Consider the following 141,798-nt stretch of genomic DNA (forward strand, 5'->3'; position numbering starts at 1 on the left):
AAGGGCTTCAAGCACAACTCCAGCCTCACCGTGCACCGGCGCATCCACACTGGGGAGAGGCCCTACAAGTGTGGGAAGTGTGGGAAGAGCTTCAAAGAGAGGTCTGGCCTGATGGTGCACCACGTGATCCACACTGGGGAACGGCCCTATGAGTGCTTGGAATGTGGGAAGAGCTTTGGGCAGAACTCACACCTGAGAAGACACCAGCTCATCCACACTGGGGAGAAGCCCTATGAGTGTCCCCAGTGTGGGAAGAGGTTTCAGACCAGCTCTGATGTCCTCAAACATGAGCGGAGTCACACAGAGGAGAGTCCCTTCCGCTGCCCCGACTGCGGGAAGGGCTTCAAGCACAACTCCCACCTCACCGTGCACCGGCGCATCCACACCGGGGAGAGGCCCTACGAGTGTGGGAAGTGTGGGAAGAGCTTCACACAGAGATCAACCTTGACCAAACACCAATGGAGGCACCACTAAGGGAAGCCCTGTGAGTGCCCCGAGTGAGGAAAGAGCTTTGAGTGAGGGAAGAGGGTGAGGGAAGAGCTTGGAGTGAGGGAAGAGAGTGAGGGAAGAGCTTGGTGCACTGCTGCAGCTCCATCCCCCATGGGAGGATCCGGGCTGGATGATCCCCAGTGACCCCCGTTGGGCAGAGCCCTGGTGCCCCCGTATGGGGAATAAAACAGAGAGTAAAGCAATGGAGCTGATAAAGGGGCCGGATATCTGAGGCCTGACTGAGCAGAAACTGTGGGAGACACAGACACAGTTTCAGTCTCCCTGGGCAAGAAGAGGGGACAGTGGGGGGTGGCAGGGGTGTGACAGAGGGGATGAGGGGGTGACAAAAGGACAGAGGACGCAGCAGAGCCCTCCAGGGAGGGGACAAAGGGAACCCTGGGAGGGCACTGGTGCCACCGCAGGAGGCCACAAGTGCCACCAGGTCCCTGACACCACCCCTGTCTCCTCCCCAGGTGTCCCCATATCAGCTGGAGTCACTGGTGAATGTGGTGGCCACCCTGTGTGTGGCAGCCACCGTGACCAGGTTACAGAGGGACGAGCAGCAGGTCATGTCCCCAGAGTCCCTGCACGGGAACCTGAGGAACTTCACCTGGAGTCTCGGTGAGACCCTGGAGCAGGGCGATGTCACCTCCCTGGGCCACCGTGGTGTCCCCTCCCTGGGCCAGGACCTGGCCGTGCTTGGGGCCACCCCAGGGGCCACCTGGGCCGATGTGAGAGCTGCGGGCTGGGCCTGGCAGGAGTTGGTGGTCAGGCTCGAGGACAGCCGGGCCCTGCTGGCCTGGGATGCCACCGAGCTCCGCGACGCCCGCTGGGACGCGGCCATCGCTGCCATCCGGGCCGGGGACCTGCAGAACGTGGCCACCCGCAGGAGGACGGCTGGGAGCAGCCTGGTGGCCACAGCCCAGCAGCTGAAGGTGGCCCTGGGCAGGGAAAAGAGGGCCTCGGCAGGGCCAGCACAAGGCCCAGGTGGCTGCGGCCACCAACGAGGCCGTGGGAGAGGCCGTGGTGGCCAGCAGCCAAGCCATGGTGGCCACCAGAAGGGGACATTGGGCACAGGTGGCCCTGGGGCCGCTGGAGCGCTTGGTGGAAGAGTGTGAAGGAGGCAGGTGGTTCCCCGAGGAGCTGCAGCGCCGGCTCGGGGACATCGAGGACATCCTGGAGGGGACTAAGAAGGCATCCCCCGATGTCCCTGAGGCCTTGGTGGCTGAAGTGGCCGAGTTTGAGCAGCTGTGGGATGTCAGTGCCTGCCTGGGCAAGGATCACCTGCTGGGGACACTTGGGGACATCCACGACCTCCTCTTGAGTCCCTGTGGTGGCTCCGGCGGCCCCGGTGGCCCCAGCAGGCGCGCCCTGGCCCAGCAGTGCCAAAAAGCCGTGGAGGATCTCCCCAGGCTGCTGCAGCGATGGCACCACTCTGATGGCATCAGGGACAGTGACATCCTGGTGGACAGCGCTGGCGTCACCAGTCCCCTCCTCGCGCGGGATTTGAGACCAATTCGGAGAATTTTCTGGGAATTTTCATGGGCATTGTCCCACATGCTGATGGGAGTTTCTGGGATGACGTTACCAGCCGCACCTGGGGACATTCTGAGAGCACTCAGAAGGCTTTTGCATTCCCCTGCTGCCTTTTGCATTTTTCTGCTTTTTCTATTGGGTTTGGCATTTCTCTATTGCCTTTTGCAGGTTCCTATTGACCCCAAGCATTTTGCTCAGGTGCTCATACTGATATTGATTATTGATAATTCCTTGCAGCTGCTCGCTGGCACAATAAAATCTCAGAGTTTGCATGGACAAGTCCAAGGCAGTGTGAGCTTTCTGCCAGGATTTGGGAATCCTTTACGAATCCAATTCTCACATCCCTGGGCCCCCCCGGTCCCGGCACTGTTCCCGGGGGTCCCGCGGCTCTGGGGGGTCAAAGGGGAGGGGGCGGAACCCCCGTGATGGGTGGGGGGCACAAAGGGGGGTCTGGGCCCGGTGCTCAGGGGGTCGGGGGCACTGAAGGGGTGCGGGTGCGGTTTTTGGGGGGTCCCGGTGCTCGGTGAGGGGGGGTCAGTGCTCAGCAGCGGGGGCTGTCCAGGGACCCCCCCGGCCCCCCCAAATCCCAGCCGGGTGTGAAAAACAAAGTTCACTAAGGGATTACTAAACAAAGTTTAATCAGGGATAAAAAAGGGTTTTGGGGCTCAGCCAAAGAACTCCCCCTCAACTTAACCCTTCGTTCTCCGGATCCGGTTCCACTGCAGGGCCACGAACACACTCCTGAGTTTTGACATTATTCAAACACTCCCGGGAGGTTTGGGTGTCCCAGGAACTCGTGTTTGGGTCTCACCTCTGACTTGTCTGCAGAACATTCTGTAGATTAAGTCGATATATTTGATTTCTTCTCATGGTTCCACCCTGTTGTTTCAGACCCCCTGATAAATTCCTAAATTCTTCTGAGCTTTGTGTCACTGGTATCACCTGGTGAGGCTGGTCCACAGATGTGGGAAACAACTGAATTGTTTTACACCTGAGTCAGTCACACAAAAGCATTTTAACATTGCATAGTCTCTCTTTTAATATTTATTATTGATCTATTTAATGTTTATCTATTTTTAATATATTAAGACCTATGATATAATATCTGTTTATTACTCTAGCAGTAAATTTGTTATATGGTGCACACATAAATGGAACGATTTTGTTGTACCAGCAAGCAGCTGCAAGGAATTATCAGTAATCAATATCAAGTACCACAGCAAAATCCTCGTGCTCAATAACAACGTGCAGAAGGCAATACAGAATTTCAAAAGCTGATTATTCTATTGTCATTTATAACCCAGCTCTGCTGCAAGGCACCGAGGGGCTCATTCAGCCCCTGACCCACCGCCACCCCCATCAGTGTCCCCAGAGCGTCTTCAGAATGTCCCCAAGTGTCCCCAGTGACGTCACCCCAGGAATTCCCGTCAGCATTTGGGACAATTGCAATGAAAATTCCCAGAAAATTCCCCGAATTCGTCTCAAATCCCGCGTGGGGAGGGGAGAGGGGAGAAGTGACAGCAGCGATGTCCCTGATGATGTCACCGTCCCCGACGACGTCACAGCGGTGACATCGCTGTCCCTGCAGCAGCCTCGGGATGTCCTCTGTGAAAAATGCATATTTTATGGTTGGCTTTTGCAAGTATTAAATTGAATAGGATTTGCATTATGTTACATTGATTAGTAGTGCTGTATTAACATTTTAATAGTAGGGTAAATGCAGATTTGTGGTTAAAACGGAGCTTTTGTGGTTAAAACAGAAACTCTGTGTGTGGGAAGAAAGGAATGAGGTACTTGCACCGGGACAGCAGCCAAGGACATCGAAATCTTGCAGAGAAAAAGAATTTACAGCTTATTGTAAATGCAGGCGAGCCGGGGGGAAGAAATGACGATGCCTGACTCCAGCTCAGAAGGATGAATGGTTTCTTTATTAGAACTATAGTAATATACATTAATATACTGTTTAAAGGAGACACTAAAACTACAAACCTGCTTTTTCTATTAATATACTGTTTAAAGGAGACACTAAAACTACTAACATGCTTTTTCTATTAATATATTGTTTAAAGGAGACACTAAAACTACAAACCTGCTTTTTCTATTAATATTCTATTTAAAGGAGACACTAAAACTACAAACCCGCTTTTTCTAACTCCCAAATCTAACTCCTCACAACTCGTGACCCTCTCTGAGATTCCAGCCCCAGGTGGGTTGGATTGGCCCCAGGCTCAAACGATCCTCACCAGAACCCAACCCAGCAACCACCCCACAACAATTTGGGTAACAAATGGTTAAACGATTCTCCAAACACGTTCCACATGCTAAAACAAGGAGCAGAAACAGAAATTGTTTTCTCTTTCGTTTCCCTCTGTGCTCCTCTGTGGAAAATGCTGGGAGGCAGAGCAATGTGCCGCCACAAGGGCTCCCTGATTAAAGGAAATTCACTCTCCGTGCCCCGCTCAGCCCTGCGGGCGCCGCGGGATTGAGCAGAGGCTGCCACTGCTCCGGGCTCTGTGGCTGGACAGGATTGATGCATCATGCATGAGATCGATGAATATGCAACAGGCTGCTGCTTTTGGGTTATTCCTTGTTCAAGGCGTGGCTTTGGCAGCTCAGTGCCCGAACCATCCGGACGTCCGTAATCCCTCGCTTTTTATTGTCTTGTCACTGTCCTGACCTCATTGTCCACATTGTTATTGCTCTGATTTTATCGCTGGTTTTTTAATAACTGTTTTATTACTAATAAACTTTTACAATTTAAAAAACCGACTGACTGGCGTTTTCCACAGTGCCCAAAAACATCCGGATGTCCGAAATTCTTCACTTTTTATTGTCTTGTCATCGTCCTGACCCTCATTGTCCAGATTCTTATTGCTCCAATTTCATTGCTATTTTTATAACTATTTTATTACTAATTAACTTTTTGAATCACTAATTTTTTAACATTTTCAAAACCAGCGAGTGGCATTTTTCACGGTGCCCAAGAACTCCTGTATGTCCAAAATTCTTCATTTTTTATCGTCTCATGGTGTCCTCATCCTCATTGTCCACATTTTTATTACTCTGGTATTATTTATTAGTTTATTTTTTTTGTTACTATTGTATTTTTATTTTTATTTTTAATAACTATTTTATTACTAATAAATTTTTAAAATTTAAAAAATAACTGATTGTTATTTTCCACAGTGCCCAAAAACTCGCAGATGTCCGAAATTCTTTGTTTTTCATCGGCTTGTGGTGCCTGACCCTCGCTGTCCACATTTTTATTACTCTGATTTTATTTTTAAATTTTATTTTATTTTTATTTTATTTTTTTCTTATTTTATTTTTATTGTTTATATTTTTAATAACTATTTTATTACTAATAAACTTTTAACATTTCAGAAACATCTGATCAGTGTTTTCACAGCGCCCAAAAACTGCTGGATATCTGAAATTCTTCATTTTTTATCATCTCGTGGTGCTCTGACTCTCATTGTCCAAATTTTTATTAATCCTATTTTATTGCTATTTTTATACTTACTCTATTAATAATTAACTTGTTTGAATCAGTAATTTTAAAAAGATTTTAAAGAACCAGAACTGGTATTTTTCATGGTGCCCAAAAACATCCGGGCATCCAAAATTTTTTTCTTTTTATCGCCTCGTGGTGGCCTAAATGTCATTGTCCAGATTTTGATTACTCTGATTTTATTTTTTATTTTAATTTTATTTTTTATTATTTTAATATTTTATTTTCTTTTTTTAATAACTATTTTATTTCTAATAATTTTTTAAAATTTCAAGAACAACTGACTGGTGTTTTCACAGTGCCGAAAACTCCCAGATGTCCAAAATTCTTCATTTTTTATCTTCTTGTGGTGTCCTGACCCTCATTGTCCACATTTTTATTGCTCCGATTTTATCGCTATTATAATTATTAATTTATTACTAATTAACTTGTTTAGCTATTAATTTATTACTAACTTGTGTAATAATTAATTAATTACTAATTAACTTGTGTAATCAGTGATTAGTTTGTGATTTTACAGACGCGCGATCGGCGCTTTCAGAGCTCGCGGCAAGCGGGAAACGTTACACGGGAACGAGCTTTGGATCGATTCCTGTGTGATACTGATCAATAATCAATAATCAGTAACTAATGCCGGATCGATTCCTGTGTGACACTGATCAATAATCAATAACTAATGCTGGATCGATTCCTGTGTGACATTGTTCAATAATCAATAATTAATAACTAATACTGGAACTATTAATTGTGATATTGATTAATTAATAATAAATAATTGACATTGGATTGATTTCTCTGTAGCATTGATTAATATTAAGTAATAATGAAGAGTGGATAAAAGTTTCTGTAATATCGAGTGATTAATATTTAATAATTACTAATATCTAATAACATAGATTGATTCCTTTGTGATATTGATTAATAATTTATAATTTATATTGGATTATTTTATTTTTAACATTGATTAACACTATTGGATTTGTTACTTTGTAATATTAATAATAATTAATAATATAGGATTGATTTCCTTGTAATATTGATTAATAATAAATAAATAATATAATAGGATTAATTTATGTGTAATATTGATTCTTAATAATCAATAATTAATAATTAATATTGGATAGATTTCTTTGTAATATCGATTAATTAATCCTTAATAATTGATAATAGATCAATTTCTTTTTAGTGTTGATTAATTAATAATCAATAGTTGATATTGGGTCTATTTCTTTGCAATGCTAGTAATAATAAAGAATTAATAATTAGTACTGAATTTATTTCTCTGCAATATTGATTAATTAATAGTCAATAGTTGATATCGGATAAATTTATTTGTAATGGTTAGTAATAATCAAGTATCAATAATCAATAATCAATAATTAATATTGGATTGATTTATTTGTAATATTGTGAAAAATGCCGATTGAATGATGCGCAGCTATTGATTATTGATAACTCACTGATACTGATTATTGATGATTCACTGCTATTGGTTATTGATAACTCGTTGCTATTGCTCATTGGTAACTCCCTGCTATTGATTATTGATAAGTCCCTGCTATTGATTATTGATAACTCCCTGCTATTGATTATTGATGACTCACTGTTTCTGATTATTGATAACTCTCTGCTATTGATTATTGATAACTCACTATTGATTATTGATAATCTGCTATTGACTATTGATAACTCACTGCTATTTATTATTGATAATCTGCTATTGGTCATTGATAACTCACTGCTATTGATTATTGATAACTCACTGCTGTTGATTATTGATAAGTAACTGCTGTTGATTATTGATAACTCACTGTTATTGAATTGGAGGTGGGGAGATGAAGGAACCCGGGGGGAGGAAACTCGTTTTTTTTCCTTTCCTCCCCCGTTTTTTTCCCCCTTTTTTTGTCACTTTTTTTTTCCCCATTTTTTCCTCCTTTTTTTGCCCCTCTCTCTCCTGTGATAAAAGCGAAGATTTGATGAGAAATCGATAAAATGGGAAACGAAACTTTTCTAAAATTGCTTTTTAAAAAAAAAAATCCAATGAACAATTGGAGCTGGGTAATTGGTTCTTTAATGACTTTAAATTTGTGCTTTGGGTTTTTTAATCAATGCTTTAAAAAAGAACCTTAAAATCCAAACCGGAACAAACTCCTCCAGTGCCACCAACCCCACCGGTGTCCCCAATGTCCCCAAATGTCTCCAAATGTTCCAAATCCCCACTCAGGACACTTCGGTTTGGGGGGTGGATGTCAACCCCCGTTTATTTTGGAAATATTTGGTGACACTGGGGACATATGGGGACACTGGGGAAGTTTGGGGAGCTTGGGGACATTTGTGGTTGGGAACATTTTGGGGGGGGGGGTGGTTGGGGACATTTTTGGGGGTTTGGGGACATCAGAGCTGTCACATGAAGAGCCCCCCTGGAGTGAGAGAGAAGAGGAGGGGACACCTGGGGACACCTGGGGACATTGGAGACACCTGGGACATGGGGACACGGAGATGAAGTGGGACACTGGGGACATCGGGGACACCGGTGTCACCTCCCCGCCGAGGGCCACAGGTGCAGGCTGAGCCCCCTGATGACGATGGCCACCAGGGCCATCCCCGCCATGTCCTCCACGCTGGGCCCGGTGGCACCTGTGGGGACATTGGGGACGCGTCACCGACACCCCTGGGTGGCACCGACACCCCCGGGTGGCACCGAGCCCGTCCTGGTGGCACCGGCCACCCCCCGATGTCCCCAGCTCTGCTCCTGATGTCCCTTAGGAGATCCCAGTCCTGTCCCCAGTGTCCCCAACCCCATCCCCGGTGTCCCCAACCCCGTCCCAGCTGTCCCCATCTCCATCCCTGTGTCCCCAACCCTGTCCCCAGTATCCCCAACCCCATCCCAAGTGCCCCCAACCCTGTCCCAAATATCCTCAAACCCTTCCCAGGTGTCTCCAACCCTGTCCCCAGTGTCCCCAGGCATCCCTGGTGTCCCAAGACCCTCCAAACCCCGTTCCCAATGTCCCCAAGTGTCCCCAAGCCCACTCCTGATGTCCCCAACCCCATCCTGGTGTTCCCAACTCTATCCTCAGTGTCCCCAACCCCATCCCAGGTGTCCCCAGCCCCAGTCCTGGTATCCAAGACCCTCCAAACCCAGCTGCAGGTGTCCCCAGCCTTGCTCCTGTGTCCCCAACTCCACCCCAGGTGTCCCCAGCTCCAGTCCTGGTGTCCCAAGACCCTCCACACCCCATCCCTGATGTCCCCAGTTGTCCCCAACCGCATCCCTGATGTTTTCAAGTCTCCCAAACTCCATCCCTGATGTCCTCAGGTGTCCACAAACCCTGTCCTTGATGTCCCCAGATGTCCCCAATATCCCCAGCTGTGCCCAAACCCTGTCCTAGATGTCCCCAGGCATCCCCAGACCCCATCCCTGATGTCCCCAGGTGTGTCCCCAGGTGTCCCTCACCTGCCACCACCACGGTGACCCGGTGTGGGGTGTCCCATGCCACATGTGTCACCAGGCAGCTGTAGCTGTCCCCTGGCACCGCTGCAGCCACGCACAGCCCCGCGCTGCGGCTGAAGGTGCCGTCGGCAGCGCCCCGGTGCCCGGAGCTCCAGCTGGGCCCCAGGGTGGTCACCGGGGTGTCCCCCAAAGTGTCCCCCAAAGTGTCCCCCGAGGTGTCCTCCAGGCGTGGCCGGGCGTGGCCGCGGGCACGGCGCTCCCAGCGGATCTCCACGTTCAGCAGGAAGAAGCCGACGGCGTCACAGCGCAGCTCGGCCGGGAGCCCCGGGGACAGCCGGGACGGCAGCAGGGACACCCGGGGAGGGGCTGGGACACGGGACAGTGAGCTGGGGATACTGGGAGGAACTGGGAGGGAACTGGGGGGCAACTGTGAGGGTCTGGGGGAACTGGGAGGGACTGGGACATACTGGGAGGAACTGGGACATACTGGGAGCCCCTGGGAGCCCCGGCCCCGCCCATTCCCGGCGCTGACCAATCAGGCGCAGCCGCAGCACCTGCTGCACCTGCCCTGGGCGCGCTCACGGAGCAGACGAAGGCGCCGTCGTCCGACCCCGAGAGCGGCGGCAGCTGCAGCGACACCACCCTGGCGCCCCCCGGCAGCTGGGAGGACCGAGGAAACGTTCGGCCTCAGTGGCGCCCCCCGGCAGCTGGGAGGACCGTGGCTGTTCTGTGCCCAAAATCACACCAGAACCCCCCCAAAAAAAACCCCAAAAATACTCCCAAAACCCCACAAAAATCGCCCCCTAAACCCTTCCAAAAACACACAAAAAAAGTCCCCAGAAATCACCCCCAAAACTCCCCCAAAAAAACGCAAAAAATGCCCCCAAAACCCCCAAAAATCACCCACCAAACCCCTCCAGGACCTCCCAAAAAGCCCCAAAAATGCTCCCAAAAACCTTCAAAAAACCGTTCAATACCCACAGCGCTGCCTAGTGGCCAGGAGGTCCAAGGCTGTCCCGTGCCAGTGGCGCCCCCTGGTGGCCGGGAGGGCCAAAACCATCCACTGCCACTGGCGTCCCCTAGCGGCCGGGAGGACCAAAGCAGTTCCATGCCTGCAGCGCCCCCTAGCGGCCGGGAGGACCACGGCTGTTCCAGGCCCACAGCGCCCCCTGGTGGCCAGGAGGACCAAGGCTGTCCATTGGCGCCCCCTACCGGCTGGGAGGACTGAGGCCGCCCACTCCCAGCAGCGCCCCCTGGCGGCCAGGAGGATTTGAACTCCCCCCACCCCGCTTGGTGGCGCCCCCCGCTGTCCCCGCAGGGCTCTGCAGCCCCTCCCCTCCCCTCCCCTGCGCGGTGCCGGGGGGGCTCCCGTGGCCCCCCAGGAACAGCAGCACCCCCGGCATGGCCTCGGTGCGGCGGGCGGCGGCCGAGTCGAAGGCCAGCAGGCGCCGCGTGGCGCCGTGGCGGTGCCGCAGCCGCTGCAGCGTGAAGGGCCCGGCTGGGGCGCAAAGGCGCAGTGCAGCCGCCCCGGCGCCCCCAGCAGCGCCCACGTCTGCGGCGTCCGCGTGGACACCAACAGGGACACTGCACGGTGGGACAGGGCGTCATGGGTGTGCGGACATCGGGGACACCGGGGGAACATTGGGGATGTGGGGACATCGGGGAAGTGGGGGGACACTGGGGACACCAGAGACATTGGGAACAATGCAGATCTGGGGGGACATCGGGGACATCAGGGATGTAGGAGACGTGGGGATAATGGGGACATCGGGGACAATAGGGGGACATCAGGGATGTGGGAACATCTGGGGGGACATCGGGGACATCAGAGACATTGGGATAATGGGTGGACATCGGGGACATGGGGACATTGGGGTCACATTGGGGATGTGGGGACAATAGGGATAATGGGGACAATGGGGGGACACTGGGGACATCAGAGACATCAGGGACATTGGGACAGTGGGGGGACAATGTGGAAAATGGGGATGTGGGGTGTCCTGGCTTGTAAGATAAACATGTATTCTATTGCCATCTGTTGGAGGTTGGGCAGTTTTCTTATCTCTTCCAAGAACAATGTCTCCCTCCGGGGAGATATCTTCTGTTCATGGACCATTGAATGACTCACTGCATGACCGGTAAAGTTACATCATCCCATTGCGAGATGCTCCACCCAGAGGGAGGAGCCAAGCACCCCTACCTGAATAAAATCAGCACTTTTTGGGGCCCTGGACAGCCACGTCGCTGGATTCCCAGAGGAGAAGCTTCTTCTCTGCTGAATTCCCAGAGGAAGACCAGGCCCAACTACTACCAGCACTTCAGAGAAAACTCCACCCTTCTAGAGATCACCGCTTCAGCAGCATTTCATCTGCCACTCCAGGAGAAACAGCTACCATTTAACTGGACTACTACCAACACCCTGACTCCTCAGGGTGTCAGGTTTCTGACTCCATCACTAGTTTTATTCATACTAATTACATTTTTTAAAAATTATTATTTTAATTTAGTTTTACTCCTAGTAAAGAACTGTTATTCCATTCCCATATCTTTGCCTGAGAGCCTTTTGTTAAATTGTGGTAATTCGGAGGGAGGGGGTTTACCTTTTCCATTTCACAGGAGGCTTTTGCCTTCCTTCACAGACTCCTGTCTTTTCAAACCTAGACATGGGCCTTGCGCGTTTTTTGTCCCTTATGTGTGTGTTGTGGGCTCGGGTCTGTCTCTGGATTTTCTTGTGGGCAGGGGCGGCCCTGTTGGCCGTGCGGAGCCCCCATGGCGTTCTGGGCTTGTGCCAGAGGGTGTTGGGGTGGGTTGAAGGTCGCTGCTGAGGGGCTGCCAGGTGCCTCTGGCACACCGCCTGAGAGCGCCCGGTCTTGTCTGATCTCGGAAGCTGAGCAGGGTCGGGCCCTCCTGCTGCTGGGGGCAGCGAGGACGACGTCAAGGATGACAACCTCTTGCTCCACCTGACCAGCGGCAGGCTGAAGATGGTGGACTTTGATTCTGACACCTCCTTCAAAGCCAGGTTCCACAAGGAATTTGCAGATGAGTCCACACGCAGGGGGATGCTCCCAGATTTGGGCATTGCACAGCCTGGCTGGGAACCAAAGGTTCCCCCTTTGCTGGGGCGTATGCAGCTGATCCTTCAGTCGGCTGCCAGGCTGCTTTTGGCAGGGCTGGGACATGGGCTGGGGTGGGTATGAAATGGGAGTGGGCTCCTGGCCCTGCCAACAGCCCCCAGCACCCACCGTGCCCCGGGCTGGGGCTGGGCTGGGGCAGCCAGCCTGACACAAACAAACCCCCATAGTGGGAGCAGAGGTGGGACTCCAGACCCTGTGCAGGGGCTGCTTTGCTTTGCAGGCAAGGAAGGGCTTGGGCTGCTCCACTGCCCTTGTTTGCTTTGGGATCACCATGGGGGCCGTGCAGGGGAAGGGAGAAAGCCTGGGATTCCCTCACCCATGGTGGGTTTTTCCCTGGCATGCAGGGGTTGGGCCTTCCTTAAGCCCCTGACGGTGATAAGATTTTTGACATTTTTCTTGTTTCCCTTTTTGACTGTAATCTATTTTCCATAATTTGATGTTTGTTTTTCTAGAGGAAGCGTTCCAGGTGGGGCCCAGTCTGGATCAGGATGTGCTTGGGAGCAGCTGCGGCGTGGATGGGCCATGGCCTTGGAGAAGGCTGAGGGCATCGTTTGGGAGCAGCTTTTCTTCCAGCAGGGGATGGCGTGAGGTGGGTCCTGTCTGCTGGGGATGGTGGGATCAGAGCTTTGGGGAGATGGCAGCGAGCACAGGAGCGTCCTGCTCTGGGCAGCTGCTGAGGGCTGGAGGTGCCGTGCTGGCTGCAGGCTGGGCACATGTCCTGCCCTCCTGCTCTGCTCCCAAAGGCAGCAGTGATGGGCAGCTCTGGGCACAGCTCTGGCACGGCCAGCATGGCCTGGGCACCACGGGCAGCTGGGACAAGGGGACAGGAGCCTTCAGCTGACGGGGCTTTCTGGTTTCTCTCCTTGCAGCCGGGCTCTGCGGGTGCTGAGGCTGCTCTGGGCTCTGCCAGGGCCCTGCTGGAGCTCAGCACCGGGCTGCAATCAGCCAAAGGAGAAATGGGGTGCCCTGCAGCACAGACTGGCTTGAGCATTTCAGCAACACAGCTCAAGTCTGCAGAGTGTACACCTCCAAGGAAAAACACGCAGCCACCCAAAAATAAACTTGTTCAATAACGTCTGAAATGAAATCAATCTGGGATGACCCCAAATGACTTTTTGCAGCTTTCTCAAACAGCAGCTCAGCCCTTCTCTGAACTGTTCTCTCCCCCACCTGCCTTTTACTTCCCAACTGCTCCCTCTTTTCCCCCAGTGAGTTCCCAGCCCATTCCAGTCTCCATCACACTGTTGCCTTCCTTGGTGCCCCTCACCATGAGGAAGGCTGAGCCCCAGACTTAGGGACTCATCCTGTCACTGGCTGAGGAGCAGCAATGTCTCAGAGGTCCGGTGGGATTTTAGTGTCATTCAGAGCTGCTCTCCAGCCCCCAGCTCTCCTCACTGCTGAGTTCCCGCTCCCTTTTCCTCGTCCTTGCAGCAGGATGAGCTCTGTGAATCCCCTGGAGCCTCCCCACTCTTCCCAGCCCATGCACCACCTCAGTTAGTCTGAAGCTGCAGCTTCTCTGTCTCCTCTGGCACACCAGTGCAGTCCCCTGTGCGGGGAGCCCCAGCCCCAGAGCACAGCACTCAGCAGTGCAGTCGGGGCTGGAGCAGCTGCCCTGCAGCCCTGCCTTGGCTCTTTGTGGCAGGGAATGCTCCCTGTTTGCAGCTGTCCCTGCAGGATGGCCCCAGGGCAGAGCCCAGCCGGGCTCCCACTGCAGCCCCTGAAGCTTGGGGCAGACAGTGGTCCCAGAGCTGAGGTTCACGGGGAGCCCCCGGAGCTGTGCCTCGCACTCTGTTGCCGTGTCACCGTGCAGGCTGGCTTGTACGGGGTGAATGTACCAGCCCTGCTTTGACTGACAGGGGCCAGGCCCATCTCATCTCTCCCAAGGCTGCAGGCATTGCCCAGGCCAGAATCTGAAGGGGCACAGAGATCAGAGCAGTGAAATCATCCAGACTGGGTTTTCAAAAGCCCTTTAGAAGGAAGGGCTTGAGAATAAACGTTCTCTGTTTGCCTCACGAACATTGGGGTGAGTGGTCTCTTTGGCTCCAACCCACTTTCCTCCCCGAGCCAACGTTACCCACTCCCTCACACGTCCCCCCCGTGCCTTCCCACTGCCTTGTCCTGTCAGGGCTTCCGCAGCCCCTCATCCCTTCGTGGCCCCGTCCCCTCAGGGTCTCCCCAGCCCGGCCAACCTGCCCGGCAGCAGCGCCGCAGCCCCACAGGAGCTCCAGAGGAGCCCCACCAAGAGGCACCTGGGAGCCCTCAGCAATCCAGCCAGCAACACACGGGCAGGAGGACACGGATGGCGCTTCCTGCCTGGGACAGGGCTTGTGGCCATCTCCAGGCACCGCTCTCACAGAGATCCCCACAGCTCCAGCCCCTGCCCATCTGCTCTGTGGGCAGCACAGAGGCTTCAGCAGAGCCACCAAAGGCCAAGGGGCTTCTGGCCATTTTCCCTGCAACCCTGCATGCCTGGGCAGCTTGCTGAGCCCAGGAACCCTTTTCTCCCTCTTCCCCTCGGCCCTGCAGAGCCTGGGCAGCCAAAGAAAATCCTGGGAGTCTGTCTATAGCAACACATCCTATATTTAAAGCTAAATAAATACAGAAAGAAAGAAAAGAACAATCTTAAAGAAACTAAACATTCCTGCTGGCTCAGGTGGCCCCAGCAGACAGAGCCTCTGGGATCAGCTCTCTGCAGAGCTCCAGCAGCGCAGCCAGCCGAGCCCCAACAGACGAGGCCGTCTCCTCCATGCCCTGCAGAGCCGATCACGCAGGTTGTCAAAGAGGGAATAAGGAGCTCTCTCTGCTTCCTGGAGGAGGTACAATGTTTGAACTGCCAGGCTTGCGACGGCAACACTGTTGTCATTTTCCATGCCTTCAAGGGCTGAAAGAGAGAGGAACAGAGCCATGGTCAGTTCCCACATCTGAGGGGACCCGAGGAGATCCCTGTGCCAGGGCCATCCCAGCCGGCTCTGGCCATGGCCAGCAGGGAGCAGGGACCAGCTGGATCAGCCCAAAGCTGCTGGCCACGAATCCCCCAGGTGCCCTGAAAGCTCTGTGTGCTCCGTCCACGCCTCCCCTGGTCCGCACAGGGAGCAGAGCCCTCCACAGCCGGGGCAGGGCTCGCAGCTCCCCCGGCAGCCCCCGCTGGCAGCCCGCTGCCCTCACTCACCCTCAGAGAGGAGCTGGAGCTCTTCCTTCCTCCCCCTCAGGTGCCGCCCGGCCATCCCTGGGAACACAGAGCCTGTCAGGCCCAGCGGCACAGCTCCCTGCCAGCGGCGCCGCCAGCCCTGTGCCCACACGCCCTCCTGGCCCGGCTCGTGGCTCACCCATGAACCTGACGGCCGCCTCTCGCAGGGGCTCCTGTGGGCTCTGCAGGTAGGGCAGGGCCCGGCGCAGGTGCTCGGCCACGCTGCTGCTGTCCTCTGCCAGCTGGAGAGAGCGACAGGAGGGAAGGGTTGGCCCCGCAGCCCCCCAGGCCGGGGCTCCATGGGCACCCGGCTGGGGCCGCAGGAGCCTGGAGCAGAGCCCGCGCGGCCTCGGGCTGCAGCAGCGGGCAGGGGCACAGCTGCCAGCCCGCACACCGAGCACCGCGCTCAGGGGCTGCTCCAGGCTGGGGCTGCGGCTTCCCGGCCCTCCTTACCAGGCACTCGGGGAACTGCCACAGCTTCTGGTTCTGCACCAGCTGTACAAGATGCCTCCTCTTGAGGAACTCGGCCGCACAGAGCAGCGTTTCCTGAGAAGCCTGGAGAGCAGCAGAGACGCGGAGATGGCCCCACAGCCCAGGGCGCAGGACCCCGTCCCTGTGCCAAGGCCAGCAGGAGCTGCAGCCTGCGAGGCGCCAGGGCAGGGCCAGCCCAGCCCCTGCCAGGGGCCAGCGGCAGCTGCTGAGTCCTCACCTCTGCCACTCGCTGGTTCTCATCGTGGCAGTGCAAGGAGAGTGGCAGCAGGCTCTGGCGCACGTGTGCCTTCAGGGCCTTTCGCTCCTCTTCCGGAAAAAAATCCAGCATCTCCCGGAAGATAAACATGGAGCACAACTGCACCTGGCTGTCCTCCTGTATGAAAGGAAGGAAGAAAGGCCTCAGCGTCAGCTGCTTCAGGCCCACTTGGGCACAGCCTGTGAGTGCACAGGGCACAAAGTGTGCGGGCAGCACCCGCTGGCCGTGGCTGGAGGCGCAGAGCCTTACGTTGTCAAAGAGTGGCAGGAGCGCCTCAGCCAGCTGCAGGGCGAGGGCGCTGGTTATTGGGGCACCATTGCACAGGAACAAACCCCTGAGGAGAACCGTGGTCATCCTGAGCATGACGCTGTCATCCTCCTTCAGGAGCTCCACGAGCCTTTCATGCAGGCTCCACATCCTTATGGCCATCTACTTGTGGAACACAAGTGTGTGAAACACCATCCTGCTGGCACAGGGCCCAGGGGCCCAAGGCCTGTGCCAAAGCCCTGGGGCAGCTGCAGCAGGAGGCAGGAGAGCTGGCAGCAGCTGCCCCAGTGCCCCAAGGCCAGCCAAGCCCCAGGGACTGCCTTCCCCAGCCCCACGCTGGCAGCACGGCTTCAGCCCCTGCGCTCTTCTCACCGAGACACTGGTGGTGCCGAGCGCCACGAGGCCTCGGAGTGCCAAGCGACGCCTCCCCCTGCACTCGCTCTGCAGGTGCTTGGACAGGAACTGCAGGACGCTGTCACAGCACTCACTCACGTTCAGGCGCTCCAGGGTCTGAAAGGCACAGGCCGGTGATGGGGGAGCGGCCGGCGGGAGCCCAGAACCGCCCAGGGCCGGGCCCAGGCAGCAGCACAGGGCGCGGGCTCCGTCCCAGGCACTGCGGCCAAGAGAGGGCAGAGAGCCGGGAGGCAGCTCAGCGAGGCAGCGCCGGCCTTCAGGCTCACCTCCACAAGGAACGCCAGGGTGGCCAAATCCCGGCACGGCGTGTCTTTGCTGAGCAGCCCGAGCAGGTGGAATGCAATGGCGGAACACGCGGCTTCGGATGCGCGGTGCATTTCTCTGACAGGAGGAAACAGGAGCCAAAGCCCTGAGCCAGCAGGGGCAAACCTCTCCCAGGACTGCCTCACAGAGCTCTGGCCTTTCTCCACCACCCTGCAAGGGGCAGCTGAGCCCTCTGGGAGGTTGCTGCTCTTGGGCACGCTCCTCTCCCAGCCTTTTGCAGCCTCCTTGGCCGTCCCTTGGTGACAAGGCCTTCTGGCCCACGGCCACGGGGACTGTGTGGGGCACCTCGGGCACAGGGCACACATGCCGGGGACAGCTGGGGAGCAGGGGGTCTCACCTGGCCAGCACGCCCACAGCACAGTGGTGGGTGTCAGCACAGAGCAGTGTGTCCCAGCCACGCTTGTCTTCCACGGCCACCACCACATCCTCATAGTGCAGTCGGCAGAGCAGGGCCTTGAGGGTCTGCTCTGCAAAGCTGTGCACAGAGCAAAGCCCAGGTCACGCTGGGAGCACTGGCCCTGCCCTGGGCACATGGCAGGGACAGGAGGACTGGCATGGAGCACCTGCTGGGGCTGGTGGCAAGGCCGTGTTGCTGCTGGCATCCCTTCCAGAACGTATCGACCTCCTCTGGCACATCCAGAGTGCTGAAGAGCACTTGGAAGAGCAGATGCACAAAGAGGCCGGGGAAACACACGGTGACTACGTGTGGCACACAGGGCAGCTGGAGGATCCTCCACATCACCACGGTTGCCTGCAAAGGACAGAGCAGCCCGAGACAGCGCTCAGTGCCGAGGTGTCCGTGTGGCAGGGCCCGAGCACGGGAGGGAGAGGCCCGGAGAGACACGGGGAGCACCGGGCCTGGTGGCCCTGGAGCTGCCCCGAGGCCAGGTTTCAGCCCAGCGCCTGAGGCAGGGAGACGCCGAGGGGGAGGGAGGATGGAGAGCTGCTGGAGAGGTGGCCTTGGGGCCAGCAGAGTCAGAAACTCACAGCCAGGGCAAGGACAGCCGTGTGGTCCCCATCGGAGGTGCACGTGCTGTGCTCTGGCCAGCTCCCCAGCACATCGAGGAGCACGAGCATGGCCAGCTCTGCAGTCCTGGGCGAGCACATGATGCTCTTCCACATGGCCAGAGCAGCTCTGTGGGGTCAGAGCTCTGTCTCAGAGGAGTCTGGGACACAGCAGCGTGGCCTGGGCGGCAGCGGGGAGCTGAGCTGCTCTGCCAGCCCTGCCTCTGCCCACTGCCCCTCACCAGCAGCACGCAGGCAGCCCAGCCCTGTGGGGACTGGCCCCTGAGGGACAGGGGGGAAGCATGGCAGCACGCTGCGGGGCTGGCAGGGGCCAGGGCTGGCAAAGGGAACAGCCAGAGGGCCCTGGAATTCTCTGTGTCAGACACCTGGGACAGGCTGTGCAGGGGGAAGGGCTGCTGAGCCCTGAGCCCTCTGGGCAGGTGGGCCCCATACCTGTCACACAATGGGGCCACACGCAGGAGAGCCATCACCACGTCAGGGGGCTGTGCCTCTGTCAGATCCAGAAGGGGCCTGTACAGATTGTACTCAGGAAACTCATTGGCCACGAGCCACTGGTGGATGAACCTCACCATGGCAGGCACCTGGAGAAGGCAGGGGAGACTTGGAAAGCTGCTGGAGGAAGGAATGTGCCCAGCTGCCCCAGAGAAGTGCTTCCCTTGCCTCCACACTGACATGGCCTCAAAGGCCCCCAGGGAGCAGCAGGCGTGGCTTGGGAGGCCAAGCAATTGCTGGGAGGAGAAAAGCCAGGCCACAGGCTGCTTACTTGCTTTGGGCTGGAAGGACCCTCCTCCACAAGCATATCCAGCAGGGCAGCGCTGGTCTTGGTTTTGAAGATGGGAGAGTACGCTCTGAGCACGGTGCCCATGGCGCTGCTCTCTTCCTCCCGAATCCTCTTCATGAATTTGCAAACCATCTGCAGCAGAAGGGCAAGAAGCCCGGGATGCTGCATGGAGTGCTCCGAGCACAGTGCTGGGCTGAGCGGTGCCAGCAGGCCCAGCCCAGGTGGGGATGGCTGCAGGTACCTGCGCTGTTCTGCGGAAGCGGCCACAGGTGCGTTCCTGCTCTTGTGTGCGCTGCACGGCTGCACCTGGCAAAGAGCGAGCGCAGCCCGAGCTGAGGGGCTGCGGGAGAGGCCGGAGAACACAGCCCAGCCCTGCGCTGCCCAGGCAGGGACAGCCCCGCGACGGCCCAGGGCACGGAGCACGGCTGTGGGGTGTCTGCCCGGCCCCTATTCCAACCTGTCCATGGGCATGGCCCCAGGGGATGGGATGGCATGGCATGGCATGGCATGGCATGGCATGGCATGGCATGGCATGGCATGGCATGGCATGGGGCCAAGCTGGCTGCAGGCACCAGCCCTGTGGCCCAGCTCTTCCACTCACCCTTCTGCGGTGGCTTGAACTGCTCCACCTCTTCAGGCTGCTGTGCTGGGGCAGCTCCAGGGCCTTCTTTCTCCTCCTTGCCCCAGGCCAGCTTGGGCACCCTCGCAGGTCTGAGCTCTACGTGAAAAGGAAAAGGTCCGAGTCAGCAAGTGCTGCAGTCGTGCCTTGAGGGCACCTGCAAGAATGAAGTCTTGGCAAGGCTACAGGACAGCAAGTCCTGCACTCTGGTCCTGGGGTCTCCAGCCACAAGGAAAGGAGACTCCTGTCAAGGACGGTGCAAAGCAAATGTCACAGTCTGCCCTCGAGGGCAGCTGCAGAAGAGATGCCTCGGGAAGGCCAGGGGTCACCAAGTGCTCTGCTCTGGCCACGAGCTCACCTGCAGGAGTAATACCTCGGGAAAGCTCCTGGTCGGCAAGGAACGAGTGGCTGTACGAGGGCTCCTCACAGCACCGCTCTCTCCCGTCCTGTCTCGTCACGTGCACCGAGCACTCTGGCGTGGCCTTGTCACTGCCAACACCTCTGCCAGAGCGTGTCACAAAGGGCTCTTGGAATCCCTGTCCCGTTCCATTCCATGGTGACCATGCTGCACCGTGTCACCAAGGGCCCTTGGATCCCCTGTCCCATTCCATTCCACGGTGACCATGCTGCACCGTGTCACCAAGGGCCCTTGGATCCCCTGTCCCATTCCATTCCACGGTGACCATGCTGCACCGTGTCACCAAGGGCCCTTGGATCCCCTGTCCCATTCCATTCCACGGTGACCATGCTGCACCGTGTCACCAAGGGCCCTTGCACGCACTGCCACCTGCCCTGGGACCACCCCCAGCCCCCCAGAGTGGCCCAGGTTGGAAGGATTGCCTTGCCCCAGGTGTGTCAGACAGCCCAACAGGATCTTTAGGAAGGGCTCAGCCCATCAGCAAACGCTGCCCTGCTCTGCGGGCTCAGAGCAGCAGGAGCCCCCGCAGCTGCCGACGCAGCCGCGGCGGGAAGGGCACGGGGCCTCCACAGAAGCTGGCACGGCCTCCTCGGGACACGTCCCACACGGTGGCCATCCTGAGCACGGCCGTGGGACACGGACCAGGGACGTGTGGTGTTGTGGCGCGGCATGTGCTCCCCTCGCCGCGATTCCCCGAGCGGTGCCGTGCTGGGTGGCGAGAGGGAAGAGAACGGGCGGCCGCTCCCCCTGCGAAGGTCTGCAGTCCCAGTCTGTGGTGCGGGAACAGATGGAGGCGACACGGGACTTGGGGGTGAACAGGATTGTTTTATTCAGTGAGCCCCAAGACCCCCTCGGGAGCGGGAGCAGAGGTTTTAGACAAGAATTCAGGGAGACGGGTGTAGGAACAGCAACCAATGAGGGAATAGCAGGGGAGGAGTTTAGGGCAGAAATAACCCATCACAAACCTATCGGGGGAAGCAGAGAAGTGAAATAACACAAAATAAGCAATAGGGTTTTGAGTCTCACCAAACAGACAGTGAATGCTCTGAAAGCAGAGGAGGGGGCTAGGATGAATGACAGGGAAGGTTCCAGGGAAAGGGGCAGGGTAAAGGAGGATTGACAACTTGGAGATGAGGGGTTAGGGGAGATCTAGGGAATACTGACAACTGGGGAGAGGAGGAGATTAGGGATGGGGAGGGAAACAGATATTGAACAAAAATCAAATTAAAGACACACCACCGCATCTCCCTCTTTTCTTTTTACAAAAGGAAGGAGAATTCTGTGGCTTAAGCAAATTAATACAACATGCAAATAATATAAAATTATAGCATATAAATAATGTAAGCTTCATTAACAAAATACAACAGGATCATATGATAACATTGCAAATTACTTAAAGGACATGAAAGACACATCATTGCATTTATAGGGCTGGAAGAGTAGTAACATCTTTGTCTTTTCAAATTCCTCAAATACCACAACTGGACCTGCTGCATACAGGTAGAAGTTAGGAATCCCATTTATTTGAATCTACTTCTGCTACAACTCAACTCTTACCCAGAGCCAGTAGCTGGCAGGAGACTGGGTGGTGCTCGGGCCTGTGGCAGCAGAGGGCTGGAGGTGAGTGGCAATAGTGCCAGGAAGGGCACCAGGCTGTATGAAAGCTGGAGACAATATTATAACTCTAGCTGGCTATACTGCTCCTAAATCAGACACAAAACTGCACAAAAGTTGCTGCTTTGCTGCTCTGAGTAACAATCTAAAATAATGTAAATAATACTAGATGGAATGGTTAAGTGATTGAAAACAAACAAAAATAAATGTTGAAATTTAATTGAAACAATTGAAATAAAACAATTAAAATAAAATATTTGAATTTAAATAAAACAATTATAATTAAATTAGTTGGAATTAAAGTTGTGTAATTGCAATAAAGAAAAATTGTAACAAAGAATTAATGATAATAAAGATAAGTAATGAATTAAAATAAAACAATTGAAATAAACAAATCTGAGAAACAATTAAATAAAACAAATAGAATTGAAATCAGATTAACTAAGAATAATTAAAAATCAGGTGATTGAAATAGAATGAAATAATTAACAGAAATTAAGCTAAATAATTGAATTAGAATGATTAAAATCACAACTATCCAATTTAAATAAAATAATTAAATGGAATTATTTGAATTAAATAATTAAATTGGACAAATTTTGTCTAATACAATAAAAGATCAACTAAATATAACTAATAAATTTTTAATCCTCGCAGCAATGCAGCAAGCCTGAAGTGATACAGTAGCTATGTGATTCCTGTAGCAATGATGGTCACAAACACAGCCTTTAAGTAAAAAAATATCAGAAAATAATAAATTAATTATAATTACAACAAAACAGCTTAATATAAAATTCCCTTCCGGGAAGGACCTTTCTAGGCTAATTGGGGACACAGGAGGAGTCAAAAGAAAGATTTTTTGATATGTTTTACTACTCAAATAATAACATTACACATTACAAAAAAGGCGTAAATTGAAAGACATTAAAAAAGGATAAACTAATTATGATTACAACACATGAAGCACGTAAAAAGTTAATATAACGTATACTAAATTGTACTAACTGAACTCCAAATCAAGGGTAAAAAACACAGCAGAATTTGTAACTTGATCCGATTTAGAACTTGATTTGTTGCGGCGCTTGTAATGTTCAGCTTCTTAAATTCTTAAAGCACAGTCAGCGGATAGCGATGTGGTTTGTCCAATTTGAATATTTGTTTGAGAGGTAGGCATAATATCTTGGGTATTAATTAAATGGGATGATCTTTCTTTCTATAAAATATAACTCAACAAACAGATTATTCAAAAAATAATCAAAAGCAAAAAGAAGAATTCATAGTTAAATAAAAAGGAACATTGGGTGGGGTACATTAAGGAATAGGATAGGGGAATCAGACAATCACTTAATTAGTGATTGTCATGAATAATAAGGGGAATTGGTAAGGGGTGGACCAGGATGCCGCCATCTTAGGGGGAAAACAAAATGACGGACCCCCAGTCCCGGGTTTCGACTCCATTTCTTCGGGAGAGGGTCCCTCCCGATCCTTCCCCTCGGAGGAAGAGCCAGAAGAAGGACTGGGGAATATCCAACCCCTCCTCCCCCAGTAGGGACTAGCCTCGTGCAGGGATGGTGCAGGGCCATTGTGGGAGAGATGGGACTGGCGGGAAACCAGGGGAGGAAAAGAAGGGTCAAGGCAGGAAAATGGGTTCCAAGTGGCGTTGCCATCACCATCTTGGAAAGGGGTGCCGGGTACACTGCACTTGGCCTGAGCAGTGTCCAGCAGGGCACTTGGGGTGGCTCGGCCACAGCAATCCCCAAGGGAGGATAAGAAAAGGTTTAGGAAAGTCCGAGGGGATGGGGGCATAGGGAGCTTCACAGAAGCAAAAAGGGGAAATTTATAGGAGGGGGGCCCGATGCAGCTGGATGTCGGTGCAATGCGTGGGTGTAAAGGGCCTATTTTAACAACCCTCCCATAGTTAACGTGTCGCCTTTTAGATGTTCGTCTCACTTGTGTCTTTTCTACCCCCTCCGTCCAGCCCAAAATGGGGAGGGGAGGATAGAGAAGACAACATTTTCGAGAAGAAGAAAAAGCAATCCAATATGGGTCACCACAAAACACTGGGCGAAGAGTAACACTCAGCGAAGAGTGCTAGCCCCCCCCCAAGAAAAAGAAAACCCACCCGCCTGCCAGGGACATGCAGGGATACAGCCCCAGTCTGGGCGCGGGCGGGGGTTAAAACGCAAAAAGAAAAGTGGCAAACCCAGCCGTCCGTTGGGGCGGTCCCCACCCCGTCTAGCCCACCTTACCCTCCGGGCCCGGGCGGTGATGACTTGAATCTTCTCCTCAACTCGATGGAAAAGTCGCACTAAAACTGGGGATGTTCCTTCCCGGTTTGGCCCTTCCGGAGGCTTAGGTGTTCCCGTTAAACCAAAGTTCGTCCCTGAAGCCTTGGTTTCGGCCACTATCTGCCTCCGGTGGTCTCGCTGCAGATGCCTTGACCGAGGGATTCAAATGTGGTTTTCCATAAAAGACCAAGTGAGGAATTATCATCTCCTCCTTGGAAAAGGAAAGGGAAGCCCACCTGTTTTAGCACATGGCCGGCAGGTCCCGATAAAGCAAAAAAAAAGAGGAAAGCCACCTCCTCTCGGTCAGCCTTTCTTCAGGCTCAACTCCCGAGCCACTGCCAAACCGCACTCTTTGTCCTCAGGTAAGTCTGCCCGCTTAAAGCCTCTGCAGCCCGGCTGCCCCCGCAGCGCGGCTGCTCCCGGGCAGGTAGAGAGCACAGTGGCAAGGACAAAGAGGTTACGGAGCTTCAATCTTCTTGTTGCTCGGCGCTTAGCTCCTCTTATCATCCGGCAGAGCTTCCACGGCCATAGATGTTTCTCTTCCCTCCTTCTTCTTCTGTGAGGCGGTCGCCCCCACGAATTTGCCCATTTTTTCTACAAGATGAAGGAGGGAACCATCCTCTGCTACCAATTGTTGTAGCACGGCATGCGCTCCCCTCGCCGCGATTCCCCGAGCGGTGCCGTGCTGGGCGGCGAGAGGGAAGAGAACGGGTGGCCGCTCCCCCTGCGAAGCTCTGCAGTCCCAGTCTGTGGTGCGGGAACAGACGGAGGCGACACGGGACTTGGGGGTGAACAGGATGGTTTTATTCAGTGAGCCCCAAGACCCCCTCGGGAGCGGGAGCAGAGGTTTTAGACAAGAATTCAGGGAGACGGGTGTAGGAACAGCAACCAATGAGGGAATAGCAGGGGAGGAGTTTAGGGCAGAAATAACCCATCACAAACCTATCGGGAGAAGCAGAGAAGTGAAATAACACAAAATAAGCAATAGGGTTTTGAGTCTCAACAAACAGACAGGGAATGCTCTGGAAGCAGAGGAGGGGGGTAGGATGAATGACAGGGAAGTTTCCAGGGAAAGGGTCAGGGAAAGGGAGGGCTGACAACTTGGAGATGAGGGGTTAGGGGAGAGCTAGGGAATACTGACAACTGGGGAGAGGGGGAGATTAGGGATGGGGGAGAAACAGATATTGAACAAAAATCAAATTAAAGACACACCACCGCATTGTGGGCCAGGGCAGGAATGCTGCTCTGAGCCCTGGGGCCCGGGCAGCGCTGACAGCAGCAAGTGAGGCACAGGCCCCACCCAAGCAGAGTTCCCCCTGTCAATCATGGTAACATCTCATCCTTCTTTTCTGTATAAAATTCTGTGTATTGTTCTCTGTCACCCATCTGCAAGGGCCCTTTGCAAACATGGGGACAGAGGACAGCGTGCATCTAATTTACACTGGAGCTGCAGCATTCCCCTCCAGGAACTGTTAGGGGAGAACTCAGGCCACAGGCATAATGCTTCTTGGTTACAAATTGAACTTATCTCTAAAAGCAGAAAGCTATTTAACCCTGAGCCCATTTAACCCTTAGAGAAAAACCCAGTTTTAAAAAACAACCTTTCAGCACTTGATCCCTTGGAGAAAACCGAATTCCCAGAAAACAGTCTGCAAACAGAAAACCTGTTTGTAAACATGAGAAATAATTTGTAAACAAATCAAGTCCTTATATGAACTGCCCATGAGGCAGGTGATCATTTGTAATGCTGTCTGTGGTTTCCAGTGTCCATATTTTAGGCAGTTGTATTGTACTGCTGTAGGATTTATTGTAAAACATGAGAACAGACTCAGAGGGGAGGAGGGTGTACCCTCAATCCAACCTCTTTCCCCTTTTTTCTTTGTATAATAAATAATAATAGGAACAGAACATGGATTTTGAATACTATTAACTTATGCAAACTTTCATCAACGTTTACTGATAATATTTTTCTTTACCAGCCAGGTTCAGGGCGAAGAACTTGATTGGCAGATGTTTTGATCAGGGTAAGGAACTTGGTTGGGAGACATTTTCTGTATTTATATTTTATCTAGTGCAAACCATATACTTTTTTCCCTTTGTTAGAAATTTTGTTATTGACTTTAATACCTGACTTTTAACTTTTGAAATTATGACAAGTGGCAGAATTTCAGTGAAAAAACTTTGCAACTGCAATTTGCTTATGATAAATCCATGTTCTATGTGTACCTCAGTGGATATTCTTTGAATCATACCAGTTTATCTTGAAGCAATGCAAGAATAATTACTAGAATATTAAGAAAAGACATGTTAATACACATACTAGGACTTCTTTAAGACAATGATTTCCTAAAATATGAATATCAATCTAATATCGATCTCCACCTGAGACAGACAAAAACTCTCTAAGAGTTTAAAGTTAGAAAGTGTATGTTTATTGAGACAGCCGGGCAGTACGTGGGATAATTCCCTAATGCACACTGAAAAATCACAGGTATTACACAGCTATTTTATTTACAGAAGTCTTGAATACACAAAATATGAATGCATATTCATATCCCTGTCACTTCCCCTGCTCCGCTTCATATGCTAATTGGCAAAAAGGCAATTAAGCATGTGTGGTTCTGTTCCCTGAAATGACTCGGGGGTCCATTTTGGGGAGGGGTCTCCAAAATGAAGAAGTAAAATAAGTCTTCCTCGTTCTGACCTTTCTGCCTTTCCCATGCACACGTGACAAATGAATCCTTGATGTTTTCCTGTGCTTAATGGATTCCTAAAGAATGGGAAGTCTGCAACTGTTTTTGTGTCCCTGAAATCTGTTTATCACATTTTGTTTCTCATGATAAGCACAGCTACCCAAGCATAAAGCTGGCAAGCAATGAGTTAATAGATCCTGGGTATCTTATCTAAGATCCAGCTACTGTTAACTATGAACAAAGCCGATTTATCTACTTCTGCTAAGTCAGCAACATCCAATTTAACTATCATCTTAACTTTCCTAAAATTCTTAATTCTTCAAAATTAATGTCTCACCAGAAATGGGGACAGGGAATGGGAATGGGAATGGGAATGGGAATGGGAATGGGAATGGGAATGGGAATGGGAATGGGAATGGGAATGGGGACAGGGACAGGGAATACGGTGCAGGGATCAAGAATGGGGTCTGGATTGGGATGGGAGCAGGATGGGAACGGGACAGGGGAACACGAGAACAGGCAGGGCCAGGGGAATATGGAAGGGGAGTAAGGAATGGGGCAGCCGCTGCAAGGGGACGAGGCGTTGGGATGGGGCACATGGGGACAGTTCCAGGGCAGGGGATCCTTGACCAGCTGCCCAGAACCTCCACCAGGGTCTCCCAGGGCAACTGCAGCCGCTCAGCCTGGGGTGCCTAAAGCCCTGAGCAACCCCCAGGTCCCTCCCAGGAACCCTCAAGTCCCTCAAACCCAGCATCCCCCACGTCCCCTGCAAGACCCCCCCATGTCCCCATCCTTGTCTTAGCTCAACATCTTTATTTTTACCTGCTTTTAAGAGTTTTGAAAGGGCAAAGAGAAATGAAAAGAAAATCCAGGCCACGGGGAGCCTGGAGGATGTGGAGCCCCCCAGCCAGGTGTCTTCCCAACATGGATCAGCAGCACCACGGGTCACCAGGGCTCTGCCCACCGGGGCTCACTGGGGATCATCCAGCACGGATCCTCCCGTGGGGGATGGAGCTGGAGCAGCGCACGGAGCTCTTCCCACAATGGGGCACTCGCAGGGCTGCCCTTCGTGGTGCCTCTGCTGGTTTTGGGTCAAGGCTGAGCTGTGTGATGAGCTCTTTCCACACCTGGGACACTTGTGGGGCCTGGGACATCACCAGGAGCGGGGCTGGGATGTGCTCTGGTGCCTGGGACATCACCAGGAGCGGGGCTGGCTCTGATGCTCTCCGGTGCCTGGGACATGACACAGGGCGGTGCTGGCTGGGGTTTGTTTGGTGCCTGTGCAATCCCAAGGGCAGTGTCACAGCGGGGCAGCTCTCAGTGTCCCCAGCAGGTCACAGTGTCCAGGGCAGCCCGTGCCAGCGGTCACTGCGCACACGGGGCAGGCTGGGCTGGACAGGGGACGGGGCAGAAACGCTGCCCCGGGACTGGGGTCTGCCCCTGCCTCTGGGGCCCAGCCCCTGCTGGGAGCGCCTTGGGCAAGGCACGGGGCTGCTGCTGGGCCAGGGGGACAGGCCGTGCCCCCTGTCCCCTGCTGCTGGGCCAGGGGGACAGGCCGTGCCCCCTGTCCCCTGCTGCTGGGCCAGGGTGTTATGGACAAATTCAATTGGGGAGGCTAATTATAGATAAATCAATTATAATTCATAATTCATAAGAATTTATGAAGCAAGTGGTATTAAGCAAAAGAACAGCACTACGTGGCCGGGAAGCCTCTGCTCTGCCACGGAGCACCTTCCCCCTTTGACTTTTTTGTTTTTATAATCCCTTTTTTTTTGTCCGTTGATGTATTTTCTCTTGATGCACTCTGCACCAGGGCAATTGGTTGCTGGGGGTCTTTTTTTCTGCCCTTGGTGGTCATAGGAATGAAGGCTCCTCATCTTCCTTGCAGATTGTCCTTGGCCTAAAAGTTATCTTGTATATAATTAGTTACAGAGTCTTCTATGCTAGTTGAATTCCAGATTCAGTTCAAATTCTTATCTCCTTTATCGCTCGTTTTGATGAACAAAGACCTTTTTATTTATTACAGTACCCCCTTTTTCTCTTTACCAATTTGTTCATTAAAATGCTTTAACTCTTGGTAGATTAAGACCAGGGTTTCATCTACTTCTAAGTCCCTGGGCAGTTTTTCCTACCTATCTCTAATAAGCATTAGATGAGCTGCCTCTAGTCTTCCTTTTACAATGTCTATGATTTTATTAAAAATGTAAGGTCTGAAAGTTAAACTTAGTAACAACAATATTACAGGACCTGCAATCCCCCTTATACAGAATTTCTCCTTGGGTGCCATACCCCGGAGTTTTGCACCCCCTCAGGGTACCATGAGACCTTTAAAAATTTATCTGGATGGGTGACAGCCAAGGCAGTTGCTATGGTTTCACAGCCCCAATACTCACACAGATATTCCCCAGGATAATGACAATATCCCCTCCCAGGATTGGAACCAGGACACCAATAGGTAGCCTGGAGTTCAGGTTTACTCCATCCCCACATAGAGTTTACCAAGTCTTTGTTAGTAACAAAAAAATGGGAGCTACAGTGGTGGCATTATGCTTAACAACTTTCCCTTGGTCTGTTTTGGTCAGAGTCCAATTAAATGGTTGGTGTGCATAGTCCCCTTGACCAGGCCAGGTACAACATATAACTAATATGCACAGGATTTGCCAGCAAGGGTGGATTCCAAACCGCCCCAGGGTTTGATTATCATTATCTCCCCATTCCCAGTGTTTGTTTTGACATGTTATTGCTGGGCTCACCTTTACCCTTGGGAGATCAGTATCCTTGAGGCAGTTCTTGAAATACTTTGAATTGTCCCATTTGAGGGCTCTTTCCTCCACCGCTTCTCATCCCTCTGCCTCGCTCGCCGACTCGGTTGCTCCAGGCCGCGAGGCGCACCATCTTCTCGGAGCAAGGATATTCTTCAGGAGGACCCAAACTCTGTTTTTGTTGCCTCTTTTTGAATGATTCCCAGCTTTTATCCTTCACTTGTGGTGAGTCACACTGAATCCCAGGTAAAGTTTTCCGGCAATTCCCTTTGATAATTTGAACAATTAGGGGAATTGGTTCATTGGAATGGAAACAGCAATTTTCAGGCCTAGCCCCCTTAGTAAACACCTCCCACCACTCTTGGGATTCCCTTGGTAGGGTCCCGTTCTCTTCTCCAATCCTTAGGACTGACTCTGTCAGTTCTCTTTCTAACTGATCACACCTTTACAAATACCCCTAGGAGGAGTGTCTCTATAACTATGGACCCACCACCGTTCCTACAAATTTTAGAAATAGAGCATACAAAAGGGTAACAATCACAACCCTTATTTGTACAATATACTCTAAAATCATTAGTTATAGGATATCCATAGTCCAGTATCTCACTCTACCAGCTGGTTCGTACAATTCTTACTGAGTCCATTCAGTCCATTTAAATGTGACCTTGAGGTCTCCGGGCTGGCTGGTTATTCTCCAGGGCTCTTGGGCAGCAGCAGGAATCGCTCCCTTTATTCGGCTCGCATGGGTCCACCCCTTCTCGGCGGCTCTGACTGCAGTTTCTGTAGTGAGTAAAACAGCATAGGGGGCTTCCCAGTTTGGGGGTAGTGAGGTTTCTTTCTAGGTTTCTTATTAACACCTTATTACCTGGATTTATAATATGGATTGCTAGGTCTAAAGGAGGTTGTTGCACTAGTAACTCGGCTCTTTTAAGCCCTTCCTGAGCCTTCACAAGTTGCATGACATATTGGCTAATTCACAAGTTGCATGACATATTGGCTAATTTGTTGATTACTTATTTCAGGGTGATCTATAGGAGAATCCATGTCATAAGGCATCCCATAAAGCATTTCAAATGGAGAAATTCAAATATCGGTTCTGTGCTGAGTTCTTATATTTAACAAAGCTAAAGGTAAACATTTTTACCCAAGATAACTGTGTTTTATACATCAATTTAGTTAGTTGTTTCTTAATTTTCCCATCTACCCTTTCCACTTTACCCAAGCTTTGTGGATGCCAGGGTGTATGATATTGCCACTTTGTTCCTAGAGCTGTAACTACTTCTTTAATTGTTTTAGAGGCAAAGTGTGGCCCTCTGTCTGAGTCTATTACTTCTGCTAGTTCATAGCGGGGGACTATCTCTTCTAATAGTATTTTTACTACTGTTTGTGTAGTTGCCCTGGAGGTAGGGAATGCTTCTACAAAGTGAGTCAAGCGATCTATTATCACCAATTAATGTTGATACCTTCCTACTTTAGGCAAATCAGTAAAATCTATTTGAATGTGGGAAAACGGTCTATGTGCCAATTCTCATCCCTCCCGTTTCCCACACCACTCAGGATTTCTCACACCTGGGTCTACTCCTGGGTCAGGGGTCTCTTCAGCCCCTCTAGAAATCTCAGCCCTCATTCTAGAGAGACTGCAGACTGCAGAGAGAAAGCTTACCAGATTAAACACCAGGAAGATGGTCTCTTTAACAGTCAGGGGAAATGGAACATTCTCTAATAGGGGGCTGAGAGATTCAGAGGAGAAGAAGGAAAGCAACGGCTGAAAAGCCTCATCCCCTGCTTCCCCTCTAACAAACTGGCTGCACAACCATGACCATGAGCCATGCATTCCTGGAACAGACTTCAGCACCTTCATAAACTCCTGAAAGCCATTACACCCAAGCCCAACCTGATGGATATTCTGGTCAGTGCCCTTCTACTGCAAAAACTACGTATTAGGGACAATACCAGAGCTATTCCTGGATAAGAAAATAAACCTAGGGACCATAGAGGGATTAAGATCTCAAAAAACCCTAGGGACCAGAAACACATACAGGCCTCCACTCTAAAAGACACTATGAATTCAAACAACATAGCCAGTAACTGCTCCATACTAACACAAAGTAATTGGAACCAAAATATGATTAGAATGGGGTTTGTTTTTTCACTCTCTCCAGCCATGAGATGGGCAGCAAAATATTTGTCCTAGTTTAGGGCAAATTTGGGAGAAAAACCTCTGGAAGGAGCCCCCAGAAAACAAATCCCCACGGCCCCTCCCCACCCACCTGATTCAGGAAGAATTTTGTCTGAGAGAAGTGGAAAAGAACCTGTTTACTTAACAAACAAAACCCTTCCCAGCACCAAAAAAATGAACAACACCAGATGACAACAAAACTCCTTTACCACTCTGAAGAGATGACAAATCCAGAAAGTCTCTCCCGGGGGTGGTCGCCCGGGTCTGGGCACTGGGGATTGCTCTGGGCACTGGGGATGGCTGCTGCAGATCACAGAGCGCAGGCTCCCGGTGCTCCTCGGGGTTCCCAGGTCCCAGTCCAGAGCAGGTTGGATGGTATTCAGGAAAGGGAAAGGGAAAAGAAACAGTCCAGGGAAAGAACTGGACTGCTCAGCTAAACTAACTAGGAAGAAAAGGCAAAAGCAGAAGCAAGCCAAGCAAGCAAGCCAGCCAGCACTGGCCTCTTCTAGACAGCAGACCATGGGGAGAGGTAAGCCGGCTGATAACAAGGCAAAACAAACCTTCACTTTCTGAGTCAGTTCTGGGAGCACAGAACAGAATATCAAACATAAACAGAACACACGATTGGAGATACAAACACCATAACATCACCCTCGGACATTCCACCCCTTATCATCATGTAAAAACTCCATCAAGTAAAAACTTCTTTCACTTACTCAAACCTTTGACACTTACACATTTCCTTCAATTTCACTTGCTCAAACCTTTGACACTTACACATTTCTTTCTGTCTCATGTCTGTGTGTTTTCATGTACAGACACTGGCAGCAACATCCAGCAAACAGTGATATTTGCACATGAGTCTCACCCCACAATCAGATCCCCCTGAGGTGCACATCGTGTTGCTCCATCTCTCTGCATTATCCACCATGTACAACCTGGTCCCTGAGCAAAGACAATCCCACAAATGGGTTTGTCTGTACTTGAGGCAGAATTGATCCACACTGATTTCCCTAACAAACCTCTGGCATGTGCCACTGGGACTTTATCTCCATCTACTATATTCAGGGGCTCAGACTGGGCAGGACCTGCTAGATTGGTGGAACCTCAGCTGTTAACTAACCAGGTGGCCTTTGCTAAATGTTGCTCCCAATTTTTGAAAGATCCCCCACCCAATGCTTTTAAGGTGGTTTTTAACAGTCCATTGTGCCTCTCCACTTTGCCTGCAGCTGGTGCATGGTTTGGGATGTGGTACACCCACTCAATGCCATGTTCCCTAGTCCAGGTGTTGATAAGGCTGTTCTTGAAATGAGTCCCATGGTCTGACTCAATCCTCTCAGGGGTACCATGCCTCCACAGGACCTGCTTTTCAAGGCCCAGGATGGTGTTACAGGCTGTAGCATGAGACACAGGGTAGCTTTCCAACCATCCAGTGGTGGCTTTTACCATGGTGAGCACGTAGCGCTTGCCTTGGCGTGTCTGGGGCAGTGTGATGTGGTCAATCTGCCAGGCCTCCCCATACTTGTACTTGGACCACCGCCCACCATACCACAGGGGCTTCACCCGCTTGGCCTGTTTGATGGCAGCACAGGTCTCACAGTCATGGATCACCTGAGAAATACTGTCCATGGTTAGATCCACCCCTCGGTCTCGTGCCCACTTGTAGGTGGCATCTCTGCCCTGATGGCCTGAGGTATCACTGGCCCATTGTGCTCATAGCAACAGCCACTGGTTGAGGCTCACAGTCTGGTTTAGCTGCTGGCTTAGGCTCACAGTCTGGTTTAGCTGTTGGCTTAGGCTCACTGTCTGGTTTAGCTGCTGGCTTAGGCTCACTGTCTGGTTTAGCTGCTGGCTTCCAGCCGGGGCTGTTGGCTGCAGCCTGAGTGACTGGGATCGCTGCTGATTTATCTCTCTGCCCCCCTTCCTCTGTCTGCTGCCCTACAGTATCTAGCAGGGTGTGATAAGCACATGCCAGGGCCCAGCTCGTTGCAATGATCTTTTTCTCCTTAGACTTATCATGGCATTTATCTTTCAGGTACTTTGCCACCTCAGCTGGATTCTGAATTTGTTCACATGGGAAGTCCCAGGCTATAGGGTCAGAAAATTCCTTTAAGATTTGGCCCATATGCTCCCATTTCTTTCTTGAACTCCCTCACATCTCCTGAGTTGAGAGGTACCTCCATATAACCTATTCCCAGAATTTGGGTTGGTTGTCCCTGCTGACCAGCACTGGGGTTAGGGATCATTCGAAAAGCTACTTCCCTTCATGGATATAGAGCTTGCCCTTCCCTTTCTCTTTCCCCCCTTGTTAGACTACGAGTAACACAGCGATTTTCCTCAGGGACCGGCTCTGGGATTTCTACCTCTTGGTTATCAAAATCTCTCCCTTGATCTAAATTGGGGTAGACTGCGGGTGGTGCTGGTGGGGGTGGAGGAGGAGGAGGGATGTATGGTAGAGGGGGTGCAGTTGGAACTTCCTCAGGCTTTTTATTTTTCTTTTTCCCTCCCTGGGTGCTTCAGGCAAAAAGTTTTGCTCTTGTTTCCCCCACTATCCAGACAGCAGCATACTTGCTCTCTTCCATATCAAAAGGTTCTCTAGAGTTTACATAAATGTTTAATGCCTGACAAATCCAGTCCTTGAAGTTTCCAAACACTGGCCAAAATAAATTATCACTACAGATTTGTTTTCCTCCCCATACTTTTATACAATAATGTATAATTTTTGCCCTATCCTTTCCTTTCCTCGAAGGATATTCATCCCAAGATTTTATCATTAGACCTAACGGACTGTCAGGGGGTATCTGGGGAAGCATTACCGGGGTCCCTATCCCCATGGAAGCAGAGGGCTTGCTTTTCCTCTGTCCCATCTCCCAGGACACCTTCAGGCACACACACACTCGCGGCCCCTGTTGGTGCCCAGCCCCTCGCGGGCTCTGCAAACCGCACTACTCAGAGCTCTGCCCGTGCCTCGTCCTACAAGGACGTCTCACGCGTTATGTCCTGGGATCCCAGCCCAACCCAGCGGATCCCCACTTTTATACTCACGCTGTCCTGCGTCTTCGCCCGGCTTCGTGCACAAAGATTACGGGGTTACCGGTATCCCTTGTGCTCAATACCGAATTTGGGTTCGTCGGTAAGGGTCTGGGAAGGAAAAGCCTGCACCAGGGCCGCTGCAGAGGCAGCGGGGCGCCTCCCTGATTAGGAATTCCCACCCGGTCGCCCTTATCCGAGTCACGGCACCAAATTTGTTACGGACAAATTCAACTGGGGAGGCTAATTATAGATAAATCAATTAACAAGAATTTATTAAGCAAGCGGTATTAAGCAAAAGAACAGCGCTGGGCGGCTGGGGAGCCCCTGCTCTGCCACGGCACACCTTCCCTCTTTGACCTTTTTGGTTTTATAGTCCCTTTTTATTTCCAGTTGACATATTTTCTCTCGATGCACTCTGCGCCGCTGCAATTGGTCGCTGGGGGTCTTTTTTTCTGCCCTTGGTGGTCATAGGAATGAAGGCTCCTCATCTTCCTTGCAGATTGTCCTTGGCCTAAAAGTTAACTTGTATATAATTAGTTACACAGTCTTCTATGCTAATTGCATTACCTACTCAGTTCAAATTATCTCCTTTAACACTCATTTTGATGAACAAAGACCATTTTATTTATTACACCCACACTCTCCCAGTGCCCCCCAGCGTTTCCATCTCTCTGCTGCCCTCGAGCTCCCGGCCCGGCCCCAGCCGCCTGCTCCCATCCAGCTGAGCTGGTTCCAGGGCCAGCAGGAGCTCTCTGTGGTCGCCACCGACGTGGTCCCCAACGGGGACTGGACCCACCAGCTCCTGGTCCTGCTGGAAACCCCAACCTGGGCCGGGCTCACCTCCACCTGCCAGGTGGAGCACGTCAGCCTGGAGCACCCCCTGAGCTGGCACTTGGGTACAGGAGAGGAATTGGTGGTGCTGTGACAGCCACTGGGATGTGCTGGGAGCAACTGGGAGGGAGTTGGAGAGAGTCTGGTTTAAACTGGGAGAGGAGGTTGGGGGTTTGGAAGGGCTAAGAAGGTGTTTGAAGGATACTGGAGAGGGTGGGATGGGGTTCTGGGGGTCCTGGTGGGCACTGGCAGGGATTTTGGGGGCGCTTGGTTTAAGTGGGAGGGAATAGAGTGAGCCTGAAGGAGTTGGATGGAGATTGGGGATAGAAAAGCAGAGATTGGGATGAGGTTGGTTGTGCTGGGAAGAGACTGGGAGGGGTCTGGGTGAATCCTGGTAAGGCTGGGAAGGGACTGGGAGAGGTTTTCGGGGTCCTGGGGCAGAGGGGTCGGCTGGAAGGAGGCTGTGGGATCCTGAGAGGGACAGGAGGGGAGACTCCCAAGTTGGGCTTCGTCTTCCTGGCACTGGGAATCGGGTTCTACCTGTGCAAGAGAGTCTGGGGGGTCCCGGGGGGTCGTGTTTCCCCTCCCTCTGAATGTGAATGCTCCACCCGAGGCCCCCAGCCCGATGTCACCCCCCTTTCTCTGCCCACAGAGTTCCTGAACCGCCGGCGGCCGCAGCCGTTCGCCATGGCCCTTGGCCCGGCTGGGACCCCCGCTCCATCCCCACGCTGATTTTGGGGGGGTCGAGTGTCCCCCAGCCCTGCTGTCACTCTGCCCCTGCCCCCTGCTCCCAGTGTTCCCAGTAAAGCTTCCCAGTTAAACCCAGCCCAGTTCATGGGGGCACTGGGGAGGGACTTGGGGGGACCCCACGGCGGGGCCGGCACTGGGCAGGGAGGGCGGGTCCAGGTGGGGAACACTGCCTGCTGCGGGTCTGCCCGGCAACTGGTGAGTCATCAGCCCCGCTCGCTCTCATTGGCTGACTCTTCTCCACCGCGTTCTCTCATTGGCTGAGGAGAGGCCCGGCAGTGCAGAGAAGGAACGGGAGAGATCCCGCCCCGAGCACCGGCACGGGGACAACAGACCCGGCCTGGGCACAGGGAGGGAATTTATTACCAACCAAACCACGGCAGCACCAGGAGAAGGGAAAGAAATCCCTCCAGCACCTTCCCCCACCCAACGGGGATCACCCACAACAGGATTATCCACCATGGAGAGACGGGGACATCCCAGTTTAGAGCAAAGCCAATTTTATTGAGTGTACCAGGTGTTTATAAAGGGATTTACTTGTATGGTGCTTACAGAGGGCTCTGTTTTTGGTAACAATTTCCCATTGGTTACACATTCTTCGTGACATCCAGTAACCTGGGAACATTTATTTTATCACAAAGACTCACACCATGTTGCCTGGTCACTTCTTGCCCAGGGAGACTGAAACTGTGTCTGTGTCTCCCACAGTTTCTGCTCAGTCAGGCCTCAGATGTCGGGCCCCTTTATCAGCTCCATTGCTTTACTCTCTGTTTTATTCCCCATACGGGGGCACCAGGGCTCTGCCCAACGCGGGTCACTGGGGATCATCCAGCCCGGATCCTCCCATGGGGGATGGAGCTGCAGCAGCACACCAAGCTCTTCCCTCTCTCTCTTCCCTCACTCTCTTCCCTCACTTCAAGCTCTTCCCTCACTCGGGGCACTCACAGGGCTTCCCTTACTGGTGCCTCCGTTGGTGCCGGGTCAAGTGAGAGCTCCTGGAGAAGCTCTTCCCACACTTCCCACATTCGTAGGGCCTCTCCCCGGTGTGGATGCGCTGGTGCTCAGTGAGGCTGGAGTTTTGCTTGAAGCCCTTCCCGCAGTCGGGGCAGCGGAAGGGCCTCTCCTCTGTGTGAATCCGCTCATGGAGGAGGAGATTGGAGCTGGTCTGAAACCTCTTCCCACACTGGGGACACTCGTAGGGCCTCTCCCCAGTGTGGATGCGCTGGTGTCTTCTCAGGCCTGACCTCCTCCCAAAGCTCTTCCCACAATCCAAGCACTCATAGGGCCGTTCCCCAGTGTGGAGCACCTGGTGCACCATCAGGCCAGACATGTCTTTGAAGCCCTTCCCACACTTCCCACACTCGTAGGGCCTCTCCCCGGTGTGGATGCGCCGGTGCACGGTGAGGCTGGAGTTGTGCTTGAAGCCCTTCCCGCAGTCGGGGCAGCGGTAGGGCCTCTCCTCTGTGTGACTCCGCTCATGACTGAGGAGACTGGAGCTTCTCTGAAACCTCTTCCCACACTCCCCACACTCGTAGGGCCTCTCCCCAGTGTGGATCCTCTGGTGCTGGACCAGGTGGTCGCTCCGCCTGAAACCCTTCCCACATTCCAAGCACTTGTGGGGCTTCTCCCTGCCATGAGGCTTCTCCACCAGCTCCGAGCTCCGCCTGGATCTCCGCCCGCCTTCCTGGCTCAGGGGGGCTCTTTCCTCCCCACAGCTCCCTGGGCTGGGTTTGCAGCTCCTCCTCCTGCAGCATCTCTGGGGCTTTTCCTCCTCCATCCAGGCACACCCTGGGTATGACAAATCCTGGTTTGGGGAAAAAACAAGAGGAGAGCACCTTGGAATGGAGGTTCCACCTTGCCCAAGTTCATCTCAGGAAGTCATTGGGAATCTTGTGTCTGTAAGAACCTCCAAAACACCAAGATTCAGCCCAAAAATACTGCAAACTTCCAAGACACAAATCAAAAACTCCCTAAACATCACAACTCAGAAAAAACCTCCTCCAAAAGATAAAGATTCAGCTGCCACATAAAACCAAAGCACCAACATTTAGCCCAAGAAAGCTCAGAAACACCAAGATTCACCCCATGAAAATCGTGGATCCACTTCCACAGTCACCTGCTGCATGTGGGGGGAGCAGCACTCCTGGGCTGGGGGGAGGCTGCAGACACAGGGAGGGGCGGAACCTTCTGCTGCTTCCTCTTTCTGCTCCTCCTCCTCCTCCTGTGTCTCTCCTCTTCCTCACACTCCTCTTCCTCCTGCTATTCCTCCTTCTCCTGCACAATCCCACCCTCTCCTGCCACCTGCATCGTTTGACCATTCTGTTCCTCAAGCCTGCTTCTCCTTCCCTTCTCCTCCTGCCCCCAGGCCCAGCACCCACTGCCGGCTCCCTCTTCCCCCCAGCCCCACAGCATCCCAGCGCAGGGGCAGGGATGGAGCTGGGGCAGGTCGGGCTGGGGCAGCGCTGGGCTCTCGGCCGCTCCCGCCCGCACTCGGTCCCCACTGCAGCCGCTCCCGCCAGGACAGCGCGGGGGGGCCCGGCCTTGGCGCTGCCCCACTCCCACCTCCCCAAATTCCCCTCGCGGGGCCATGGGGCCGAGGGGGGGGTGCAGGTGGGTCCAGGTGGGGAACGCGGGGAGCTGCGAGTCTGCCTGGCAACTGGTGAGTCATCAGCGCCGCGGGCTCTGATTGGCTGAGCTCTGCCCGAGCCCTGGGGCTGCAGCACAGAGGGGACACCCTGCTCCAGGGGGGATGTCCCACAAACGGGGGACCCCATGAAAGGAACAACAGGAAAGTGTCTTTACAAACAGATGCTCTGAATCTGCTCGGAGATAGGGCTAGAGAATTGTACATAAGGGTGTGACAGGAGAATCCATTGGTTTCCGAAAATGTTATTTGATGACACAGACTGCTGCTCAGCCAAGGTCTTGCTAAATTCATTAACTTGGAGAAGAACAACAAAGCCTTAACAGAGTCATGAGTATCATCTGCTATACAAAACTGGGGTGCATATGAAAGGGGTAAGTAGTAGGTGGATTGAGAAGTCTGTAGCTCTCAAGTATTTCAGCCAACACAGAAAGGGAAAGGGAGATGCAGCTGGGAAAATTTGGATGAAAATGAGATGGTGTCCTCCAACAATTGGCGAGATCCCATGGCCTGAATGTCCCATGGCCTCTCCCTTTTCTTAGGAATGAAATTTTACAGGATTCCTCCGTCTGCTTTGTGGACAGAATTCTCTGCTCATGTCAATTTTTCCACACACCCTGGGGTTCATCCCGAATTCTTTCCACCGTCCGGGGCGGCGGGCAGGGAGTGCAGCTGAAGGTGCCTCACCCACTTTGGGTGATCGGCTCCCTTGGCTGGCGGCAGCACCGGTGATTGACTGGGGGCCCGGGAGTGACCAGGAGACAGACGAGTGACACATCAGGGGGTCTGTGAAGAGTCAGCAGGGAGAGAGCACTGAAAATCTCATCAGTGAGTGCCCTGGGATCCTCGGGGAGTGAACATGGCAGGGAACTCATGGAGGGGAGAAAAGGAAAAGCCAGGGAGGGGTCCTGGCCAAAGGGATGATGATCCCAAAATGTCTCTGAAGGGTCCCTTGGGAGAATGTTGAGGTAGTCTGCACATTCCCCCAGAGGTAATTAAGGACATGGGCACCCAGGGAGGCAATGAGGGAAGTGGAGAAGGGATTTGTACAACAGGGGATGGATGGACGGTGTGCTGGGAAGGGATTGGGTGAAGGGGAGTGTGCAGCAATATTGTTCAGGCAAGAAGCAGCAGGAGGAATCTATGTGGTAAGAAAATGGATGCTGGAAAAGAGGGGGAACAGAACAATACTCAGGATTGGAATGTTTTTCAGCAGGGTCTTATCCTCACAATTTGCCAGCTGATCCAGAACCTTTCCATCCCCAGTTTCCAGGAGAGGAAAAGCAGGAGGTCAGGATGCCAGGGGTTTCTCTGCGCTGGCAGCGGCAGCACCGGGCGCAGAGGTGCGGCACCGGGAGCACGGGCTGGGGCCTGTGGGGAGCTGCGGGGCCGGGCCGGGGCTGTGGGGCAGCCGGGGCTCAGCGCCGGGCGCTGCCTGACCCCACCAGCCCCGGGCAGGGCCGGCAGTGGCCCCCGGCCCCCAGGAGGCTGCGGGACGCCCCGGCCGCTGCCCGGCCCCGGGGAGCTGCCGGCCCTGCCCGCCGGGGGGGCCGCCTTTGGACACTGCGGCAGGACAGGCACCGGCTCTGCCACACGGGCTGGGCAGGGACCCTGAGCACAACGGGGAAAACAAAGGAACAGCTGGGAAATGCAGAGTGCACATGGAAGGATCAGGATTTGCTGTTCAGGATTTGCTTTGGGTCCCTGCAGAAAGGAAAGGTTTTGCAGAAAGCTCAGCAGCTCTCAGAGGATGAGCACCCACAGGCAGTGACCGGGGCTGCAGGAGTGGCACAAGAAGGCCCTGCAGCACTTGGGCACAAAGGCACAGCAGCTGAAGGCAAGAAGGGATGAGCAAAAGGCCAAGCTGAAGGCAAAGGCCATGGCAGAGTTCCCACAGCCCCTGAGGGATCAACCCCAAAGCCCAAGGGGGCCCCAGCACCCAGGGGATGACGGGGTCGGCCACAAGCACCTGGCAGAGGCATTGCCCTCCTGGCCAGGGCAGAGCCCACCCAAACAGCCCCTGGGAAGGAGTCAGGGCTCCAGCTGCAGCCCACAAGGACACTGCAAGCACAGACAGCAGCACCCTCAGCAGGAGCAAGTCCACCCCTGCATGGACATGGATTGTCAGGGCTCTCTGAGCTCCCATCCCACCGGGGACCCACCACACTGGAGCCCTGGAGAACATTCAGGCTGGGTCTGCATCCAGAGGAGGCCTCTCCTGATGGACACAGGGGCCTCTCCTTCCATTTCCTATCTCCTATAGGGGGAGAAAATTCTAAAGGAGTGTTTTCATTATTAAGGGAATAAATGGGAAAACTGAGCTGGTGTCATTTGTTCATGCACTATTAGGAGCTGTGGGGGATAGGTTTGAAATAAACTAATTTCTTTTTCTTCCTACTCTGATTGTAATTAACTAGGAAGGAATTTGATGGTGGCATTTTAATATTGTAAAATGTGATACAGAGGCTATTGCTGCTGTACCTTTGTGTCAAATGTCTGGCAAGGCCTGTGCTGAAGGGAACCCAGAGGTGTGGGCAGCCCCAGGGAAAATTTGATGTGGAGCCTCTCCAAATTACTTGGAAGCAACCAGGACAAGTGGTGTCTAAAAGCAACACCCTGTTCCAGGGGAGGGAAGGAAGGGCTCACAGCCTGGTACGGAGTCCCTGCTAAAGGCAGGGCCCTTGGAGCCAGGGATGTCTCCCTACAGCACTCCTATCCTGCCTGTCAGGGAATCAGATGGCTCCAATGAGGAGGACAAGAACAAGTGCTAGACAAAGCCTCTGTGAAATGGCTGAATTTCCTGTCTAAAAATCATCTTTTAGTTTTTGAAATAAAAAAAAGGCAAATGCTGGAGAAAAAGGTTAAATATTTGAGAAATAGTGGGACTGAAGATTCCCGGTGGATTGACCCAGAGAGGGTCTGGGCAATCACAGAAGTAACATTTCCCAGTACCAAAAAGGAGCCGGACAATTCTGAGGATTAATAGGAATTACACAACATGGATTAAGGATTCTCTGTTCCAGCCAGAACATTGTAGGACTTTTTAACCGCAGACAGCCTCCATGCTGTGGTATGGACAGGAGAAAGTGAGCAAAACTTGAGAAAATGAAAAGCCAAAAATATTGATGCCTCAGCTCTGGCTCTTCCAGACTCAGAAAAGAAATTGGAATTGTAGGTGAATGTTCAACAGGGCCATGCCAAATGAATCCTTGGGCGGAAACGTTTCACCCAGTGGCCAGAGCGGCCTCATTGCCTGCAGAATTGTGCAGCCACAGATTCAACAGAACTGAGGCCCAAAACCTGATGACAACAGGATCTCCAACTGTTCCAGTCTGCCATCAAGTTCAAGCTTTGATAACCAAAAGAGCCTCGCAATGGATGAGCAGTGCTCGGTTATTACAGTGTGAAGCTTGTTCAGTGGCACAGGAGGATTCAGAACTGAGGACAGGGGAAGGGTTTAACCCAGCCTCCTGTTTGAACAGCCCACAGAGGGGCTGGGAAGAAACCCAGCACTGCATTCAAGTGACACAGCTCCAGACCCAGCCTGGGGGAGACTCAGGAGACATTGCCTGGCCTGAGGCAGAAAATGTCTTTGTGGATGGCTCTTCAAGGGCAGCAGAAGGGAAAAGAGTTCCAAGACACGCTGTTATTGAGGAAAGGGAATCAGACAAAGCGCAGGTTACCCCCATGGTCAGCTCAACCAGCACAGCTGTGTGTGCTTGTAAGAGCCTGGCACTGAAATGCCCTGAGCAGGAAGGCTTCAATATCTTCTGGTGACACCATCTCACCTAACAGGGGGGCAAAAGCAATTCTGATTGCCCATTTGATCACTTATTAGGGTATTTCTAAAAGACATAATTCCAATAAAAGGGATTGTGGAAGCAACAAACTCAGACAGCAGAACTCATTTTCCAGGAAAGATCCTCCAGGGGGCTATGGGAGCTTTAGGAATACAATGGGACCTCCATAACCCCTGGCAACCCCAGAGCTCAGGCTGGGTACAAAGAATGAATGGGGAAAGAAACACCTGTGGAAGCTGGGGATAGAAACCAAGATGCCATGGGTATGGCTTTTGCCATTGGCTTGGGCAAGAAGAAGAGCCAAACCCAGGGGAGATATTCAATGACTTCCCCTTGCAATTGATCTTGGGAATTCCTTACCCTGGGAATTCTCCACCTAGTGCAGGGTGCAGATAAGGGATGCACATTTAAAGCAGTCTGTGGCCAGAATCCTGTCTCTGGTGCAATCTCTCCCCCAGGAAGCTGGGCTGGCACAGAGCCTGCCTTGGCACTTTGCTGCTGCCAACATCCAAGCAGGACATGGGCTCTGCCTAAGGAGTGCAAAGCAGCACCACTGGTGGCCAAGTGGCGTGGCCCATGCCAAGGGGCCCCGAGGCCAGAAACAGCCGCCAGCACAGCTGAACACGGGGGGACCCCTCAGCCTGGGCTCCAGGTCTCTGCAGCCCCGGAGATTTGCACTTCCCGCCTGCAGCAGGAGGATGGGAGGCCCCCCTGAGCCTGCACTGAAGGCAGCGCAGCAGCAGCCAGGGCTCCACAGCGGGGCAAGGCCCTGGGCCTGCCCACACATCCTCTGCTGAAATCCTCGGCCTGGCCACCCTCCTTGGGCAGCTCCAGCCACCGGGGCCAGCCCTTGCTGCCACTGCTGCAGCTTCAGTGCTCGCTGGGCCTGCACTGCCACAGCTGCTGGGGAGACACCGGGACAATTCCACTCAGTTACACTCACACTGCATTAGCTGGGTTGGTGGAAAATGTAGCAAGTTTCATTAAAAAAAAATATTATTTCTCTACTCAGGCTTGCTTTGCCTTTGCCTTGGGGAAAGAAATGTTAAAGGTTTTTTCAAGGGATGTTACACCACTCAATGGAGATGAGTTTAACATCTCAACACACTGGGAATACCCCAAAAGATACCCACAAAACATCAGTGCCCAGCAGCAAACAGCAACCAACACCTACCCCAGACACTGCCCCCGGCAGAGTTAGAGGCACCTGGCCTGCAAAAGGCTGAGAAGGAAATCCAGGAGTTCGAACCTAATTAACATCAGAGGCAAAGAAATCTGGGTCCAGTAGGAAACCAAATACTAAAAACTACACAACTTGGAAGCAATGAACATTAAACCAATGGATTTAGATTGGTTCAGACTGTATAAATTTAGGAAAATGTAGTAAAACTCACATGTCATGGGATAATTTTCTCTGCACAGCCAGCCTATGTGTGAATGAAATGATTTCTGTTGCACATCTTTGCCAGAACCAAGGAATGCCTTGACTCTCTAGCACTAAAGATATTGTTGGAATTTTTTTTTTCCCCTGCAGTTTCAGAGACGAGATTACACCATGAGAATAACTTTCCATAACAATTGTCCTGGCTTGTAAAATAAGCATGTATTCTATATGCCATCTGTTGGAGGTTGGGCAGTTTTCTTATCTCTTCCAAGAACAATGTCTCCCTCTGGGGAGATATCTTCAGTTCATGGACCATTGAATGACTCACTGCATGACCGGTAAAGTTACATCATCCCATGGTGAGATGCTCCACCCAGGGGGAGGAGCCAAGCACCCCTACCTGCATAAAATCTGCACTTTTTGGGACACTGAGCAGCTATTAGCTGGATTTCCAGAAAAGCAGCTCATTTCTCTGCTGGATTCCCAGAGGAAGACCAAGCCCAACTACTACCAGACCTTCAAAGAAAACTCCACCCTTCTAGAGATCACCAATCCAGCAGCATTTCATCTGCCACTCCAGGAAAAACAGCCACCATTTAACTAGACTACTGCCAACACCCTAACTCCTCAGGGTGTTAGGTTTCTGACTCTCACTAGTTTTGTTTGTACTAATTACATTTTTATTATTATTATTTTTATTTAGTTTTTCTCCTAATAAAGAACTGTTATTCCCATTCCCATATCTTTACCTAAGAGCTTTTTTTGAAATTGTGGTAATTCGGAGAGAGGGAGTTTACCTTTTCCATTTCACAAGAGGCTCTTGCCTTCCTTCACAGACTCCTGCCTTTTCAAACCAAGACAGAGCCCTTGGACAATCTTCCACCCCTGTACCTGAATTCTCCTCCCCAGGCTCAGGCCCCTGTGCCTGCACCAGCGGGGCACCCGCCTCAGCCTGCACAGGCACAGGCACCGCCGTGTAACACACAGCCCTCGGCTCCGCTGCTGCCGGACCCATCAGGTCCCTCCCAGCCCCACCTGCACCACAACAGGCAGACGATCCCGGGCACACACCTCCCCCTGGGAAAACTGCTTATCCTCCAGCTAGCAGAACACGGTGCAAGACACGGAGAGAAAACCATGACGATAGTGAGGAGGAAGGGGACAGACCCAGTCTTTACCCTCTAAGGGAAGTACCAACCGCTCCCGGAGTCATTGGGTACGTAAATGTGCCGATCAATATGGGAGATGTAAGAGCTTTCAGCAAGGAAATGCGGAAATTAATGGATAATCCTCTCGGGGTGGCAGAGAGGCTGGATGAATTTTTGGGGAACATCATCTATTCATATGATGACATCTGCGCCATTCTAAGGTCGTTATTCAACGCTGAGGAACGGGACATGATACGGCAGGCTGCAATAAATGATTGAGAACACAGGAATCCCCAGGGAGGGAGTGGCACGAGAGAAAGCCTGAACAGAGGCCATCATAGAACACCCAGGCAGAGAAGGATCAGTCTAAAATGATAGGGCTAAGGAACATGGTAATACAGGGAATTTGGGGGATGGTACCAAAGGGACAGAACATTAGTAAAGCATTGGGGGAATGCCAGGGGAGGGATGAAATACCCACCAAATGGCTGGAGAGGCTGAGAAAGAGCCTCCAAATGTATTCGGGCACTGACCCTAATTCACCTGTCAGGGGTATTCTGTTTAAAACACAATTTGTTGCTAAATCATGGGAGGACATATGGAAAAAGCTAGAAAAAAGAGAAACTTGTCAAGAGAAAAGCCTCCAAGAATTGCTAAGGGAGACACAGAAGGCTTACATGAGAAGGAATGATGAAAAATAAAAAGCACAGGCAAGGATACTGGTGGCACAATAAGGGAAGTGCAAAAACAGGAGCAGATACAAAATCCCGGAAAGCTGGCACAAACACAACAGCCCCAGGGAAAACCTAACCCCTCTCAGAAGAAAGGCATAAACAAACAGGTTAGCAGCCCTGAGTGCTTTTACTGTCAACAGAAAGGGCACTTCAAAAGAGACTGTAAGAAGAGAATGAAGGATGAACAGATCTTCCAGGAGGATTAGAGGTGTCAGGGGCTTTATAATTTGGGGTCCAGAACACCTGGAGAGCCCTTGATAAAATTAAAAATTAGACCCCAAAAACAAGAATTGGTGGTTTTGGTCAATTCAGGCGCAGAAAGAACTACAGTTCAGCGACTGCCACCTGGATGTACTAAAAGCAAGGATTCAATGGTGGTCATTGGGGCTAAAGGGGAACCCTTTAAGGTTCCGGTTTTAACAAATGTGGAAATAGAAAATAAGTTTTATCTGGGGAACATAGTACTGGTAGAAGAAGCAGATTATAATTTGCTGGCAGGGGATCTAATGGTAGCTCTGGGGATAAGCCTGATAGCACAGGACTCCCAGCTCACAGTAAGTTTATACAAAATAACCGCTGAGGACAAAAATGAGATAAATCCCAAAGTGTGATTTGGGAAGAGGCGGGGAGGTTAAACATGGAGCCAATTCACACCGAGATCCAGAGACCGGAGGATCCAATCAGGATTAAACAGTACTGCATTCCCATGAAAGGCAGGAATGGACTGAAGGCTGTAATAGAAGATCTAATAAAGAAAGGCACATTGGAACTGTGCATGTCAAGACATTACACTCCTATCTTGGCAGTACAGAAGGCGGATGGTAATTACAGGCTGGTGCAAGATTTGAGGGTGGTAAATCTATTCTCTATACTCACCAAACCTATTTGGACAAGCCCTTGAAAAACTCCTAAGTGAGTTTGTGCCCGTTAAAGGGACCAAATTACTACAATACGTAGATGACCTATTGGCAGCCGGACTCAGGGAGGAGGATGTGTGGGACCATAGCACTATTAAACTTCTTAAGGGAAAAAGGGTTGAAGGTCTCAAATTGAAATTACAGTTCACAGAGCCTGAGGTCTAGTACCTAGGGCATTGGTTAACAAAAGGTAAGAAGTTGGATCTGGACAGGATAACAGGTATCATTACTTTACCCCCTCCACGAAGAAAAAAGGAGATCAGGCAGCTGCTGGGGCTTCCAGGATACTGCAGGCAATGGATTGAGGGATATAGTGAGAAGGAAAAGTTTCTTCATTAAAAGCTTATCACGGACAAGCTAAAGTAGACAGAGCAGGATGAGGAGGGTTTCAAGAAATTAAAAGAAACCCTCGCAGCAGCTCCAGAGTTGAACCTCCCTGATGTAAAGAAACCTTTTCAGCTGTTCCTGGACATCAGTAATCACACTGCCCATGGGGTTTTAACGCAGGATTGGGCAGGGGCCAAGAAGCTGGTGGGGTATGTATCAAAGCTTTTAGATCCTGTAAGCAGAGATCTTACAAGCAATTGCAGCAGTGACAGTATTGGTGGAGAAGGCTAAGAAGGTGACTGTTACAGAATTGCTGAGAGAGAGGGCATGATTTATGTCTGGAGTGAGAATTGAGCTACCCCTCAGTCTAGGCCACAGATTTGGGGCTTGTGAGGCCTTCCAGCCTCTGACACAGTTAGAAATTAAGAGCTTGTGGCGCAGATAGAAATTGTATTAAGGTGTGATGCGAAGCACTGGGCTGTCTGGGTGTAAAGTAGTATAGGTTTATAGTGTAAGGTTTAGGCCACTTTAAGACAAAGGTAAACAATGTTAGCTTGCCAATGAGAGTGCTTTGTAAAGTATAAACTATATAGAAGTGTATACAACCTGCCATCTTCTCTCGAATAAATGGAGAACGTTGCATTAATCATATTGGTTGGATGTGTGTTCTGTCCCGTCCAGCTTCCCGTTATCTGAGGTCCCTGGTTGCAGGTGACCGTCGGGGCATTCTGCAGCAAAAGGCTGACAAGTGGCCAACTGACGCCAGGCTCCTACAATATGAGGCTGTATTAATCCACTCCCGGGATTTGGAATTGTGAACTACCTCGGTGCAAAATCACGCGCGATTCCTGGCTGGGGAAGCCGCAGGAGTGCCTTCCCATGACTGCGCAGAAGGGGTGGAGCTGCAGATCAAAATAAGGCCAGATTTAGAAGAAGGTGAAAAATGGTTTGTGGGTGGTTCTGCAAGGGTCATAGATGGGAAAAGGAAATCAGGATATTTCCTGATGGCAAAACCGGGGTGGTAGTGGAATCAGGACCCCTGAATCCCGGATGGTCAGCACAAGCTTGTGAGTTGTACGCAGTATTGAGGGCCCTGTGGAAATTAGAAGGGAAAAAAGGAACAATTTTTACAGATTCAAATTATGCATTTGGGGTGGTACACATATTTGGAAAGATTTGGGAAGAACAAGGGTTACTCAATACTCAGGGAAAGAGGCTAGTGCATGAAGAAATAATCAGGCAAATCTTAAAGGTTATAAGGGGGCCAGAGGCAATTGCCATAGTCCACGTGAAAGGGCACCAGACAGGAATGCAGTTCAGGACCCAAGGGAACAATTTACCAGACAAAGAGGACAAAAGCGTGCCTCTAATGAAGGTAAGTACCCCAGGAATCGAAGAAGGGGAGTTTCAGGAATATCCTCCCCACCCCTTCCTGAAGGAAATCGAGGGGTACAAGAAGATAGGAGGCCAGCTAGAAGGAGGTAAGTGGAAATTGCCAGATGGGAGGGAGCTGTTGTCTAAAGACTACAGCAGAAACATCCTGAGGAGATTACATCAACAAACACACTGGGGATTCCAGGCCCTGGCAGAGCAATTCCCTGGATTCTTCAGGTGCAAGGGGATTTATGAACTGGTAAAACAAGAGGTGCAGGGGTGTATGATTTGTCAAAAGATTAATCAGGCAAAAACACGGCAGCTGGCACTGGGAAGTCACCCAGTGGCATACAGACCTTTCAAAAGGATTCAGGTAGATTTTACTGATCTGCCTAAGGTGGGGAGATATAAATTTTTATTGGTAGTAGTGGACAAATTAACCCACAGGGTAGAAGCCCTCCTGAGCTCTCAGGTGATGGCTCAGACAGTATCAAAATTTCTACTAGAAGAAATCATACCCTGATGTGGGTTAGTAAAATACATAGATGCGGACCAGGAGACACACTTCACCTCAAAAATTATTAGACCACAAGCCAACGCTCTGGGGATCCAGTGGGAATACCACACCCCATGGCATCCTCAGAGCTCTGAACAAGTTGAAAGGATAAATCAAACATTAAAGGTTCAATTAGCAAAATTGATTCTGGAAACAAAAATGTCCTGGTTAGAGCGCCTCCCCTTAGCCTTGCTGAATATCCAGACCATGCCTCACTCCGAGACTGGAGTGTCACCTTTCAAAATGCTGTATGGGATGCCATATGAACATGGTATGCCACTGGGGCATCCGAGGATAGAAGATGCACAGACACAGCCGTATCTCATAGCCATAAGTAAGAATCTGCAGGAATTGCAGAAGCAGGGAATAATAACACAAGGTGCCCCTTTAGGTTTTTCCACACATAAAGTACAACCTGGGGACAAAGTGCTCATAAAAACGTGGAGAGAAGCCCCACTGACACCTCACTGGGAAAGCCCTTTTCTCGTCCTCTTAACCACAGGTACAGCAATACAAACAGCAGAAAAGGGGTGGACACACGCATCCCGAGTGAAGAAGGTCGAGCACCAGGAAGAGATGCCAGAGTGAAAAGTCACCTCTCCTCCTGGGGATTTGAAGATAACCTTGTGGTGGCTAAGTAAATGACTGACAGGGATCTGATAACGTGCACTGAACCTCATTGTGAATGTTATCCATTTGTATATTTCAAATGTGAGTATTGTAACAAGGTTTGGGTCACACACTGTAGAAGGGAATATTGGCCAAAGGGTTTATGTGATAAGTGCCTAGAAGGGGAACTAGCCATATCTTAGAGCTGTGGGTCTCAGATTCAGTCAAAGAAAGAAACTGAGAGTTTCTAGCCAGGCAAAAAGCTGGGAAAGAGCTGGGAAAGAATGTAAATAATGCTTTATTTCTCTTGTTTTTCACATTGTTTATAGTTAAGTTCTATCACTGTGTGTCAAGCCCTTTTGCACCAATGCTCTGGGTTGTTTTCACTTCAGAACAAATAGATTTGATCCTTGCGAAGCTCTGTATAAAAGAGCTGTGTATTTTGAATAAATGGGAGTTTTACTCTCAGCAGCCTTCTGAGTCAAGTCTATTCATTCCCATCCTGCCTCGACAGCAACAAGAGCTTGCCACAAGCCTAGGAATAATCAAAGCGGACTCTGAGATCTGCTTTCATTTGTTTCAAAACAGGCTAAGGGGAAAATTGAGATCAAAAGCTCAAATCATTACTGTTGAGTGCCGGAGGTTAAATAAAGTACCCTGCAGTGCAGATACAGTTAAACTACCGAGGTGGAGCATCTTTAAACGGAGGTATGCAGCTCAGTCCAGGTATGACACCACAGAAGACTATTCTTGCTGCCGAGAAAATGGTTTACCTCACCACTGGTGGCAACCCAGTGAGCACAGGCAAAGGCAGAGGAATAATAATCGTGGGGATCCTGATCAATCTGAGTCCAGCAATGTGCCTCAAGACCAGCACACGTTGCACTAACTGGCCCAGCACAGAGGTGTGAGGCCCCGGTGAAGGTGCGGGCTCTGCATACAGACTGTCCAGAGAGCACACGGGGAATCGGAGGCTCCGACAGCCCCAGCCCCAAGGAACTGCGGCAAGGGTAAGATAAGCGGGCACTGTCCCATAAACGGCACCCTGCAGGGGATACGCAAGCTAAAAGAAAGAATAAGGTGTTACTCACAAAGGGCGACCCCCAAGGACGGGCAGTCAGAGCACAAGGAACATAAAAGAAATGTTGAACAGATATCTGTCCCAATCTGTGATAAATGTAACCGCACAGTATGGACTGGGGGAAGGATGGAGTCAGTGTTTGTAGCATACTTTCAGGCTAACCCATTGTGTTATGACAATAACCACTTGGGAATGTGTGTTATGGGTGGACAGACATACTGGGTCAGGGAGAACTTAAAATATGAGTCCAAGATGTCCCTCAAAAATAAGCCAGTCATCTTGGACCTTTTAGAGGATTAGGATGACCGCCTTTGTTTGCAATATGACAGGATGTTCTGCTTTTCAAGAACAAAGAGCGAGTGGACCCGGAGAGCAAAATTAAACAGGTATCACAGGAACTAAAAAGACAAGAGGCAGAGATGAGAAAAAGAAGGATGGAGCAAGAAAGGTTGAGAACCCTAAGCGAGCAATATGATCAGCTCAAAAAACAATATACCAGTTGGAGTTTCCCTGCCTCCGATCAAAACCTATTTGTGGATCTGATGCAAGAAACTGCAACAGAATTGGGGCTGTCCAATTGCTGGATCTGCAGAGGGCTCAAGTCTGCAGAGAAGTGGCCTTGAAAAGGTGAGAGCTTAGCTCTAGATCAACTCCTGAAATGGGATAATGCTATAATTGGGACATTTTGCATTAGCAGGGAGGGAAAGGAGCACACTGAAATGGTGGGATACACTTCATGTCTGTTCACTCCAACAGTAAATTCCTTTAACAAAAGCAGAATCTGGCAGCCAGAAATCCCTACTGGAGTACTCCAGTACCTAGTAGGTACCTAGTAGGGTACTGGAGCTGGGAAAAAGGCACTAAATGTGAATGGAGAGAAAAAAATCGAACACTGCTGGAACAAAGGCTCTGGAGCTAACCCTTACCAATCCTTAGAGAATTGAGAGGATTCTGGAGTAAACCTGAAAACACAAAAGTCAGGTGGAAACCCCCTGAATGGTTTATATTGGATTTGTGGGAAGAAAGCATACAGCAAACTACCTCAGTGGCGGAGAGGATCATGCACTATTCAATTGATCAGACACGTTTTCTTTACCCTACCTCAATCAGAACGCAGCTCACTAGGGGCCCCCTTATACAAAACTTTGAGCAGAAGAAGGGATTTGAAAAAGAAATTCCCTATCTTTGGTGGGGGTCAGACCTGGGGCGAGAAGTGGCCAGCAGAAAGAATAATAGAGGATTATGGTCCTGCAACATGGGCCCAGGATGAAAGCTGGGGGTATAGGACCCCAATTTATCTGTTAAACCGACTAATAAGATTTTGGGCAGTGGTAGACATGGTCTCTAACCACACCTCAAATGCCCTTGAGCTGTTGTCTAAACAACACTCCCAAATGAGGGCCTTTGTGTATCAAAATAGAATAGCCCTGGACTATTTACTAGCAGAGGGAGTAGGGGTCTGTGGAAAGTTTAATGAATCATAATGCTCTATAGAGATTGATGACTATGGAGAAACCATCAGAGGCCTGTGACAGAAATTAAAAGGGTAGCACATGTCCCAGTACAAAAATGGAACTCCGTACTCCAAGCATCCTGGTGGGATCATCTGTTTGATGGAGCACGGTGGAAAAAGGTAATATTTTTTTATATTGTGTTCAATAGCTGGGATCATATTCCTACCCTGCCTGATACCATGCTTTATCAGGTCGATACACTCAGTAGTGCAGGGTATGCAGGTGGCTGCCATGCCCACAGACCCAGAATGTGCTATGGGAAAAACAAATCAGGTATCAAAAATAATGAAATTGGGGGAGGAAAATCTACACGGTAGGGCAGCAGATGCTTTGGCCAGATTCAAAGAGCAGATACAGGGAGAAGGGGATGTCTACAAATTGTACCAGGGAATTCCAAGACAAGAGTGGGATAATAAGCCTTCAGGGAACTAAGAGGATTATTTCCTTCTTATAAAGAACTAGGAAATGGGATAGTAATATAGGGAAAAGTCACACATAATTATGTAGAAAGTTTAGAAAGCAGGAAAGAAGGGGAGGGATTGTTTTGTGTATATGGGATAATTCATGCAGATAAAAATTGCCATATATATTTTATGTATGTATTGGTAAGAAATACCCTTATAAAAAGATTTTTAAGCACACAAGTCAGTGTCCGGGATTGCATCACAGTGTTGAAACCACCTGGACTAGAGGAAGGAGATCTTCATTTACAAATGAATGAATGTGGCCAGCCCAGAGATGGGTGTTCCTCAAGGTGATCCACCAGGATGATGAATACCTGATAAATATCTAAGACTGAGATAGCTGGAGCCATCTGTGAGATACATCTCAATACTGGATTACTGGATTCCTGGATTCTAGGAACACATGGTGGATGTTTATCACTCCCCGGACATGGTTTTGTTCAGCTCCTTGCAGAGAAAGAACTCCACAGGAATATGTGCAGACCTGAAAGGAAGAAAAGGGACTCTGCCTCGGGCAGGATAGTCGGTGTGAAACAGAGGGGACCCTCTGCTGTAGCGATCAGACCTGTGTCTCGCCCAGCACCGGTACCCAGGCTCTGCACTGACCCTTTTTGACTGGATTGTGGCTCTTCTTTTTTTTTTTCTCCAAATTTATACTTTGATCATTTAATAAATTTTCGTTAATTAATAAATTGGAGCATTCATTTATCACAAAGGTAATCCTTTAACTCATTAACAGTTAATAGTGTGTTTAAAAATATGCTTTAAAAAGAAAAAATAAAAGCAGCATATTCTGGGGTGGCCACATATGAGTCATCCAATGGCTGACCTGGAAAAGAATTTTCCCTCCAGCAGCCTGGAGAGGAGCTTAAGAAATGCAAATTAACAGTGCTGGGGTAAAGCATGGACAATGTATTTGGGTTTCTTGCCTGGGGCTGGAATTGGGCTGATTCCCTCTGCCCCCTCATCCCAAACTCCACCATCTCCCACAGATGGAATTTGCACAGCTGAAGGCAGAGCCCGTGGTGAGGATCTCTGACTCTGCAACAGAAATGGCTGAAGCTGCAAAGGGAAACAGCAAATGGAGAATGTTGGGAAAACTTCACCAAAATAAGGGAGGGATCATCCCTCTGCCCACTCCAACATAATCTGTCACTGTCTGTGTTTTATAGGGTGGATTCGAGCATTGGGGTTTTTGCTACCACAAGTTCAGAAAAATCAGTTAGAATACAAGTATTTGATGTTTACATTAGAGAAAATCAGTCAATTGATGCAGCCCTGGCTCCCGAGGGAGTGTCAAAAATCGAAAAACCAAAACGGCTACCAGAAGAAATTCTACAACACCACAGACCAGCCCCTGGGAACCCTATGAAACTCATATCAGGAGCCACAGAACCCATTTATCATTTCAATGGCATCATTAAATTACAAGCTGTCCTCCAAATAAGAACCAACCAGACAACTCCAGCTCCTGACCTTCCTGCTGACCAAGCCACTGAAATGAGGAACACAACATTTCACCAGGGGATGGGATCAGATTATCTGTTAGCAGAAAAAGGAGGAGTTTATGGAAAATTAAATGACTCAAACTGCTGTTGGCAAAGAGATGACCAAGGAAAACTGGTGAAAAAGATGAGAAAGGAAATAAGAAAGCAGCTCATGTTCTGACCCAAATGTGGAAAGGATGGGTATGGGACGCGGTTTTGTGGTGCACTGGCAGACCAGGGGTCAAACGAATGCTGCTTCTCCTCTTCTGTGCTGCAGCAACTCTCATCTTTTTACCATGCTCCCCACCTTGGCAGTGCAGCTCATCCAGCAGCTGAGCCAGGGCATGCAGGTGGCAGCCAGGCCTCCTGATCCACAAACGGCTACAAAAGGACAGGGAATGAGGGCACCGAGAATAATCCCAAAACCAAAGAGGACCCGGGAAGAACAAAACAGAGTCAAGGAGTGAATCTGCCTGGAGATAGGGCCAGGCACTTGTAGAGAAGGGGAGAAACCATCAGGTCCAATAAATGTTACAAATTGACCCAGACGGCTGCTCAAAGTCCCGCTACATACCCGAACTTCGAGGAGAAGAACAAAGACTTAACAGAGCCATGAATATCGGCTGTTCTACAAAAGGAGGGTGCACATTAACGAGGACAGGCTCCAGGCGCATCGGGAAGTCGGAACCTTCCAAGGAACTCAGCCGGTGGGCAAAGGCAGAGGGAGATGCGGCCGGGAAAATGAGGATAAAAAGGAGGCTGCGGACTACAGCCACGGCAGAGAGCGCACGGCAAATGCCCCACGGCCTCTGCCCCTGCTCGGCAATAAAGTCACTTTGACAGGACTCCTCGCTCTCCTCCGGGCACACAAACCTCCGGCGACGGGAATTTCCCCGCCCGCTCCCGGCCGCGGGGCAGCCCCTCTGTCCTGCCCACAGCAGCCGGGCCGAGCCAGCGCTGCTCCGGCAGCGGCTCCTGCCCGGCCCCGGCGGGAAGGAGACCGCGGGCAGCCGCTCCCGCAGCGCCCTCAGCCCGGGGCCGGCACGGGCCGGACACGGCACCGGCGAGCCGCCGGAGCCCCCTGCCGCCCCCTCCGCCCGCAGCCGGCCCCGAGCCCCCGCAGAGCCCAGCGCGGCTCCCACCTGCGCCGGGGCCGCCTCCGAGCTCCGCCGCCGCCGCCTCACCGCGCTCCGGCCGCTGCCGCCGCTGCCGGGCCCGCACAGCCGCTCGGCCAATGGCGGCGCTGCGCGGCCACGGCCGCCCTCAGCCCGCCGCCGGGGCCGCGCCGCGCCCCGCTCCCACCAATCAGCGCGCCGCAACCGCGACTGACGGCACCGGCGGCCAATGGCAGCGAGCTCGGGGCGGGCTCTGCGCACGGCCCCGCCTCGCCCCGCGCTCTCGGCGCCCCCGGGCTGCGTGAGGGGAAAGCCGGAGATGAGGAACAGCCCCGGCACGGGCCCGGGCCCGAGCCGGGATTGAGCTGCCCACACAAACAAACTTCTCCGCGCCTCCCGCCACGGCTTTCCCGGCCCTGCGCCTCCCGTGCCTCCGCCTCTGCGGGAAGCCCAGGAGCCTCACTTCTCCTGCCCCTCGTTAGCGCGTCAGTGCTTCGCTTTGATTTCCCCCCTAAAGGGAAACCTGCCCGAAGCCCTGTGGGTGGGTGGGGCAGGGGAGAGATTTCTGGCGGAAAACTCCAAAGACTGGGAGCAGGAGAAGGAGAAGTCAGTGCAGAGCCTTAAATGCAGCTTTCCCCACGCCTCCCTGCTCCCAGCTGCACCTCCTCCCCCGGCAGGGCAGGAGACAGGGAATGGGGCCATGCTCAGCTCATCCCCCGGGGCTTCTCCCTCTGCTCAGGGACAGGAGTCGTTCCCTGCTGCACCCTGCGCTCTCTCCCGGCCGAGACTTCTCCAGGAACTTCTCGGAGCGGAGTCCATCCCCTGGGCACAGCCCCCTCCGAGTGCTGCAGCGTGGGTCACTGTGCCACGGGCTCAGTCCTGCCAGGACAGGCTGCTCCAGCGGGGCCCCTCTGCCCGCGGGCTCACAGCCTCCTCTCAGGCATCGCCGAGCTCCAGCCCGGCTCCTGCAGGGGCTGCAGGGGATCTCCGCATCTCCATGGACCCGCAGGGGGATTGTGGCAGTCCAGGGCGTCGCTTTGGCTGCCCTGAAGTCCTGGGTCCCTGGCAGGGGTCAGGAACCCCCCTGTACAGACCCCCCATAGACACTGTCTCTGATCTCTGTCGATGGAAAAGAGTTTTCAATCTTACAGGATGAATTACAAGCTCTGTTTGATATAAGTAATAAGAAAGTATGGCACGTGTGCAAAAGTAAAATTTTAGGGTTCTCGATAAGGGGCCCAAAGGGGACAAGATGGAAGAAATTGCATGTGTCTTGTCCTTTTTCTTCTTCATGCCCTCCATGTTTCACTGTAGTTTTGGCATTTTTCTGTTGGTTTAGGCTGGGGACACACTGTTCAACGTAGGTGACAGATATTGGCACATTATTGTAAATATAGCACAGGGAGTTTCTGGTATTTAATGTTTGTAACATCCCACTGAGGACAGAGCCCCACACGCTGCCCTGCAGGACAGAGCTGCGGCAGGGCAGCAGAACATGTTAGAGATAAACAGAATAAACAACCTTGAAAACCAGCACAGACGATTTATTACTTCTTCTTTGGCAGCAGGGCTGACAGAGACTTCCTACAATCTTGGAATCATCAATACCACAGATTCCAACAGGGGATCTCTGCATCCCCATGGATCTGCAGGAGGATTTCTGCAGCCCTATTGTAATATATGTTATGGAATTATTCGTGCTTACGTAAAGTGTACAGGTAATAAGTTGTGCTTGTATAAAAATATTCTTAAAGTTATAAAAGACCACAAGCTGCAGCCAGGGAAAGATTGCAAAACCACAGATGGCAGCAGACAGAAAGTCCTAATACACAAAAGAAAATTTCCACCAGAACCGGCAGAATTTCACCAAAGAGCTGGGCATTTTGCACAGAACCGCCGGAATCACACACAAAAATTCGGGAATTTCGCGCAGACCCGCCCGGATGGCGAATCCCGGAGCCGCCCGCAGCGCGCCCCGCACGGCGGGGGCGGGTCCCGGCCCCTCGCAGCCCTCACCTGCCGCCCAGGTGAGCTGGTGCGGCTCGGCCGAGGTGTTTTGTGCCACTGCGGGAAGGCGTTCTCGCAGCGCAGCGCGAGCGGCGCCTGAACCTGCACCTGGGCCCGCGGCCTTCACCTGCGCGCAGCGCCGCGAGCGCCTCGGGATGAAACAGCGCTGCCGAGACATGGAACCCACCCCGGGCTGCGGCCCTGCACCCGCAGCACCTGCGAGCGCACCTTCGTGTGGAGGGACGGCTTCGTCAGGCACCGGGACACCTGTGCGGGGACAGCTGGCACACCTGAGTGACACCTGGGTGACACATGGCACACCTGAGTGACACCTGAGTGACCCCTGAGCAACACCTGAGCAACACCTGGCACACCTGAGTGACACCTGGCACACCTAAGTGACACCTGAGTGACACCTGGCACACCTGAGTGACACCTGAGTGACACATGGCACACCTGAGTGACACCTGGGTGACACCTGAGCGACACCTGGCACACCTGAGTGACACCTGAGTGACACATGGCACACCTGAGTGACACCTGGGTGACACCTGAGCGACACCTGGTACACCTGAGTGACACCTGAGTGACACCTGAGTGACCCCTGAGCAACACCTGAGCCACATCTGAGTGACACCTGAGTGAAACCTGAGCCACATCTGAGTGACACCTGGCACACCTGGACACAGGTACATCACACCTCAGTAACACCTGAGTAACACCTGGGTGACACCTGGGCACAGGTAATGTTACAGCTAGGGACGGATGTCACACCTTGGCACAGGTGATGTCACACCTGGGTGGGTGCAGGGACACAGAGCCACCTGTGCAGGGACACGGTGATGTCACGTGCGTGACATTATCACATCTGGGGGATGAGACACCTGGGGACGGGGGGAACATCACAGCTGGTGAGGTGACATCACACCTGGTGTAGTGACATCACACCTGGTGGAGTTGGCGACATCACACCTGGTGGGCTGGAGAGGTGACAGGGGAGGGGACAGGTGGGCACGACAGTGATGTCACGCCCAGATGAGCCTGGAGGTCACACATCTGGATGATGTCACAGCTGGGCAGGAGGGGTGTGTGGACAGGTGATGTCATGGCCAGGTGAGCTGGTGATGTCACACCTGGGTGGGGGTGAGGTCATAACCAGGTGACATCACACCTGAGTGGAGAGGTGATGTCACACCTGGGTAGGTGGGTGATGTCATAACCAGGTGACATCACACCTGGATAACCAGGTCCCACCCACACCTGGGCACCTGGACCCTCACACCTGCTTTCCTCTCACCTGGATCCCTCATACCTGAGTCCCAGCCCACCCAGATGTTGGGGTGCCTGCCCACCTGGATCACCAGTTCCCAGAACACCTGGGCATCTGCACCCCGCCCAGACACACCTGGATCCACCCAGGACACCAGGATTCCTCCAAAAAACACCTGGAGCCATGGAGGAACACCTGGAACTGCCCCCAGGATACCTGAGACCCCTCCCAGGCACACCTGGATGCCTCCTGAACACAGCAGGAACCCCCAGGCACACCTGGATCCTCCTGAATAACACCTGGGACACGCCCAAAAACACCTGGAAATGCCTCAGGGACACCTGGATCACCCCTGGGACATCTGAACCTCCCTCAAGGACACCTGGATCCCCCCAAAAACCACGTGGGCCCACCCAAAACCCACTTGGACCCACCCAGGAACACTTGGGGCCCCCCAAACTCATTTGGACCCCCCCCAAAGCCCACCTAGAACCCCCCAAAATCCCACCTGGCCCCTCCCCCGTGAAATCACAGGTGTGGTCCTGCTCCCCCACTCCCCCGGGTTTGAATTTTTGGGTCGATTTGTGGCGATTCTTGGTTTCCATTGATAAAACTATCTACTCAGGGGCGGGGCCAAGGCTGATCGGGGCGGGGCCTCAGGGGGGCGGGGCCAGAACGCGGAGCTGGGAATGGGGAGGGGCGGGGCCTGAGGGGGCGGGGCGCTCGGTGGGCGTGTCCAGCAGCGAGGGGCGGGGCTAAAACACGGGGCGGGGCCCAAGGGGGCGGGGTCAGTGTCTGGGGGTTCGTCCTGCCCCCACCCACCCCCCCAAATTCCCCCAGACCCTCCCTCACCGCCCCTCCCCCACCCATGGGACACACCCCGAAACCTCCCCAGCCCCTCCCCCCTCGGTCCCCCGGAGCTGTTTTCACCTGGGAACCCCCAAATCTTTGGGAATTCTCACCTGGGACACCCTAAAGCTCACCTGCACCCCTCCAAAATCTCCTCAGGACCCTGCAAACCTCACCTGGGACCCCCAAACCTCACCTGGAACCCCCCAAACTCTCACCTGAGACCCCCAAACTTCTCCTGGGACCCCCAGACCTCACCTGGCCAGCTGGGAAACCACAAATCATTGGGAATTCTCCTCTGGGACCCTCCAAACCCTCACCTGGGACCCCCTAAAGCTCACCTAGGACTTCCCCAAAATCTCCTCAGGACTCCCCAAAAGCGGCCAAAGGTGGGGCGGGGCTGGGGCGATGATGTCACCTCTTCCTGTTTCCCCTCCCCAGCCATGTTCCCGCGTGTCCCCAAGTGTACCCGGCCGTGTCCCCTCCCCGGAGTGTCCCCAGCGGCCATGGAGCCCCACGAGGTGCGACAATCCCGGCTTGGGGGCGGGAGGGGACTGGGGGCACACGGGTGGCAGAGGGACAGAGGCGTGGCAGGAGGGGACAGTGGGGACACGGGGGGGGGCAGAGGGGTGGAGGGGACTGAAGGTGGCAGGAGGGAACAGGGAGGGACAGTGGGGGATGAGGGGGTGGCAAAGGGACAGAGGGGACAGCAGAGCCCTCCAGGGAGGGGACAATGGAACCCTGGGAGGGCACAGGGGCCACTGTAGGAGGCCACAAGTGCCACCAGGTCCCTGACACCTCCCTTGTCCCCTCCCAAGCTGTCCCCCCACCAGCTGCTGGAGGCGATGGTGGCCGTGGTGGCCACACTGGGCAAGCTGGTGGCCACCCTGAGAGAACTGACGGCCACCGTGGCCAGGCCGCACAGGGACATGCTGCTGGCCGTGTCCCCAGAGTTCCTGCGGGTGGCTGTGGGGACCTTGATCTTTCACCTCCAGGACTACCTGTGCCACCGCCCTGTCCCCTCCCTGGGCCACCACCCTGTCCCCTCCCTGGGCTGGACCCTGGCCCACCTCGGGGACACCCCAGGGACCACCTGGGCCGATGTGAGAGCCCTGGCCAGTGCCTGGCAGTGTGTGCTGGACAGGCTCATGGACAGCTGGGCCCGGCTGGCCAAGGGGGCCACCAAGCTCTGTGACGCCTGCAGGGATGCGGCCATCAGGAGCGGACAGCGGCTGGAGCTGCACCTGGGGCTGCTGGGGGACTTGGTGTCCGCGTGTGACGAAGCCACCGCGTTCCCTCGGGAGCTGCAGCGCCGGCTCGGGGACATCGAGGCTGCCCTGGAGGGGACAATGGAGGTGTCCCCTGATTTCCGTGTGGCCTTGGTGGCCACAGTGGCTGAGGCTGAGCAGCTGTGGGAGGCCAGTGCCCGCCTGGCCACGCATCACCTGCTGGGGACACTTGGGGACATCAACACCCTCTTCTTCTGTCCCTCTCCTGGCCACGGTGGCCGCGTGGTGGCCAAGCAGTGCCAAAGAGCCATGGAGGACATCCCGAGGCTGCTATGCACAGAGCAACATCACCACTGGGCTGTAATCAGGCCGGTGTCACCTCTGCAGAGACTCGGGGACATCCTGAGGGCACTTTGAGAGCACTTTGGGAAGGCGTCTGGCGACGCTGGTGGGGGCAGGGGGGTGAACGAGCCTCCCCTCAGTGCCTTGCAGGAGACCCCGCTGGGATTTCGGGGCCGGGGGGGTCCCCAGGCAGCCCCCGCTGCTGAGCACTGACCCTGCCCAGGGGGGTGCCAGGACCCCCCAAAAACCGCACCCGCACCCCCTTCAGTGCCCCCGAACCCCGTCGAGCCCTGACCCCCCCTCACCAGGCACTGGGACGAGTGGAAACCCTCCCTCAGTTTTCTGGTGGTCGAGATGACCCCGAGATTGTGAAAAGTCCTTTTCTCCCAGCCCACGCGGGCAGAGAAGGAGTCGAGATGTGGAGCTTTGCTTCTCAGGGCCGTTTATTTTCCCTTGTCTCTAACACGCTTTGTCTGCTCTGCTGAGCTGTGTCTGGCAGCTCGGTCTGTGGCAGCCTCCCTGCCCTCAGGGCGCTGTTTGCCTTTTACACTAAAAACTACCTGTACTGTGTTTACATTAACGTGCCAATATCTATCATTTATGTTGGACAGTGAATAGAATAGTGTCATCATCTCAGCAAGACATGGAGGGCAAGAAGAAGGAGCAGAAAGTCAGGACACGCCCAAATCCCTCCATCTTCTTCCCTTAAACCCCGTATTGTAAAACCCTAAAATTTTACTTTTCCACCCTGTGTTAATTCACCTACCACGCTACTCAAACCCTTGTATTTTGTAATTCCTCATACAAAGTTGGCAATTTTCTCCAGGGGCTAAAACCAAAGCCACTGTTGTTCTTGACACCGTGCCAAGGTCTCTGAGCCCACTGCCAGGGTCTCGAGCCATCTTGGCAGCCAGAGGAATGTCCTGGATTCCAACACCCCCCAATTACCGAGCAGTGGGAGCCCCCCGGCAACTGCCCCCCCCTCACCAAGCACCAGGATAGGGACCGGACCCCCCTCAAAATCTGGGAACCCCCCAGGCACCGGGACAACCCCGGCAGCAAAACCCCCATGCACCGGGACAGGGACCGGGCCCCCCTCGTGCTCCGACCCCCCCAAGCACTGGGCCTGGATTCCCCTTTGTGTCCCCCACCCATGACGGAGGTTCCATCCCCTCCCCTTTGATCCCCCCAGAGCTGTGGGACTCCCAGGAACAGTGCTGTGACTGGGGGGGACCCCAAGCACTGAGGGGGCTTGGGGGGTTCACCAGCACCAGGGGAGTCCCTTAGGGTTTGGTCTCTTCCCCAACCCCCACCCGCCCCGTTATCTCCCAGGACCCCCTGTTATAATCAGGGTCTCCCCCAGTTTACTGGGACCCCCTCAATACCTGCTTCCCCTGTTCACCGATCCCCCCAAAAGCACTGGGACCCCCCGAGCCATGAGCCCCCCCAGTGCACCAGGACCCCCCACTCACCTCCCATCCCCCATCCATGGGAACCCACCAAAATCACAGCAGCACAAGGAGAAAAAGCCAACACCTTCCCCACACCCAACAGGGATCACCAGGACCACGGATCATCAGGGCTCTGCCCAACGGGGGTCACTGGGGATCATCCAGGCCTGATCCTCCCATGGGGGATGGAGCTGCAGCAGCACACCAAGCTCTTCCCTCACTCCAAGCTCTTCCCTCACTCTGAGCACTTACAGGGCTTCCCTTAGTGGTGCCTCTGTTGGTGCTGGGTCAAGTTTGAGCTCATGGAGAAGTTCTTCTCACACTTCCCACACTTGTAGGGCCTCTCCCCGGTGTGGATGCGCTGGTGCTCAGTGAGGTGGGAGTTTCGCTTGAAGCCCTTCCCGCAGTCGGGGCAGCGGTAGGGCCTCTCCTCTGTGTGAATCCGCTCATGTAGGAGGACACTGGAGCTGGTCCGAAACCTCTTCCCACACTCCCCACACTCGTAGGGCCTCTCCCCAGTGTGGATGCGCTGGTGTGTTCTAAAGTCTGAGCTCCACCGAAACCTCTCCCCACATTCCAAGCACTCATAGGGCCGTTCCCCAGTGTGGATCACCTGGTGCTCGATCAGGCCAGACCTGTGTCTGAAGCTCTTCCCACACTTCCCACACTTGTAGGGCCTCTCCCCGGTGTGGATGCGCCGGTGCACGGTGAGGCTGAAGTTTCGCTTGAAGCCCTTCCCGCAGTCAGGGCAGCGGTAGGGCCTCTCCTCTGTGTGAATCCGCTCATGTACGAGGAGACTGGAGCTGGTCTGAAACGCCTTCCCACACTCCCCACACTTGTAGGGCCTCTCCCCAGTGTGGATGCGCTGGTGTCTTCTCAGGTGTGACCTCCTCCCAAAGCTCTTCCCACATTCCAAGCACTCATAGGGCCGTTCCCCAGTGTGGATCACCTGGTGCTCAGTCAGGCCAGACCTGTCTTTGAAACCCTTCGCACACTTCCCACACTTGTAGGGCCTCTCCCCAGTGTGGATGCGCCGGTGCACGGTGAGGCTGGAGTTGTGCTTGAAGCCCTTCCCGCAGTCGGGGCAGCGGAAGGGCCTCTCCTCTGTGTGACTCTGCTCATGAAGGAGGAGATGGGAGCTGGTCCGAAACCTCTTCCCACACTCCCCACACTCGTAGGGCCTCTCCCCAGTGTGGATCCTCTGGTGCTCGATCAGGTTGGAGCTCCAGCTGAAACCCTTCCCACATTCCAAGCACTTGTGGGGCTTCTCCCTGCCATGAGGCTTCTCCACCAGCTCCGAGCTCCGCCTGGATCTCTGCCCGCCTTCCTGGCTCAGGGGGGCTCTTTCCTCCCCACAGCTCCCTGGGCTGGGTTTGCAGCTCCTCCTCCTGCAGCATCTCCGGGGCTTTTCCTCCTCCTCCATCCAGCCACACCCAGGCAATGACAAATCCTGGTTAGAGGGAAAAACAAGAGAAGAGCTGCTTGGACTGGAGGTTCCGCCTTACCCAAGTTCATCCCTGGAAGTCATTTGGAATCTTGTATCTGTAAGAACCTCCAAAACACCAAGATTCAGCCCAAAAATCCCACAAACTTCAAGACACAAATCAAAAACTCCCTGAACATCACAAGTCAGCAAACACCTCCTCTAAAAGATAAAGATTCAGCTCCCATATAAAAGCAAAGCACCAACATTTAGCCCAAGAAAGCTCAGAAACACCAAGATTCACCCCGTGAAAATTGTGGATCCCCCTCCACAGTCACCTGCTGCATGTGAGGGGAGCAGCACTCCTGGGGCTGGGGGGAGGCTGCAGACACAGGGAGGGGTGGAACCTTCTGCTGCTTCCTCTTCCTGCTCCTCCTCCTCCTGCTGTGTCTCTGCTCTTCCTCACACTCCTCTTCCTCCTGCTATTCCTCCTTCTCCTGCATAATCCCACCCTCTCCTGCCACCTGCATCGTTTGACCATTCTGTTCCTCAAGCCTGCTTCTCCTTCCCTTCTCCTCCTGCCCCCAGCCCCAGCACCCACTGCCGGCTCCCTCTTCCCCCCAGCCCCACAGCATCCCAGCGCAGGGGCAGGGATGGAGCTGGGGCTGGTCGGGCTGGGGCAGCGCTGGGCTCTCGGCCGCTCCCGCCCGCACTCGGTCCCCACTGCAGCCGCTCCCGCCAGGACAGCGCGGGGGGGCCCGGCCTTGGCGCTGCCCCACTCCCACCTCCCCAAATTCCCCTCGCGGGGCCATGGGGCCGAGGGGGGGCGCAGGTGGGTCCAGGTGGGGAAAGCTGAGATAACTTTAAGAGTGGGTCCCCAAGAAGATTAAGAATTGGAATTTGTGGTAGACACTGGGGCAGAAAGAACTTTTCTGTTAAATATTCCATAAGGTTATAGTGTAAGCAAAGATACTCTAAAAGTAATAGGAGCAAAAGGAGAGAGTTTCACAGTACCCGTTATTAAAAATGTGGCAACAGAGGGAGAAACTAGATTTTGGATGAGGGATGTTTTCTTGGTCCCAGGGGAAGGTAGCAATTTACTGGAACAAGATTTACAAGTGAAATTAGGAATAGGGGTTGTTCCAGAAGATGGGAAGATGACAGCTAGACTTTTAAAACCAGGCCAGGAGGATGGAAGAAGAATTAACAAGGAAGTTTGGGCTGGGGAGGGAAATAGGGGAAGATTAAATATTGACCCCATAAAGATTACAATTGAAGAAAAAAAAATTGTCCCATACGTGTACGGCAGTATCCTGTATCTTTAGAAGGACGGGAATGTTTAAAGCCAGTAATAGAAGGACTAATAAAGGATGGGACATTAGAACCTTGTATGTCTCCCCATAATACCCCAATACTCCCAGTAAAGAAGCCTAATGGGAGCTATAGACTGGTACAAGACTTAAGGGAGGTTAACAAAAGAACTCAGACCCGCTATCCAGTGGTACCAAATCCTTATACTCTTTTCAGTAAAGTTCCTCCCCAGCATCAGTGGTTTAGTGTAGTGGACCTTAAAGATGCCTTTTGGGCTTGCCCATTAGCCCAGGAGAGCAAGTTATCTTTGCTTTTGAATGGAAGGACCCACTAACTGGGAGAAAACAGCAATTAAGATGGACAAAACTACCACAGGGGTTTACAGAATCCTCAAACTTATTTGGACAAGCTTTAGAAACAATACTACAAACTTTCTCCACTCCCCCTGGAATGCAAGTTATCTAATGTATAGATCATCTTTTGCTTTCTGGGGAAGCTGAAGCTGAAGTTAGAGAGGCTACTATAAAGCTTTTGAATTTTCTTGGGGAAAAAGGATTAAAGGTATCAAAAGGGAAGCTGCAATTTGTAGAATCAGAGGTAAAATATCTTGGACACTTGATTAGGAAGGGTAGTTGAAAGCTCAACCCAGAATGAAACACAGGGATTCTATCCCTTCCCCCTCCCTCTTCAAAGGGGGAAATCAGAAAGATACTCAGATTATTGGGATATTATAAATTGTGGATTGAAGGATATACACAGGCAGTAAAATTTTTGAATAAAAAAACTGACAAAGGGAGACGATATAAAATGGACCAAAAAGGATAATGAAAAACTAAGAAAAATGAAGTTAAAACTAGCCCCAATATCAACTTTAAGCTTACCTGCACTAGCAAAACCCTTTCATCTGTATGTAAATGAAGAAAAGGGGGTAGTTCAAAATAGGGTTTTGTTTCAAGAGTGGGGAGGAGTAAAGAGACCCGTGGCTTATTTATCAAAGATGTGGGATCCAGTAAATCAAGGCTGGCCAGTGTGTATTCAAGCTACAGCAACTTCTGCAATCCTGGTAGAGGAAAGTCATAAACTGACTTTTGGAGGTAAATTAATTGCATGCACACCTCATGCAGTATGAAATTTCTTCCAATTTGCACTGTGATTTTTATCTTGAAATACATAACTTACTGTACCCTAGGATTGAAAAACTAGTTTACAGCTGTGACATAGCAAAACCTGCTATTAATTTGAGTCAATGCAGGCTATTCAATCAAGTGCTCTCAGTGTGTCAAGTTAAACTAAAGGTAATACCAGCTGCTTGGTAAGTCAATGAGAAATATTTTTCCTTCCAACCAGTCCTTTTTCATGTACCCAAATGTGTTCGGCTTTCTTAGTTTTTTTGTTTTGTTTGTTTGCTAGTTTTTCTGGAAGTGCTAACTACTTGCAGTGTATCTAGAACAGCAAATAAAATTGTGCATACAAAACACTTGTAAAAAAATAGTGCTCATTTTTTCCCAGAATGGGAGTTGGCTACATATAGAAAAGGGAACCTACAAAGCTAGATGAAGAAAAATTTCAGTATCTTCTAATGCAAGCTGTTAATTTGTTACTTTCAGAATCACAGTGGGTGTGTGACACAGACATATGAAAAAGATGGTGAGGGAGATCTCTGTTTACTACAGTTTCCTATTTCTTGAATGAGTTAGAGAGCTATGAAGCAATTGTGATTCCTTGTGTGGATTACCCAGGCCTGCAGGGAGGGCTTGGCCATGGTTCCCTCTGTGCTGCAGGCAGCCCTGCAGCGTGGCAGCAGTGGCTTGCCTCTGGTGAGTTTGCAGGCAGGGTGCTCCAGCACTGCAGTGCTCAGGGGCAGTTTCCTATTTTGACATCAAAGCTTAAATTCAGGAGTGCCTCTTCCCATCCAGTTATTGTTTGTACGGTAGAAACCTCTTCAGAGAGTGTTTCCTGGCAGTCAAAAAGAGAGTATTGCAGAGATAAATTCCTTATTTGCCGTCTCCCCCAGTGTATCCACATTTTGTCTATTCCCTCTTCAAATTATAGATTGGTAAAACTCATGCTCTGTGTCCTCAGATGCCCTTCCCAAATCAAACCTTGGCTTCTTTGCAAATTATATTGCATGAACAAGGATTGCCTTAAATTTTTTAGTGCAGGCAAGGTCACTTTGGAAGTAAGTTGTGGTTTACCTTGTTCCTACAACCCTTTCAAGCTTGTGAATGGAAAATTGTGACAGCAAAATAAGTCTTTAGTTTTAGCACTGTCAGCTGTGGGTAGCTGGTAGCCCTTGGTGGAGGGTGCTGTGAATTACAGGCCTGCAGAACACACATAACAAAAGTAGTTTAATTTGTAAGGAAGTTGAAAAAAGGGGGGAGAGGTGATTGGCAGACTCACCTCTCCAGGATGTAGGACTAATGTTAGAAAGTGGACTGATATTGGAATGTGGATGTTGAAATGTGAAGAGAGAAAAAGAGAGCGAAAGAGAGAGAAAGGGAGAAAGAAAAAGAGACAGAGAGGGAGAGCGAAATACACCCCAAAGTCCCCATACCGTCGCTATTTGTAAATTCTCCCCCATTCCTGCTAGACAGAGTGACAACAAAGGGAGGGGAGTGAGTAAGGACAGAGCCAAAACCAAAGCTGTGAAAAACAGGGAGAGCGGGACCACCAATAGAGATAAGATCAAAGAAGAGGTCGCTGACTCTCACAATGTGGTTTATTTTTTTAAACAAGACTTCTTTTTTTTCCTTCTGATTTTTGTTGTGAAGCAAAGGAGGGTTTTGCTCTGAAGAATGGGTCTGTAAGACTAAAACAGTTAGATGTTGCCTAAAAAGCAAAAAACCAAGAGATGTGATACATCTTGTGTTAAATTTGGGCTAGTCTTTTTTTAACTACTTATAGCTCACAGGAAGAAGAATTGGCCTCTGCAGGAATTAGCACAGCTGGATACAAGAAGAAGAAGCAGCTATAGAAAAAGTTTGTAGTTAAACCCAGAAAGTTTTGAAGAAAACTAATGGTAAAAGTTAATGCAGTATTGTTTTTCTTTTAACACTGTGCTATTAAGAAGTCCTTTCCAGGTACTACTAAAGCAGCAATCCCAACCATGGAAAAGAGGGTGAATTCATGACAGCAAAATAAAATAATTTGTGAAGAAACGTGAGGAATGGACTATCACATCTAAACCGGGTGATACCAAATTGACTTTCAACCAGGACTGGGTGGTAATGGTTTGGGAAGACCCACATGATCCAAGGCAGGTACAAAGAACAACACCTAACTGAGAAATAAGGCAAAGCTTGCATCACTGGTTCTAAGCCCTGCCTGAATAAGCCCTGAGACGCCTCCGACACCTCCTTGGCAGAGGAGCACTGCCACTTCAAACAGGAGGATCGGGAGTGTTTGAGTCAAAGAGTTCTTATAGTCTGGCCTTAGCCTGTGACTTGTACAGGCAAGAAAGGAAATTGCCATCAGTGCTATACTGTATACTTTATGTGATTCATCCCAATACTGGACACGCTAGCTGGGTTACAAGTGAATGTTCAAATTATGGGAATAATTGGTGTTATAGTTCACAAAATCTATGTTCTCGTTGCAAGAGGTATCAGTACTGAATCAATCCCCTAGACAGAGAGAACCCAAACCAACTGAAGTAATAACTCTGTTTTGTAGATGGGAATTATTAGTGCCTGTGGACTGAGAGATACCTGAGGAATGGTGGGAAACCACAGTTAAAAGGTGTCAAAAACAATTTGCCTGGAAATGAGTAAAAAAGGAGTGACAAGGGAAACAGAGGGCAAGCCTGGATTGAGCACTGTACTCACCAGGGAGAAGATCACACGTACCTGCTGTGGGCAGCAACCCCACAGGCAGGGGAGGTGGGGGTATAAGCCATGCCAGACCTCTGTCATTCCTGTTTCTGTCTCTCATTTGTTGTCTTTTCCCTTCTGAGATAGCAGCAAGATCGTGTCACAAATGCTACAGAAAGTGTTACATGTAAAGAAACCAAAGTTCCTTTTTGTTACACACACCCATGTCAACAGGCACTGTTATAACCCATCCAAATTAAGTACCTGCAGGAAAAAGGGGGAAAATTATCACATTACAAAGAACTTAGGGAAAAGTAGTAATACTTGGGGCATGGAATGTCCAAAAGGAGAGAGATTCATTTGTTTTACATTTGATCTTAGAAATATAGTCCATGATTCGGTAAAGAGACAATTAGTAAACAAAAGGTAAAACAAGCACAGCAGTCTAGCTCTGTATTAACCCCAAATTATATCCTGAGTCATATTAAATGACTCCAAGCAGTTATAGAGAAGATAATAAACAAAGCTGCTCAGGCATTGGAATTAATATTGAGTCTGCAAAGCCAAACATCACCTGCAGTGTGTTAAAATATGTTGGCTTTATGCTATTTATTGGCTAAAGAATGGGGTGTACAGATTGTTGAAAATAGATGGCAATGAGGATGTCATCCTGGAAAAAACAAAGGATATCAGAAAAAAATTATGACCCAGGTATCAGTCCAAATATGGGAAAATAATGTTAAAAACTAGCAGGTGAGGTAATGTATTGAGAATGGGATGAAATTAGGAATTAGGATTCTTCCTTTTACGTGTTACAAGTGTTTTGACATTTCTTCTTTGTTTAATCCCATGTTTTATTTGATTACCAACAGAGTCCAAAGAATGCAAGAGGATAAGAAATATTGCTCAAACCAAATTAATTATAATGATTAAGAGGCGGGATTGTGAAAAATGCATATTTAAGATTGGCTTTTCGCAAATGTTACAATGAATAATATATATGTAATGTTAGAAAGTTATGCTGTATTAATTCCCTTACGTATTGTGTTAAGTGTAGTTTTAGGTTACAACATAATGTTAAAATAGAGATTATGTATGTGGGGGGAGTTCTTTTTAGGAATGAGATGCTCCCTTCCAAGAACACCTAAATCTTCCAAAGGAGAGGAATTTATGGCTTCTTATCAGAAGAAGATAATTTCTTCAGGCCTTGCTCAGACTTGAAGACACCAGGGGATTAAAGGAAACAGTTGACATACAACAGAGTTTCTTGTTTAGAATAGAATGTGTGCATAACCATGAAGGATGTATGAATATGCAACAAGTGTATTGGTTTAAGGGTGATTCCTTTGTTCACAAGTCATGCTTTTCTTGGGACGTCTGTAATTCTTTGCTTTTTATTGTCTTGTAATTGTCCTAACTCCAAAATGTATTACTCTAATTGTATTATTATTTTTATAACCATTTTATTATTATGATACTTATAAAATTTTAAAAACAAAATGATTGAAATTTTTCAAAATTTACAAAACTAGATGAGATTTAAAAGTGACCCTTTAACTCATAAACAATAAATAGATGATTTGAAGGGGAAAAAAAAAGCAGCAGGTTCTGGGGGGGGCACAAGTGAGGCTGCTGAAGGCTGCTGTGGAAGAGAAGCTGCATTCCAGGCACCCAGGAGGAGCTTCAGAAATGCAAATTAACACTGCTGGGGCAAACTGGGGACAATGTACCTGGCTCTTCTTGCCTGGGGCAGGAATTGGCTGATTCCCTCTGCCCCTCACCCCAAGCTCTGCCTGCTTGCACAGATGGAATCTGCACAGCTGAAGGCAGAGCCCATGCTGAGGATCTCTGACTCTGCAACAGAAATGGCTGAAGCTGCAAAGGGAAACAGCAAATGGAGAATGTTGGGAAAACTTCACTAAAATAAGGGGGGGAACATCCCTCTGCCCACTCCAAGATCTACTGCCTCTGTCTGTGCTGTACAGGGTGTATCAGAGCACTGGGATTTTGCTATAGCAAGTTCAGGAGTAAGAAAAAAAATGGTCAATTGATGCAGCCCCAGTTTGAGGGAGCGCCCAAACATGGGGAAAAGATGAAGGGGCACCAGAACAAATCCTACAACACCATGGACCAGCCCCTGGGAAACAAAATTATTTTGTGGAAAATGCATGTTATATGGCTCTGTGCAGACAGTTACTATATGTATTATGTTATATTGATTAGTTGTGCTGTATTAACATTTTAACAGTATGGTAAATGTAGCTTTAAGGAATGAGAACAACTAAATTCACTCTAGGAACACATAAATTGTCCAGACAAGAGGAATTTATGGTTTTCTTAGTAGAAGTTAATTTCTAGTTAATTTCTGGAGGATGCCGTGGGGATTAAAAAAAACAGTTGACATACAACAGACAGAGTTTCTTGTTTGAAATAGAATGTATGCATAACCATGAAGGATATATGAATATGCAATAGTGTATTTTTTTAGGGGTGATTCCTTTATTCACAAGGTATGCTTGTTGTGGTTTAAGTGCCCAAGAGAGCATCCAGACATCTATAAGTCTTTGCTTTTTATTGTCATGCAATTGTCCTAACTCTAAATTTTTATTAGTCTAATTGTATTCCTTTTTTTTTAACCATTTTATTACTATTATACTTCTAATATTTTAAAAACCAAGTGATTGGCTTTTCTCACAAATTCATATCAGGAGACAGAGAACCCATTTATCATTTCAATGGCATCATTAGCTTACAAGCTGTCCTCAGAATAAGAACCAACCAGACACCTCCAGCTCCTGACCTTCCTGCCGACCAAGCCATGAAATGAGGAACACAACATTTCACCAGGGGATGGGATCAGGTTATCTGTGTGCAGAAAAAACAGGAGTTTGTGGAAAAGTAAATGACTCAAACTTATATTGGCAAAGAGATGACAAGAGAAAACTTCTAAAAAAGCTAACAAAGGAAATAGGAGAGCAGTTTATGTATTGGTCCAAACATGGAAAGGATGGAAATGAAAGACGGTTCCCCGGCTCCCCAGCAGACCAGGGGTCAAACGAATGCTGCTTCTCCTCTTCTGTGCTGCAGCAACTCTCATCTTTTTACCATGCTCCCCACCTTGGCAGTGCAGCTCATCCAGCAGCTGAGCCAGGGCATGCAGGTGGCAGCCAGGCCTCCTGATCCACAAACGGCTACAAAAGGACAGGGAATGAGGGCACCGAGAATAATCCCAAAACCAAAGAGGACCCGGGAAGAACAAAACAGAGTCAAGGAGTGAATCTGCCTGGAGATAGGGCCGGGCACTTGTAGATAAGGAAGCAAGGCGAGAAAAAATCAGTTCCAATAAATGTTAGAAATTGACCCAGACAGCTGCTCAAAGTCCCGCTACATTCCCGAACTTCGAGGAGAAGAACAAAGACTTAACAGAGCCATGAATATCGGCTGTTCTACAAAAGGAGGGTGCACATTAACGAGGACAGGCTCCAGGCGCATCGGGAAGTCGGAACCTTCCAAGGAACTCAGCCGGTGGGCAAAGGCAGAGGGAGATGCGGCCGGGAAAATGAGGATAAAAAGGAGGCTGCGGGCTACAAGCACGGCAGAGAGCGCACGGCAAATGCCCCACGGCCTCTGCCCCTGCTCGGCAATAAAGTCACTTTGACAGGAATCCTCGCTCTCCTCCGGGCACACGAACCTCCGGCGACGGGAATTTCCCCGCCCGCTCCCGGCCGCGGGGCAGCCCCTCTGTCCTACCCACAGCAGCCGGGCCGAGCCAGCGCTGCTCCGGCAGCGGCTCCTGCCCGGCCCCGGCGGGAAGGAGACCGCGGGCAGCCGCTCCCGCAGCGCCCTCAGCCCGGGGCCGGCACGGGCCGGACACGGCACCGGCGAGCCGCCGGAGCCCCCTGCCGCCCCCTCCGCCCGCAGCCGGCCCCGAGCCCCCGCAGAGCCCAGCGCGGCTCCCACCTGCGCCGGGGCCGCCTCCGAGCTCCGCCGCCGCCGCCTCACCGCGCTCCGGCCGCTGCCGCCGCTGCCGGGCCCGCACAGCCGCTCGGCCAATGGCGGCGCTGCGCGGCCACGGCCGCCCTCAGCCCGCCGCCGGGGCCGCGCCGCGCCCCGCTCCCACCAATCAGCGCGCCGCAACCGCGACTGACGGCACCGGCGGCCAATGGCAGCGAGCTCGGGGCGGGCTCTGCGCACGGCCCCGCCTCGCCCCGCGCTCTCGGCGCCCCCGGGCTGCGTGAGGGGAAAGCCGGAGATGAGGAACAGCCCCGGCACGGGCCCGGGCCCGAGCCGGGATTGAGCTGCCCACACAAACAAACTTCTCCGCGCCTCCCGCCACGGCTTTCCCGGCCCTGCGCCTCCCGTGCCTCCGCCTCTGCGGGAAGCCCAGGAGCCTCACTTCTCCTGCCCCTCGTTAGCGCATCAGAGCTTCGCTTTGATTTCCCCCGAAAAGGGAAACCTGCCCCAAGCCCTGTGGGTGGGTGGGGCAGGGGAGAGATTTCTGTCAGAAAACTCCAAAGACTCGGAGCAGGAGAAGGAGAAGTCAGTGCAGAGCCTTAAATGCAGCTTTCCCCACGCCTCCCTGCTCCCAGCTGCACCTCCTCCCCCGGCAGGGCAGGAGACAGGGAATGGGGCCATGCTCAGCTCATCCCCCGGGGCTTCTCCCTCTGCTCAGGGACAGGAGTCGTTCCCTGCTGCACCCTGCGCTCTCTCCCGGCCGAGACTTCTCCAGGAACTTCTCGGAGCGGAGTCCATCCCCTGGGCACAGCCCCCTCCGAGTGCTGCAGCGTGGGTCACTGTGCCACGGGCTCAGTCCTGCCAGGACAGGCTGCTCCAGCGGGGCCCCTCTGCCCGCGGGCTCACAGCCTCCTCTCAGGCATCGCCGAGCTCCAGCCCGGCTCCTGCAGGGGCTGCAGGGGATCTCTGCATCCCCCTGGATCTGCAGGGGATCTCTGGATCCCCATGGACCTGCAGGGGATCTCTGCATCCCTATGGACCTGCAGGGGATCTCTGCGGTCTCATTGTAATATATGTTATTGAATAATTCGTGCTTTTGTAAAATATACAACATGTCAGTTGTGCTTGTAGAAAAAGATTCTTAAAGTTTTAAATGACCAGTGGCTGCAGCCGGGGCTGGAGGCACCACAGTTGGCAGAGAAAGAAAGACCTAATTTACAAATGAAAAAAGGTGTCTCCGTGCAGAGATGGGCCCTTTCCGGGGACAATCCAGGAGACTCCCAACGTTTAACCCCTGGTCTGCCGGGGAGGCAGGAAACCAGGCACACGGGCATCCCGCCCTTGCAGCTTCTGAGGAGGCTGCTGGGCTGTGCTTCAGCAGAGGAGATGGAATGTGGCTTACCACTCTGCCCTTCTCTAAAAACGGAGAATGGGTTGGGGGGTTTGGGCTCTGAGCACACAGCAGCCTCGCCCAGGCACAGGCCGTGGTGGGACAGGGGCACAGGAGCCTTCTGTGACTGACCGTGGCTCTCTGGTTTCTCTCTGCAGGCTGCCAGCTCCTCACACCATGGAAACGGCCCCACTCGGCCTGCCAGTCTGGGAGGGCTGGAGGGCTGTGGGTACTCATTTGCTATCAAAAATAAATTGTGTTTTTTTGACATTGTCATCATCAGAACATTTCTTTCATCCTTTTCCAAGCTTTTGGCCCCACTTCCTCCAGGGTAATATTTTTGTGTCTTTCCTCAGGCAGTTGATGGCATTTGGCAGGGGGGGTTAAGCAATGTGGAAAGTTCAACAACAGCTCCAGTTGCCAACTGCAGCAGCCCCTTCAGGAGCCCTGAGCTGCCAGCGAGGTCCACGTGTGCCTTGCAAAAGGGATTGGTTTGCAGAGATGGGGTTGTTGCCCTGCTGCAAAAGCTGGGAGCAGATCAGAAGTGGCAAAATGCCATTTTGGCTCAACCCCCACCCAGGTTCTTTATCTTTTCCCTCTGTGATAGGCAGACAGGGCTGGATCCAGCGAGGTTCAAGTTCTGGGTGCTCCCTGGCACCAAAGGGATCAAGTAAACTCTTGTATGCAGTGACTGCAATAGGGCTACTGAAGGAAAAAAGGGACTGTCACGAGATGGGGAATCCTTCTTGTCTCCTTTGTCTCCCCAGGAGCCCCTTGGGAAGGGAAATGCCCACACGGGTTTATCTGACTCCTTCCCAGTGTGGGCCAGGGCCAAAAGTGAAGATGATAAAAAAAGTTGCAGACTTCCCATTCTTTAGGAATCCATTAAGCACAGGGAAACGGCAAGGATTCATTTGTCACGTGTGCATGGGAAAGGCAGAAAGGTCAGAACGAGGAAGACTTATTTTACTTCTTCATTTTGGAGATCCCTCCCCAAAATGGACCCCCGAGTCATTTCAGGGAACAGAACCACACATGCTTAATTGCCTTTTTGCCAATTAGCATGTGAAGCGGAGCAGAGGAAGTGACAGGGATATGAATATGCATTCATATTTTGTGTATTCAAGACTTCTGTAAATAAAAAAGCTTTGTAATACCTGTGATTTTTGCAGTGTGTATTAGGGAATTATCCCACGTACTGCCTGGCTGTCTCAATAAACATACACTTTCTAACTTTAAACACTTAGAGAGTTTTTGTCTGTCTCAGTTGGAGATCAATATTAGATCGATATTCACATTTTAGGAAATATGCACATCTGGCAGCTCTCCAGGGCTCTCCCCTCTGCTGGGAGCTGTGGCTGGAGCTCTGGGGGCCAGCAGAGCTTTCCTGCACAGGCTGCTCCTCTGAAGGCAGAGCAGTGTCAGCCTGCAGAGCACAGCTGGGACACACTTGGTCCTTCTGGAGTGCCCAAAGGGATGCAAGGAGGGCAGCGGTGTCTGTCAGAGCAGGACACGCTGGCTTGCTCTTCACATCTAAAAGTGTGAATGCATCAGTGCTGGAGACTGAGGCCCAATTTATCTTCACCCCAGCCTCAGACAGGAACACTATTTAGCAGTTTTTCCATCCCGCCTTTCATCTTCAAAGGGTACCTCAAGGCCTAATTAGGGAGAGATTCTGCTTGGGCTCAATTTGGGGCTTTAGTTCCACTTCAGCTGTCCACAGAGAGAGAGGGAGAGAAATGAGAAGATGAATGTCCAGGGCAAAGCTCTCTCCTAAACCCTGCAGTTGTTTGGGTCTGGGGTCAGTGACAGCCTGTGACAGGGATCACCTGAGCAATGGATGTGTGTGTTTGCTTTGTTGTGCAATCCCAAACAAAGCAGCTGCATCTGAAATCATGGCCAAATCCCATAGAATTGCTAAAGGGTTACTGTCTGTTTTGCTCTGTTTTCACAGAACCAGAATTACCTCCTGCTTGCAAAATGTGTTTGAATAATAATGAGAGTGTTGAGGCCATTTGAGAAGACTGTAGGTGCATAGAAGGTGGTTAGAGCTTGGAGGCTGACAGCTGAGGGGCCATTTCTGCAGGGCTTGCAAGGCCAAATGTCTCTGGCCGTGTGTCCTGTAAGCAGCCCCAGCGAGCAGAGCAATGGGCTGTGGGAGTGGCCCTTGCTGAGCTCTGGTGCCCATCCCAGGGCAGTTTGGCACAGCCCGGCTCCATCGCTCCAAAAAGCCTCGCCCCGTGTTGGCTGTGGCCTCCTGCCACAGACTCCTCCAGTTAAAGGTCTGCAATGTCCCCTCAGGTGGCCATAAAGAAAATGAGTCTCAGAGGGCAGAACGGGGAACGCGCTGTGAATGAGCTCCTGCTCCTGAAGGACAAGAAGAACCCCAACATTGTCAACTCTTTGGACAGGTGAGTGCTCCAGGCCTCACCCCGTGCACGGGCCCTGCCTTAACCTTTCCTGGCACCCGTAGTCTGTAGCCTGTTTTGAAAATGCCTGACCCAGCCGTATCTTCCCAAAACAGCAGCCTGGCAGTTCGCTCCCTCCGTGTGCTTTGGTTACTTTGGTTTGTTTTTTCCTTCAAGTTGACCCCGTTTTCTGTGTCTTACAACAAGTGCTGATAAACCACAGCAGAAATTATTTCCCTTGGCTTCTTCTTCCCAGCCCTTTTCTATTGCTGCAGATGCCAGGAAAACCAGGGCCTTGTTTCCAGAAATGCCTCATTTGCCCATTTTTCACTGGCCTTGCCTGTTTCTGAAGGGACTTTCTGAAAGGTTTCTGATTGCTTTTGTCCCAAGTGCTGCACGGCCTCCTCCCCTGGATAACCCTGGGGGTTGTGGTGCCTTGTTCTGCAGGGAATGGTGGAACTGATGAGCTCAGAAGCTGAACCAGCTGGGGGCCAGTGTTGTGGTTCCACACTGATCTGGGCTGTTGCTAAACTGCATTTTTCACCTGCTTGCCATCTAAGGCCTCTCCTTTCTCACAGGGGTCTCCTCCTTTAGACTGTGCAGATTCCAAGGACTCTGCAGCCTGGCAGGAATGTCTCTCCATCGGATTCTGTCCTCATGGACAAGTGACCTGGAAACAAAACTCCACTCCAGGCTTTTCCATGGGGGAATTGAGCACTGCACATTCGTCTCCATGTCACTGCTTTTCTCTTCCAGCTTCCTTGTTGACGGAGATCTCTGGCTGGTGATGGAATACATGGATGGAGGAACTTTGCAGGACGTTGTCAGACAGACACGCATGGCTGAAGGAGAGATGGCAGCTGTCAGTCGGGAGGTGAGGGATCCTGCCTGTGGCTGCCACGGCTTGGACACGATGGTCCTTCCACAGAGGCATGAGAACAGGAGTGGCTCCATGCTCAGGGCTCTGTTTCTCTGTTGTTTTTATGAGCTGGAGAAGAAAGAGCCTCTGCAGTGAACGGCCTGCCAGCATCGCTGCACTTCTGCTCTGTTCTTGCTCTCTTTCCTGCTGTTGTGGCACTCTCTGTCTGTTCTGGATTTGATGTGCTGTTCTCAGCTTTGCCTTGAACCGTTTGCCTGGAGCCTGTCTGCTCTGCACTCCTGGCCTGTCACAGCAAAGCTGCTGCTGGCAGAATTCCGACCTGTCCTTTCTTGTGTGATAGATTCCAGCCATTGGTTTTTGTTCTGGTGTTTCTTGTTCTCTCTCAGTGCCTGCAGGGCCTGGATTTCCTCCATGCGAACCGGGTGATCCACAGAGATCTGAAGAGCTCCAACATCCTCCTGGGCACGGCCGGCTCTGTCAAGCTGGGTGGGTGTTCCTGGCCAGGCACGGCGCTCCCGGGTGCGGCTGTGGGGCTGCTTCCCAGTGCCGGCCAGAGCCCCACAAGGGCTGCTGGGGGCACTGCCCGGCCCCTGCTGCCAGCTGAGAGCGGCTGCCCCTGCAGAGAGCTCCGGAGAGCAGCAGGGTGCCAGGGGTGGCTTTGCTCTGGGTATGGCCCTGCCAGAGGGGCAGGAGTTGGAATCTAAAGCTTCAAGGGAATCAGTAAAAGCCACTTCACAAAAGCTGAGGGTTTCTTTAAGGGTCCAGTTCCACCTTCCCTTGGCTACAGCCCTGAGCACTTTTCCAGCTGACTTCACTATGCATTCTCAGACTGAGAGTGGGGCGTCTTGGTGCTTGGTTTCCTCATTCCAGCTGCCTTTGACAGTGTTTGTTTCTGTCCTCAGCTGATTTTGGCCTCTGTGCTCAGCTCAGCTCTGAGCAGGACCAGCGCAGCTCCATGGTGGGCACTGCTCACTGGATGGCCCCAGAAGTTGTGACCAGTTCTCCTTATGGCCCCAAGGTGGACATCTGGTCCTTTGGCATTGTGACCATCGAGATGGTGGAAGGAGAACCTCCTTACTTCAAGGAAACGAGGGCCATGGTAAGAGGCAAATTCTCCAGGGGCTGCAGAGCCCTGTGAGCACAGGGTGACCCTGCACTGGGAGCAGCAGCTGGAGGTTTCTGCACCTGGGGAAGGGAATTCCCAGAGCACTCGAGTCTCAACACAAACAAATATTCTGCAGTCTCCAGCAACAATTTGCTTTGGGATTTATGCTGTTCCAGCTCTTCTGTCTGTGAGGATGACCTGAAAATGTGAAGCAAGTGCATCAGCTCTTTCCAATGGCTGTGGCAGCACCAGGGTTTGGGTTTTTTGGTTGGCATAGGAAAATGAGCTGTGAGCAGCATCTGTGCCAGGGAGGAAAGTGCCCCTGGAGCTGGGGCTGAGAACCCGGGGTCGCTGTGAGCACCTGTGGGTGGGAAGGAAGCTGGCAGAGCGCTGAGTTTGCTTTTCCTGCAGGCTCGCGCTCTGATCCGGCACAACGGGACCCCGCAGCTGCAGGAGCCCCGGCGCCTGTCGGCTCTGCTGCGGGACTTCCTCGAGTGCAGCCTGGAGCCGGACGAGGAGCAGCGCTGGTCTGCCCAGGAGCTGCTGCAGGTGAATGCCGAGCGGCCGAGGGGAAGCAGCAGCGCCAGGGAGGGGTTTTCTGCTGGGGCCCCTCCGATAGTCTCCAGCCTCGCTGCATTCCACACGCAAAGCAAGCAGAATCCTCGCCGGGTTTGGCTTGGCAGGGTCCTTTCGAGGGCATCTGCCCCTGGTGCCCCACAAGGAGCAGGGCCATCTTCAGGCAGGTCAGGTGCTCAGAGCCCTGCCTGGCCTGAGCTTGGATGTTCCCAGGGAGGAGGCACCTCCCACATCCCTTGGGCACCTTCTGTCAGTGTTTCCCCACTCCTGGCAAAAAGATTCTGCCTTTGATCTAACCTGAGCCTGCTTCCCTCTCCTGAGTTTCAGACCATTTCCCTTTGTTCTGTTGCAACAGAGCCTGTGAGGAAGTTGGCTCTGGACAGTAACAGTTCATATCTTTCTTTTTTATTTTTTGGGCAGCACCCATTTTTATCATCAGCCAAGCCTCTCTCCAGCCTGACCCCTCTGATCACCGCAGCAAAGCAACTGAGGGAGCAGCGGAGGAGATGAAGCACTTGAGGACAGCTTTTAGTTACAGTAGTTAGTGAGGACAACTAATTAGTGATGGTAGTTAGCAGTGCTAGTTGGTTATGGTAGTTAGGACAGCCTGTTTGTTACGGCTCTTATGACAGCCTGTTTGGTATGGCAGTTTTTTGAATAAAAACTCTCTTAAACCTCAACTCCCTTGAGGTGTCCCTTCCTCCTCCCTCTGTGACTCGGCTGCCCGGAGCAATGTGAGGGGAGAGCGGGCCCAGCCTGGCCCAGAGCTGAGCCCCAGCAGAGCCCTGGCAGAGCCCAGAGCAGCCTCGGATCTGCAGAGTCAGCCTGGGAGGAGGCGCTCGGAGCCTTCTGGGCTGCACCCGACTCTTGGTTACAAACTGCATGTGCTGGAAAATGCCACCGGCTCTGCCAGAGGGCAGAAGGCGCCCGGGGAAGGCCCCAGGGCTCCCTGCAAGGGAAACACCTGCCCTGGGTTTGTTATAGAGAACTATGTAGTTGGTGGCTTTTGCTCTTATGTCTTGACTTCTGCAACTTATTCTTAATCACAACGATTTTGATACAGAACAGCTTGTAATCACTTTTAACTGCTTTTGCTGTAATATAATTTGTCAGCTTTTTGTGGCCAATGCCCTGGCCCCTGTGTAGCTCATATCCTCAGAACATCATTCTTGGATGATAGTTTAGTTTGTGCACAGTGTGAAAAACATACATACTACTTTTGGCTTTTGCAAAATATTGAAGTGGATGCCATGTGTTGTGCATTAGAATGTTAACTTTTGCAGAAGTAGCTGTAGTTGTGAAATAATAACTAATGCTTTTATTTTTGTAACTAACTGACAGTAATAACTCAGAGATATTTGTGAAACAGCCAGTGTTGATTTAAAGTACTTGTGGAAGTAGCTAAAACCGTCTGCATGGCCAGATAACATTTAAGGAACGGGTGTGATGAGGACCCTGCCACTGACCCTTCGACTGGAAGGAACTGTCTCCTGCTGATGTGGAAACCCAGGTGTCCCAGGGTGAGGTTCTGGTGTTTGTATCCCCAATCGTGGGTTCTGTTCATGTTTGATATTCTGTTCTGTGCTCTCAGAACTGACTCTGAAAGTGAAGGTTTGTTTTGTCTTGTTATCAGCCGGCTCACCTCCCCCCATGGTCTGTTCTCTACAAGAGGCTTGTGCGGGCTGGCTTGGCTTGCTTTTGCTGGCTTTGTTTGCTTGCTCTTGCTTCCGCTCCTGCCTTTGCTTTTTCCTGTTAGTTAGTTTACCTAGGCATTCCAATTTTTTCCCTGGACTGTTTCTTTCCCTTTCCCTTTCCTGAATACCATCCAACCTGCTCTGGACTGGGACCTGGGAACCCCGAGGAGCACCGGGAGCCTGCGCTCTGTGATCTGCAGCAGCCATCCCCAGTGCCCAGAGCAATCCCCAGCGCCCAGACCCGGGCGACCACCCCCAGGAGAGACTTCCTGGATTTGTCATCTCTTCAGAGTGGTGAAAGAGTTTTGTTGTCATCTGGTGTTGTTCATTTTTTTTAGTGCTGGGGATTGTTTTGTTAGTTAAATAAACAGGTTCTTTTCCACTTCTCTCAGAGAAAGTTCTTCCCAAATCAGGTGGGTGGGGAGGAGCCGTGGGGGTTTGTTTTCTGGGGGCTCCTTCCAGAGGAGGATTTGGGGGATTTGCATTCCAAGAGCACTCAGGGTTGCGTGTTGAGGTTATGCCCAAGGGGATCTGGGGTTGGACAACACAGCTGGACTGAAGGTTAAAAATGTCCAAGGGGATCTGGGGTTGGAAAACAGTAACACCTAAAATTCTGCTGGGTTGAGAGACATCCAGGATTAAACCTGCTGGGTTGATGGATTAACATTCCATGAGCACTCAGGGTGTAGATATGTAATGTAGACTGTTTGAAAGTAAAAGGTACCTTGTATGTGAAAGTGAGTGAAAAATAAAAGTGAGTAAATGTAGATGAATGGAAGTATATATAATGTAGATTGTTTATTCTGAGCTTTACTTTATCTCCTTGGAGGCAGGTGGATTGTGTTGAATAGTATATTGAGAGAAAGGACTTTTTGAGTAGTTGAAAGAACGTGGTATTCAGGTTGTTAGAGAAAGTGGGAAACAGAGGCAGAGGACTTGTGAAGAAACGTGAGGAATGGACTATCACATCTAAAATGGACAACACCAAAACACACCAAAGGAGTGTTGAAAAGGACTTGCATAGAAAAATCAGCAAAAAGGAGTGACAAGGGAAACAGAGGGCAAGCCTGGATTGAGCACTGTACTCACCAGTGAGAAGATCACACGTACCTGCTGTGGGCAGCAGCCCCACAGGCAGGGGAGGTGGGGGTATAAGCCATGCCAGACCTCTGTCACTCCTGTTTCTGTCTCCCATTTGTTGTCTTTTCCCTTCTGAGATACAAGCAAGATCATGTCACAAATGCTACAGAAAGTATTACATGGAAAGAAACCAAAGTTCCTTTTTGGTACACACACCCATGTCAACAGCCACAGACCCACCCAAATTGAGTACCTGCAGGCAAAAAGGGGAAAAACTGCAGTGTACTAGAATAGGTTGGCTTTAGACTGTTTATTGGCTAATGAACGGGGTGTTTATGGAAAGTTTAATATATCAGACTGTTGAAAATAGATGACAATGGGGAGGTCATCCTAGAAAAAAACAACCCAGACACCAATCCAAAAATGGGAAAACAGTGTTAAAAACTAACTGGTGGGGTAATGTATTGAGGATGGGATGGTGGAAGAAATGGGGATTCTTCCTTTTATGTGTTACAACTGTTATAAATGAAAATTTGTCCAGCCAAATTAATATGAAAAAATAAAATATTTATTTTGCAATCAAATTCTATCTAGGCCAGCCACAAGGAAAGAACAGAGCCGAGCCCGGGGTCGGCCCTGGGTGTTCAACAAAGAGGTCAGCCTCAGCAGAGGTTTTCCTCTAAGCCCACACACCTCCATCCTGGCACAAGCAGTTTTTATAGGGAAAATTCTGCCTGAGGCCAAGATTTCAGCAGTCAGTCTTTTCTTCCATTAAGAGTCCACATGTTAATAAGATTTTCTGCTTTGGTGATGAGGGAGAACAGTGTCTGGAGTTTGTTGAATCCCTTGATGAAATTTACGGGAGGGAACGCTGCATTCACCTGTGTCTGCCCAAGGATTTCCATGATATCCATCTCGGGTCCTTCAGGCAAGGATCAGCACCGGGGGTTCCTGTATCTCCCCAGCCATGGCCCGTCTCCTGGGGAGCCGCACCTTCTTACTTGTAAATCAGTTTCCAATATACACCCGGTCTCACCTGCGAGGGAGGGGGGGAATCCTAATACAAACGTGTAGAGTGTTAGAGTGTTCTAACAAATCTAACAAATATTCAATATCACATATATCATATTAGAAATGGAGCCAATTATATCTGCTGCATATAACAGTATGGTAAATGTAGCTTTGTAGATAAAATGAAGCTTTAGTAGTTAAAAAAGAAACTATGTATGTGTGTGTGGGGGGGGTGTTTAAGGAATGAGATACTCGTTTCAAGGAACACGCAAATCCTCCAGAGAAGAGCAATTTATGGTTTTCTTATTAGAAGAAGCTGATTTCTTCATGCCTGGCTCAGACTTGAAGACCCCGTGGGAATTAAAGAAAGCAGTTGACATACAAGAGACAAGAGTTTTTTGTTTCAAATAGAATGTATGTATAACCATAAAGGATATATGAATATGCAACAGTGTATTGTTTTAGGGGTGATTCCTTCATTCACAAGGTACATTCCTCTTGGCTTAAGTGCCTGAGAGCATCTGGACCTCAGATATTCTTTCCTTTTTATTGTCTTGTAATTGTCCTAACTCTAAATTTTTATCAGTCTAATTCTATTCCTATTTTTTTCACCATTTTATTATTAGTAAACTTTTAAAATTCTAAAAACCAAATGATCAGCATTTTTCACAAATTCCTATCAGGAGACAGAGAAACCATTTATCATTTCTAAGGCATCATTAGATTACAAGCTGTCCTCGGAATAAGAACCAACGAGACAGCTCCAGCTCCTGACCTTCCTGCCGACCAAGCTACTGAAATGAGGAACACATTTCACCAGGAGATGGGATCAGGTTATCTGTTAGCAGAAAAAGGAGGAGTTTGTGGAAAACTAAATTACTCAAACTGCTGTTGGCAAAGAGATGACAAGGGGAAAGTGTTGAAAAAGATAAAAAAGGAAATAGGAAAGCAGTTTATGTATTGGTCCAAGCATGTAAAGGATGGGAATGGGACACACTGTCGTGGCTCCCCAGCAGACCAGGGGTTAAACGTTGGGACTCTCCTGGATTTTCCCCGGAAAGGGCCCATCTCTGCACCAAGCTACCTTTTTTCATTTGTAAATTAGGTCTTTCTTTCTCTGCCAACTGTGGTGTCTCCAGCCCCGGCTGCAGCCACTGGTCATTTAAAACTTAAAGAATCTTTTTCTACAAGCACAACTGACTTGATGTATATTTTTCATAAGCACGAATTATTCCACAACATATATTACAATGAGACCGCAGAGATCCCCTGCAGGTCCGTGGGGGTGCAGAGATCCCCTGCAGGTCCGTGGGGATGCAGAGATCCCCATGCAGGTCCATGGGGATGCAGAGATCCCCTGCAGCCCCTGCAGGAGCCGGGCTGGAGCTCGGCGATGCCTGAGAGGAGGCTGTGAGCCCGCGGGCAGAGGGGCCCCGCTGGAGCAGCCTGTCCTGGCAGGACTGAGCCCGTGGCACAGTGACCCACGCTGCAGCACTCGGAGGGGGCTGTGCCCAGGGGATGGACTCCGCTCCGAGATGTTCCTGGAGAAGTCTCGGCCGGGAGAGAGCGCAGGGTGCAGCAGGGAACGACTCCTGTCCCTGAGCAGAGGGAGAAGCCCCGGGGGATGAGCTGAGCATGGCCCCATTCCCTGTCTCCTGCCCTGCCGGGGGAGGAGGTGCAGCTGGGAGCAGGGAGGCGTGGGGAAAGCTGCATTTAAGGCTCTGCACTGACTTCTCCTTCTCCTGCTCTGAGTCTTTGGAGTTTTCTGACAGAAATCTCTCCCCTGCCCCACCCACCCACAGGGCTTGGGGCAGGTTTCCCTTTTTGGGGGAAATCAAAGCGAAGCACTGATGCGCTAACGAGGGGCAGGAGAAGTGAGGCTCCTGGGCTTCCCGCAGAGGCGGAGGCACGGGAGGCGCAGGGCCGGGAAAGCCGTGGCGGGAGGCGCGGAGAAGTTTGTTTGTGTGGGCAGCTCAATCCCGGCTCGGGCCCGGGCCCGTGCCGGGGCTGTTCCTCATCTCCGGCTTTCCCCTCACGCAGCCCGGGGGCGCCGAGAGCGCGGGGCGAGGCGGGGCCGTGCGCAGAGCCCGCCCCGAGCTCGCTGCCATTGGCCGCCGGTGCCGTCAGTCGCGGTTGCGGCGCGCTGATTGGTGGGAGCGGGGCGCGGCGCGGCCCCGGCGGCGGGCTGAGGGCGGCCGTGGCCGCGCAGCGCCGCCATTGGCCGAGCGGCTGTGCGGGCCCGGCAGCGGCGGCAGCGGCCGGAGCGCGGTGAGGCGGCGGCGGCGGAGCTCGGAGGCGGCCCCGGCGCAGGTGGGAGCCGCGCTGGGCTCTGCGGGGGCTCGGGGCCGGCTGCGGGCGGAGGGGGCGGCAGGGGGCTCCGGCGGCTCGCCGGTGCCGTGTCCGGCCCGTGCCGGCCCCGGGCTGAGGGCGCTGCGGGAGCGGCTGCCCGCGGTCTCCTTCCCGCCGGGGCCGGGCAGGAGCCGCTGCCGGAGCAGCGCTGGCTCGGCCCGGCTGCTGTGGGTAGGACAGAGGGGCTGCCCCGCGGCCGGGAGCGGGCGGGGAAATTCCCGTCGCCGGAGGTTCGTGTGCCCGGCGGAGAGCGAGGAGTCCTGTCAAAGTGACTTTATTGCCGAGCAGGGGCAGAGGCCGTGGGGCATTTGCCGTGCGCTCTCTGCCGTGGCTGTAGTCCGCAGCCTCCTTTTTATCTTCATTTTCCCGGCCGCATCTCCCTCTGCCTTTGCCCACCGGCTGAGTTCCTTGGAAGGTTCCGACTTCCCGATGCGCCTGGAGCCTGTCCTCGTTAATGTGCACCCTCCTTTTGTGTAACAGCCGATATTCATGGCTCTGTTAAGTCTTTGTTCTTCTCCTCGAAGTTCGGGAATGTAGCGGGACTTTGAGCAGCTGTCTGGGTCAACTTGTAACAATTAATTGAACTGATGGTTTCTCCCCTTATCTACAAGTGCCCGGCCCTATCTCCAGGCAGATTCACTCCTTGACTCTGTTTTGTCCTTCCCGGGTCCTCTTTGGTTTTGGGATTATTCTCGGTGCCCTCATTCCCTGTCCTTTTGTAGCCGTTTGTGGATCAGGAGGCCTGGCTGCCACCTGCATGCCCTGGCTCAGCTGCTGGATGAGCTGCACTGCCAAGGTGTGGAGCATGGTAAAAAGATGAGAGTTGCTGCAGCACAGAAGAGGAGAAGCAGCATTCGTTTAACCCATGGTCTGCTGGGGAGCCGGGGAGCCGTGTCCCATTCCCATCCTTTCCGTGTTTGGACCAATACATAAACTGCTCTCCTATTTCCTTTGTTATCTTTTTTAGCAGTTTTCTCTTGTCATGTCTTTGCCAACAGCAGTTTGAGCCACTTTGTTTCCCCCAGACTCCTGTTTTTTCTGCACACAGATAATCTGATCCGATCCCCTGGTGAAATGTTGTGTTTCTCATTTCAGTGGCTTGGTCGGCAGGAAGGTCAGGAGCTGGAGCTGTCTGGTTGGTTCTTATTCCGAGGACAGCTTGTAATTTAATGATGCCATTGAAATAATAAATGGGTTATCTGTGTCCTGATATGAATTGATTCAGGTCCCAGGGGGTGGCCCATGGTGTTGTAGGATATGTTCTGGTGGCCCTTCAATTCTTTTGCCCATTTTTGGGTGTTCCCTCCATCCGGGGCTGCGTCAATTGACTGCTTTTTTCTAATTACATCATCAAATACTTGAATTCCAGCTGATTTCCCTGAACTTGCTATAGCAACAACCCCAGTGCTCTGATACACCCTGTACAGCACATACAGTGACAGCAGGTGTTGCAGTGGGCAGAGGGATGATCTCCCCCTTATTTTAGTGAAGTTTTCACAACATTCTCCATTTGCTGTTTCCCTTTGCAGCTTCAGCCATTTCTGTTGCAGAGTCAGAGATCCTCAGCATGGGCTCTGCCTTCAGCTGAGCAGATTCCATCTGTGCAAGCAGGCAGAGCTTGGGGTGAGGGGCAGAGGGAATCAGCCAATTCCTGCCCCAGGCAAGAAGAGCCAGGTACATTGTCTCCACTTTGCCCCTGCAGTGTTAATTTGCATTTCTGAAGCTCCTTCTGGGTGCCTGGAATGCAGCTTCTCTTCCAGAGGAGCTTCAGCAGCCTCACGTGTGCCCCCCCCACAACCTGCCGCTTTATTTTTTTTTCCTTCAAATAATCCGTTTAGTATTTGTGACTTAAAGGGTCACCTTTAAATCTCTTCTAGTTTTGCAAAATGCTGCCTAAAGGTGAACGTTGAAAAACCCAGACCAAAATTTTGGTATCTCTTACAGAAACATACACAAAAAAATTCCAAGGCAATTCAGTTCTTTTCTACTTCTCCTTGGAGTAAAAATTCATTCTCACATCCCTGACCCAAACATAACTGGCAATATTGAAGTGGGATTATTACAAAAAAAATACTCTAATTCTCTAAACTTTGCATTGGAACTGCAGGAAAAAGAAAAACTCCACCAATAGGTTTAGTGTTAGAGTCAAGGCATTCCTTGATTCTGGCCAGGATGTGCAACAGAAATCATTCCATCCCCACACAGCCCGGGTGTGCAAAGAAAATTGTTCCATGACACGTGGGTTTTAGATTTTTCCCAAACTTCATACAGTCTAAATGCATTGGTTTAATGTTCTGTAGTTTCGAGTTGTGCAGTTTTTAGTATTTGGTTTCCTGTTGGATCCGGATTTCTTTGCTTGTGCTGTTAATGAGGTGGGAAGTGCTGGATTTCCTTCTCAGCCTTTTGCAGACCAGGTGTCTGCAGCCCTGCCGGGGGCAGTGTCTGGGGTAGGTGTTGGTTGCTGTTTGCTGCTGGGGTTGATGTTTTGCTGCTGGTCGTTATCTTTGTGGGTATCTTTCGGGCCATTCCCAGTGTGTTGAGGTGTTAAACTCATCTCCACTGAGTGGTGTGACATCCCTTAACAAAACCTTTAACATTTCTTTCCCCAAGGCCAAGGCAAAGCAAGCCTGAGTAGAGAAATCAAAGGTTAACAATGTTCAAGTCTATGAGCTGGTCTATTTTCCATGGATGCAGTGGCAGGCAGGGCAGTGTGTGAGTGTGAGTGAGAGCCAGAGTGGAATTGTCCCGGTGTGTCCCCAGCAGCTGTGGCAGTGCAGGCCCAGCGAGCACTGAAGCTGCAGCAGTGGCAGCAAGGGCTGGCCCCGGTGGCTGGAGCTGCCCAAGGAGGGTGGCCAGGCCGAGGATTTCAGCAGAGGAGGTGTGGGCAGGCCCAGGGCCTTGCCCCGCTGTGGAGCCCTGGCTGCTGCTGCGCTGCCTTCAGTGCAGGCTCAGGGGGGCCTCCCATCCTCCTGCTGCAGGCGGGAAGTGCAAATCTCCGGGGCTGCAGAGACCTGGAGCCCAGGCTGAGGGGTCCCCCCGTGTTCAGCTGTGCTGGCGGCTGTTTCTGGCCTCGGGGCCCCTTGGCATGGGCCACGCCACTTGGCCACCAGTGGTGCTGCTTTGCACTCCTTAGGCAGAGCCCATGTCCTGCTTGGATGTTGGCAGCAGCAAAGTGCCAAGGCAGGCTCTGTGCCAGCCCAGCTTCCTGGGGGAGAGATTGCACCAGAGACAGGATTCTGGCCACAGACTGCTTTAAATGTGCATCCCTTATCTCCACCCTGCACTAGGTGGAGAATTCCCAGGGTAAGGAATTCCCAAGATCAATTGCAAGGGAAATAATTGAATATCTGCCTTGGGTCTGGCCCTTCTTCTTGCCCAAGCCAATGGCAAAAGCCGTCCCCATGGCATCTTGGTCTCTATCCCCAGCTTCCAAAGGTGTTTCTTTCTTTCCCCATTCATTCTTTGTACCCAGCCTGAGCTCTGGGGTTGCCAAGAGGTTACGGAGGTCCCATTGTATTCCTAAAGCTGCCATAAGCCCCTGGAGGATCTTTCCTGTAAAATGAATTCTGCTCTCTGAGTCTGTTTCTTCCACAATCCCTTTTATTGGAATTATGTCTTATAAAAATACCTTAATAAGTGATCCAGTGGTTGCTGAGCAATCAGAATTGCTTTTGCCCCACTGTTAGGTGAGATGGTGTCTCCAGAAGATATTGAAGCCTTCCTGCTCAGGGCATTTCAGTGCCAGGCTCTTACAGGCACACACAGCTGTGCTGGTTGAGCTGACCATGGGGGTAACCTGTGCTTTGTCTGATTCCCTTTCCTCAATAACAGCGTGTCTTGGAACTCTTTTCCCTTCTGCTGCCCTTGAAGAGCCATCCACAAAGACATTTTCTGCCTCAGGCCAGGCAATGTCTCCTGAGTCTCCCCCAGGCTGGGTCTGGAGCTGTGTCACTTGAATGCAGTGCTGGGTTTCTTCCCAGCCCCTCTGTGGGCTGTTCAAACAGGAGGCTGGGTTAAACCCTTCCCCTGTGCTCAGTTCTGAATCCTCCTGTGCCACTGAACAAGTTTCACACTGTAATAACCGAGCACTGCTCATCCACTGCGAGGCTCTTTTGGTGATCAAAGTTTGAACTTGATGGCAGACTGGAATAGTTTGAGATCCTGTTGTCATCAGGTTTTGGGCCTCGGTTCCCGGTGAAGCTGTGGCTGCACAATTCTGCAGGCAATGAGGCCACTGTGGCCACTGGGCGAAACATTTTGGCCCAAGAATTCCTTTGGCATAGCCCTGTTGAACATTCACCTGCAATTCCAATTTCTTTTCTGAGTCTGGAAGAGCCCCAGCTGAGGCATCAATATTTTTGGTTCTTCATTTTCCCAAGTTTTGCTCACTTTCTCCTGTCCATACCACAGCATGGAGGCTGTGTGATGTTAAAAATTCCTACAATGTCCTGGCTGGAAAGAGAATCCTCAATCCAGGGTGTGTAATTCCCTGTTAATCCTCAGTATTGTCTCAGCTCCTTTTCGGTCCTGGGAAATGTTACTTCTGAGATTGCCCAGACCCTCTCTGGGTCAATCTACCCGGAATCTTCAGTCCCAGTGTTTACCAAATATTTAACCTCTTTCTGCATCATTAGCACTTCTTTTTCAGATACTCAAAAGGTATTTTTTAGATTGCAAATTGAGCTATTTCACAGGGGCTTTGTCTGCCACTTCTCCTTGTCCTCCTCATTGGAGCCATCTGATTCCCTGACTGGCAGGATAGGAGTGCTGTAGGGAGACATCCCTGGCTCCAAGAGCCCTGCCTTTAGCAGGGACTCCATACCAGGCTGAGCCCTTCCTTCCCTCCCCTGGAACAGGGTGTTGCTTTTAGACACCACTTGTCCTGGTTGCTTCCAAGTAACTTGGAGAGGCTCCACATCAAATTTTCCCCCTGGGGCTGCCCACACCTCTGGGTTCCCTTCAGCACAGGCCTTGCCAGACATTTGACACAAAGGTACAGCAGCAATAGCCTCTGTATCACCTTTTACAATATTAAAATGCCACCATCAAATTCCTTCCTGGTTCATAAAAATGACAGTAGGAAGAGAAATAAATTAGTTTATTTCAAACCTATCCCTCACAGCTCCTAATAGTGATTAAACAAATGATACCAGCTCAGCTTTCGCATCTATTCCCTTAATAATGAAAACATTCCTTTACAATTTTCCCCCCTTAGGTGTAAGATTCCGAGTGGATGGAGAGGCCCCTGTGTCCATCAGGAGAGGCCTCCTCTGGATGCAGACGCAGCCTGAATGTTCTGCAGGGCTCCAGTGTGGTGGGTCCCCGGTGGGATGGGAGCTCAGAGAGCCCTGACAATCCATGTCCATGCAGGGGTGGACTTGCTGCTGCTGAGGGTGCTGCTGTCTGTGCTTGCAGTGTCCTTGTGGGCTGCAGCTGGAGCCCTGACTCCTTCCCAGGGGCTGTTTGGGTGGGCTGTGCCCTGGCCAGGAGGGCAATGCCTCTGCCAGGTGCTGTGGCCGACCCCGTCATGCCCTGGGTGCTGGGGCCCCCTTGGGCCCTGGGGTTGATCCCTCAGGGGCTGTGGGAACTCTGCCATGGCCTTTGCCTTCAGCTTGGCCTTTTGCTCATCCCTTCTTGCCTTCAGCTGCTGTGCCTTTGTGCCCAAGTGCTGCAGGGCCTTCTTGTGCCACTCCTGCAGCCCCAGTCACTGCCTGTGGGTGCTCATCCTCTGAGAGCTGCTGAGCTTTCTGCAAAACCTTTCCTTTCTGCAGGGACCCAAAGCAAATCCTGAACAGCAAATCCTGATCCTTCCATGCGCACTCTGCATTTCCCAGCTGCTCCTCTGTTTTCCCCGTTGTGCTCAGGGTCCCTGCCCAGCCCGTGTGGCAGAGCCGGTGCCTGTCCTGCCGCAGTGTCCAAAGGCGGCCCCCCCGGCGGGCAGGGCCGGCAGCTCCCCGGGGCCGGGCAGCGGCCGGGGCGTCCCGCAGCCTCCTGGGGGCCGGGGGCCACTGCCGGCCCTGCCCGGGGCTGGTGGGGTCAGGCAGCGCCCGGCGCTGAGCCCCGGCTGCCCCACAGCCCCGGCCCGGCCCCGCAGCTCCCCACAGGCCCCAGCCCGTGCTCCCGGTGCCGCACCTCTGCGCCCGGTGCTGCCGCTGCCAGCGCAGAGAAACCCCTGGCATCCTGACCTCCTGCTTTTCCTCTCCTGGAAACTGGGGATGGAAAGGATCTGGATCAGCTGGCAGATTGTGAGGATAAAACAGTGCTGGAAAACAAAACAATCCTGAGTATTTTTCTCTTCCTCCTCTTTTTCATCATCCTTTTTCTTACCACACAGATTCCTCCTGCTGCTTCTTGCCTGAACCATATTGCTGCACTCTCCTTCACCCAATCCCTTCCCAGCACACCAACATCATCCATCCCCTGTTGTCCAAATCCCTTCTCCACTTCCCTTGTTGCCTCCCTGGGTTTTCATGTCCTTAATTACCTCTGGGGGAATGTGTAAACTACCTCAACATTCTCCCAAGGGACCCTTCAGAGACATTTTGGGATCATCACCCCTTTGGCCAGGACCCCTCCCCGGCTTTCCCTTTTCTCCTCTCCATGGGTGCCCTGCCATGTTCACTCCCCGAGGATCCCAGGGCACTCACTGATGAGATTTTCAGTGTTCTCTCCCTGCTGACTCTTCACAGACCCCCTGATGTGTCACTCGTCTGTCTCCTGGTCACTCCCGGGTCCCCAATCAATCCCTGGTGCTGCCGCCAGCCAAGGGAGCTGATCACCCAAAGTGGGTGAGGCACCTTCAGCTGCACTCCCTGCCCGCCGCCCCGGAGGGTGGAAGGAATTCGGGATGAACCCCAGGGTGTGTGGAAAAATAGACATCAGCAGAGGATTCTGTCCACAAAGCAGACAGAGGAGTCCTGTGAAAGTAATTTCATTCCTAAAAATGGGAGAGGCCATGGGACATTCCCCATGGGATCTCTCCAATTGTTGGAGGACACAGTCTCTTTTTCATCTGAACTTTCCTGGCCACATCTCCCTCTGCTTTCCTCACTGGCTGAAGTTCTTGAGAGCTACAGACTTCCCAGTCCACCTACTGCATACCCACCTTGATATGCTCCCTGCTGTTATATAGCAAACGATATTCATGGCTCTGTTAAGTCTTTGTTGTTCTTCTGGAAGTTCGTGAATTGTGCAGGACCTTGGCTGAGCAGCAGTTTGTGTCATCAATTGATAACATTTTCTGAAACTGATGGTGTCTCCTGTCATTTCCTTATGTACAGGTTCCTGGCCCTATGTCCGAGCAGATTCAGAGCATCTGTTTGTAAAGACACTTTCCTGTGGTTCCTTCCATGGGGTCCCCCGTTTGTGGGACATCCCCCCTGGAGCAGGGTGTCCCCTCTGTGCTGCAGCCCCAGGGCTCGGGCAGAGCTCAGCCAATCAGAGCCCGCGGCGCTGATGACTCACCAGTTGCCAGGCAGACTCGCAGCTCCCCGCGTTCCCCACCTGGACCCACCTGCGCCCCCCCTCGGCCCCATGGCCCCGCGAGGGGAATTTGGGGAGGTGGGAGTGGGGCAGCGCCAAGGCCGGGCCCCCCGCGCTGTCCTGGCGGGAGCGGCTGCAGTGGGGACCGAGTGCGGGCGGGAGCGGCCGAGAGCCCAGCGCTGCCCCAGCCCGACCTGCCCCAGCTCCATCCCTGCCCCTGCGCTGGGATGCTGTGGGTGTGGGGGGAAGAGGGAGCCGGCAGTGGGTGCTGGGCCTGGGGGCAGGAGGAGAAGGGAAGGAGAAGCAGGCTTGAGGAACAGAATGGTCAAACGATGGATGTGAGAGGAGAGTGTGGGATTGTGCAGGAGAAGGAAAAATAGCAGGAGGAAAAGGAGTGTGAGGAAGAGTAGAGACACAGGAGGAGGAGGAGGAGCAGAAAGAGGAAGCAGCAGAAGGTTCCACCCCTCCCTGTGTCTGCAGCCTCCCCCCCAGCCCCAGGAGCGCTGCTCCCCTCACATGCAGCAGGTGACTGTGGAGGGGGATCCACGATTTTCAGGGGGTGAATCTTGGTGTTTCTGAGCTTTCTTGGGCTAAATGTTGGTGCTTTGGTTTTATGTGGCAGCTGAATCTTTATGTTTTGGAGGAGGTTTTTCCTGAGCTGTGATGTTTAGGGAGTTTTTGTTCTGTGTCTTGAAGTTTGCAGGATTTTTGGGCTGAATCTTGGTGTTTTGTGTCTTAAGAAACCTTGCTTTCCCTGGGGTTTCTTATAGACACAAGATTCCAAATAACTTTCTCCTTGGGCAAGGAGGAACCTCCAGTCCAAGATGCTCTCCTCTTGTTTTTTCCCCAAACCAGGATTTGACATTACCAGGGCGTTGCTGATGGAGGAGGAAAAGCCCCGGAGATGCTGCAGGAGGAGGAGCTGCAAACCCAGCCCAGGGAGCTGCGGGGAGGAAAGAGCCCCCCTGAGCCAGGAAGGCGGGCGGAGATCCAGGCGGAGCTCGGAGCTGGTGGAGAAGCCTCGTGGCAGGGAGAAGCCCCACAAGTGCTTGGAATGTGGGAAGGATTTCAGCCGGAGCTCCAGCCTGGTCTGTCATCAGAGGATCCACACTGGGGAGAGGCCCTACGAGTGTGGGGAGTGTGGGAAGAGGTTTCGGACCACTGCCAATCTCCTCGTACATGAGCGGATTCACACAGAGGAGAGGCCCTACCGCTGCCCCAACTGCGGGAAGGGCTTCAAGCAAAACTCCAACCTCACTATGCACCGGCGCATCCACACTGGAGAGAGGCCCTACGAGTGTGGGAAGTGTCAGAAGAGTTTCATACACATGTCTGGCCTGATCGAGCACCAGGTGATCCACACTGGGGAACGGCCCTATGACTGTTTGGAATGTGGGAAGAGCTTTGGGTGGAGCTCTGCCCTGAGAACACACCAGCTCATCCACACTGGGGAGAGGCCCTACGAGTGTCCCCAGTGTGGGAAGAGGTTTCAGACCAGCTCCAGTGTCCTCAGACATGAGCGGATTCACACAGAGGAGAGGCCCTACCGCTGCCCCGACTGCGGGAAGGGCTTCAAGCGAAACTGCCACCTCACCATGCACCAGCGCATCCACACCGGGGAGAGGCCCTACGAGTGTGGGAAGTGTGGGAAGAGCTTCTCACAGAGCTCAGCCTTGACCACACACCAACGGAGGCACCACTAAGGGAAGCCCTGTGAGTGCCCTGAGTGAGGAAAGAGCTTGGAGTGAGGGAAGAGAGTGAGGGAAGAGCTCAGTGTTACCCGGTGATGTGATGTCATGAAGAATGTGTACCCAATGGGAAATTGTTACCAAAAACAGAGCCCTCTATAAGCCCCATACAAGTCAATCCCTGTATAAACACCTGGTACACGCAATAAAATTGGCTTTGCTCTAAACTCGGATGTCCCCGTCTCTCCATGGTGGATAACCCTGTTGTGGGTGATCTCCGTTGGGTGGGGGAAGGTGCTGGAGGGATTTCTTTCCCTTCTCCTGGTGCTGCCGTGGTTTGGTTGGTAATAAATTCCCTCCCTGTGCCCAGGCCGGGTCTGTTGTCCCCGTGCCGGTGCTCGGGGCGGGATCTCTCCCGTTCCTTCTCTGCACTGCCGGGCCTCTCCTCAGCCAATGAGAGAACGCGGTGGAGAAGAGTCAGCCAATGAGAGCGAGCGGGGCTGATGACTCACCAGTTGCCGGGCAGACCCGCAGCAGGCAGTGTTCCCCACCTGGACCCGCCCTCCCTGCCCAGGGCCGGCCCCGCCGTGGGGTCCCCCCAAGTCCCTCCCCAGTGCCCCCATGAACTGGGCTGGGTTTAACTGGGAAGCTTTACTGGGAACACTGGGAGCAGGAGGGCAGGGGCAGAGTGACAGCAGGGCTGGGGGACACTCAATCCCCCCAAAATCAGCGTGGGGATAGAGCCGGGAGGGTGTCCTGGCTGGGCCCGAGGCCACGGGGAGGGGCTGCGGCCGCCGGCGGCTCAGGAGCTCTGTGGGCAGATGTCATGGTTTGACACTGGCACAATGCCAGTGCCCCCATGAAAATGTGATCCCTCCCTTGAATGCTGTGAAGTGGAATCTAGAACAGAGCAAAGCAGGCCCAAGCTTAATAACAGAAAAAAACTTTATTAAACTACTACTACTAAAGAAAAGAGAAAACTAAAGAACGGGAAAAAAAACCACACAGAGATCAAATGAAAACCTTGCAAAACATTCCTCCCCCCACCACCCAACTCCAACAAACCACAGTGAGACACAATCTGGACCCCAATCAGGTTTCCACCCTCCAAACAACCAATACTCAGTCTATCGAGGGAACAGGAGTCTCTCCTGTGCCACAGACTCCCCCAAGAAACACAGCTCCACATCCTGTGCTTCCATGTCACACATGGCACCGCCCGGAGAAAAAGTTTGCCATGGTGACCTTTCTCCTTTCCATGCACAGTGCTCTCACCACCAATGCATGGATGGACAGACTGCTTTTAGGATTTTTCCTTTCAAGGATGCCCTGCCAAGAGGGGAGAAAAACAACAGTTCAGTTTTTCATTGTTTGGGACCACAGTCCCCCCCATTTTCCCCTGGGGCCGAGGGCTCAAGAACAGAGATCTTCTTCTCTTCTCTTTCCTTTCCAGGACAAGGAGGCGCCACCACAAACCCCCTAACTTTTTCTCTGTTCACTCCAATTTTGTCTTTTTCCCAGCTGAAGCAGGTCTCTTGACTCACTGGCATCCTCCCAAAACACAGTCCCTCTTGAAGGAGAAGATTGGTTCAGGTTGTGGCTAACATGGAAAAGTCCAGCCAAAAGCCACTCCTTGTCCCCCTCCCATCCAGAATTCCTCCTTCCAACATCCCATCCCAGGGTCCAAGGTGTCCCTCTTCCTCTCTTTCAAACCGAGGAGGGGAAGGAAAAATTCACAAGTTTCATTTCTCAAGGAAGGGTTAAAAGTCCGAACTCCCAGGGATGGCCCGATGCCTGGACATCCAGCAACTCCCACGCAACTGGGCACCTTGCAGCTTCCCCCCCTCCGCTGACTGCCGCTGTCTCTTTTCTCTCTCCCTCTCGGGAGAGAAACTCTGGGCGGGGGTGAACCGAGACATCCCAGATTTCTTCCACCCTTCCATCTGCAGGGGCCAGCCCGGTTCCAGTCCCTCCACCCTTTGGAGTTACCTCCATCAGGCCATGGGGCTTCACCTCCCCCACCCAGCTCGTGGCTGGGCAGGGGAGGTTTGCACTGCATGCTGACCGGAACCAAAGAGAGCGAGTTCCCCTGGGAATTCTGCTTTCAACCCCTCTGTGTTCTCCGAGGCGTGCCTACTTTCAATTGGTTAATAACTAAATTGACCTCTTCCTTCCGGAAAAAATTCTCTTTCCATGTCAAACCACAACATTCGGGAAAGTCCCGCTTCAGCATTCCTCTGTAAACTCCCTTCTCCCCACCCCTGAGCAGTTCCCATTGGACCTGGCCCCTGGGGTGGTTCTGATGTGCCTTAGCTGGACACTGTCTCTATTGTTTAGACCTTATCTCTTAATTTTGCTGTATAAAACTGTATCTGGGCAATAGCCCGGGGCCTTTGGTCCCTGCTACCGTTCAGGCAATACAGTCTCTCTGGACAAGCATACCATTGGTCTCTCTTGGTCTCTTTATCTCGAATCCTAGCGGCGACTGAGGCAACGCTGCAGCTTGGACCGTGCTAACCCAGCTGCTGCCTGGTAAGCCCAGGGCAGTGGGACCGCGGAAAACCCCGGCCCTGGAGGGGACAGCTAGCCGGAGGGTCCCGGGGGGCCGGGGGAGGAACGGGGGACAGCAGCGAGGAACCCTCAAAAGCAACAAGTGGCGGTCCAAAGAGAAGCAACAAGAAAACAGATTATCCAGAACCACACGTGATCTGTTTCCTCTCACTCCCTGCACTTGGAGAAGGTGCTGGATAAATGACGAAGGACAAGTGTAGGAAATCAGGAAGAACTCTGATTTTACTCCCCGTGTGCTGCCGTGCAGCCTCGGAAAGGAGAGGAGCTTTTGTGCATGGCTGAAGCGTGCGAGTCCTCCGGGAGTTCCACAACCATTCTGAAGCCTTGGACCCAGCTGTTGGTTTTTCCCTGATGCTGCTCAGTTTTGCTTCAGTGTGCCCAAAATAAAAAAGATCACAGGAAACAAATTTAAACATTGTAAAAGACAAGAGCTACAGGTGACAAGACTCTGAAAATTTTTGATAGCCTAGCTTTTTCTTTTATTGAATCTTTTATTAGTAGAGATGTTGCTAACTACTTGTTTACTACTTTTTACCCTCAGGGACCTCTAATTATGCCAGTTTAGTATTTATGATGTCTTTTCAAACCAGTGTACGACAGAACAGTGCAATCAAAAGCGGTTTTCTATCCCAAGGAGACTGAAACATTCATTTCTCTCTCCCGAGAAGACTAAAGCCTGTGGTTTTAGTGTCACATCCCACAGAGCTCGGGCCTGGAGCGCTGCTGCCGCGGCCGAGCGCAGCCCCGGGGCCGCTGTGCGGGTGCATTGGAAGGGCACGGACACAATGGCAGCACCGTGTGTCTTTGTGCTCCAGGTTTGCGCTGCCCGTGCGGGCGGAGCGGGGCTGCGGGAGCCGCGCTCCCCTCAGAGCCCCTGAGGGCGGCAGCGATGGCGGCGCCGCTCCCTCAGCGCCCGGCCCCGGCCCCGGCGGGCGGGGAGCCCTCGGCAGCGCCCGGCCGGCAGCAGGGAGCGAGCCCCGGCCCGGCCGCTGTGCCCGTGGCGCCGCAGGGGCGAGGGGAGAGCCGCAGGAGCCGCTGCCTCGGGCCCTGCCCCGGGCTGGGGGCAGCGGCCGGGCCCCGGCCCCGCGGCAGCGCAGGAGGCTCTGGCGGTGCCGCTTCTCCGGCTCGGCCCGGTGCCCGGGCACGGCCCCGGCCTCGGGGCTGCCCCTGCCCCGCTCGGCTGCCCGTGCCCTGCCCGGCCGCCGAGGCCGCGCTCGCTGCCCCCGGGTGCCGCTGCTGCGGGCAGGGCCGAGCCCCGGGGCCCGGGCACAGCCCTGAGGGACACCCCTGCTCCCCGGGCTGCCGCGGCTCCTGGAGCCGCTGCCCACGAGCCCCCGGCACGGCCGTGCGGCCAATTCCTCGTGCCCTGGGCAGCGCAGCCCGCACGGCCAGGGCTCGGCACTGCGGGGCCGGGCTGCCGTGGGCCAGCGGGGCCAAAGCCTCGCAGGGCTCGGGGCACAGCAGGGCCCGCCAGGACACCGCTCCGGGGATGCTCCCGGCCAGCTCCTGCCCGAGCCCCCGGAACCCGGGCTGGCTCTGTGCGCTCCGGCAGCCACGGCGGGACCGGGCAACAGCCGGGGACTGGGCTTTGCCCACGGCTGAACCTGCAGAGCTGCAAGCTCTGCCCTGCACGCTGTTACAGCCGCGGCACGGACCAAGCAAAGGAGGAAGGAGGAGCCTCTATGCCTTCCGCTTCCATGGAGAAGGTTTATTCGAGGTGCAGAGAGCGGGATAAAAAAGAGCCACTCACCCTCGTTTGCAAGGGGTTTTGCTCAGATCCACATCAGGCGGTGGGCACAAACAGCGAAGCAACAGGGAATCCTCACGGCAGGAGTGAGAAGATTATATCAACACTGTGGGACCATCAGGACCGGGAAAGGCACAGGGGACAATGGGGCAACCTGGATTAGGAGATTTCCAAGTGGGGGTTTCAATCAGGGGTTGGCTAAGGGGCTGAGTGGCAGGGAACAGTCAGGAAAAAGTGGCAGAGTTGCCTGGACAGGCAGGGAAGGGACTGGGACAAAGGGAGGGGAATAACTTGAGCGAAGGCATAAAAGGGAGTGTACAACGTTGGGGAAAAAAAACGACTTGAGGAAAACGTGGTGGGATAACAGAATGAACCAGTTAACAATAACTTAATGAAATAAACATAAACTGCAACAGGTTCCTCTATGCTCCAGTGCCGTTGGGGTGCCGGGGCTGGCCCTTTAAAACACAGAACATGGTGTCATGGCCCTTTGTGATGTGGGCCGTGATGGTGGCCGGAGACCCTTGTGACATCAGGGAGCCCCGCCCGGGCTGAGGGTCTCCAAGGGGCGCAGAGCCCTGGGGTGCCCAGTCCCAGGAGAGCCGCTCTCTGAGGAGGACGCAGCTCCCTGGCTCTGTCTGCGCCAGACGCCGACAGCGACAGCGGCCGACAGCGACAGACAGAGACAGCGACGAGGACAAAGCCAACTCCACCTCCCGGTCCCACAGCACCTTGCCCAGCTGGCTGGAAGCCACCAGTGAGCCATAGTCAGGGGCAGTGGCAGCTCAGTCCTGCCACTGTCACTGACTGAGGAGGAGGAGAGGCTCTTCGTGAAAATGGACCGAGAGGTTTCCCAGAGGGAAGATGTGGAAGAGACCCGCCAGAGAGGAGGTCCAGGAGACCAAGAAGTGTCCCAGCATGGAGCCTGGTGCAGCCAAGATCTGTACCAAGGCCAGGTACGTGTGGGAGGTTGGGAAGTTTCCCAGTCCAGATGGGGGACACATCAAGAGCTCAATGAAGGAGAAGAAACCATCAGAGCTCAGGAGCTGTCCCAGTGGGAGGAGGACAGTGAGATGTACCAAGAGGGGTGGGAGAGGGAAGAACGTGTGACAACCCAAGAGATTTCCCAGTGGGGAATAGATGTGAGTGGGCAGCAGGAGATGGGATGGGGAGAAGATGAGAGGTGCCACGAGCTGTACCTGCAGAGAGATCTGAGTGTCCCAGAGGATTCCCAAGGGGATGATGCCCAAGAGCATTCCCAGAGCGAAGGTGAGAGGTTCCAGGACCTCTCAGCATGGGGACAAGGTGTACACTCCCACATGTCCCAATGGGAAGACAGGAGAGAGCTGGAATTGTCCCAAGTGGGAGACAGCAGTGGCAGGGAGCTGTGCCAAGGACCAGACGCTGCAGCCCAAGAGCTGCCCCATTGGGACAATGTGAGTGAGCGAAAGCTGTCCCAAAGGGGGGAAGATGTGAGCAGGCAGGAGCTGTCCCAATGGGGACACCACATCAGCTCTGAGATCTGGGACAGACCCTTGTGCCCAGGGAGGGACGAGGAGCCTCAGCCTTGTCCCCCAGAGGGGCCCAGCTCTGCCAGCCCCGTGGGCACAGAGGTGGCAGCAGAGGCAGTGCCTGCCCTGACCAGCGCCTCTCCTTCCCTGCAGAGTCCCACGGAGGCCGAGCCGGCAGCTGCTGCCCCGGCTGGAGCTGCTGAGGAGGACGAGGAGCCCTCTGAGCCTCTCCTGTCCCAAGGGGAAGATTTGGGAAACCAAGAGCTGCTCCCTTGGGACGACGATGTCAGCTCCAGTTCTTTGGAGAACCCACTGGGCTCAGTGAAGGAGGAGAAGAACACCCAGACTTGTTCCTCATCCAGTGATGAGGAGCTGTCCCAAGTCGAAGAGGCCATCGAGCTCCCTCCAGGGGACAGCAACACTGACCCAGAGCTGTCCTCAGTGGAAGAGGCAATTGAGGACATCCCATGGGACAGCACAAGTGACCAGGAGCTGTCCCCAGTGAAAGAGTCCATTGAGGGCATTCCAGAGGACAGCACAAGAGAGAAGGAGCTGTCCTCAGTGGAAGAGGACATCGAGGTTGTTCCAGGGGACAGCAGAAATGAGCAAGAGCTGTCCTCAGTGGAAGAGGCCATCAACAACATTCCAGAGGACAGCACAAGTGACCAGGAGCTGTCCTTAGTGGAAGAGGCAAATGATGATTTTGCATGGGACAGCACAAGTGACCCAGAGCTGTCCTCTGTGGAAGAGGCAATTGAAGATATTCCATGGGACAGCACAAGTGACCCAGAGCTCTCCTCCGTGGAAGAGGCCCTCAAGGATATTCCAGAGGACAGCACAAGCGACCAGGAGCTGTCCTCAGTGGACAAAACCATCAAGATTTTTCCAAAGGATGGTACAAGTGCCGAGGAGCTGTCCTCAGTGGAAGAGGCCATCGATTTTGGTCCAGAAGAGAGCACAAGTGATCAGGAGCTGTCCTCAGTGGAAGAGGCCATCGAGGTTGGTCCAGAAGAGAGCACAAGTGATCAGGAGCTGTCGTCAGTGGAAAAGGACATCGAGAACAATCCAGAGGACAGTGAGAGTGACCAGGAGCTGTCCTCAGTGGAAGAAGACATAGAGAACATTCCAGAGGACAGCATGAGTGACCAGGAGCTGTCCTCAGTGGAAGAAGACATCGAGAACATTCCAGAGGACAGTGAGAGTGACCAGGAGCTGTCCTCAGTGGAAGAAGACATCGAGAACATTCCCGAGGACAGTATGAGTGACCAGGAGCTGTCCCCAGTGGAAGAGGACATTGAGGTCTCTGAAGGGGACAGCACAAGAGAGGAGAAGCTGTCCCCTGCAGTACAGGACATCATGGTCTCTTCAGGGTACAGCCCGAGTGCTGAGGGGCAGTCCAAAGTGGAAGCAGCCATCAAGCTTAGTCCCGTGGACAGCACGGCTCTTCCCCCAGAGGGGCCCAGCTCTGCCAGCCCCGTGGGCACAGAGGTGGCAGCAGAGGCAGCCCCTGCCCTGCCCAGCGCCTTTCCTGCCCCAGGCAGTCCCATGGAGGCCGAGCCGGGAGCTGCTGCCCCATCCGGAGCTGCTGAGGAGGCAGCAGTGTGGTCAGGGCTGGCAGTGCAGGAGAGGATGGACGGCTCCGATGAGGAAAACAAAAGTTGGCAATTCTTGCATGACCTGGAGCCTTTCCTGCTTGGAGACCCTGAGCTGTCCCAGGAAGCGTCCTACAGTGAAGAATGCACGGAGGATGATCTGCCCCACGGGGAAGTTACGAGTTACCACCAACACTTTGACTGGGAAAAATATTTGGACCAAGACCTGTCCCAGGGAGAAGTCAGCAGCTCCCAAGACCCCTCGGACTGGGAAGAATGCATTGAGCAAGTGCTGTCCGGAGGAGATGTCGTCAGCTATGCAGAAATTTCAGACTGGGAAGAATACGTTGGCCAAAACGTTTCCAGAGGGAATGGCAGCAGACCCTCAGGACTCTCCAACTGGGAAAATGACAGCAACACGGGGCTCGTGCAGGAGAACTGGCCCAAGCATGTGATCTTGGCCAAGCCCTTGTACCCAGAGGACGACGAGTGGGACGATGTGAGCCTCCTGGAGCTGCCCCCAGAACAGGAGAAAGAAAAGAATGTGGACAAATGGAAAGTTTGTGTGTCAGAGCGGCTCGCAGTGCCCGTCCCTCGGGAGGCCTGGGCTGAGTGCCCGGCACAGGAGCCGTGCAGCCGAGGGCCGGCGCCTGCCCCGCACAGCCCCCCCAGCCCCCGGCCTGCCCGGCTGGGAGCCCAGGCCCTCCGCGGGCAGCCGGCTGCCCCCAGGAAACGTCCCTCCCGCTTCAGGCGGGCGCTGCGGGCGCTGCGGGGACTGTTCCGCTGTCCCTGCCTCAGGCCACGCACTGAGGACTGAAAGAGACACAGAGAAAGGTGAAGAAGATGATGAGAAGGAAGGTGAAGAACAGGAGGAAGATGAAGATGACTTCTCCTGCCAGTCCCGCTCCTCTGTGTCGGAGCAGCAGCTGTCCGGTTCGGCTCGAGGGGCTCAGAGATTGCTGCTGCAGCTCCTCCAAGCCAGGGAAGAGAAAAGCCTTTGGATGGGCCAAGCAAGCCAAGCAAAACCCAACCAGGCAGAGCCACGAAGGCCTGGGCAGTGGGGCTTGGAAAATGCCCACCCAAAGAGCCCAAAGCTCCCCCATCCCTGCCCTGCACACACCCGGCCCCGGGCTGGAAGGTGCAGAAACCATTTCTGGGGCACAAAGCAGAGGCTCCTGGAACTGACTCTGAGCACAAACCGCTCCAGGACAACGGCAAAGAAGACAAAGACAAAGATGAAGACAAAGACACAGAAAAAGAGGACAAAGACGACATAGCAGATGAAGAAGATGAAGACTGTGAAGAAGATGAAGACAATGAAGAAGGTGAAGACAAATAGGATGAAGAAGATGAAGACAGCAAAGAGGAAGAAGACAAAGATGAAGACTAAAAAGACAAGACATATAATGATTATTTAAGAATAGATAGAAGTATAGTAATAAGAATTTATAAATACTTAGAAGAGTACTAGGAATAGGAATTTCAATATATGCAGAACAAAAAGTATAGGAATAGGAATAAGAATTTCAAAATATGTAGAAGAAGAAGAAGAAGAATAGTAAAGAGTAGGAAAAGAAGAATGATAAGAATAAGAATAGAAAAGTGAAAAGAATATTGAAAGAATAAGTAAAACTAGGACATAATTTATTTTTATTACATATTGTATATTTCTTTCACAGTTATGAAATAAAACCATTAATGTACCGTGTGTTGTAATCACAATGCATTCTAATGTCCCCACGCTGTTCCTCTTATTGAAGAATCTGTGTGTTTCTAATAAAGTCTGTAGGGCACCAGAGCAGAGTGCCGGATTCCATGTCCTGTCTCCCCGAGGTGCCGATGGATTGTCCCAGCCCGAGCCACGGAGCGCCCCGCGAGCAGCGCGGGCTCAGCCCCGGCGGCAGCGGGAGAGTTCCCGGCCGGGCCGGCGGGGCAGGGCTGTCGCTGCTCTCTGCAGGCAAACGGGAGGCGCAGGCTGAGCCCGGCTGGCAGAGAGCTGTGCCGGGCAGCCCTTTGCAGCAGGGCTGTGCCGCCAGCACAGCAAAGGCAGCAGAGCCCCGCTCTGCCGCTGCCCGTGGCCGGGGAGCCCGGCCGGGGCTGTTCCTGCAGCCCTGCCTGCCTCCAGCCGCCCCGGGCCGGACGGGAGGGGTTCCCCCGCTGCAGCCCCAGCTGAGGCAGCAGCAGCAGCTCTGTGCTGCTCCTGGCACATCCCTGCGGCAGCAGCTGCACGGGGCTAAGCAGCCGCAGAGCCCAAAGCAGCGCAGCAGCAGCGCAGCAGCAGCGCAGCTCTGGGGCTCTGCTGCTGCTGCTGCTGCTGCTGGGCAGCCCCACAGGGCTCAGGGCTGAGCAGTCGTCCCTGGAGCCCGCTCCTGGCTCCTCCAGCCTCGGGGCTACTCCTCTGCTGCTCCAGGGCAGGGCCTTTCTCCGGGACTGGCTTTTCTCTCTGCTGGGAGAACTCTCCCAAACCCCAGGATCCCCGGGGCTGGAAAAGCCCTCCCAGCCCAGGGAGTCCCAGCTGGGCCCCATGCCCACCTTGTCCCCAGCCCAGAGCACTCAGTGCCACCTCCAGGGGACACCTGCAGGGATGGGCACTCCAAAGCTCCCTGGGCAGCCCCTGCCAGGGCCTGAGCACCCTTTCCATGGGGAAATTCCTGCTGCTGTCCCAGCTGAGCCTGCCCTGGCCCAGCCTGATGCCGTTCCCTCTCCTCCTCTCCCTGTTCCCTGGGAGCAGAGCCCGACCCCCCGGCTGTCCCCTCCTGGCAGGGGCTACAGAAGGATTGTTCCTTTCCTAGGCCCTCTCCTCCTCTTCTCTGCTTTCCAAAACTAAAAAGGAATCACTGAAGGATGACAAATCCCACACGAATATTTGGGACTGGGTGTTGGCCCATTTCTTGTGTCCACAGGGACAACCAAGTGTCTCCCTCCTCCCATGCCCAAAATCCAACCGCAGAGAGTCCCTAGGCCAGCATTCTCTCTGTGGGAGCAGCAGGAAGGAAGTTTGAGAACTTCTGCAGCCCTGAGAGAGGGGAAGGCAGGAATTCTCCTTTCTTTCTGTCTTTTCTACACCAAAGGAGACTCCTGCAATGGGAAAAGGAATTGTTCATGGTGGTGCTGCCCCGTGGGGCTCCAGCCCACAGGAGAATCCTGCAGGATATCAGGTGTGCTCCCACCTGCAGGTTGGCACTTCATAGCTGTGCCAGGAGTGGAAAAATTGGAGAGAAAATGTAGCTATCATGCTGGCATGGTAGCATGGAGGAAGGTTTTGGAAAGGCCTTGGGAATGGTAAACTGAGGAAAAGGATACATTCATGTATGCCCCATTGTTTTAGAAAGGCCTTGGGAATGGTAAACTGAGGTAAAAGATACATTTATGTATGCTCCACTGTTTCGGAAAAGTCCCGCTTCAGCATTCCTCTGTAAACCCCCTTCTCCCCACCCCTGAGCAGTTCCCATTGGACCTGGCCCCTGGGGTGGTTCTGATGTGCCTTAGCTGGACACTGCCTCTATTGTTTAGACCTTATCTCTTAATTTTGCTGTATAAAACTGTATCTGGGCAATAGCCCGGGGCCTTTGGTCCCTGCTACCGTTCAGGCAATATAATCTCTCTGGACAAGCATACCATTGGTCTCTCTTGGTCTCTTTATCTCGAATCCTAGCGGCGACTGAGGCAACGCCGCAGCTCGGACCTTGCTAACCCAGATGCTGCCTGGTAAGCCCAGGGCAGCGGGACCGCGGAAAACCCTGGCCCCGGAGGGGACAGCTAGCCGGAGGGTCCCGGGGGGCCGGGGCAGGGACGGGGGACAGCAGCGAGGAACCCTCAAAAGCAACAAGTGGCAGTCCAAAGAGAAGCAACAAGTGGCGCACCAACGTTGGGCTTTGCATTGGTCTGAGCGAGTGAGGCCCCAGCCGTTGTGGACAGTGCACTGGCTAGGAGCTTTTCCAGACGCTTTGCAGCGTCACCGCGAGCGACAGAGTGGCGAGTGGTGCGAATAAACCGTCAGGCAGGCTGTCAGCTCCATGGGGAAAAGCTCTTGGATCACGCTGGTGGTGAGGCATTTGCCTCTCCATGCAGCCTGCTGTGGAGACAGACGCCTATTTCTGTCCGGTGCGGTCTCTGCGAGTACGGGCGTCACCTCCCAACACCCGGGAAACCGCCCGCGGATTCGGGAACCGTTGCTGCAGTTGGTGTCTAAAGGACGGCGGTGGGTGAGTCTCGGTACTGGGGGGCAGGGGCCCTGCCAGGAGACATTGGCTCTCGTGTGCCCGTGGGGGGACACGCCAGCGCGCAGGCATGACGAGAGTTTCCGTCATCGCTTTAGAACTTTGGGGTTTGTTGCAGTAACTGGTTGAGACTTGCTCTAAAGGCAGCGATGGCTGTTACGCTGACTACACAGCAGAAAGAGATTTATAAACAAGTTCAGGAACCCCTGCAGAGAGCAGGTGTCAAATTTCCTAAGAGCCTTGTGAAAGAGTTTGTCAGATGGTTATCAGTAAGTTTTCCGGAGGTAACAGAGCAAGTAGTGAGAGAAAGACTATTTTGGAAGCGTGTGGGTGCAGTGCTGACAAAGGCAGGAGATCCCTCAGTGAAAGAAGGTTTTATGAGAATGTTTTTGTTCATTTACGATGTTGTGAAAGAGAGTGCAGACACTCAGGGCGCCCGGGAGCAAAAAAGAGCCCCGTCGCGTCCCCTGTGTCCCCCCGCACCCCCTGCGGTGATAAAACTAACCGTGAAGATGTAGATTTAGTTCTTAATTCTTCTCCATCTCCTGCTTTTGCTCCTGCAGCTGAAAATCCATGCTTTGCACCCACCATCCCCCTCGTGCAGCCACCAAAAGATGGAGGCGGCCACGCAGTGTTCCCTGTGCTCCCTCTGCCAGACTTCGCACCCCTCCCTTCACCCGTCCCCGATCCCAACGCCTCCTCCCTTGTGGCGATTCAGCCCCCGGCTCAACCCACATTCCAGCCCACATTCCAGCCCTCAGCTCCTTCTCTCGCAGTAGCATCACCACCCCCTGTCCCTGCCCCGCTCCACACGGCCCCGCCGGCTGCGGCCACTCCCACACAAGCCGGCCCCTCTCCCTCTCTCTCTCTCTCCCAGTCTCCCTGACAACGGCAGCGCCGAGACTGTCAGCACGAGGAACCGGGAAGCGGTCAGTGACACCGACCCTGCGTTCCTGGCCCCTGTGATCTATAATGCCAGGGGACAGAACGCCAAATGGGTGCCCCTTTCATATGATAGTATTAGGGAACTTTGCAAAACAAAGCGTGAGTTTGGGGAAAGAAGTGATTTTTTAAAGAGCATTTTAAAAGCTACTCTAAGCTTCAAAACATATGTCCCTGCTGACTTGAAACGTCTTTTCAGTTGCTTGCTCCCTCAGTCTGAGTTTAGATTGTGGGAAAGAACCTGGAAAAGGATTGCAGGACATCTCCTCCCAGAGATTTTGCAAAGTCCAAGCCATTCCACAGATATAGAGGATGAGGAAATCACTTTAGAACATCTAGTGGGTGAGGGTGATTGGAGCCAAGCTGAAAAGCAAGCCGCAGGCATCCCCAGAGCAGTGTTGGACCTGTCCAGGGATGCAGCAGAAAGTGCATTTTTTAACATGCCTTCTAAAGAACCTGTTGTTTCTTATACCGCTTTGAAGCAGTCTGTTGCAGAACCATTCATGGATTTTGTGGATCGAGTGCGAGCCTCTGTGGAAAAGAGGGTGCAAAATCCAGAGCTCCAAGACCAACTTACATTAGAACTTGTCACCGCAAATGCAAATGAAGCCTGTCAGCGAGTCATCCTGGCCCTTCCATCATCGCCTCCCCCCACACTTGATCAGCTCATGGAGGAGTGCACCAGGAAAGCTGTGCTGATGACAGAGGACTCAGTGATAAAGCCACGGGAAAGGGTGGTTGCTTCAGCAGCAGCAACCCCTAGGACTCCTGGGTCTGCAGGGCCTCCTCAACAAGGGGGGAAAGTGGGAGTGTGGGGAATCTTTTTCCTTTATACTGGCAGAGCAAATTGTATCTTTTTCAGAGTTAGTTCACTTTGTTGTATGATTTTATCTTTCTTTCAGACTAGCAGAATGTCAATTTCCACATTCCTGCTCATCGTTTGGTTCCAGGGAATGGCCATCTACCCTTCCACAGTGGATGCATGGATTGTTCCACAGCCCAAGAAAAATGTATGGGTCAGGCTAGCCCAAGCCTTGCAACAAGATCATATGTGTTTGTCCACTGCCTCAGCAGAAAATCCAATGTCCACATGTTTAATAGGGGTGCCAAGTAAGGAGGATGAGTTTCCAATTGATCTGGTCCATTTGCAAAACCAGGTGAACGAAAATAAAATACCTAAAGGTGCAGGACAAATTAAAGCACCAGTGCGAAACCCCCTCATTTTGTGGCAAGGATGGGTCTCACATTTGCCCACTGCCAAGGGAGAGCCCCAGGAATTAGAACTCCTAGGCTCTGCAAAAGCTGAATTTTGCATTCAATTTGATTTTTCCCCAACCAAAGAAGTAAAATTATATGAGCATGTCAAACAGTACAAGGTAGAATTCAGAGCAGGTCAATGGTGCACAGCTGTCTATAAGCTGAAATTTGCATCCACCACTGATTTCCGTCCACGCAAGCTGGACAAGGGAATGTTTCTTATCTGTGGGGACAGAGCATACCCAGGAATCCCCTCTCGTCTTATTGGAGGTCCATGCACTTTTGGGCATCTGACCCTTGCTCCCCCCAACATGACCCAAATTCCAATTGGGCAAGCAAAAGGTGAGAAAAAAATTACTAAGCGGAGTGCGAGTCAATTTGATGAACATTGTGATGCAGAAATTTACCATTGGGCAAAATCCAAAAGAGTTGCCGTATCTGGGTTTTTACCATGGGTTGCGGCAGCCAAAGCATTGAGTGAATTAGGCAATCTAGAATGCTGGGTGACCAAGCAGGCAAATTTAACATCAGTGGCCCTGAGTGACCTCCTGGAAGACGAGGAAATAACCAGAAATGCTACCCTCCAAAATAGGGCAGCTATTGATTTCCTGCTGTTGGCACATGGTCATGGATGTAAAGAATTTGATGGGTTGTGTTGTTTTGATCTGTCATCTAAAGGTCAGAGTGTCCACTCATCCATTCAGGAAATGAGAAGCCTCATTGGGAGTGTGAAGCAAGAAAATGAGGATTGGTTTAAAAATCTGTTCAAAGATTGGGATCTTTCTGGATGGGAAGTGATTCTTTTAAAAGACATCCTTTACTTTCTAGTTGCATTGTTTTTAGTTCTGTTAGCATTCGGGATTCTGAAGCGAATCATCTCCAAGGTCATCACCTCGAAGCTGAAGGCTTCTGCACCAGTTTTCATCGCTGCTGCCAACACGGAAAGCGATTGGTGGGAAGACGACAAGCAGAAAGACACTGCAGTTTAAGAGCCACAGTTTTACTTTCTCCCAAGGCACTGTTCTTCTTAATAAGTAAAGAAGGGGGAATTGTAGCTATCATGCTGGCATGGTAGCATGGAGGAAGGTTTTGGAAAGGCCTTGGGAATGGTAAACTGAGGAAAAGGATACATTCATGTATGCCCCATTGTTTTAGAAAGGCTTTGGGAATGGTAAACTGAGGGAAAAGATACATTTATGTATGCTCCACTGTCTCGGGAAAGTCCCGCTTCAGCATTCCTCTGTAAACCCCCTTCTCCCCACCCCTGAGCAGTTCCCATTGGACCTGGCCCCTGGGGTGGTTCTGATGTGCCTTAGCTGGACACTGTCTCTATTGTTTAGACCTTATCTCTTAATTTTGCTGCATAAAACTGTATCTGGGCAATAGCCCGGGGCCTTTGGTCCCTGCTACCGTTCAGGCAATATAATCTCTCTGGACAAGCATACCATTGGTCTCTCTTGGTCTCTTTATCTCGAATCCTAGCGGCGACTGAGGCAATGCCGCAGCTTAGACCGTGCTAACCCAGATGCTGCCTGGTAAGCCCAGGGCAGTGGGACCGCGGAAAACCCCGGCCCTGGAGGGGACAGCTAGCCGGCGGGTCCCGGCGGGCCAAGGAGGGATGGGGGACAGCAGCGAGGAGCCCTCAAAAGCAACAAGTGGCAGTCCAAAGAGAAGCAACAAGAAAACAGATTATCCAGAACCACACGTGATCTGTCTCCTCTCACTCCCTGCACTTGGAGAAGGTGCTGGATAAATGACGGAGGGCAAGTGTAGGAAATCAGGAGGAGCTCTGATTTTACTCCCCGTGTGCTGCCGTGCAGCCTCGGAAAGGAGAGGAGCTTTTGTGCACGGCTGAAGCGTGCGAGTCCTCCGGGAGTTCCACAACCATTCTGAAGCCTTGGACCCAGCTAGGGGTTTTTCCCTGATGCTGCTCAGTTTTGCTTCATTGTGCCCAAAATAAAAAAGATCACAGGAAACAAATTTAAACATGGTAAAAGACAAGAGCAACAGGTGACAAGACTCTGAAAATTTTTGATAGCCTAGCTTTTTCTTTTATTGAATCTTTTGTTAGTAGAGATGTTGCTAACTATTTGTTTATGACTTTTGACCCACAGGGACCTCTAATTATGCCAGTTTAGTGTTTATGATTTTTTTCACACCACTGTACGACAGAATAGTTAAATCAAAAGCGGTTTTCTATCCCAAGGAGACCGAAACATTAATTTGTCTCTCCCAAGAAGACTAAAGCCTGTGGGTTTAGTGTCACATCCCACAGAGCTCGGGCCTGGAGCGCTGCTGCCGCGGCCGAGCGCAGCCCCGGGGCCGCTGTGCGGGTGCATTGGAAGGGCACGGACACAATGGCAGCGCCGTGTGTCTTTGTGCTCCAGGTTTGCGCTGCCCGTGCGGGCGGAGCGGGGCTGGCGGGAGCCGCGCTCCCCTCAGAGCCCCTGAGGGCGGCAGCGATGGCGGCGCCGCTCCCTCAGCGCCTGGCCCCGGCCCCGGCGGGCGGGGAGCCCTCGGCAGCGCCCGGCCGGCAGCAGGGAGCGAGCCCCGGCCCGGCCGCTGTGCCCGTGGCGCCGCAGGGGCTCGGGGAGAGCCGCAGGAGCCGCTGCCTCGGGCCCTGCCCCGGACCGGGGGCAGCGGCCGGGCCCCGGCCCCGCGGCAGCGCAGGAGGCTCTGGCGGTGCCGCTTCTCCAGCTCGGCCCGGTGCCCGGGCACGGCCCCGGCCTCGGGGCTGCCCCTGCCCCGCTCGGCTGCCCGTGCCCTGCCCGGCCGCCGAGGCCGCGCTCGCTGCCCCCGGGTGCCGCTGCTGCGGGCAGGGCCGAGCCCCGGGGCCCGGGCACAGCCCTGAGGGACACCCCTGCTCCCCGGGCTGCCGCGGCTCCTGGAGCCGCTGCCCACGAGCCCCCGGCACGGCCGTGCGGCCAATTCCTCGTGCCCTGGGCAGCGCAGCCCGCACGGCCAGGGCTCGGCACTGCGGGGCCGGGCTGCCGTGGGCCAGCGGGGCCAAAGCCTCGCAGGGCTCGGGGCACAGCAGGGCCCGCCAGGACACCGCTCCGGGGATGCTCCCGGCCAGCTCCTGCCCGAGCCCCCGGAACCCGGGCTGGCTCTGTGCGCTCCGGCAGCCACGACGGGACCGACCAACAGCCGGGGACTGGGCTTTGCCCACAGGTGAACCTGCAGAGCTGCAAGCTCTGCCCTGCACGCTGTTACAGCCACGGCAGGGACCAGGCCAGGGAGGAAGGAGGAGCCTCTTTGCCTTCAGCTTCCATGGAGAAGGTTTATTCGAGGTGCAGAGAGCGGGATAAAAAAGAGCCACTCACCCTCGTTTGCAAGGGGTTTTGCTCAGATCCACATCAGGCGGTGGGCACAAACAGCAAAGAAACAGGGAATCCTCACGGCAGGAGTGAGAGGATTATATCAACACTGTGGGACCATCAGGATCGGGAAAGGCACAGGGGACAATGGGGCAACCTGGATTAGGAGATTTCCAAGTGGGGGTTTCAATCAGGGGTTGGCTAAGGGGCTGAGTGGCAGGGAAAAGTCAGGAAAAAGTGGCAGAGTTGCCTGGACAGGCAGGGAAGGGACTGGGACAAAGGGAGGGGAATAACATGAGCGAAGGCATAAAAGGGAGTGTACAACGTTGGGGAAAAAAAACGACTTGAGGAAAATGTGGTGGGATAACAGAATGAACCAGTTAACAATAACTTAATGAAATAAACATAAACTGCAACAGGTTCCTCTATGCTCCAGTGCCGTTGGGGTGCCGGGGCTGGCCCTTTAAAACACAGAACATGGTGTCATGGCCCTTTGTGATGTGGGCCATGATGGTGGCCAGAGACCCTTGTGACATCAGGGAGCCCCACCCGGGCTGAGGGTCTCCAAGGGGCGCAGAGCCCTGGGGTGCCCAGTCCCAGGAGAGCCGCTCTCTGAGGAGGACGCAGCTCCCTGGCTCTGTCTGCGCCAGACGCCGACAGCGACAGCGGCCGACAGCGACAGACAGAGACAGCGACGAGGACAAAGCCAACTCCACCTCCCGGTCCCACAGCACCTTGCCCAGCTGGCTGGAAGCCACCAGCGAGCCGTGGTCAGGGGCAGTGGCAGCTCAGTCCTGCCACTGTCACTGACTGAGGAGGAGGAGAGGCCCTTCGCCAAAATGGACCGAGAGCTTTCCCCTAGAGAAGATGTGGAAGAGACCCGCGAGAGAGGAGTTCCAGGAGCCCAAGAAATGTCCCGGCAGGGAGCTAGGAGCAGCCAAGAGCTGTATCAAGGCCAGGTACGTGTGGGAGTTTGGGAAGTTTCCCAGTCCAGAGGGGGGACACATCAAGAGCTCAATGAAGGGGAAGAAACCATCAGAGCTCAGGAGCTGTCCTCAGTGGAAGAGGCCATCGAGGTTGCTCCAGAGGATGGCACAAGTGACCAGGAGCTGTCCTCAGTGGAAGAGGCCATCGAGAACATTCCAGAGGACAGTGCGAGTGACCAGGAGCTGTCCTCAGTGGAAGAGGCCATCGAGAACATTCCAGAGGACAGTGAGAGTGACCAGGAGCTGTCCTCAGTGGAAGAAGACATAGAGAACATTCCAGAGGACAGCATGAGTGACCAGGAGCTGTCCTCAGTGGAAGAAGACATAGAGAACATTCCCGAGGACAGTATGAGTGACCAGGAGCTGTCCTCAGTGGAAGAGGACATCAAATCTATTCTGGAGGACAGCACAAGGGATGAGGAGCTGTCCCCAGTGGAAGAGGACATTGAGGTCTCTGAAGGGAACAGCACAAGAGAGGAGAAGCTGTCCCCTGCAGGAGAGGACATCATGCTCTCTTCAGGGTACAGTCTGATTACTGAGGGGCAGTCCAAAGTGGAATTGGCCATCAAGCTTAGTCCCGAGGACAGCACGGCTCTTCCCCCAGAGGGGCCCAGCTCTGCCAGCCCCGTGGGCACAGAGGTGGCAGCAGAGGCAGCCCCTGCCCTGCCCAGCGCCTCTCCTGCCCCAGGCAGTCCCACGAAGGCCAAGCCGGGAGCTGCTGCCCCATCCGGAGCTGCTGAGGAGGCAGCAGTGTGGTCAGGGCTGGCAGTGCAGGAGAGGATGGACAGCTCCGATGAGGAAAACAAAAGTTGGCAATTTTTGCATGACATGGAGCCTTTCCTGCTTGGAGACCCTGAGCTGTCCCAGGAAGCGTCCTACAGTGAAGAATGCATGGAGGAAGATCTTCCCAACGGGGATGTCACGAGTTACCACCAACACTTTGACTGGGAAAAATATTTGGACCAAGACCTGTCCCAGGGAGAAGTCAGCAGCTCCCAAGACCCCTCGGACTGGGAAGAATGCATTGAGCAAGTGCTGTCCGGAGGAGATGTCGTCAGCTATGCAGAAATTTCAGACTGGGAAGAATACGTTGGCCAAAACGTTTCCAGAGGGAATGGCAGCAGACCCTCAGGACTCTCCAACTGGGAAAATGACAGCAACACGGGGCTCGTGCAGGAGAACTGGCCCAAGCATGTGATCTTGGCCAAGCCCTTATACCCAGAGGATGACGAGTGGGACGATGTGAGCCTCCTGGAGCTGCCCCCAGAACAGGAGAAAGAAAAGAATGTGGACAAGTGGAAAGTTTTTGTGTCAGAGGGGCTCGCAGTGCCCGTCCCTCGGGAGGCCTGGGCTGAGTGTCCGGCACAGGAGCCGTGCAGCCGAGGGCCGGCGCCTGCCCCGCACAGCCCCCCCAGCCCCCGGCCTGCCCGGCTGGGAGCCCAGGCCCTCCGCGGGCAGCCGGCTGCCCCCAGGAAACGTCCCTCCCGCTTCAGGCGGGCACTGCGGGCACTGCGGGGGCTGTTCCGCTGTCCCTGCCTCAGGCCACGCTCTGAAGACTGAAAGAGACACAGAGAAAGGTGAAGAAGATGAGGAGAAGGAAGGTGAAGAACAGGAAGAAGATGAAGATGACTTCTCCTGCCAGTCCCGCTCCTCTGTGTCGGAGCAGCAGCTGTCCGGTTCGGCTCGAGGGGCTCAGAGATTGCTGCTGCAGCTCCTCCAAGCCAGGGAAGAGAAAAGCCTTTGGATGGGCCAAGCAAGCCAAGCAAAACCCAACCAGGCAGAGCCACGAAGGCCTGGGCAGTGGGGCTTGGAAAATGCCACCCAAAGAGCCCAAAGCTCCCCCATCCCTGCCCCGCACACACCCGGCCCCGGGCTGGAAGGTGCAGCAACCACTTCTGGGGCACAAAGCAGAGGCTCCTGGAACTGACTCTGAGCACAAACTGCTCCAGGACAATGGCAAAGACGACAAAGACAAAGATGAAGACAATGACACAGAAAAAGAGGGCAAAGACGACATAGCAGATGAAGAAGATGAAGACTGTGAAGAAGATGAAGACAATGAAGAAGGTGAAGACAAATAGGATGAAGAAGATGAAGACAGCAAAGAGGAAGAAGACAAAGATGAAGACTAAAAAGACAAGACATAGAATGATTATTTAAGAGTAGATAGAAGAAGTATAGTAATAAGAATTTATAAATACTTAGAAGAGTACTAGGAATAGGAATTTCAATATATGCAGAACAAAAAGTATAGGAATAGGAATAAGAATTTCAAAATATGTAGAAGAAGAAGAAGAATAGGAGTAAGAATTTAAAACTACATAGAAGTAGCAAAGAAGAAGAAGAATAGTAAAGAGTAGGAAAAGAAGAACAATAATAAGAATAAGAATAGGAAAGAGAAAATTGAAGGAATAAGTAAAACTAGCAAATAATTTCTTGTTATTATATATTGTATATTTCTATTACAGTTATTAAATAAAAAATTAATATACATTATCTTCTAATCGCAATGCATTCTAATGTCCCCACGCTGTTCCTCTTATTGAAGAATCTGTGTGTTTCTAATAAAGTCTGTAGGGCACCAGAGCAGAGTGCCGGATTCCATGTCCTGTCTCCCGAGGTGCCGATGGATTGTCCCAGCCCGAGCCACGGAGCGCCCCGCGAGCAGCGCGGGCTCAGCCCCGGCGGCAGCGGGAGAGTTCCCGGCCGGGCCGGCGGGGCAGGGCTGTCGCTGCTCTCTGCAGGCAAACGGGAGGCGCAGGCTGAGCCCGGCTGGCAGAGAGCTGTGCCGGGCAGCCCTTTGCAGCAGGGCTGTGCCGCCAGCACAGCGAAGGCAGCAGAGCCCCGCTCTGCCGCTGCCCGTGGCCGGGGAGCCGGGCCGGGGCTGTTCCTGCAGCCCTGCCTGCCTCCGGCAGCCCCGGGCCGGGCGGGAGGGGTTCCCCCGCTGCAGCCCCAGCTGAGGCAGCAGCAGCAGCTCTGTGCTGCTCCTGACACATCCCTGCGGCAGCAGCTGCACGGGGCTGGGCAGCCGCAGAGCCCAAAGCAGCGCAGCAGCAGCGCAGCAGCAGCGCAGCTCTGGGGCTCTGCTGCTGCTGCTGGGTGGAGAAGATAAAGATGATGAAAATATTAAATATACATAGAAGTAGAATAGTCATAGGAACTGAAAAATACGTCGAAGAAGACAAGGATAAAAACAGTAGTAATATTAATGTAAATTATAAGAGGAATAACAATTTAAGAATATACAAATGATAATATTTAATGAATAACAGAGGTACAGCTCCAATCTCTGCTCCCTGGGACAGGGACAGCACCAGGGAGCAGCTGGGGCTGGCCCAGGAGGGATTTAGGGTGGGTTTTAGGGAAAGCTTATTCCCCAGAGGTGCTGGCACTGCCCAGGCTGCCCAGGGAATGGGCACGGCCCCGAGGCTGCCAGAGCTGCAGGAGCCTTTGGCCAGCGCTGCCAGGGATGCCCAGGGTGGGGTTGGTGGTGAGTCTGGGCTGGGACAGGACTTGGACTGGATGGATCCCTTGCAGCTCAGGATATTCTGTGATTTCATGGAATTTCAGGAGAGTGGGCAGCAGGTGCAGAACAGAAGGGTCTGGCTCAGCATAGATAGAATTCCCAAGCTCTGAGGCTTTTCTGAGCATGTTGGTGCCATCACCTCTGGAGACTTTAAGAACAGGCTGGAGAAATACCTCTCAAGAATAACAATTTTTTAAGACAGCTGACGTTTCTAGTCCCTTCCAGCCCTCTGTTTCTACCATTTGGGGACTTTTCTTAAATAATACTTTTGAAAGCTCACCCTGGGGGTAAATTTACTGGGTTACATCTCTAACAAGTGCAGCAGGAATGTGCCATCTATTGGGCTCTGCTACTGTAGGTCTGAGAAGCAGCAGGAATTCAGGTGTCACTTCTACATCCACCTTTCCACCACGAAAAATACTCCCCAAAAAGCTTTGAGGTGAAGGGAGCAGCCAGTTTGTAATTCTGAGGCTGTTACTTCCAGAGAGATATGAGACATTAGCAGCTAAATGAGAAAATCGGCACAAATCCAGACTGCACCATCCCATCCACAAATGGAATAAAACTTTTCTTTATTTCTACATTTTTTCTTTATTCTCCCTTATCTTGATTTGTTTTCTCTTCACTGAACTTTGCACAAGTGGCTGGAATCAGGTATTCCCTTGACTCCACTCAAAACAATATCCCCAAACTCCTCTGGCAGTGCAGGCAGGAAAACGCCTGGACAAGTGGCTCACAGAGACCACATCGAAGAGAGAAAAATTATTTAAATTATTAAAAAAAAAAAAAAACAAAAACAAAAACAAACTGCAGCCTGCTGTTAATTGGCGCCGTCCAAATGCCGATGTACACGGAGGGCAGGCAGTGGTGCAGTGTGTTAAGAGATGTCTGTATCTCTCCTGGTAAATAAATTGTTTAGAGCTCTCAGATTTCCAGCTAAATGGTGGTGAAGTTTATCAGAGAGTGTTGGTTCAAAAGAGGAACTGGCAATTATCACTCAATTACAGCCCCTGGAAATCAGACAATGAGGCACCATTGGCACAGCCCCAGGAAAACACTGAGGACAAAGATACTCCTCGGGCTGGTGCTCCTCACAGCGAACAAGACATTCATTTTAATGTCATGTACACTGAGCACTTGGATGTTGTCAGATCAATTTGCCCCTTTGATTTTCCAGAGGCCCCGTGAAGAAATATTCATCCCAGCTATTCCATTATTTACCAGGCGTTGCAGCTGAGCTTTTATGGGGGATTTAAAGCCTGGAAGAAGGAGGGGAAGCATGGAACAAACTGCTGAAAGGCAGGGACTCAACCCCCCGGTCACCCATGGCAGCTCCACAGAGATTTTCTGATGGGATATTTGAATGGAAAAAAATCAGATTTTTAAGCAGCAAGGATTTCTCCCATCAGCATTGCCTGGGGAGGGGGGTGAGGGCAAACAGAGCAGCAAAAAAAAGTGAAGTGGGAGAAATGGGGTGAGTTAAATAAACTGGAAGATTAAAAAGTTTTTTGTTTTAAACTTTTAAAAAAAAGTTTAAAGGGGGTGGAACTGAATGAGCTGCAAGTTCCTCTCCAACCCAAACCATTCCAGGATTCCATGAGGTGAAAGCACAGCTGTACAAATCAGAGAAATGCCCCGTGGAGGAGATGCAGATGCTTCACCTCAGACCAGGAGGGCACTTTAAACAAATTATCGTGTCAGACTTGATGGTATTTGTCTGATTGGTCCCAGTCAGAGAGCTGAGAAATGAACAATGACATCAATAAAAGATAAAAATATTTCCTAGAGGGAAGATGAAACAGTTGCCACTGATTTTTCTCAGAATCTTGCAGAGGAAGAAATCTTCCAAGAAAATATCAGATCAGTAGAAACTGTGAAGCAGAAGTGGAAAACTTTCTGCAGAACCTGAATTTGCTCATTTAGAAACAATGGGTATCATTTATTGGAAGGCCCCAAGAAATGTCACAGAAACACCAAAAAAGACCTAAATTTAAATGCACAGATTGATGCTCAGATAGGGTTAACTTGTTCTTTTATCAGGAATGACATGCTCTAGGCTTTGATAATTCAATTACAAGATAACACAAGTGGAGCAAGAAAATGTTTTCAAGTGTTTTTATCAAAAGGCTTTGGTTTGGGAAAGGGCTTCCTAGATTCTTTTCTGATCAGTCAAAGCTTCTTCTTTTGTATAAAATAATGATTTTTGTTCATTTTCTAAGGGAATTAAAGAGAGAATTCTATTCAAAATAAGCGTTGCTTACAAAAATTTCTTACATTAAGCCCCAAGACCATTCCAGTACCTAAAGAAGGCTGGAGAGGGACTTTTCCCAAGGGCATGGAGGGACAGGAAAAGAGGGAATGGCCTTAAACTGAAGGAGGACAGGGCTGGATGAGAGATTGGGAATTAGGAATTGTTCCCAGGGCAGGGCTGGGATGGAATTCCCAGATTCCCCTGGATCCCTGGCAGTGCCCAAGGCCAGGTTGGACACTGGGGCTAGAGCAGCCTGGGACAGTGGGAGGTGTCCCTGCCATGGCAGGGGTGGCACTGGGTGGGATTTGGGGTCCCTCTAACCCAAAATGATTCTCTGAACCGAGACAAGTTGTGCACAACGGCTGTCAGGCAGCAAATTGCTGGAATTGGACAAATAACTGGAATAATCACCTAAAACTGTCATGGGAGGCAAGGGTCAGCACTTCTTGATGCTACAGGTGATGAATTTGGTGTTCAGGGAAAAAAAAAAAATCTTTCTAAATTCCCAAAAGCCTTTTAGCATCCAGCTGGCCCTTCCACCTATTCCTCACCTGCGGGTAGGAATTTGATCCATCCCATGGAATTGCCGTGGGATAATCCCCTGTGAAGGGAATAATGCAGCTTTTTCTCATTGTGGAGCAGCAGGAACCACCGTGCTGGCAGGCAGCAGCAGAGTTTCCTCCCTGTCCCTGTGTCTGTCTCACAGAACCAGTTCCTCCTGCCCCTGCTTTCTCAGAACCCCACGCTGTATCTCAGCTATTTGCAGCTACTTCTGCTCCGAGGCACAGATGTGTGGGATGCCAGATAAACGAAGGGTAGGAAATAAATCCCCAGCGCTCTGCTTGGGTTTTCTTCCCCAGCAGAAAGGGATCCTCATCTCTCTGCACTCTCAGCTCCCTGCAGGGACAGACGAACGCTGTGCTTTGCCTGGCTGTGGTGTTGATGCTCTGCACCTCTGTTTTGGCTCAGCTCTGGAGAAAAACTGAGAAAAAACATGATTTCTTCCAGTCCGAGTTGCTCAGATTTCATATCCTGGCTTGGGTTTGGGTCAGTTTTATAAAGCTGAGGTGTGGAAAAAAAAAGTCTATTTTCCAGCAGACTAATTTCTCCTTTGCCAGCTGTGCTGGCTTCTGCCTCTCCTTTCTTGTAAGTGAAAAAAAACCCACCCAAATATAATCTGTCTCCCTGAAGGGGAATTTTAGCCTCAGCTCAGCAGGTTTCTCCAATTGCTCACATGCATTCCCTGTCTCACTTCTTAACAGCTGGAGGGGAAAGAATGGAAGGGGCTGAGCACAAAGGGTGGGATGAGGAAAACAGGAGAGCACAGGAGAGGAGCACCTTTGGAAGGGGACCAGCACAGGCTGGCAAACTGGGATCTGGTTTTACTCCCTGGAAATTGGGTAGAAAAGTGTTGTGACAGGATTTGAGTCTGCCAGAGCTCTCATCCTTCTGGAGAGCTCCTCAGGGATGGATTAAACCACAAAAGTGCTAAAAAAATGAGGTCATAAGCAAAGAAATTAAGTGTTTATCCACATATCTCCACCTGCCCACTGTGTCTTTGTGGGGTTTTGGTCCTAGAAAATCTTTGTCTGGGGTCTTTTCCCAAATATTCTTTTTGAGGTCTCAAGAGGTGTTTGCTCCTTGTTTATCTCAATTATTTCTCTTCCCTGCCATCCCTGGCTTGGGCAACTGTATCATTTTTTGAAGAGAGCCTGACAGAGGAATGGTTGAACGACAAGGGACATGATACTGTAAAATTAATCCAAATAGGGAGGGCTATGTTATAAACGAGCACAATAGGCTGTCAAATCCAATTAAAAGGATTTATTAATAGCGGAAAGCGAAAGCAAACCAGCGCGCGCTGGGCGGCAGTCGTTTCAACTACCGCGCCTAGCTCTCCGTTTCCCCCCCACTTATTGGGTTGTCTCTTCCGGATGTGTGACGCTCTGGTGACGCTCTGATGTTTCTTCTGCGCAGGCGCACCCTGTTGTTAGGTGGTCATTCTTTGCCTCTTGGTGGCGCCAGTGGTCTTCTTTAAGGTTGTCTCTGCGACCTGGAAATTCCCTCAAAAACAAGAAATGTTATCTCTAGGCACGTTTACATGTTTTGCCAAGTCTGTAACGGAACTATCCTTGAAACATATCTATTTGCTTAGGTGTTTGGGTGCCTAGCAGCAGCTTTTTCAAAACAGTTTTAACTCCCTAAAAAGTTTGTAACGAAGTCGTCCTTGAGAGATAGTCACTGGAATGCATGAGATAGACACTGGAATGCCTGGCAAGATGAGAACATGTTCAGACAAGTAAAAACTTTAATTAAAACTCTATTCTGTGAATATGAGAGACTCTATATGAACAAAAAGGCCTTATTTTCCTAACAGCTACGTGACTGCTGCAAAGTTCGCATGGCCCTGAAGAGTAGATGGTGTGCAGAAAGCAGGATATTGAAACTGCTTGGTATGTAGAAGTAGATAGAGAAGAACAAAGGGGTACTAAGCTGTTCTAACTGCAAGGCCAGCTGGACAGGCATGTATCGATCATAAAGATACTTTTAAGATAATAGTACAAGTCACATAGCAACCAATCATGAGCTCGGCTTTTGCAATATGTATGAGCTAATTAACGACATATATAAACTGTGTAAGCTGTTGTTAGGAAAATAGGGCCTTTTTGTTCATAATATAGAGTTTTCTCACATCCATAGAATAGAGTTTTTACTTAGAGTTTTCACTTGTCTGAATATGTTCTCATTTTGCCAGACATTCCAGTAAGTATCTCTCAAGGACAATTCCGTTACAAACTTTTTAGGGAGTTGAAACTGTTTTAGGGAGTTGATGTTGCTAGGCACCTAAGCACCTAAGCGAGTATCTTTCAAGGACAGTTCCGTTACGGACTTAACAAAACATGTACTCTTGTGAAATGCAAGTAAATGTGCCTAGAGATAACATTTCTTGTTTTGAGAAAATTCCCAGATCACAGGGACAACCTTGAGGAAGACTACTGGCCTTCATCCCACGACCACCAAGAGGCAGAAAACGACCACCTAGCAACAGAGTGCGCCTGCGCAGAAAAGACACCAGAACGTCACACATCCGGAAGAGAAGACCCAATAAGTGGGGGGGGACGGGGGACGAAGGCGCGGTAGTTGGAATGACTGCCGCCCAGCGCAGCGCTGATTTACTTTCGTTTTCTACCATTAATAAATCTTTTTAATTGGATTAGAAAGCCTATTGTGCTCGTTCATAACAATTTGGTGCCGTGACTCGGATCGGGGATCTGGGGAACCTCTCTCTGAGAGGGGCGCCACGATTCCGCTCCTTTGAGCGGACTCAGACCGGGGTTTCTACCCTCATCCCGACCGACGAACCTAAAAGCCTAGAAAGCGAAAGCAAGAAAGGGAAGCAGGCCCAGGGTACCCCTTAAATTTTGTGCACAAAGTCCGGACGAAGGCGCAGGACGCGTGAGTATAAAGGGGATCCGTTCGGGCGGGGTTCGGGATCCCGGAGTACGGCGAGTGTGTGTGTGAATTAGAGGAGAACCGGCAGCCGGATTCTCCAAGCGAGTGTGGACCCTTAGTAGTGTGTTTTCCAGAGCCCGCGAGGGCCTGGGCCACGAACCAGGGGAAGCGATTGTGCTGCCGTGAGTGATTGAAGGTACTCCGGAGGACATGGGGCAGGGGAAGAGTAAGAGTAAATCCCCCTCCCCGGTGGGGGTAAAACTTCCCCCAATTCCTAAGGATAGTCCCTTAGGGTTTATGCTGGCAAATTGGGAGCACTTTCCAGGAGCACCTGGGAAGGATAAGGCAAAGATGATACACTATTGCATAGAAGTATGGGGAGGACAAGAGATTTCTAAAGGTGTTTTTTGGCCCATCTTTGGGTCCTCAGAGGACTGGGTAAAGCAACTGTTGAATGGTTGGATAAACACTAAACAACCTTCTAACCCTGAAGAGAGTGCCTATGCCCGAGTCTGGACAGAAAAGCCGGAGGTGCTCGTGTTTAAACTCTCGGGGGTTTCAGGAGGAAAGAAAAAGAAGGGGTGAGCGGAAGAAGTAATTATTGCACCCCCGCCCTACATTCCCCCTGCGCCAAATGCACCCCCTCCTCCTCCACAATCGGATGGGGAAGAATCAGACTCAGACTCTGATCAACCCTCAGGCTCGCGTGGTCCTCTTACCCGAAGTAAGACGCGAGGCAAACTATTTCCTTTAAGGGAAATGCCGATGGGGGGACCACAGCTGGGGATTGGGTTTATTTCGGTGCCCTTGAGTTCGGGGGATGTTAGAGACTTTAAGAAGGAGATGGGAAATTTGCTAGAAGACCCCCTGGGCGTGGCAGAGCGGGTGGATCAATTTTTAGGTCCTAATACATACACTTGGGAGGAATTACAATCTATACTTAACATTTTATTCACGGCTGAGGAAAAGAACATGATAAGAACTGCTGGAATGCGGGTCTGGGATGCCCAACCCGCACATGCCCAGCACCCGGCCGATACCAAATGGCCTCTCCAGAATCCTAATTGGAATAACCAGGATGCGGCCCATAGAGCTAACATGCGGGACTTTCGGACCATATTAATTGATGGCATAAAAGAGTCCGTTCCTAGGGGCCAGAATATAAATAAAGCATTTAATGACAGACAAAAGAAGGATGAAACCCCCACTGAATGGTTAGAGAGGTTAAGGAAAAGTTTCCAGCTGTACTCGGGGTTAAACCCGAATGACCCAATGGGACAGGCAATTCTTAAAGTCCAGTTTGTCTCTAAGTCCTGGGATGATATTAGGAGAAAGATACAGAAAATGGATGATTGGCAGGACAGGGATTTAGCAGAATTATTGCGAGAGGCGCAGAAGGTTTATGTCCGAAGAGAGGATGAAAGTCAGAAGAGACAGGTGAAAATGATGGTTGCTGCAGTGAGGGAAAGCAGGCGGGCGGAGGAAGGACAGAAGAGAGTCACTCGGAATAGGGAGGGTGACAAGGGAAAGGTAGGAGAAAGGGTGTGTTATTATTGTGGTAAGAAGGGACATTTCAAGAAGGAGTGCAGAAGGAGGCTTAGGGACGAGGAGGAGTTCAAAATCGAATAGGGGAGTCAGGGGCTCTACTTTATGGGGACCGGGAAACATCAAAAAGAGCCCTTGATAAAATTGAAGTTGGGTCCCCAGGGCCAGGAAATAGATTTCTTGGTCGATACGGGGGCAGAAAGATCTACTATTCAATTTCTGCCTCAGGGCTGTAATTTATCGAAACAGACAGCCACGGTAATAGGGGCTAAGGGGGAACCATTTGAAGTACAAATTATTAAAGGGGTGATGGTAGAATCGGGAACTAAAATGGGGGTGGGTGATTTCCTATTAGTTCCTGAAGCGGACTACAATTTGTTAGGGAGAGACTTGATTGTGGAATTAGGAGTTCAAATTGAGGTGGTAGAGAAGGAGTTAAAGATTAGACTCTGTTCCCTCCGTTTAGAAGACGAAGAGAAAATAAACCCTGAAGTGTGGTATAATCCAGGGACCGTGGGCAAATTAAATATAACTCCATTTACAGTAAAAATCAGAAATCCCGAGGTCCCGGTAAGAATAAAACAGTATCCAATTTCACTAGAAGGGAGGAGAGGGTTAAAACCTGAAGTTGAAAGGCTGTTAAACAAAGGACTGCTAGAACCATGTATGTCGCCTTTTAACACTCCTATACTCCCGGTAAAAAAGGCAGATGGATCCTATCGGCTGGTGCATGACCTTAGGGAAATTAATAAGCGAACCGTAGCTCGGTTCCCAGTAGTGGCAAACCCCTATACCCTTTTGAGTAAACTGGGACCTGAAAACGAGTGGTATAGTGTCATAGACTTGAAAGATGCCTTTTGGGCTTGCCCTCTGGACGAATCCAGTCGAGATTATTTTGCCTTTGAATGGGAAGACCCTGACACGGGGAGGCGACAGCAACTCAGGTGGGCGGTACTACCTCAAGGTTTTACGGAATCTCCTAATTTATTCGGGCAAGCCCTGGAACAAATTTTGCAAGATTATAAAACAGACCCAGAGGTAAAGCTAGTTCAGTATGTGGATGATTTGTTAATAGCAGGTAAAGAAGAAGACAAAGTCCGGAAAGAAAGTATCAAACTATTAAATTTTCTGGGACTGAAAGGATTGAAAGTTTCTAAAGCAAAACTACAATTTGTAGAAGAGGAAGTTAGGTACCTGGGACATTATTTGAAAAAGGGAGAAAAGAGAATTGATCCAGATAGAGTACAAGCAATCCTATCCCTGCCTCTACCGCAAAATAAACGACAAATTCGTCAGGTATTAGGACTTACAGGGTATTGTAGGCAGTGGATTGAGAACTATAGTGGGAAGGCAAGATTTCTGTATCAAAAATTTACCCAAGATGGGCACCTTAAGTGGACAGAAGAGGAAAAATCTAAATTCCAAGAATTAAAAGAAACTCTGGTCCATGCTCCAGTCCTAAGCCTCCCAGATTTAAAGAGGCCCTTCTTTTTATTTGTCAATATTACAGATGGGGTAACTTATGGAGTACTTACCCAGGACTGGGCGGGGAAAAAGAAACCTATTGCATATCTATCTAAAATTTTAGACCCTGTAAGTAGGGGATGGCCGGGCTGCTTACAAATAATTGCAGGCTGTGCAGAGTTAGTAGAAGAAACAAGGAAGATCACCTTTAATGCCACTCTGAAGGCGTTAACTCCACATAACATACGGAGTGTGATGCAGCAAAAAGCGGACAAATGGATCTCTGATGCCAGGCTCCTAAAGTATGAGGGGATTCTATTAGAAACCCCTAATTTCACTTTAGAAACCACCTCATTGCAAAATCCAGCCTCCTTCCTCTTCGGAGAGCCCGAAACTGAATCACTGATGCACGACTGTGTAATCACTATAGAAGAACAAACCAAAATTAGACCTGACCTAGAAGAAGAGGAATTAGAAACTGGGGAAAAATTGTTTGTTGATGGATCATCCAGAGTAGTCGAGGGTCAAAGAAGATCAGGATATGCCATAGTGGGGGGGCCTGACTTAGAAGTAATCGAATCTGGAGCTCTAGACAAAACATGGTCAGCCCAAGCCTGCGAGATATACGCTATCCTAAGAGCCTTGGAGCTATTAGAAGGAAAAGAGGGGACCATCTATACAGATTCTAAATATGGATACGGGGTGGTACACACTTTTGGGAAATTATGGGAAGAGAGGGGCCTCGTGAACTCACAGGGAAGGGACTTAGTACATCAGAAACTAATAGTAGCCCTCCTGAGGGCTTTGAGAGGCCCTACCAGAATAGCGGTGGTCCATTTAAAAGGGCATCAACGGGGAATGGATTACCGGAGTAGGGGTAACAATGTGGCAGATTATGAGGCAAAGAAAGCTGCAATTATTAAAACACTAACTTTAAGTGAGGGAGTTAGGAAGGACCTTGTGGATACCCCAAAGGACCCTGAGTCAACTACCCAGGATAAGCTTATATTTACAATAGAAGAACAGGAGAAGCTTACAAAATTAGGAATAAAAGAGGAATCAGGGAAATGGCTGTTAAAGGATGGGAGGGAAGTTCTACCCAGAGCCATAGCCCAGCGGATGCTCAGTAAATTACACCAGAGAACACACTGGGGCGCTCAAGGACTGGTGGATCACTTTGCCACCCATTATATGACGGTGGGCCTACATGACTTAGCGAAAGGGATTACTAGGAGTTGTCCAACCTGTCTACGGGTAAACAGAAAAAACCTAAGGAAACTACCCCTGGGTGGGAGGCCAGTGGCAAAGAAGCCCTTTTCAAATCTGCAAGTAGACTTTACTGAGCTCCCCAAGATAGGGAGACTAAAATATCTTTTGGTTATAGTGGATCATTTAACACATTATGTAGAAGCAATCCCCACTGCCAGGGAGACAGCTCGGACAGTAACAAAAGCCTTGCTGGAAGAAATAATACCTAGATATGGGGTCCCAGAGACGATAGACTCTGATAAAGGCCCCCATTTTACTTCAAAAATAACACAGATGCTAGCAGAAGCTCTGGGCATAAGATGGGAACAACATACTCCCTGGCATCCACAGAGTTCGGGGAGGGTAGAAAGAATGAATGGGGAAATTAAGAAACAACTCACCAAACTAGTACTAGAAACTAAACTATCCTGGATAAAATGTCTGCCGTTGGCATTATTAAATGTTCGAACTCAGCCACGAGCTGATATAGGACTGTCCCCATTTGAAATGCTATATGGGATGCCCTATTCCCTAGAAAAAGTTCAAACCAATCCTAACATTACTGATCAAAGTATTAATAAATATTTAACCACTTTAATGAAATATAAAAAACAGTTATGGGAAAAGGGGATGTGGGCCCAAAGACCACCCCTAGATCTTGTGTTACACCAGGTACAACCCGGCGACTGGGTCCTCATCTGAAGCTGGAAGGAAGATTCAATCACCCCAAAGTGGGACGGACCATATCTGGTTTTAATCACCACTGACTCCACAGTCCGCACAGCAGAGAAGGGATGGACTCATGCTAGCAGAATAAAGGGGCCGGTGGATCCAACTCGATTCCATACAGCTTCCAGGGAAACGAGCTGGAAAATTGACGGGAAGCCGGGGGATTTAAAGTTAACAGTAAAAAGGACTTACAAATAATTTTCATGAACACTATCAACTCTAGGGACATTTGGGTTGGAGATAACTGGGGACTGCAAGTACAACTGGTTGGAGAAACAAAGCCCCCAGGATACTGTAAACGTCTAGAGGATTCAGCCCAGCAGCCCTTTTATCAGTTCATCCGACTTGAAAAAGAGCAGAGACCTTGGGAAGGGGAGGGCCATGCTGAACATCAAAGTATTAGAGTAAAGTGTAGCTGGTTAGATTGTCATTGTTACCCTTTTGGCTGTTTTTCCTGCAAAATCTGTAAAGGATTGTGGTGGGCTCACTGCAGAAAGGGGAGAGCTCCAAAAAGTGTATGTCAACGCTGCTGGCTGGAGCAGCGCAAATTGACATCTGAAGTACTAAATTACAAGGTTGCCACTCGGGAATTGACTAAAGGATCCCCTGAGTGGTGGGAGATTTTCATAAAAGGAATAAACCCTGAATTCCACTGTTACCATTCCAATGAACCCCTGGGTCCATTCCTTACAGATATAGTCCAGGTCAAGTGTCGCAAATTAGTCAAAAGGCTCAGGTGCGACACCCCACAGTTGAATACGAAAAACTGGAACTCCCGGAGATCAAAGTGGGAGAGAGGGAACAACCCCACCCCTGAAGAATATCTCTGCTGTCGAGAAGATGGCTTGCCCTGTAACTTGTAGCAACCAAGTTGACAGGCGAGACAGAGAGGTAGGTAGTGGGGATGAGGGGCCCTCCAAAACCTTGAAAAAGAACGTAAATCATCATGGGTATGAGAATGGTGACAACGGAATGAGGGAAAATGGGAATGTAAAACTGAGCATGATAAGTAACATCCTCCCCTGCAGTGCGTATCACTCAATCCTATGGGTTTTTATGTTTGTATGGCTTCCCCTTCAGAGTACCACAGTTAATATACATGAACCCTTTAAATGGACCTTAAGCAGGTGGGAGGATCACGATACCCGTCATATTTTACAGACAATAACGGGACCTGGAGCACCGAGCTTTAAGATTGGGATCTGTGATCTAACTCGAAGTTTAAAATGCGGGCGGCTGTTAAATTTAACAAGCTTCTATATGTGCCCTGCTTCGAACCCAGGGAAGCAATACTGTAATTACCCTGAACATTATTACTGTGCCTATTGGGGCTGTGAAATAATAGCATCAGCGTGGGCTCCGGGTGGAGGATTGGACAAATATTTAAAGGTAGGGCATGGACCAGCAGGGTGTAAACAATCACGAGAGTGGCCTTGGACTGGGAAAAACTTACTTGGGAACTGCACCTTTCTTTACCTAAACGTCACTCAACCAAGCGATTCTGGATGGTTAATAGGCAAAACATGGGGGGTTAGGCATTGGATAGAGGGACATGATCCAGGGAATCTGATACAAATAAAAAAGGAGGTAGCGCCACATGACCCTAGTCCTATAGGCCCAAATCCCGTAATAAGCAATGACTTAAAAGAGAGTAATAAAACCAGAGATAATGTTATGAAATCAAACAAAGGTGATCAAGAAGCTCAACTATTAGTGCAGAAGTATACAACCTTATGGAAAATTATGCAAGCTACTTTTGGAGTTTTGAATCATACTTATCCTAACTTAACCAAGGGATGTTGGCTTTGCTATATGATAAATCCACCCTTTTATGAAGCTATTGGGATTACATCTGAGGCAAGAGAAATAAATGGTACAAATCCAAAAGAGTGTCTCTGGAGAAAGGGGGGAGATAGTGTTTCAGGCATTACACTGTCCCAGGTTAGTGGACAAGGAAGGTGTGTAGGGAAGGTTCCAGCAGATATGCGACACCTCTGCAACACAACAATGAGCATTAGCAGAACAGACAAGCCTTCTGATTGGCTTATGCCAGCAGTCAATACTAAATGGGTATGTCAACAACTTGGAGTTACACCCTGCCTATCGGTAAAAGCCTTTAATAAGTCAGACTTCTGCATTCAAGTTCTAATAATCCCCAGAATCGTATACCATCCAAAAGAATACGTACTAGAACATCAGATAACCCCTGAACACTACCTGGTTAAAAGGGAACCACTTACAGCACTAACGGTAGCAATTTTGCTCAGCATAGGAGGAGCGGGAGTAGGAACAGGGGTCGCTTCCTTAGTAAGTCAAAACCAGGGTATGAAAGCTCTGCGCACATCTGTAGATGAAGATCTGAGTAGAATAGATAAGGCCATAAGTGAACTAGTTAAATCAGTAAAATCCCTTTCTGAGGTAGTCCTCCAGAACCGAAGGGGATTAGATTTGTTATTCTTACAGCAAGGGGGACTGTGTGTTGCCTTACAAGAAGAATGTTGCACTTATGTAGATCACACAGGTATTGTAAAAGACACGATGGCTGAATTACACAAACAAATAGAACAACGAAAAAGAGAAAGAGGATCCCAGCAGAGTTGGTATGAATCCTGGCTCACCTATTCTCCCTGGCTAACCACTCTATTATCCACCCTTGCAGGACCAGTAATTTTACTAATTCTAGTACTTACTTTTGGGCCATGTATTCTTAACAAGCTTATTACACTAGTGAAAAATAGGTTAGAAGCTGCACATTTAATGATGGTAAGATCAAAGTACGAGCCACTTAGCGGAGTAGAAACTGAAAATTATTTAGAATTAAGCAAAAGGGAATTAGAGCGCTTTAGTGAACAAAAAGGGGGTTAAAATAAAAAGGGGGGATATTGTTAGAAAAATAGGGCCTTTTTGTTCATAATATATAGTTTTCTCACATCCATAGAATAGAGTTTTTACTTAGAGTTTTCACTTGTCTGAACATGTTCTCATTTTGCCAGACATTCCAGTAAGTATCTCTCAAGGACAATTCCGTTACAAACTTTTTAGGGAGTTGAAACTGTTTTAGGGAGTTAATGCTGCTAGGCACCTAAACACCTAAGCGAGTGAGTATCTTTCAAGGACAGTTCCGTTACGGGCTTAGCAAAACATGTACTCTTGTGGAATGCAAGTAAACGTGCCTAGAGATAACATTTCTTGTTTTGAGAAAGTTCCCAGATCACAGGGACAACCTTGAGGGGACAACCCTGAGGAAGACTACTGGCACCACCTAGAGGCAGAAAACGACCACCTAGCAACAGAGTGCGCCTGCGCAGACAAGACACCAGAACGTCACACATCCGGAAGAGAAGACCCAGTAAGTGGGGGGGAACGGGAGACAAAGGCGCGGTAGTTGGAATAACTGCCGCCCAGCGCAGCGCTGATTTTGCTTTCGCTTTCTACTACTAATAAATCTTTTTAATTGGATTAGAAAGCCTATTGTGCTCGTTCATAACACATTGTAGGGCTCATTAAAGTACACAAAACCCTCATTGGGGCGGGCTTCCTCTTCCTGCAATTCTCTACAAGTTTTCAGGCCCTGTACAGCAGATTGGAGTCAGTTTAAAGATCCTTTAAGAAGAGAGTTTTAATAAAACATTAATTATTTATTTTAACAGAGCATTTTTTATTTCCCAGTTCGGAGAAGAGCTGATAGAAGCATTCCCCAGGTGATCTTGACACTGAAGTTCTCCTTAGGAGGTCTGGGCATATAGAAGAATGAGCCCCTTGAGGGCTGACCCTGTTTGGACAAGCTGCTCCTCACCCCCATCCTCACCATGTCTGACATCACCCACCTGGCACTGACATCCCTGTGCCCTGCAGCAGAACCTTGTCCCTGAGCTCTGCAGCTCCACGTCCTAGCCCATTGCACCGTGTCCCACCAGCTCTCCTCAGGGCTCTGCCTGCACACAGGCCCAGGAGAAGTTTTCCTCGTGGGAAGGAAAGAATGGAAAAGCCTGAGCAGGTTTCCTGAACAACAAACCCTGTTGTAGTGCGGCAATGCGCTCCCGTCGCCGCGATACCCCGAGCAGTGCCGTGCTGGGCTGCGAGAGGGAAGAGAACGGGCGGCCGCTCCCCCTGCGAAGCTCTGCAGTCCCAGTCGGTGGTGCGGGAACAGATGGAGGCGACACGGGACTTGGGGGTGAACAGGATGATTTTATTCAGTGAGCCCCAAGACCCCTCGGGAGCGGGAGCAGAGGTTTTATACAAGAATTCAGGGAGACGGGTGTAGGAACAGCAACCAATGAGGGAACAGCAGGGGAGGAGTTTAGGGCAGAACTAACATATCACAAACCTATCAGGGGGAGCAGGGAAGTGAAATAACACAAAATAAGCAATAGGGTTTTGAGTCTCACTAAACAGACAGGGAATGCTCTGGAAGCAGAGGAGGGGGCTAGGATGAATGACAGGGAAGGTTCCAGGGAAAGGGGCAGGGAAAGGGAGGATTGACAACTTGGAGATGAGGGGGTTAGGGGAGAGCTAGGGAAGACTGACAACTGGGGAGAGGCGGAGATTAGGGATGGGGGCGGGGGGGGAAACAGATATTGAACAAAAATCAAATAAAGACATACCACCGCAAAACCCCACTCAGGAGCCACCTGCTCAGTACAGGCTGCCTGGAATTGTGTCACCTTTCTACAAGGGACAGTGTGGCCAGAAATGATCTCTGGAAGCAGAATTCTCTGAGTCTCCCAGCTGAATTCTCTGTCCCTGCCCTTTCCCTGGACCTCTGTTGCAGATGGAAGCTGCTGCCGCCATCCTCACCTTTAACCTATTTCTAGAATGCAAGCAGATATTCCCAGCTGTGTTAAGCAGGATTTCCTCAATGTTTCTATAAATCTTTTGTGTCCCCCATGGAACGAAGGGGACATTTTGGCACTGAGGGAGTGACATGGAAGCAAGGAGTCAATTGTGACCCTGGGGTCCCATGGAACCAAGGGGCCATGGTGACACAGCAGGGCCACGTGGATCCAGTGGCCCATTGTGACACTGTGGATCCAAGGAGACCATGGAGACACCCCCAGAACCTCATGGAACCAAGGAGTCCACCCAGCGGGGCTGCATGGAGCCAATGGTCCATGGTGACACTGCCCATCCAAGGAGGCCATTTGGACACTGTGGAAGCTCATGGAGCGAGGTGGCCATTGTGACACTGAAGAACTTCATGACACCAAATATCCATGGGGGACACAGCAGGGTATCATGGAACCCAGGAACTGCTGATGGCAGTGCAGAAACTCCTGGAACCAGGGGCTGTTGTGGCACTGCAGAACCAACACAGCTGCTGCACCTTGTCCCCTGCCCTGCACAGCTCCTTGGGAGGCGCAGCAGGAGCAGCACCCTGAGAGCCTCAGGAATGCCCCTCTGGGATCCATGGCACACGCTCTCAGGGTCCAGTTCCCAGCCAGAAAAAGATGTTCCTGGCCTTGAAGGCAAAGCTCTTAAGAAAGGGCCAAAAGCCAAGTGGAGCAAGATCCTACAGGGACATTTCACTGCCAGCCTTCATAACTTCACCCATGGTTGTTGTAGCTCATGGATTGGGAATGAAATCAGGGCAGGGTCTTTGGTGAGAGCTTCCCTGGGTCAAAGGAGACACTGAGAGAGAAACAGAGAAGGCAAAGGAAGGCAGGAGAGAAAGGAGGTGTTTTAATTTGGAAAGACAGGTGTCTTCTAAGGAAGGCAGGAGCCTCCCCTGAAATTTAAAAATGTAGACTCTTTCTGAATTGTTATAAATTTGAAATTAAGGGGGCTCTCAGGTAAAAATATGGAAGCAGGAATGACTGTTTTTTATTAGGGAAGAAAATTAAAAGATAAAATAAACAATGCAGTGAACTAAAACAACACTGACAGAGTCAGAATAAAACCTGACACCCTGTTGGACAGGGTGTCAGCCACAGTCCAATTGGAATTGTGGCTGCAGTCCTCCAGGAGTGTCAGGTGTGGTTCTGTTGGAGAAGTGATCCTGTAGGAATGGGAGTCTTCCTCTGAAGAGGAAGAGGAAGAGGCAGCTGTTCCTCTGGGAAAATCCAGCCCAGAAAAGTTGTGTTGGTGGGCCAGAATCTCAAGACTAGATGCAGGTAGGAATGCTTGGCTCCTCCCTCCGGGTGGAACATCTCACAATGGGATGTTACAGTTCTTCTCAGCCATGCAGTGACATTCAATAGCCCATTATCAGCAGATGTCTCCCCTGAGGGAGGATTGATTGTGGAAGAGATAAGGGAAAACTGCCCACTTAACACAGGACAACTGCTATACAGATGGCAAAAAGAACACATCTTGCTTTTCAGTCAGGGACAGGAGGTCACAAAATCAGCTGAGAAGGCGGCACTCTGAAAAGCAAACCAGAGCTGACAGAAAAGGAATGGGACAGAAATCAATAATTCTGATCGTTTTATTTATTATCAAAATAAACGACACCCACCGGTCCCCACGCAATCCTGATCCCACACCCTCATATCACACCCTTATATCTCACTTCTCCCGATCTCCTTCCAACCCCATCTCATCGTGGAGGCTGAGGAATTGAGCAATTTTGGCATGGGACTGAGGTGGGAACCAGCCATTTTGAGATGGGATTGAGTCATTTTGGGGTAAGATTGAGGGGTTTTGAGTGGGATTGAGTCATTTTGAGGTGACAGATAAATCCACCTTGGATTTTGGAGTGCAAAGATATGGAGAATACTCCCATATATCCCCCAAGAACCCACAAATCCTCCAGAATATGTTCCCAAACAGTAAATTCCACCTCAAATACCTCTTAAATGGTGGGACTTTTGACATCTCTGGTCAATACTCTTTTTAGTAATTTTTCAGGTGTTTTTAAGTGATAAAGACAAATCAGAAGAAAATTAGGTCCAAACCAAAACTAGAGACACCTTGAGCATCCCCTGGGCACTGGACAAAACAAACTCAGCAGAAATCAAATTTAACCCTCCATAAAATGCCTTGAGGAAGATTTGCTCTTCCCACATGTCACTTCTGATGGAAACACAAACAAATCCCAAACATTAATAGACCAACAACAGAAGCAATTCTGTGGTAATTCCAAATTTCATCAGTTTCTGCACAGCTGGCAGGTTCCAAAAAAAGAAATATGGAAATTTGACCCAATACAGATTATTAAAAGGAAGGGAAAGGTCTGTGTAGCTGTCACAAAGGTGACAGGGATGAAGAAAATAATGATTCTCCCCCCAGACATGTGAATTCAGAAGTTATTTGGGAATAACTTGAGCTGGGCTTCTTGTAGGACTTTAGTAGCCTTGTGTTTTCTCACCTTGGGTGTGAATGATCCTTGTCAGTCTCGCTGGTATCATTTGGTTCCTTTCCTCCAGTGATTTTAACAGACTTTTCAAAGAAGGAAAACAAAATATTTTCTTTACACTGGCCACCCACAACTTCCACTTTTCTCATAAGGTCTCCTAAAAGTTGCTCAGAGGAAGCTGCATCCAAGTTTCCAAGAGTTCCTTGGGAAAGAGGCAGAACCTCCGCGAGGAGGAAACCAGGCTGTTGTCAAAGGAGCTTGGGGTCCGACAACAGTGCCCTGAACTCACTGTGTAAAATAATATTGCACTCTGGTTAATAAAATTGTTAGAGAGATGCCCCTGCCCCAATTCAGGTGCTAAGGTGACCAAATCCTAAGTGGATTTTATTGAACAGTAAATGTGAGGTAGAGAGACATGGAAAGAAAAAGAAAAGGGGGGAGAGCAAGGGAGTGACAAGGACAGAGATCTCCCCTGGGGCAGGGCAAGTGTGACATTGTCCCCTGTGTGCGTGGCCTCCCCAGGGTGGGGGTTTTACACCTGAGCCAGTTTGGGTAAGGGGGGTGGTGTTCACCCCCCACCCCGAGCAGGGATTGCCTCACTGTTTCAGGTTACAGTGTCAGATGTAACCAAAAGTGTTTTCAGTCCCCATCTCCATAAACTGTTATCAACAAGTGGGGCAGTGTTCTTTATCTCTTCCATGGCTCAGCCCTGATAACGCCCTCCAGGGGCCATCTTCTGTTAATGGGCCATTGAGTGTCACTGCAGGACTGATAAAATTACATCATCCCATTGTGGGATGCTCCGCCCAGGGGGAGGAACCAAGCATTCCTACCTGGATATAATCTCACCCTTGCAACACCACAACCACCTTGCCTACTGCATTCCTAGAGGACAAGAGCTCCATAACCACCACTGGACTTTCCGAGCAAGACCATACTGTTCTACAGGATCACTGCTTTGACAGAATCACGTTGATCACTCCAGCCGGACTGCAGTCACCATTTCATCAGACTGCTACCACCACCCTGACCAATGGGGTGTCCGGTTACATCCTGACTCTGTGAGTTTAAACCAGTGTTTCTCTATTATTGCCGTGATCTTAATTTTCTTATTCAATTGTCATTCTGGCTTAGACTCTCCCCCTGGTTTGCTTTGAAGCCAGTACAAAACTCACTGTGCTCATCACTTGTTTTCCTCCCAAAACAGGATTTCCCATACCCAAACGTTCACCAGATAGAGAAGGTTGCAAGGAAGAGGAACATGCCCTGGGACACCGAGGCAGGTGAGGAGGAAGTCAGTGCCCCTTTTCCCCCTCTCTCCTGCTCCATCTCCCAGCCTGGCCCCCAGCTGCAGGACAGTCCCGCTGCCGGTGCCCTCCTGCTGGAGATGCACTGGGGGGATCTCCTTGCCCTTCCCTGTGGCACGGAGGCAAATCCCACCTACTCCTTGTCATTTCCTCCCCCAGAGCAGGAGCTGAGGATGGAGACCAGGAAGGACAAATCCCTGCAGCAGAACCTCATGGAAGAGGCCGTTTTGAGCAACTCCACAGCGCAGGAATCCAACAGGGAGGAAAATCCCTGGAGGTCTCACAGGAGGAGGGGCTGCAAGCCCAGCCCAGGATGCTCTGAGGAGGAAAGACCCACTCTGGGCCAGGAAGGTGGGCAGAGCTTCAGCCAGAGCTTGGAGCTGGTGGTCCCTGAGAAGCTTCCTGATGGGCAGAAGCCCTACAAGTGCTTGGAGTGTGGGAAGAGCTTCAGGGAGAGCAAGAGTCTGAAACGCCACCTGATGATCCACACTGGGGAATGGGCCTACGAGTGTGGGGAGTGTGGAAAGGGATTCAGCTCCAACTCTCACCTTGTCAGCCACCAACACATCCACACCGGGGAATGGCCCTACGAGTGTGGGGAATGTGGGAAGGGCTTCAGACGGAGCTCCGACCTCATCATTCACCAACGCATCCACACTGGGGAGAGGCCCTACGAGTGTCCTGAGTGTCAGAAGAGGTTTCACAGCAGCTCTGGTCTCCTCAGACACCAGCGGATTCACAAGGATGAGAGGCCCTACCGCTGCCCTGACTGCAGGAAGGGCTTCAAGCGCAACTCCACCCTCATCACACACCAGCGCATCCACACCGGGGAGAGGCCCTACATGTGCCCCACTTGTGGGAAGATGTTTAACAGCAGCTCAGATCTCCTCCGGCATGAGCGGATTCACTCCGAGGAGAGGCATTTCCTCTGCCCTGACTGTGGCAAGGGCTTCAAGCAAAAGTCCAATCTTGTCAGCCACCAACGCATCCACACTGGGGAGAGGCCCTACGAGTGTCCCCAGTGTGGGAAAAGCTTCACCTGGAGCTCTGACTTGACCAAACACCAACGGAGGCACCGGTAAGGGAAATCCTGAAAGTTCCCCAGCTGCAGGAAGAGCTTTGTGCACTGCTCCAGCTTCATCCCCCATTAAAAAACCCACATTGGGAAGAGCCTTGGTGATCCATGTTCCCTGTGATCCATGCTGGGAAGACACCTGTCCCTTTTCCTGCCCCTACCAATGGCCTGATATGGGATTGAAGGGCATGAGGGTCTGGCCATGGCCCTGTCACTGCATTCACTCCCACCTCAGGTCATTGCCAGGGGCAGGAAAGGGACTCTCTCTCTCTTTCCCTGAGGAGACGGGTGTCCTTTCCATGCAGGAGGAAACATGTGGCCAGGAAGATACAATTGATGGTGATGTAGCTTTCCCTGTAAGTAGTTTTTCTTATCCCTTCTGTTGTCAATTTTTTTTCTGTTTCTGTTTGTTCCTTATCTCATTGCTGTTCCCAGTAAATTGTTCTTATCCCAGCTAGGGATCTTTACCTTTTTTCCTTCAATGGAAGGTGGGAGGGCAACGAGCACCAGCCGGGTTTTAGCGAGAGCAGGAAATTGGGGAATCCCATTCCTGAACCCCAGCCCCTGGAAATGGAGCATCCCAGCTTGTGCCAGCCCTGGTGGCCATGGCAGCAGCCTTGGGAGTGGGTCCCTGGCTGGGGCTGAGGGAACCTCTTCACTCTGGTGCCCAGGGACAGGAGTGGAGGGAGCGGCTGCAACTGAGTCGGGGCAGGCTTAGGTTGGATCTCAGGAAAAGGTTTTTGCCCAGAGGCTGCTGGGGCACTGCCCAGGCTCCCCAGGGAAGGGTCCCAGCTCCAGGGCTCTCTGAGCTCCAGCAGTGTTTGGACAGCGCTGCCAGGCCCAGGCTGGCAGTGTTGGGGTGTCCTGTGCAGGGCCAGCAGTTGGTCTCCATGAAGCTGCCCAGGGACTGACCATAGCAACAGGGGCTGGGGATGGTTGCCATGGAAACTGACCATAGCAACAGGGGTTGGGGATGGTTGCCATGGAAACTGACCATAGCAACAGGGTTTCTTGGTGATGGTTGCCTTCTAAGGATGAGATTTGTCACAGGCCCTCAGAGGTGTTCCATGGGGACTTTCCAAGAGTCTCCAGGCTGTTCAAGAGCTGGAATGTCACACACAAAGACAGGGGCTCCATGGAGCCATCCCAACCATTTCTGGGGATGGCAAAGAGCCGTGTGGTCAGAGGCAGTCACAGCCATTCCATGGTGACATCCCAGGGCACCTTGGCCTGCAAAGGCACCGATCTGTCACAGGCACTCACGGGGGCTCCACAGTGACATCCCCAGGCTGCCAAAGAGCCAGGATGTCACAGGTACTCACAGGGGTTCCTGTCATGGGCAGAGTGGGATCTTCAGGCAAAAGCTTTATTTCATTATTGGAGAAACTCCTGCTGAGTCATGAGATGGAGACACACAGCAGCCACCATGGGTTCTAAAACCCCTGCAGGGCCCCCAGACTTCTAAAATTCCTTTTAAGAGAGGAGACTGGGAGTGACTGGATCCAATCCCGGCCCCAGAATTTGTCAAAGGTTTATGTATAAACTATTGGACAGGTAGAATTGAACAATTTGTCAATGCAATTTTTCCTACAGGATTAATGATGGAATACCAGATATATTTATATAAATACAATCTGATCATGATTAGACAATAAGCTCTTAACCAGAGTTATTTACTCCACAGTCCAGAATCTATAACAATTATAGGATATTCTGCTCTAGGAAGCAATTTTGAAGTCAGCAGGGCCTTGCTGGAGTGGTTTGAGCCCATTGCAGGCAGAGCCTCCTGCTCCAGCAGGAACTGCCTTTCCTGTGCCAGGAGCAGGGCAGGTCCCGCTGCAGGAACAGCCCCAGGCCAGCCCCAGCACAGGGAAGGCCTCGGGCACAAGGGCAGAGTGCCATGCTGGGAGCTGTGCCAGGGACAGCCCGAGGCACCAAAGGCACCTTGGCAGCAGCAGCTGCTTGCAGGGCATGGCCAGAAGCCTCCCTTGGCACCTGGCCTGGTGGCCAGCGCTGCAGAGCTGCTGCCTCAGGGCTCATTTCTGGCTGGGCTCTGAAAAGCCACTTCTGCTCCAGGACCCTGACTGGGAAGCCATTCGCCCAGCACCTTGGGGACAAGATATTAATGACAAAACTCTTCATGCCAGCAGATGTTGGAGGGTGCCACGGGAGACAAGACTCATGATATCATGATCATCAAGTCTCAGTTTATTGTGACAGATTACATAGTTTATATATGTTCGTTAATTAGCTCATACATATTGCAAAAGTTGAGCTCATGATTGGTTGCTATGTGACTTGTACTATTATCTTAAAACTCTGCTTGTGATTGCTACTTGCCTGTCCAGCTGGCCTTGCAGTTAGAACAGCTTAGCACTTCTTTGTTCTTCTCTATCTATTTCTACATACCAAGCAGTTTCAATATCCTGCTTTCTGCACACCATCTGCTCTTCAGGGTCATGCGAACTTTGCAGCAGTCACGTAGCCCTCCCTACTTGGATTAATTTTACAGTATCATGTCCCCTGCTGTACAACCATTCTTCTGCCAAGCTCTCTTCATCTCCCCCGTTTTCTTTTTGTATAAGAAGATGTGCATTCAGCATTTTCTGCAAAAGCTGTTGTATCAGGCCTTGTAAGCAAGTAAACACACAGGGCAAAACAAGCAAAAGTATTATAATTATGCTTAGAACTATTATGCTGTATTTGATAATGTCTCTTAACCATGGTCCGATCCCCAATCCCTTCAGCCAGCATTCTAGACCCAATCCGTCCTCCACCTTTAATTGTTGAGTTAGCTCAGTCAATTTTCGTATTTGCTTATGGATAGATGTAGAGTGATCAGATAAGTTCATGCAGCACATTCCTTCAAATTTTTTACAACTATGACCTTGGGCTAGAAGAAGTAAATTAGTGGCAGCTGCTCTGTTTTGCAGAACTGCATGACAGATACTACCTATATTTGTGGCAAGCTCACTTAATATTTTAGATGGAATACTAATTTATTTTTCTGTCCAGTAGGCTAGGATTTTTAATTGTGTGAGAGCTTGCACTGAAGTAACTCGTGGGGTGAAAAATGAGGTTAGTATTACAGAAGTGCACCCCACTTCATATTTCTCATGTTTTTGATTGTTCTGTTTAATATGAAAGGAACAAACTTAATTCTAAATACAAACTATATTTATGATAAACTTAATGTTATGCTTTTGATTATCTAATTGATTGTATATTATTATCTATAAAAACTCAAAGACAGAGATTACAAACTCAATACTAAAATTCTATCAGATGACATTTTCTCAACTCTTTGTTCTCAGAGACATTTTTGGTAATTAAATCATTACTAACATTTCTATCTTTATACAGTGATTTTTATCTATATCATATTTGAAATAACATTGATTCACATAATGTTCATCCTTCTTGGTATCTTGGAAAACACTCGGTACTGCTGTACTTTTTCATTACGTCTTCTGACTCCTCTAAGAAATTGGGAAGATGCTGTTGAAATTTTTGCTGTAGTGTTGCGATCCCGCCACCGGTGGCGCTGCTGCTCTCGGCGTTGTCGCTGCCATGGCAACCAGGACTGTGCCGCCATCTCCGCCGCCATTGCTGGGCGCTGCGGGGAGATGAGGGGCGGCGCCGCCTCGCTCCCGTCCTTGTTGTGTCACCTTGCGGATGGGAGAAGAGACACCCCCGCCACGGCCGCGCCCCGCCTGCTTCGACTCCAGCGCGGCTGAGCCCCAGGAACGCCCCTCTCCCCCCTTGCGCTGCTGCTCGGCAACAAGGAGCCTTCCGTCTCTCGGCTGATGTCCGCTCCGCACCGGGCTCGCCTCCGGCTCGGTGCTGGCCGGCCCCGCTCTGTCTGGCCCCGCGCCCGCCGCTCCGCGCTGCCGCTCCTGCGCTCCGCCCGGACGGCTGGCCGGTGCTCACCGCCGCAGCCCGCTGCCTTAGTTCTGCCAACCTCCAACCTCCGCAGGTTGCTGCGCTCACTTTTCTTCGGCAAGGCAGCACTCCCGCTCCAGCTCCCGGCCCCGGCCACGTCCACACCCGCCGTTTGGGTTCCTCGTGAACGCCGAGGTCTTCACTGCTCCAGCGGACTCTCACAAACAAACAACAATGCGAAAAGTATTTTTCCTCCGTTGGAAACGGCCCAATTTGGAGTCTGGAGACTTTTACTCTGTTCTACCTGATTCCTGTTCACAAAAAGTGAATTTGGGATCCCAGTCCCGTTGCCATAAAGCAATTTGGATCTCAATTTCCAGCACCTCAATGCTACTAGTGTCTATGGGAGGTACAGGCATTTCAGGAGCAGAGATGGGAACGGGAAAATTTGTGAGAACCGGAGGGTTTGGCTCACTGGAGAGAAGCGAGGATTTACATTCCTTATTTTTCTCCAGAGCTGTCCGTATCACTTCCACCGCCCTCTTTTCTGCCTGACACATTAACAATTCGTTATCAACCACTCTCCAAAGTTTACTCATTTTCTTGCCCGGTTTATCCTCATCTAACACTAATTCCCACAACTTATCCCTATATCTTCTCCATTCTGAAAGTTTATGAACACTATGGGGGTTAACGAAAAAGCCGTAAGACTCAGCATGATGCAATAGCGAGGGGAGATCCTTATCTAAGTCAATCCCCCTAATCTGCCTTTTTATAAGAGAAGCACTAAATAAATCATATGCTGCTTGCCTTTCCATGATTACGTCGGTACCGTTGCTGGCTCCTTCAGGCTTCGGCAGCACGTATCGGCTGAGCCCGCTTCTACGGTCACTCAGGGCGCGGAGCAGAGAGTATCGGCTCTTTCGCCGTCCTTCCAGCTGCAGGACCCGAACCCCAACGCAGCACCTCTCTCGCCTTAGGCTCGGATCAGGTCCCTGCTTTCGGGAGCCAGTTGTTAGAGGGAATGCCGCGGGAGACAAGACTCATGATATCATGATCATCAAGTCTCAGTTTATTGTGACAGATTACACAGTTTATATATGTTCGTTAATTAGCTCGTACATATTGCAAAAGCCAAGCTCATGATTGGTTGCTATGTGACTTGTACTATTATCTTAAAAGTATCTTTATGATCGATACATGCCTGTCCAGCTGGCCTTGCAGTTAGAACAGCTTAGTACTCCTTTGTTCTTCTCTATCTACTTCTACATACCAAGCAGTTTCAATATCCTGCTTTCTGCACACCATCTACTCTTCAGGGCCATGAGAACTTTGCAGCAGTCACACCTGAGAACCAAAATGATTTT

The 141,798-nt window shown here is 51.6% G+C and overlaps 4 protein-coding genes across 4 annotated transcripts; 3 read left to right on the forward strand and 1 right to left on the reverse strand.

Moving 5' to 3' along the window:
* Positions 1–36,540: 36,540 nt before the first annotated feature.
* Positions 36,541–64,264, reverse strand: LOC144247600 (uncharacterized). Its single transcript, XM_085565262.1, has 2 exons — positions 62,696–64,264; positions 36,541–37,506 (listed from the first exon to the last, which is right to left on the reverse strand). The coding sequence occupies exons 1-2, from the start codon at positions 63,775–63,777 to the stop codon at positions 37,008–37,010; spliced, it is 1,581 nt and encodes a 526-aa protein (XP_085421388.1). The 5' UTR covers positions 63,778–64,264; the 3' UTR covers positions 36,541–37,007.
* Positions 64,265–76,448: 12,184 nt separating this feature from the next.
* Positions 76,449–78,678, forward strand: LOC146764279 (serine/threonine-protein kinase PAK 3-like). The gene is made up of 4 exons (XM_085565357.1): positions 76,449–76,652; positions 77,406–77,523; positions 77,916–78,015; positions 78,432–78,678. The coding sequence occupies exons 1-4, from the start codon at positions 76,531–76,533 to the stop codon at positions 78,665–78,667; spliced, it is 576 nt and encodes a 191-aa protein (XP_085421483.1). The 5' UTR covers positions 76,449–76,530; the 3' UTR covers positions 78,668–78,678.
* Positions 78,679–85,234: 6,556 nt separating this feature from the next.
* On the forward strand, positions 85,235–94,736 carry LOC146764280 (uncharacterized). Its single transcript, XM_085565348.1, has 2 exons — positions 85,235–85,305; positions 93,682–94,736. Exon 2 carries the CDS (start codon positions 93,708–93,710, stop codon positions 94,527–94,529), a length of 822 nt encoding a protein of 273 aa, XP_085421474.1. The 5' UTR covers positions 85,235–85,305; positions 93,682–93,707; the 3' UTR covers positions 94,530–94,736.
* A 12,403-nt stretch (positions 94,737–107,139) lies between these two features.
* LOC146764281 (uncharacterized) lies at positions 107,140–110,676 on the forward strand. Its single transcript, XM_085565249.1, has one exon. The coding sequence runs from the start codon at positions 107,538–107,540 to the stop codon at positions 109,341–109,343; it is 1,806 nt and encodes a 601-aa protein (XP_085421375.1). The 5' UTR covers positions 107,140–107,537; the 3' UTR covers positions 109,344–110,676.
* Positions 110,677–141,798: the final 31,122 nt, after the last annotated feature.

Source organism: Lonchura striata, chromosome 35, assembly GCF_050655825.1.
Source record: "Lonchura striata isolate lonStrDom1 chromosome 35, ASM5065582v1, whole genome shotgun sequence".
Classification (NCBI taxonomy): domain Eukaryota; kingdom Metazoa; phylum Chordata; class Aves; order Passeriformes; family Estrildidae; genus Lonchura; species Lonchura striata.

Coding starts and splice junctions, on each gene's coding strand:
- LOC144247600 (XM_085565262.1), bottom strand. CDS start 63,777: ATGGAGGAGGAGGAAAAGCCCCGGAGATGCTGCAGGAGGAGGAGCTGC. Junction 37,507..62,695: donor CGCATCCACACCGGGGAGAG/GCCCTACAAGTG, acceptor CACAGAGGAGAG/GCCCTACCGCTGCCCCGACT.
- LOC146764279 (XM_085565357.1), top strand. CDS start 76,531: ATGTCCCCTCAGGTGGCCATAAAGAAAATGAGTCTCAGAGGGCAGAAC. Junction 76,653..77,405: donor ATTGTCAACTCTTTGGACAG/GTGAGTGCTCCA, acceptor TTTCTCTTCCAG/CTTCCTTGTTGACGGAGATC. Junction 78,016..78,431: donor GGCCGGCTCTGTCAAGCTGG/GTGGGTGTTCCT, acceptor TTCTGTCCTCAG/CTGATTTTGGCCTCTGTGCT.
- LOC146764280 (XM_085565348.1), top strand. CDS start 93,708: ATGGAGGAGGAAAAGCCCCGGAGATGCTGCAGGAGGAGGAGCTGCAAA.
- LOC146764281 (XM_085565249.1), top strand. CDS start 107,538: ATGCCTTCTAAAGAACCTGTTGTTTCTTATACCGCTTTGAAGCAGTCT.